Raw genomic sequence first — 139,315 nt, forward strand, 5'->3', positions numbered from 1 at the left:
AGACTATGAAAACAAGGAGGCAAGCCTCTGTAGGGTAACCTGAACTCATGGATACAAAGAACTCCTTCAGCTAAAGATTTCTATTGGTCTGGAGCAGAACTCATATTGCCCCATTTGACAGCACAAAGCTTGTAATAAATACCTTAATGTATTGACAAATCCATTTGCTAAATAGCCAAGTCTCACAAGAATATTTAGAAATGCTTCATAATATATTATATAAGTAAGGTGCTTCCAAATCAAAAGTATAAAAGCAAAACCCCCAATTTAAAGTTAGTAAGGTAACTGAAGTAACACATTTTAGGCTTACTCTGTAAAATAGAAAATAGATTTTCTTTTCTTTCCTATCTCTGTATTTTTCTTTAGAGAGGGGTTTTGCTGTGTCACCCAGGTTAGCCTTGAATTCCTGGGCTCAAAGAGATCCTCTGACCTCAGCCTCCCAAATAACTGGGACTTTAGTTGTATGCGTTTGCACCTGGCTTATCTATTTATTTTATTTTTATTTTTTGTATCGGGGATTGAACTCAGGGGCACTTGACCACTGAGCCATATTCCCAGCCTTATTTTAAAATTTTATTTCGAGACAGAGTCTCACTGAGTTGCTTAGCACTTCGCTTTTGCTGAGGCTGGCTTTGAACTTGCCATCTTCCTGCCTCAGCCTTCTGAGCCACTGGGATTACAAGTGTGCACCACTGCGCCCAGCCAATTTTGAAATGAGTGATTCTTTTAAAATTTGCCATCTTTATACTGGAAAGAATTTCCAATGCAGGATCTAACACTTACATATTATTTGGTGAGGTGAAGTGTTGTTTTTATAGGAGCAATTCTCAGTCTCGATTCATACCACTGGATGTATTCATGCCCGCCACGTCATGTTATGAGTTCTGGTGCAACATCTAATTTCAACCGAGTCCAGGTAATTTTTGCCAACAACTACTGTGATGGATTAATCGATCTGTATAGTCTCATCTTCTTTACAAGTGATATATTCTGGTCATTTAAATTAGCTTTAGATTACAGGTACTAATGTGTCTAAGGAATTGTTCTATGTCAACAGTATAACAAATGGATGTACTTTTATAAGTTCTCATTCCTTTGCTAGGGGTGAAAGATTCAATTAAAGAAAGCAAAGAGCTGGAGGTGTTTGTTCAGTGGTAGAGAGCTGGTGTAGCATGCACGAGGTCCTGGGTTAAATCCCCAGCACAGCAAAAACCCCAAACAAATGAATAAAACCCCAAGAAGTAGGTAGATAGAGCTAAAAACTTGAGTCAAAAAAAAAAAAAAAATTCCAGTCAGTTCTTATGTCAAGGGAAATAGAAGAGAGAATTTCTTACTGGTCCTTAGTAGCTATTCCTCAGAATATGGTAAAACTGACAATCAAGGAAAGGAGTTATAGACCCCCCCAGTCTACGCCCACTATTGCTGGGTTTGTTAATCCTGTCAAGTATTTTTGTTTACTTTTTCTTGCAAATGGTGAATTAGGGTTAAGTGTGGAGGCTGCCTTTGGCCAAGGGCCAGTTCTGTGAAGTTACTTGGCCCAAATAAAGATGAAAATGGAAACTGTGGCCTCATAAATTGCTACTGCTCTTAGGCGGGTCTGCTTATGCCTGAAAAGCCAAGGAGGGTTCAGTCACTGTCTTTTCAGAAAACAACAAAAGCTATGTGGATTTCTTAACATTTTCAAATTGTTTCAAGATCCTTAGATGAGATACTTGATCAGATCAAAGCCTGATCTAAATCAAAGCCAGGCTCTAAATCAAGAGTCCAGCTCTTCCTCTCGTCTGGAGGAAATGGAGTCTGGTGTGGAGATATGGAACAAGAATGTGTATTGTCTTCAAATCTACCTGGAGCAACACAGTAGGATACTAGAGCTTGCAGGCTGAATTGCATGTTCAAGGGTAAAGTCCTCTTTCCCAATTCATTTGTGAAGGCTATGAATGAGGGTGGTGGTAAGAAAAAAAATGGTGGATATTAAGCATGCTAGATGAATTGGACTCCTTGAGAAACAGAAAACTGTGACAAAACTAACCCAGAGGAGGAGATGAAAGGGGGTACGGTTTGAATGATATGCATACTTGTCCGATGGAAACATCTTCATTTTTTAAGTAGCTATTTATACATATAACAGTATTTTAAGTAAAAGATACAAAAGCAGTAGAAGACCCTCCCATCCCCAACCACCATAAAAAAAAGTTCCTGAAATGGTTGATCATCCAGCCCTCAGCTTGTGTGCCAAAGGAAGGCCAAATGTTTGATCCTAATTAAGTTAGTGTTAAGTTCTGCTCTAGTACTTAACTCCAATTTTTAGTGGAATCAGGCATAACTGATGACATATAAATGTGTAGAAATAATAATAGAAACTAACATTTATTAAATATTTCTATTTATTAAATGTTTCACGTATGTGCTACATGTTTACATAGATTATTTCATTTAATTTTACAATTTTTTTTAGGTGGGGGGGATACCGGGGATTGAACTTGGGCACACTCAACCACTGAACCATATTCCCAGCCCTATTTTGTATTTTATTTAGAGACAGGGTCTCACTGAGTTGCTTGATGCATCACTATTGCTGAGGTTGGCTTTGAACTCAGGATCTTCCAGTCTCAGCCTTCAGAGTCACTGGCATTACAGGCATGCGCCACAGCGCCCAGCTTAATTTTACAACTTTATAAGGTAGAAAGTTTTATTTTGGCCCTGAATAAAACCATCATTAACACTAGAGAAACCATCCACACATGGTAGATCAATAACACCACCAGGACACATTAATGAGCTCACACTAAGGCATGCCAAAGTATTGGCCTTTTCCTGGAACACTTCACTAGGTACCAAGACACCTTCCCAGACCTCTTCCTACCCCTCTGACTGTTCTTTTATTTCCTTTGCTGGATCTTCCTCATTTTCTTAATGTTGGAGTTTTCCCAGGCTCAGTTCTGGTTCCTTTGCTCTGGCTACATTATCCAGTTGATGTCAACCAGTCCCATGACTTTACATACCAACTACCTACTCACAACCTTCAAATTTATGTTTACCCCATACATACATTTTTACTCTCTACACTTGTCTTCATTTAAATGTTTAACATATCTCAAGATTACCATATCTAAATTAGAGTTCAAATACTCCTCTCTCCTGTTTGTTCTTTCAAAGTCTTTCCACCCCCAGGAAATCAACTCCATTCTCCCTAGAGCTCAAAACAAAACCCTTAGGATCAAGGAAGGTTCAATCCTCAGCACCACAAACAAACAAAACCAACCAACCCCCAAACCCATAGGATCATGTTCACCTCCATTCTTTCTCTTTTGCTTATATTGAATCTTACCAGCAATTCCTGATGCTTTTTCCAATAAATGGATCAGAATCTAACTACTTCTTTCAGTCTTTCTGACTCATGTCCATACCATCCTTATTTTTCATCCCAGTCAGGCTAGTCTTGCTTGCTCTCTTGCCTCCTTTTGTATATTTCCCACAGAGCAGTCATCTTTAAAACAAAAAAACTTTTGGACATTTTAAAACATGTACATAAATACAGATAAATGATAATCATCTCCATACACCCACCACTTAGCCCCCCAAATTAGCACCTTGTCAATCTTCTTTAATCTATGCACCTGCCCTTTCTTTTTTTTTAAACTTTTTTTTTTTTTTGGCAGAGTATTTTTAAACAAATTTCCAAGTCAAGTCATCCTTTTAATGATCTGATCAAGCTGCTCACAAATTTCCAATTGCTTCTCATCTTAGTAAGCCACAGCTTTTCATCATGGCTTACAAAGTCTCCGTGGGCCTGACTACTCCCTCTGCCCCCACACCCACTGCTAACTCTGCTTCCTTTGCCCTCCATCTGCCTCAGTTGTATGCTAGAAGGACTTTAGTGGGCACCAGAACCATCAGGAAGGCCTTGTCTAAGCACAGCTTGCTGGACGCCACCTCCAGGGATCCTGATTCAGTAGGTTTTAAGTGGGACTTGAGAATTCCCATTTCTAAGGAGTTCCCAGGTGTTCAGCTTCCAGCATGCACATTTGAACAACCAGCCACTTGGGTTTCCTTCCCATTTAACAGGGCAGGCAGGACCTCGGCATTGCTCTTCCCTCAGCCTGGGGCATTCTTTGTATAACTGAAGGATTATGTTATTTCATCTGTGTTTAACTGATACCTTTTGAGAGGCCTTCCCTGACCACTCCTTCTAAAACAGCACCTCCTCTGCTCACCGGATTTATTTTTCTTCATAGTAGGCATCGTTTGTCCATGATTTCTCTTACCACGTCTAGATGGACAGCTCCACAAACACAGAGACTTGGGTTTTTTTGCTCTCTGCCACGTTCCCAGTACCCGAACCTTGCCTAGAAGGTGCTCACTTCACTTATCCAAGGCACAGATAGTATACTGAGGAGGAGGAGGACCTAGCTTCTTGCTTGGGACACCCTGGACAGGCTTATACATTTCTTCTGGCCTCGGTTTCACCGTTTGGAAAGGCTGGGGATGGTTATGCCTACTCTTTCCATCTTCCTGGGCAGATGCTCAAATTAAAAGAATAAATGTGAACATGCCCATGAACACAGAGCAGCAAGTGAATACCAAGCGTCATTACACGGTGCTTTCTGTCGCCTTTTTCTTGCACAGAGACACCCCTCCCCCCATTTTTCAGCTCCCCCGTCCGGGTGACCCACAGGCGCGCTGCGGGCGGCAGCCGCCCGCGCCCCGGCCCCGCGTCTGGGCCCGCCCGCCCCGCTCCGGCTCGCGCCCGCCCGCCCGCCCGCCTCCAGAAGCAGCACAGCAGAAGCCGCCTGGGCGGCAGCAGCAGCGACAGCAGCACAACAGGAGGAAGGGGAGGCGCCGAGGGAGGGGTCCCCGGCCGCCGCGGGAGGCCGCATCGCCGTCCCGTCACGGCGTCGGCGCCAGCCGGGGCCGAACCCGGAAGTGGCCGAGCCCGCGCGCCCGCCCGTCCCGCCGCCGCCGCCGCCGCCGCCGCTGCCGCCCCGCAGTCGGGCGAGCGCGGGAGCCGCGCAGGCACACGGAGCGCGCCCGGCCGAGCGGGCCATGGCCGCGGGGGCCGCCGCCGCAGGTGGTGGCGCGCGGTGAGGAGAGCACGGCGCCTCCTCCGGGGCGGATGGAACGCGGCTCGGCGGGCGGGCAGTGCCGGCGTCCGCGGCTGGAATGGTGCTGGCGGCGGCGGTCGGTGCCTGCGTTCTGAAGCCCGAGAGGAGCCACAATGGAGACGCCGCCGCTGCCTCCCGTGTGAGTGAGCGGGCGGGCGGGTGGCGGGCGGGCTGCGCCGCTGCGGATAAGCGCGCCCGCGCTGCGGCGCGTGTCGCCGGCCACGGAGCTGCTCGGGGACGGCCGCCCGGTGCCGGCCGGCGGAGGACGCCGGAGGCGGCGGGAGGTGGGAGATGCGGGGCGTGACGAGGCGCGGTGCCCGCAGTCCGGAGCCGAAGGCGACGGAACTCAGCCTGGCCAGGCAGTGACTTCTAACGCTGCCCGGGGTTTCCAGGGCAGTCTTCCCAGTCCCAGGCGAATAGAAGATTCGGGATGGGGCTGTGCACGGGGTGGGGGGGACTCTGCCCGTTCTGTGATTCCTCCCTGAAATGCATGGGCTGCCGGTGCCCGGCTGGCCCACCCCTTTCTAATAGGTACAGACAGGCTGCTCGGACTCCGGTGAAAAAAGGAAACTGGAAAGTACCAGACGCCCGGTGTCTAAACGAATTGGTCTTAGGTTGCATGTTTCCCCTAATTTCTAACAAAATTAATATCTGAAGAGCTTTTACATCACTCTAAATGAGCTGCGGCCGTTCAGGGCATGTGACCTCCTACCTGGCACTGCAGAACATTTTATCCAGAAATCAAGAGCATCTTCTGTTTCCTTGTTACCTGGGGCACATTAGTAGTCTATCGACCTGCCAGGCACAGGTGTCTTTTTCCTGGTGTTCAAGTACATTGAAAATCACCTGCAACAAAATTTACTTTGTAGGAATCATAAAAGCTGAAAAATTATGGGTGGAAGATATTGTATTATTCAGTACGAGATTTTTTTTTAAATTTTAAAATATGTTGGTAAAAGCAGACTGTAAATCCCCATGAGTTTTGAAAATTTTGGTTTTGATCTGCTTTCCTTAGTTAAGCCTTTATGAAGGAACAAGAGCCCTTTGAATTTGACTTTTCAAAGCGCAGACAAACCTCATTCTAAAGAACGATGTACCTTTTCATGAGAGGTGATTCATGAATCCTTACCGTTTTTCAGTTAGATTTGGCTAGCTTCACTCCATGGCAGTTGTACCACATCAGCCTCTTGTGGCTAGTTGGCAGAATTCCAGCCAAAATATGGCTAAATTGTTCGGGCTGAAAATGTTTTTGATGTTGAGCCCTTTAGGGAGAACGAATGAGATTCTGGAGCTACAATTTCTCAAAGTGCATTACAGAATTTTTAGCTGGAGTGGAACAGGTCATGGGGATCTGAGGGACAGATGTTAAAACTCTTGAATTGACCCTCCTGGGCTGATAGAAAAAGCAGGGGCTCAGCTGCTTCTTGATTGCTGTGGCTTTGAGGCTCTGTGGTCTGATCCTATTCTCCAGCAGGTTGAGGGTAGCCTCCTGAACCCCTAGGAAACACGATGGTGGATTGTTAGATTCAGCAGCAAGAACATAGCAGAAGCATATGAGGTTTCTGCTCAGGTTCAGAAGCACTTATATAGACAACACATCATGTATAATATATAGTATGTAGGATTGTTATGTGTAGTAAACCTGCCCCCTTTTTATATCAGTCCACGTAGTCCCTTTTACTTTTGGAACAGAGTGAACTAAAGCAAGAACAAGGGGATCTTAGAATGCAGATGAAAAGAAAGGTGTGGAAAATCAGGCTGTGGAGGGAGGGAGTAGAGACATAGAAAAATGACTTACATTGAAGTATAAAAATGAGATAGATGTGTGCATGCTAATATTGATAAACTGAATTAGGGCAGATCTGCTAGTTGTGATTTTGATATTCAGCACAATTCTTTGGTATTGAGACTCCATAAATAGTGCTGGAAGTCAGGCATGGTGGTGGATGTCATGTAATTCCAGGGACTTGGGAGACTGAGGCAGGAAGATTGCAAGTTCAAGGCCAGTCTTAGCAACTTAGTGAGACCCTGTCTCAGAAAAAGATAGGGATGTAGCTCTTTGGTAAATTACCTCTAGGTTCTATTCCCACTACTGGAAAAAAAAATGCTGAAACAATGTGAGACTGAGATATAAGGGAATACCTGGAATGTCAGCCAGCAGGATGAAAGAATTGTTGAAACTCCTTTCAATCATGGGAGGCTAAAGTTACTGAGACTTTTTTATTTTTTTCCATCCATTTAATTAAAAATACAAATAAGTTTTATTTTCATTTGGTCTATCAGTAATTAACCCTAATTCCAGACCCTGTATAGTGTTACTTATCGGTCAGAACTAGTGTGTGTGTGGTTGTGTTGGCCCCACACACACACCTCCCGTTGCCTCTGCTCCCATTAACTTCTTTCTATCCTGGATCAAGCGTACCAGATTTCAGAAATGTAGGTAGGGGCTTTGAGAAGAGACTTCACTGCTAGCACTGGGATAGGACAGAGACTAGTGGAAGTTATTGGGAACACTTGGCTTTTCATAGGTTAGATTTTTATCTTGAGCATTAAGGCAAAGAAAGATGTTCTCCCTGGACTTAAAGTGCCATGGATGATGTGGTTGGAAGCAGAGACTCAAAAATCTCTTTGTGTAAGTGTTTATTAATTCATTCACTCTGCAACTATTTGAATGCCTGTCTCTGCCTGGCATTGTATATGGTGCTTTTTTAACAGCCAAGTTTATGTTGTTCTCCAATCTACCTTGCCCCCCTTTGGCCTGTAGCATACTGTATTCGAGTAGCGGGCATCTTTGCCCAAATTTTTTTCCCCTTCGAGATGATCTCCTTGACCTTTTGATCTTTTGTGCTCATTCCTTGCCTCCTGTCCTTTTATGATTCTCATATTGTCAGTGGATTTTGTATTTCTGCTTAATATTTTCTGCAACCTTGATTATATGTGGCATTTAAATTCTGCTGCATTTTGAGGTCTGGGTATATTAAGACATGTGACATTTGCTTCTGCTCAAACCCAAAAGGTATGCAGCTATACCCTAAATATAGATTATTAGTAAAGGAATTTCAGGTAATAAACTGCTACATGCTGAAGGAAATGTAAAATGATCAGCCCTGTCCACAGGACTGTTTTATACCTTCTAACTTCATAGTTATTTGTATAAAGGATTGTCATAGTTGTTAACTTGCAGGAAGACTGTGAGGCATAGGACTGAGTGCATCCCTTTTATCTCCCCTCACTGAACAGTTTTCTTTTTTTTTTGCCTTTGTTTTCTTACTGGCTTCTTTATCTCAAGTGAGGTTATGTCTAATTTTTTTAGAGTACTGGAGAGCGAACCCAGGAGTATTCTACTGCTGAGTAAAAAGAGCTGAGTAACCCTAGCCCTTTCAGATTTTTTTTTTTTTTTTTTTTGAGACAGGGTCTCACCAAGTTGCGGAGGCTGTCCTCTGGCCTCAGCCTCCCAAGTTATCACCATGTCTGCCCCAAGTCAGCGTACATGCTACAGGCTTTCCTTTTTTTGCTTTTTCTTAACAAAACCAAGCAAACATGCCTCAGATAGAATGATATTTTTTTAATGGATGATTCTACATCACTGGAGACTCTTGTCATCAAAGGTGTTCAAACAAGCAAGCAACTTGTTGGCCATGCTCTAAGGGATTTGGGCAGCAGAAGATTGGTTGGATTAGAGCAGAGGTTCTCAGATTTTGGGTTTCTTTGAGCTGCTTTTTTTTTTATATATAACTACTGCTTCTTGTTTTGCCAAGTAAAATAATTATTGACAAATAATTAAATAAAAACAATCATTACCAATTATTGCCACTTTTTTTAATGAAAGAAAGGGCATTTTACTGTCTTCCTCAAATATAAGAAAGGGTGTAATATCTGAATAAAGGATAGTCCTTAAGTTGAATACATTTAGTTTTATGAGAACTTGTTGCTTTGTCTTCATTTTGTCACAGATAAGTAAAAAATTAACGGAGGAGCTGGGGTTGTGGCTCAGCAGTGCAAGGCACCAATACCTTTATTTTATTTATATATAAATAGGGATAGGGATAAAATACATAAATAAAATAAAGGTATTGTGTCCAACTACAACTAAGAAAAAAATTTAAAAAAGAAATTAATTGAAACCTGGTATTTGTAATCCATTGAATCAGATGACTTTAATGTTCTAAGAGTCAGTGATGCTCAATTGGGAACCGTGTTATGAGTTACCCCAATATGCATTTGTTTGTCTTTTATAAAGTGTATTGGAGTGTATTCTTCTTTTGTAACAATTAGTCCTAAGAGTATGCTGGGCATCTCTCATAGGTGAATCTCCCCAGTAATAGGCAAAGGTATTTAAGAGAGTTAGGAGTACTAGTAGCCCACAGGATAATAGTGAAAGAAGACTTATAAATATCAACATGTGTTAAAGGAAGTGTTCTCTATAGGCCATGCATTTGGAGATGTATTTGGAAACTTAAAAAGTGGATTCTGAAAATAGGTAGATTCAGAAGGTAGATTCTGAAAATAGGTATGTAATGGTCTTAACATTTTCTAATGCTTAGAAATCTACCCCCTCCTCCCAAAGCCCCAAACCTCTTGTTTTTGATTCTATTTTGTAATGCCTAGTAGGCATTCAGTAAATGTTAGTAAGTGTACTTTTGTGAAGGTGCCTGTAAATTTACTCCTGTGTGATTATTTGGGTTTGCACTGGAGTGTTTATAAAATCATTGAATTTAATATCAGGCAGAAGATTCTTTGACAGTGATACAGAAAAGGAAAATTGGCCTTCAGATGCTTTTCTAATGTATTCCACAGAATCCTATATGCATTTACTGCTGTTTATGATGAAGCAGTGCAGGATTTTTTTTTCATATTCATTGAGTATGAGGACAGGTTGGGGATATCTCAGAAAGCAAAAGTCCATTTTCCTCATGGTCAATTTTATTTTGAAAGAAAATAATTTATAAATTGGGAAGAAAAGACAAAAATATTCAATAAAACATGAACAAAGGGAATAAAGATGATCATGGTCGAAATTAATAGTAAACGAATATATTGATACTGGTAGAGAGTAATGAGGGGCAGAATGATAGTTCAGATAAGGTCAGGACATCTTTGATGAGGTGACATTTGAGCAGAGTTCAGAAGAGAAGAACAGTATTCCAGGTAGAGGGAACAGAAAGCACAAAGGTGCTCTTGCATTCTTTCCCCACTGAGATAATTGTTTTAATGAGTGGGTCAGTATACTTTCTGTGTGTTATACACTGAACTTTCTTACAGTTTGGACTATTGGCATTTGCTAAATGATTCCTTTTCTAGTTCCTTTCACTGATTCTGTCTTGAAAAACAAGCCCTTGCCTTTACTTTTACTTGTTTTTCTCCTTTGGTTTTTAGTTTGCTAAATATGATTTACATACTTTGTCTCATTTAATCTTAACAATCTTATAGTGTAGTTCTCTGTTTTTTTCTTTTTAAAAAATTTGTTCTAAATAGTTATACATGACAATAGAATACATTTTGACACATCATACAGAAATGAAGTATAACTTCTCATTAGTCTCTTATCATTATATATTTTTCATCTGAGGAAAAAAGAGATTAAGTTACTTTCCCAAGCTTGTAAGTATTGGAAAAACCGGGATTCTAATCTCTTTCTGTTGATAACTTTCTTTCTTCTCATGTGGCTTATCTTCTGTTACTGTTCATGGGCAGCAGTTATTCCTTACAGAAGTAGATATTGGCCAGTTCTTCTTTTCAGTCAGTCACCTATTAATCTCTGTTATGGCTCAATCTGTATCTTAAGTCTAAGTCTCCACTCAAATCTATAATTTGTATTATTTGGAATTTTGAGCTACAGCTTTTTTTTTTTTTTTTCCCCAACTGGGAATTGAACCCAGGGGAGCTCTTTCACTGAGCTACATCCCCAAGCCCTTTTTATTTTTATTTTGAGATAGGGTCTCTCTAAGTTGTCAAGCCTGACCTTGCATTTCAAATCTTCCTGCCCCAGCCTCCCAAGTTGCTGGGATTACAGGCATGTGCCACTGCACCTGGCTGAAATTTTGAGCTTCTAATGGAGTATCTACTCTTAGCTCAGACCTAAAACTCAGCATCTCTAAAACTGAATTCATGACATTTGTTCTCAAACTTCCCTTTGTAACCTTTCCAGTCATCAGTGGGGCAACCATTCTTCTGGTTGTCAGTACACAAAACATTGGAATAGCCTTTGATTTCCCTCTATTCGGCTTCCAAATTTTAACGGTTCAACTCAGTTCCCACAGGAACTGTAGAGTCTTGGTTTCAAGTGTCTGTTCTGACTGTTGTCATTCTCACAAGTGGATTTCATCCCTTGATACCTGAATTTTGTTAGTCGTCTCCTTGTGAACTCTATTGTCTCCTCTCCTTTCTGTCTAATACTGTTTTAACTTCCAACATTTTAGATTCATGCAAAATGACTTATCAAAAATAGAGTCATATCCCTTCGTCATTTCTACCTTGTCTTATATATCTGGGATCATTAAGTACTTTAACCTCCTAGACCAAACTAATGTGGAATGTAATATGAAAGACATATCCCTTCATCATTTCTACCTTGTCTTATATATCTGAGGTCATTAAGTACTTTAACCTCCTAGACCAAACTCTGCCTTATCTTAATCCAGAATTCTCTATACTCTTCCTATTATTGCCATCCTCCTATTCCCAGTAAAAATGTCTTGGAGTTCCTTCAAGGCCCATTTGGAGGCCCACTCTTATTTACTCCAGCTCTTTCCAGCTCATAGTTGCATTCCTATAACATTTCTAATCAGTAGCCCGCAATCTCTCAACTGTGTACCTATGCGGGCCATTCCTTGGTGTTTTCGGATATGCCTACCTACACAGATGGAAACTTAAGAAGGTCCTGATTCAACTTTCCTTAAATCTCTCACCCTGTTTAGTACAAGTTATGTAGTGGATGTCTATGCAGCACTTAACATTTGATTTATTAACAGCACCGGTCATTTTGAGTATTACTAAAAACTTTGATTGAATGTTGCAATTTAAGTTGAGGAAGGCCAGTAACAATCAATAAAAACATATCTTCATATTTAGTTTATCTTCTAACCTTAACATTTTTCCTCTGAACTTCATGTTTATATCATATGGTGTTTAATGCTTATAGAGCTTCCTGAGATAAGTAGGGAAGGTGTTGTTATCTTTGACTTTCATTTTACATTCCACATTAGACATATTTGTTGGCTAAGTTTTTAGAAGTAAACAGTCTTAAGCTCAGAGAGGTTAAGTGACTATGCAGGGTCATTTGTTTAGTATTTGGCATAGACAGGGCTACACATTGGGTCTTTCACCTGTTTCCAGTCCTCTTCTTCGTTCAATTGCTAGAAACTTTAGCCCATCAACTGAATTGCCAGGCAGGTCATATTGCTGCCCCTTCTTGCCAACAAACTGAGGGTAATACTAAGAAAAGTGGGAAAAGAGAGGTTGAAAATATGAGTGATAGAAGACACGGACATATTTGAAATGGATCATCATCCCCCCTTTCTCAATTTAGAATTTCACAAATATCCTCCTCTGCCAGTGCTTTGTTAATTGTTTATAAAATATTCTTTAAAACATTGACCTTGCATAAGATATGCTTTTACCCCGTCCCCTTCCTGGTTAATAGTCACTGTCAGGGACAAAAAGTGCCTGATTGTGCTGTTTGTCATGTAGGTGGGAGGGAAAGAGGGAGAGAGCTGAGTTGAACTGAAGCAGAGCTTTTTACAGCGCTATTGTTCTACTATCAGAGAGCAATTATACTCCAACTTCCATCAACCTCTCCACCTCAGACATCCAGCCTCCTCCTCCTGCCAGTGCTTCCCCACATGCTGAACATGAAGCCATACTGCTAACTCCAGGAGGGACAGGAGGGGAGGTGCGCTTTCCCTCTGTCCTCCAGCAGGCTCAGGGATGGGTTTTTTTTTTAACTGCTGATCCATTTTAATAAAATGAGGCATTTCTAGCTTTTTTAGACTTTTTTTCCATTTGTGGGAATCATAAATATATCTTTTAGCAACATATGTATTACAACTAATGTCTTCAGTGGTATTGTTATAATATTATCTGTGAGGTATTCTGTGACTTGATGGAGAATAGGAAGTTTTTCTTATAAGATGCTTCATATTCAGTTCAGAAGGTTAAAATTCAAGTTTTTTTCTCCTTTGCTGTGCTGGGAACTGAACTCAGGGTCTCATGAATGCTAATAAGTACGTGCTCTATCTCAGAGCTATAACCCCAGCATAATCCAAGTTCTGTGTCTGTAAGGCAGACAACAGCAATTTTTTAAAGCCATATTTATTTTGTAATATGTTCTCAAGTTTGTGGATTATAGTTTGTCTACTGGCTTTTTGCCTAATAAAAAAAGGTTTAAGTTTCATATGCTTGAAAAAATTTTGCAGAGTGTCTCTTTTGCCTCTATGTGATTGCAAAAACTGAAGCCACAACCCAGCACAAACCAAAACATGGGCTTTCCAATGAAGAAAGCCCTCTACTTTCACAGCCTTTAAGTAATGTGTGGTTATTTGATTGAGGAGAAGGATGTAAGAGCATTTTGTTGGGAAACCATAGAATGACATAGCAAATACTAGTTATGATATTAGATGTGGTTGAATCTGTACTTCTCATATCCTATACTTGTGTGTGGGAGCAATGTTAATAAGATACCAGTTTCTTAATGCAAGTTGAGCTGGGAAGACAACAGAGAAAATAGGAGAAATATTACAAAGTAATTGGGAAACTTCAAAGCAGTACAGCATGGATGGTGACTTTGAAAACAACAGCTGCTGACGTGAACTTGGCAGAAATTTGTGAGTAATGGTGGGTGACTCATTGCAAGCAGGGGAGTCTTGCAGCTTTTGAGGTGAACAGGCAGAGGGGAGAACAGAGATGGCGGCTACCCGGGGGGCCAAGTATTTATGTACTGAATGTGAAAATGTCTTTGGTCCCCTGTTAAATTTTACAGCTGTGTCATTCTCATGAATTGTAGCATTGTTTCCACCAGAAAACCCTAAAAAACATAAATAGCTCATATTTTCAAAAGTGCTACATCTCAATCTGGGATGATTGTCCTGGGGTGGGAGGGAAGTGGGTGGTAGAGCATATTACATCACCTATTTTTTGGGGATTGTTTTTAAAAATAATACATAGCTGCCTTTTGCTCCTACCCCTGGAGATGCCATCGTTCTGATATACCCAGTCCTAAAAAGGACTTATCTGACCCTTTTTGTGAGGGCTGTGTGTAGTTTGAAGAAATTGCTTGGGCTAGTCACATCTGTCTGTTCTCTATTGAAAATCATGGTTCCAAAGCAAATAAAAGATATCTAAAGAAATTATCTCTTTGAAGGTGTCCTCAAAATTGTTGTAGTAGGTTTAAACTATTGCCTGGTTATGAAATCTTGACTCTGAGGAAAACAAGCCTGCTAGAGTATTTTCTTCCTCTCTGAGAATTTAGTTATTGCCAGTAGTGTGTTTTTAGGCATTGACCAAGTCATCTCATCTGAGAAGCCAGCCTTGCCCACAGCTGAGATTTGTGGAAGTCAGCCATTTAAGAAGGGTTTTAGGATTATCTGTTAAGAGCATAGCAATACACCGAAATCCAAATCCTTAGAAACCTCAACTTTTTAAGAATGTTTTGATAACAACAGGCCGTCGGGAGGCTGGGGTTGTAGCTTACTGGTTGAGCGCTTGCCTCTCATGCATGAGGCACTGGGTTTGGTCCTCAGCACCACATAAAATAAATAAATAAAACAAAGATATTAAAAACAAAAAAAACAACAGGCCATTGGGTAATTGCAAGACTAGCTCTGGAGTGCAGAGTTGGGGAAAGACCAAGTTGGGTGAAAGAACCATGAAAAAGCATCTCTTTTTGATATTTTTAAAGAGGGTGAGTCTCAGAATGAGAAGCCTTTCTGGAAGGGATAAAGCTTATTCCCTTTTTTATCAGAAGAGAAGAAAGGAAAAGGTGTAACTCCGGGCTTGCGTGGTATAACTTAAAGGGTAAACCTTTACCTCCCACTTAGCTCGTGTTCCTGGTATCTGTACGTTTTTCACATGTATAGTTTTAGACTTGATGTGTCATTTTCTGTTACTCAGCTCTGCTTCTGAATGAGAGATCATCTAACACAAAGCCACATAAGAAATGGAAAATTATGGAAAGGGCATCAGTGTTGAAAATAGACCTTTGCAGTAGGGGTGCTGTGTTTGTAAGTGGCTGTTAGTAGTATAGAGAACACTTAAAAAAGAAAATTCAGTGTAATTTCGTACTTATTCTTTTAAGCATTTGAGAAAAGTCTTTGCAGAGTTTCTGGAGCACATCAAAAGAGTGGGAGCTGAGAATAGCTTTTCAGACAACACTAATATGGGTATTGATTGTTGTGTGCAGCTACTTTAAAAGTTAATTCTGTAATGCCAGGAGTTTAAATTCCTAATTTGTTAAGCAAATATAAACACACTTGACTCTTAATAACAACTTTTTTTTTTTTGAGGGCAGAATTTTTTATTATTTTTGCTTCCACTCTTGAGCATTGGAAACTCCTCTATGACAGTTTTTGCTAATTTTCAGTATATTTTCCCTTTATTGCAAGCTCTTAATTATTAAACTAACAGCAGATATAATTATCTTGTTATAAATGGAGGTATTCAGTGCTTTATGGTCAGAAAGTTTATATGGGTTTCTTATATCTACACAAATTTCCCTTTTACCTGGTTTCCTACTGTTTTTTTTTAACAGTGAAAATGAGTATCTGCTTTACATCCTATAAAGTATTTCCCCAGTCTCTTCTCCAAATGTGAATGTTCCTTTATTTTTGGCTTCTAGATTTACCCTTCCTAAGGCCTTAACCCATCCTCCTCCTCCTTCCCCAACTCTCAGAGGCTGTAGTTGGTAGAGTACACCTCATTCCCCCATTCCAGCTGTGAATGAGTGTTGTTTCTGAGGCGGTGGCCTGTGCTAATTAATTTTTAGATTGCTTTAAAGACTCTCGAGTGGTGAGGAAGTAGAATTGATGTCTGCTTCTAGTAGGCAAGCCCTCACAAAATCAAGTACCTCAACTAGTGCTAATTTGTATGGGGGAGTGAGCAAGGATAATTTATATGGTTAATTTCAGAGATCATCTTAATATTGAATGCCTCATTTTCTTGGCTTCATACATCATCCATGTAATCAGTGATTCCAAAATTTCCATCTCCAGCTAAATTTTTCTCTCCAACTCTAGACTCCAATCTTTATCTGTTGACTTGATATCTTCACTTGTGTGTCAGATGTCTTAATACCAACATGTATAAAAACTGAGCTGTTGTATCTTCCTACTCCAAATCTGTAGCCTTCCCCATCTCAATTAATGGAAATTCAATTCTTCCACTTGCTCAGGCCAAAAAAATTGGGGTCATTCTTTGACATACATATTTATTCTGTCAACGAATGTTTTTTTTGGCTATATCTTGAAAATATTCAGAACCTAGCCACTTCTCATCACCTTTTGCTACTACCCTGCTCTGAGCCACTGTTATTGCTTATGCATTACTGCAACACCCTCCTAAATTCTTTCCCCCTTTTCATCCTTGACCCATATAGAGTATCTTCAACCAGTGGTAAAGTGATCTTTTGAAAACATAAGTTGGATTGTGTCATTCCTTTGCAGTGCCTCCCTGTTCCACTCAAGGTAAAAGCTGAAGAAGTTAAAATGTCTCTCAAGGCCCTACACAGCTGCATCTGCTTCTCTGCAGCCCCACCCCTTTGCTCCAGCCACCTGGGCCTCAGAGTTCCTAGAGTATGCCAGACACATACTTTTATTTCTTCTGTCTGGACTTTCTTTCACCTCCTAGTTTCTTGTTCAATGTCAGTTCTCATTTTGGCATTGTCTGATCACTGTATTTCATACTGAGAGTTACACCCTTCACTACACCCTCCATACTTATGCTTCTCATTCTATTTTCCTTGCCCTACTTTTCCCAATAGCACTAATTTTCCAACATGCCTTCTACTTTACTGATTGGTCTTGCTTGTTGTCTTCTCCATCCCACAGCTAGTCTTCAGGGACAGTGAGGACAAGGGTCTTTGTTTTATTCATTGACGCATCCCAAGTGCCTTAAAAGCAGTGCTTGGTAGATGGTTGGCACTAAACAAATTTGAATGAATTAAGAACCACAATAGGGTTAGGAAAGCAAACAAAGCACAGCAATAAATGAGAATAGTGCAGCTATTCCTTATATTTGAATGTTATTTTTTGTGAGATTTATATATAAGTATGATCTTTTTTCAGGCTTGATTTGGTATCCTGATTTTCATTGAATAGCTTTATTGAGTAATAATTTATATACCATAAAATCCACCCATTATAATGGTACAATCCAATGAATTTTAGTAAATTTATAGAGTTGTATAACTATCACTTCAAAAATTTTCCATGTGTCTATTAGTTTGAGTTAATTCTCCACATCACCCCATATTCTTACTTTGTCAAGTTTTGGCCCCAGCTCTTGAAAGAATAATTCATAAAACAATACTAACATAGCTTGTCACCCTTAAACGTTGTAAATTTAAATATGAAATTAAATAACCTTTGTTTAATGTCAGAATGACTCAGATTGGGAGCACTCTTATCCAGGTCTACCATTTACCACATGACCCAAACTTTTTTTGCCTTAATCTCTTCATGTGTTAAATGAGGATAATAATAGTAATTAGCTTACAGAGTTGTGAGGATTATAATTGAAAGTAAGCACAATGGATACCATATGGTAAGTACTTGATAAATGTTATTTAACATCTTTGACAGAACTTTTGACACCAGGGAGGTAATTAGCCAGTTTTTTTTTTTTTATGTCAAAAGCATAGTTACCATCAAAAAGTGTTCTTAATTGTGTCTTAATCTTACAATGGGATATCCTGTGAGTGAGACTTGTAAATGAGTGAGGAGGGAAGCATTCATTTTATATCTTGATAAGCTAGAACCAAATTATCTTTAATAAGATCTTTTTCTGTTTTTTTGTTCTTTTCTTTTGTGTACAGATGCACAAAGCAAGGTCATCAGAAGCCTCTAGATTCAAAAGATGATAATACTGAAAAACACTGCCCTGTGACAGTGAATCCTTGGCACATGAAGAAAGCTTTTAAAGTCATGAACGAATTAAGAAGGTATCATTGCATTAATGTACTTTACTGTCAGTCTTTTCCCTTTATTTTTGAGTTGTTTGTAGTGAATACACACCCTCTTCCCTCATTGTTTCTTTGTTTGATACAGGGAACATCAAAAGTTTTTTTGCAAATTTTTTAAAGGAAGAAAGAGAGCATATAATTTATCAGAATTATAGATGGTTTAGGACACTCTGTCTAACGTGATAGCCACTAGCCACTGTGGCTAGTCTGAATTAAGATATTACATAAGTAGAAAATACACAAGACTTAGCAGAAAAAAGAGTGTAAAATATTTTATTAACAATTCTTTAAAATGATGATTACATTTGAAAATGATAATTTTAGATATTTTGGGTTAAATAGAATAAAATGTAATTCTTTTTTGGTAGTCATGGTGGTAGTAGCAGTGGTTTTTAGAAGTGGTGACTTGTCTATTGCTGAGGTAGTTCTCAGGTGTGTTTCATTGCCACTACAATGAAAAGAGTGACATTGAAAGCTGATTGACAAAGTGGAGGGAGGGTAAGGAGGGTGTATGGGGGCAGGAAAGATGGTGGAATGAGATGGACATCATTACCTCAGTTACATGTATGACTGCACATATGGTGTGACACTACATCTTATATAACCAGAGAAATGAAAAGTTGTGCTGCAATTGAGTACAATGAATCAAAATGCATTCTGCTGTAATACATACCTAATTAGAATATATAAATAAAATTTTAAAAAAGCTGATTGAATAGTTAAAAGGATAATGTATTTATTAACCGTCTTGGTTTTTCTTAGCCTTTTATGAAGGATTTATTGTTTCCCAACTTTGCTTTTGTAGAAGTACTTTGTATCTACCTGAAATATTGAAAGCTTGACCAAGAAGGGAGTGGCTTAAATTGCTAGGTTTTCCTAAAAGCCCACTTTTTAGACCCATCATTTGATTGTGTCTTCTTTAAGTAAATTAATGATTCCGAACATTTATCTTCCAGGTACTAGAGATATAATGATGGGCAAAACCAGAAAGGATTGCTGTCCACATGGGCTTATGGTTGACTGTAGGAATTAGACATTAAGCAAAGAGTCAAAAAATTTTTTTATTGTAAATTGTCACAGCAGTAAGGAGGGCTGTTTTGTGCTGTGAAGGTGGATGATTCTGGTCAGGAAAGGATTCCTTGAGAAGACAGGATTCACTGAACTATGAGATGGTAACACCTAGTGTCCTGAGGTGAATGACCTGAGTTTGGGACAAGCTTTCTGGCCTTAGACCAATTATTTCACTTTTTTGAGCCTTGATTATAAAATGTGGGGAGTAGAATGGATGGTGTCTGAGGTTCATGTTGCTCTTAAAATTCTTTGGCTTAGGAGATCTTTTCTTGCTTACCTGCTAGTCTTGTGGTGTGCTTGCTTTGTCCTAGTATCATTTAGCTCTAGCTTTCATTCACCTATTTGCCCTATTTTGGGTATGGATTATATGGCTGTGAAATAGTACCTTCTTGTTCTTTGTATTGCACCATTTCAGGCCAGTTAATGCTGATTTTCAAAACAAAGAATAATCTTTGAGTAGTCAGAGCTTTACTGCCAGGTCTATTGGGGTTGTTTTAATGAAGTTACTGATCAACAGTGTTTTTTTAAAAAAATGAACTGTCTTTAGGGTTCATCAGAACTTTTTTTTTCCCAATGTCATTCTCTTCTTAACTTTTATAGCTAATTTGAATAGTTCTTAAAAAGAAAGAGAGAAAGAAAATCTCTGAAGAGGCCTATTCCTTGTACAGCTGAAAGTCACTAATATTTCCTGTCCTTGTTTCAACTTCCTGTTGCCAGGAAAGGGTAGCTGAGAGTGGTTTCCTGACTTCTGGGAAGGGAGACTTCTTGTTTTCACCATTCTGCTCTTAGGCCCTCACCTCCCAGTGGAAGAATAACAGCTATGCACAAGAGAATGCTTTTGGGAACCTTAGGCTTCTGGAAGCACAGTTTGAGGAAGAAAAGTCAATTTCAGTTACAGTTGGTGTAATGTTTAATTGTGGGAATAGGGGTGGGGAGCACAGGAGTTTTGTAATATTTAAGTTAGAACTAAAATTGTTTTAAAGAAAAAAAGACAACATTTTCTTTATTTCTCAAACTAATATTAATTTTTAAAGATACGAGGCCTAGCTCTATAATTCCGCCTGTGAACTTGAAAAATTCAAAATTATTCAGTTTAAAAGCCCTGTAGTCCTTTCTGAACAATATATCATCAAATGTCTGAGTTCTTGGTTCTTTGAAATTAACTCACACGCCCAAAAGGCTATATGGGATCCAAAAACTGTATCAGACTTTCTGCATCCCTTTGGGTATCTGGTGAGTTGTGGAGACAACAAAGACGGTAGGATAGCGGAAGACTGTGCAAAATGTGGGGGCCAAAAAGGATTTTCACAGGAGAATCCAACAGAAATAGAGTTCAGCTGGGACCTGCTGTAGGATTCATACAGGAGCAAGAAGGCCTTTCCAGGCCTGATAAACTGCATGAGCTAGGGAAGGGATAAACCTAACCTGTGGGAGGAGTCAAGCATTAGTGCTGAGGAGTCTACAGAAAAGATTAGGAAGCAAGAAGACAGACTGGAGGCAGGCTTCAATAATGTGGTAAATTTGGATTTAATCCTCTGGGCAGTGGGTAAAGGTTTTTGAAACAGAGTAACATGGTAAGATTGGAGATTTCAAAGGAGCAGTCCATCAGAGCTATGAAAGTATGTTCAGCAACACTTCTCTGGTGGGAAATTTAGTTCCTAACTTCACATTTCCCAATCATGGAAGGAGACAAGTTTTTCAAAATAGCTATGTTGTCCAAATCAAATCAGTGGTTCCTTGCAGACTGCTTATTTGTGTACCATGGTGTATTTGGGTCTTTGGAGGTCTATGAGATGGTAACACCTAGTGTTACCAAGGAAGCAGTCCATAGAACCAGATATATATTATTGAGAAAATTAGATTGCCAGCTTTTTGAGATGACCAAAAGAGCAACTGTCAAAAGTAGTATTTTGCCTATAAAATAAATTTAAAAATTCAAAATTTTTTCTATAATGTGAAATAAGGTTCTATTTGAGTAGAGGGAAGGAAACCAATCTATTAGTTTTACTTACAAGAAACATAATTTTGATTCTGAAGGTATATTTGGGAGCTGAAAGTATTCAGTAAGCATACATCATTATTTCTTATATGCAAATGTTTACCTGTATGTTTTGCACAATCCCCCCTAAACATTTAGTTTTTTAATTATAATAGCAGTGCTTACATTTTTAGGAGGTGATTAAACAGAAAAACCTGAAGTTCTCTTAAATAAGTGGTTGGGCAACCCTGTTGGATCCCTCTTGCCAAGGGGGAGCTCTGTCTCTTTTTGTCTCACTTGAATAAATCCTACTGTCTTACACTAAAAAGAAAAAAAAAAACGTGGTTATTGTATTTCTCCTGAGGATTTATACATCATGGGCCTACATTACTACTATTTTATCTATGAAAAATTTAAATTGTGGTTCTTCTTTGGTTGTTCATACTTTGCTACTTAAATGGCAAAGAAATTGAACTTGAGTCTGCCTTTCTGCATAGCTTTATAACATTTTTTAAAATTTTATTTTTGTTTATTATCACTATTTTTGATTCTGGGATTAAACCCTGGGGTGCTCAACCACTGAGCTGCATCTCCAGTACTTTTATTTTTTTGTTTTGAGATAGTGGCTAAATTGCCAAGGCTGGCTTTGAATCAGAGATCCTCCTATTTCAGCCTCCCTAGTCACTGGATTACGTGTGGGGCACCTTGTCTAGCTATAACATGGTTTTTAAAAAGGATTTTAGGAAATTACATAGGATGTCAATTTTTAAATTCAAGTACATATTTCTTTCTATAGTAGAACACGATCAGGTTCTTTTGTTTGCATGTTGTGCTAGAGGAATATAAGACATTCCTTGAAGGATAGGGCAGTTGGGAAGATCCTTCAAATCAAGCAGACTTATGTATTTAAGAAAGCTTAAGAGACACTTTGAAGCCTTGAGTTTCAACTTAACTGGTAATAGTCTACAGTGTTTCCTAAGAACTCATGATTGATTTCTTTTTAAGTGGTGTTTATTGAGCATGGAGAGGATCATTAAACATTTCGTACAATGTGAAGAATGGACAGTAGTAAATGAATTTACTAAACCAACCTCCTTTCCTTCCTCTCTCTGTTGCTGAATATTTACTACATACCAAAGACTGCTGCCTCAGTTGCCTTCACTATCCAGTCTTAATCAGAAATTCAGAAGCTCTTACTACAGCTATTTCCTTGGAGATTACTGTAGTTAAGAGTATCTTCTTGTGATTTAGTTCACCAAATTCTTTTTTTTTTTTTTTTTTGGGCAACGAGGATTGAATACAGGGGTACTTTACCACTGAGCCACATTCCCAGCCCTTTTTTAAATTTTTAAATTTTTTTTGGTAGTTTCAGATGGACAGAATGCCTTTATTTTATTTGTTTATTTTTATGTGGTGCTGAGGATTGAACCCAGTGCCTCATGCATGCTAGGCAAGCTCTCTGCCGCTGAGCTACAGCCCCAGCCCTCCCAGTCCTCTTTATGTTTTATTTTGAGACAAGGCCTTGGTAAGTTGCTGAGGCTTGTTTTGAACTTGCAATTCTCCTGCCTCAGTCTTCAGAGTCCCTGGGATTATAGGTATGAACCGCTGTGCCTGGCTTAATTCACCAAGTTTGAAAAACAAACTTATAATGAGGAAGTTTCCTTTGTTTAGATTCTACCTTTTCTACCCTGTAGCCACGCTTTTCACCAACATGCTTGGAAGCTCATCCCTTTGTGACCAGTTCCCTTCTGAAAGCCTTTAGTTTTCTCATCTCTCAACTCTGTCCTCTCCCTATTGTCTTTCTCTTGTCCCTAATATCTTCTTTAATTTTATTTCTAAATAATCATCTTCTCCCTTTCTCAGTTGTAACCCAGTTGTTGCAAGTCCCTAAATGTTGACATGTCCCTTCCCTTCAGATAATTCACTGACACGCTTTCCCCATTGTGTTCTTGTGCTCCACTTTATCGTTTTTCATGCTCATTTTGCTATTTTCATTTTATCTGAAAAGAATGATAGATCCTCTGTTCTGGGACCCTTTACTCATTTAAAGCAGTTTCTAAATCATTGAGTGTAATTGGTTTTCCTGTGACTTTCCAAGTTGATTATCACTTCTTCCTGCTTTGTGTTTGAAAAATCTCATGAGGTGTACATCTCTTGAGGGGGAGAGGGTGGTACTATTTTTCAGGACTCAGTGTGGCAGGAATCTGATTAAACCTAACACCTAGGTTTACCCTAATCCAAGAATTCTCATATGCAACTTACCATTATGGTTTTAAGAGGAAAAAAAAAAAAAACAAAGAAGAAGAAAAGGAAGATAATACGTAGTATGGGGCTTGGCTGCTCTTTAGCCAGATGTATCTGCTTGTCTGTGTAAATGATATTGTCAACTGTAGGAAATTTGGTTAAATATGAGTGATTAAATCAGCAGTCGAAACCTTATCACTCATCATCCTATCCCACCTCCCTAGGTACCCATAGCCAGCACTGGATCATGGGGCCATGTCCCAAACAGTGGCTCCACATCCGCTCACCTTCTGCTTTTTAACCAGTTTTTAATTTCTTTGGCTTCTAACCTCTTCCCTCCTTTCTTTTTAATTTTTATGTCTGTTTCTTTATCCTAGCACCTGATGCTATACCCCTGGTGCTGACTTTGGGCACGTTCCTCGGCTCTGGTGTGTGTGTATTTCATGGATACTGGCTGACAACTCATCTTACTAGGTGCCAATGGTGCTTCAGGTGCCATTCTGATTCTTCGCCACATGATAAGAAGTGCCTCCAGGTTTTCACTGGCACCTGAGGAAGAAAGCGGGACAGATGCCTTGTAATTTCCTCACCACCCCCACTTCTAGTTGAAAGTAGATTCTTGCTTCATATGACAACTAATTATTTTTGATATCTCAGAGTCTGCTGACACATTTTACTTGAAGAAGATATGCACTGTGCATTTTAAAAGCAGTGATAAATTTTTCTAGTCTTAGGAATTCATTCCTTTTATGTCAGAAAACCAAAGGAAGTCTTGATATATTCTGACAAGTTTCATTCATTTTCGAAGTCTCCTCCCACCAGAAGAATCAGTGTTCATGCTATTGTTTCAGTTAGGAGATGAAGTGTTTTTCTTTTTATCTGAGTCATTTGAGTTTTACATAAGGTCTGTTTAATTCCCATTCTTTTAAAAAATTTGAACTTGGAAGCTACCTCCATTCTGAAGTTTTCCCATCAGCTTGGGTGTCTCCTGTGTGTTCCCAGACACCCCACACTTACCCCATTGTGTCATCATGAGTTCATTTTATAATTACTTGTTCCTTGTATGTTTCCCCACTTAGTTGTGAACTCTTTGCTATCACAGACATTTTCTTGTTTGTTACGGTAAGCTTACTCAGTGCGTGGCACCTAGGAAGCACTGTCTGGATAGGAACAAATGAAGAAATGCAAATTTTGCTAAATAACAATTTAGTTTACTTCTTTATTTTGAAAGTATTTTTATTTCTACAGTCAATTTCTGATTAGATTCCAAATAATAGGAACAGAAGCTTGGAAATAAATCTTGGTAGATTCAGGGTATGGGCTGCTAAAACAAATCTTTTATTTTATTGCCAGATTTTAACATTTGTAGTCCTCTATTCCTCACCTAAAAGTCATTCAACTTCTTATAAGAATGCACATTTGAAAAAGGTAAGGGCCAGACTTGTGGACACATTGGTTTGTACTCATTGTACTACACTCAGTGGCACACACTGATAAGATTGGTCAGATGTCTGTCATCTTTGAGTACTGTTTTAAAATACATTATTGCCCGAAAGAAACAATTAGGAGTGTGAAGAGAGAACCCACAGAATGGGAGCAAATCTTTGCTAGCTGCTCCTCTCACAGAGGATTAATATCTAGAATATATAAAGAACACAGAAAACTTTACATCAAAAACTCAAACAACCCAATTAATAAATGAGCAAATGAATTAAACAGATACCTCCGTTTAAAGAAGAAATATGAAATATATGAAAAATGTTCAACATCATTAGCAATTGGGAAATTTATATCAAAACTATACTGAGATTTCATCTCATATAGTCAGAATGTCAGTCATCAAGAATACAAATAAAAATGCTGGAGAGGATGTGGAAAAAAAGGAACACTTTTATACTGTTGGTGGGATTGTAAATTAGTATAACCATTATGGAAATTAGTATGGAAGGTCCTCAAAAGACTAGGTGTGGAACCATCATATGACCTAACTATACTATTCAGTACTTATCTTGAAGAATCAAAGTCATTATACTACAATGATACATGCATACTCATGTGTATAACAACATAATTCACAATGGCCAAACTATGGAACCAGCCTAGGCATTCATCGGAAGAATGGATGGATGTATAACCAATGTGATCCTGCAATTTGTACATGTGGAAAAATGAGAATTCATACCCTATTTGAATCAAATGTATGATATGTCAAGATCATTGTATTGTCTTGAGCAACTAATAAAAAAAAGAAAATGTGGAATATATACACAATGAAGTTTTACTGAGCCAAAGAAAAATGAAATTATGTTATTTGAGCAAAATAAGTTAAACTCTGGTCAGGGGTTATATATTTTCTCGTATATGTGGAAGCTAGACAGGAGAAAAGAAAAAAAAGTTGGAGCTTATGAAAATCAAAGTGAGATCCATAGCAGAAAGGTGCCGAGGAGTGGGAGGTGGGGAGGGAAGGGGGAAGTGCTGGAGTGGGAGGTGGGGAGGGAAGGGGGAAGCGCTGGGGAGTATCATTGGCCAAATTATATTGTCATAATATATGCACATATGAATATGTAACAACAAATCCGATCATTATGTACAACTGTAATGCACCAATAAGAGTGGGGGAAAAAGTATGAAACAAAAAAAGAAATCTTTTTAGGGGGGATAAAATATGTTATTGCTGGAGATAAAAGGATGAAACACTAAACACTAAAACTAAGTATGTCCTTGACTTGTAATGTGGCCCTTAGACTCCTTGGGACCTAACCCAGGGTGTGACTGGATATAATTTTGGTGATGATTTACTTTATTAGTTAGCTAATATCATATAATAAGCCAGTAAGGTCAGGCTAATTATGTTACAGTCAGCAGGTGTTTTCTAGAAAGATTAGATCAATGAGTAATGGTAATTGAAGCTGAGTAATTAATTGTGTGATTTTTGAGATATTCAACTGTAATTCTACTTAAGTTTCATCCTGAAAGGAGAGCAGTAGAAGGGATTATCAACAAAAGGAATGTGCACATAAAAATGCACTTGATTCATTTTTGAATTGTGTCTAGACCCCTGATCACCAGAAAACCCTGGCTGGTCCCATTCTAGAGAGACTGTGTAACTCTGCCCAGCTTCCTTCCCTGCTGCCTTCTCTCTCCTCACTCTTCTTGGTCTGCAGTTCCCCTGCTGTGCTTTGCAGATTCTGGCCTTAACCGCACTTAACTGTTCTCTTGTGTTTGGAATCTCTTGCTCCTTGATCCAGCTAACACTTTGTTTTTAGAACTCAACTTAAATAGTAGCTACTGGAAGCTTTTCTGACCCCTAGTCTGATTTAGTTGCTCCCCTTTTCTCATAGCATCTTTATTGTATTCTACTTTAGTAATGTCATTTAGTAATGTCAGTCCTTTTTGCTGATTGCCTAAAGGGCAGGGATGGTTTGGAGGTGCTTTGTTGAATGAATATATAAATATTTGATTTTTCTAAATATTCCGTAGAGGTAGCACTAAAAGTCCATTAGAAATGACCCTTTTATCAGCTACATATAGAATTTAAAAAATAGTTTCTAATATATAGCATGTCAAAAACCAAATTGTGATATTTTAAATTTATAATTTCTATTCCCTGTTTTACTCAAGCTTTAATAAATCTTAAAACCCAACTTCAGCTGGTTTTATGTAGTATGAAGAGACTCTGGAATGGGTACTCTGGATTTGAATGCTAATATTGATACTTCCAGGGACATTTTAGGCAGGTTATTCACCTTTTGTTTTGTTTTGTGGTGTTGTGGATTGAGCCCAGGACCTTAATAGTGTTAGGCAAGTGCTTTACCATTCTTAGCCTTAGGTTATTCTTCTTTAACCTTGGTTTCCCCAGCTACATATTTTGGGGGTCAAAATAAAAATAATGCCTACCATATAACACTGTGGTGGAAACAACTGAAAACATATAAGTAGTTGAAGATTTTGCATAGTCCACTCCTAAAAATGCTGCTGACGGTCTCATTCTCATTGTTTGTGAACCCATGGAATTTATAGAATGTAGAGTGGTTTTTGTTCTCTGAGCTGATGGGTAGACTTTGTTAGTTCTCAGTTTGATCTAGAGGAATTTCAAGTTAATGACATTGTACCTCCTTTTTTGACTTTGATATGAGACCTGCTTGATGTCTCATGCAGCATCATGAGCCATTAAATCAGCACCACCCATGAGCCATACTTCAATCTAAATGGCAAAGCCGCTTAGAGATGATGAGGCCCTGGAAGGCAGTCATCACTGCTGCTGTGGAACTTGTTTGTCTCCCAGTTTTTGCTGGGCTAGAGGGAGAATAGATGTTAGTTTGCTTTCAAGAAAGTTTCACTGTGAGCCCCATGGGTAGGGCGCGCGGCCAGCACCTTGCCAGGGTAATTTTTCTTGGTCAGGAGTAAGCCACCTGAGAAAATAAAGTCTGAAATAAAATTAGTGAGGAAATAAGACAAAGTCAGAATTATAGTTTTAAGAAGCATGGAGCACCTAATAGGTCCAGCCCACACAGGAACTGGAGCTGAAAAACTAAAAAATAGCTCTGGTTCTTTATTTAAGGGGGTACATCAAAGGCAGGGATAAGGTTTCAGGGTGGAATCTTGCTTCATGATGTCTTTTTCAGTCAACAGGTTGATTGGCATTTTGGCAGGCTCCACCCATCTCTGAAAGGCTGTGTGGCTACAGTAGGTCACCCCATCTCCTGTGCTGTGTAGGACCTGGCAGAGCTAAATAGGACTCACATGTGTCTGGACAATCTTACCAGCAGGATTGCTGCTGGAAGTTCCCAAATACCAGATTTTCCTATTCAATGGGCTTCCATGCCAATTTAGTCCACACATAGTCCATAGGTGACTTTTGACATATGGGAACAAGTTTGTGAGCAGTATGGTCAGGTGGAAAATTGAAGGACATGTGTAACCTCATGTGAAAATGTTGCTTGTAAGGTACTAGGGAGTTACCGAAGGAAACTTCTGGAAATAGGCAGGATTATTAAAGAGGGGGGACCCAGTGTGAGATGTGTATTCTCTCTATAAATAGAGCAGTTCAGTGCTTGGATATTTGGGGTATGGAAAAGATGTTTACATTCACCACTCCTGTTTCATTCATGACATGACTATCAGCAAGGCAGGATTTAGGCTTTGAGACCTTCTTGTTCTAGAATAAATGTCAGCGGTATTTTTTCCAAAAAATATTCTGTGACATTCTTAGTTTCTTGGCGAAGTCTTATCTAGCACCACAATATAGCATGTATAAAGTGCTCCCACAAGTTTTTAAGGGAATTAAAGTAGATGTTTTAAAATTGTAGGTATAATTTGGTGGTTGAATAATGGTTTGTTTTGAGGTAACAAAATACTTTTTAATTTTGTATGTGGTGTGGTAGTGTATTTTGGTTTGAGGATGAGACATTTTGCATTGGTAAGTTAAGCTTAAAATGCCCAAGTGCCTTTTAAGCAGCATATGTAACAGAATGTAATTTTACCTTTGTTTGATGACCCAGGGTCGTTTCCAATATCTTTTTTTATTTTTTGGAGGCGGTGGGGGATGTTGATTCAATTTAGTTTTTGACCTTTTTTTATTAAAATTTTTTTTTGCTCATTTGTTTACATAGTATTTGAATAAATCTTGAATGTGTTTTGGAGAACATTTTAATTATGGATAATTTCAAATAAAATAATCAGACAATAGTACAATGAACTCAGAAATTCCATCATGTAGACCAGTGACCATCAACAACAATTAGCCTTAATGTCAGGCTGCCATCTCCTGCTTCAGCTGGTAGTCTGCTGTTTAAACTACCTCTCCTTTTATACAGTTCATTGGTGGTTTGCTGCCAGAATTTCTTTTAGTTTAGAAATTGGTAATCAACTCTGGAAGATTTCTGGGTTAAACAAAAGCAACATTCTGAGTAAGGGCCCAAGGTTTTTTGGGCCTTTATCACAACTATTTTTTTGTATTCCTCAGGTTTAGGGATTCTGTTCTAAAGAATGGTTAAGTTAGTCTCAACTTCGAAAAGTGAGTTTTATTCTAACAGTTTTTCATAGGATGTTTAATACATTTATTATTAGAGGCATTTAAATTTTTTTCTCTCTGCTTTGTGAACAGTCAAAATTTGCTGTGTGATGTCACAATTGTGGCAGAAGACATGGAAATCTCTGCTCACAGAGTGGTGCTGGCCGCTTGTAGTCCTTATTTTCACGCCATGTTTACAGGTATGACATATTTAATTTTGGATTTTTTAAATGTATACAGTCTTGAGCTTTTCTTCCTGTTTTGTTATTAGCATTTTACTTTATGAAAAAAAATTGAATTTGATTGGAAAAAAATGCACTTGCTTCATTCTAAATTCCTGCCCATTTTTGTTTTTTATTGTTGTGATCAGTAAACATGTATATACATATACTCACAGGTCTATTCCCAGCTTAATATTTGTGCATATTTGTTCACTTTGCTTTCCTAGTACTTATGACAGCTTTTTGCACTTGGGCAAAAAGCAATTTTTACTGTTTTATATTTTTTAAATGATTTTCACATTTGCTTCATTTATTAAAATGTTTAATGTCTTGTTTGGAAATACAAGAAAACAGGGTGATTTATCTATAAGGTTACATTTTACTTTGGCATCTGTAAAAATATACAGCATTAATACTTTGGGAAAATAAGTGACTTATGCCTGTCATACTTAAAGCTATAACTTCTTTTTCTTTCTTTCCTTTTTTTTTTTTCCTTCTTCTTGGTACTGAGGATTTAACTCAGGGGTGCTTTGCAATGAATTAGCTATATCCCCAGTCTTTTATTTTTCATTTTGAGACTGGGTCTCACTAAGTTGCCACAGATCCTGCTAAATTGCTGACCATGGTCTCAAATTTGTGATCCTCCTATGTCACTGTCCTGAGTTACTGGGATTACAGGCATGTGCTAACATGCCTGGCTCATAAATTCATTTTTTAAAAAAGAAATTTAATTATATAGTTCTTCCTTATTGATGTGGAATATCATCTAAGACCCCTAGTGGATGCCATAAGTTGTGGACAGTTCCAATCCCTATTTGTTCTTTGTTTTTTTTTTCCTGTACTTACATATATACCAGAAAGTTTAATTTATAAATTAGGCACAGTGAGAAAATAACAACAGTAATATTATTAACAGAACAATTATATTAATGTAGAACAATTACATCAACAGACTATAATGAAATTTTCAGCTTCTCTGCCTTCAAGCTTTGGGTCCATTATTAGGTACAATAAGGGTTACTTGAAATAAGCACTGAGATACCATGACAATTAATTTGGTAATCCAGACAATTACTAGTGACTAATTGATGGGTAGCATATATGCATGGATGTGATGGATAAAAAGATGGTTCATGTCCCAGGTGGGACAGAGCAGGTAGCCCTGGATTTCAGCATGCTATTCAGAATGGTGCACAATTTAAAACTCATGAATCCCATTTCTGAAATTCTTCATTTAGTATTTCTAGGCTATGGTTGACTGAGGTTAACTGAAACCATAAAAAGTAAAACCTTTGATTGGGAAGATAACTGTACTGATGTATAAAGCAATGAAGTTATTTCTTCCATCAGTGAATTTATAATTATTTTTGTATTGGTACACCAAACAGAAAATACAAATTTAAATAAAATGATGACAAAAGGCAAAAACAGAAAGCTATTTATACTTTCAAGACTATTACATATTTCTTGTGCCTAACATATTACAGAATACTTCAAGGAATACAACATCAATATGAATGTGTTTCCTGCCCCAGTAATAGATGGGGAAATGAGATGTGCACATCTAAAATAGGTAATAGTGTGTATAGACTATGTTCCCACACCAGTGGCACAGGTGGTACGGACTGTGATGGGCAGCATTGAGAGAAGGGTTCTGATGTTTCACGTACACAGAAGGTCAGTGCAGTACACTGTTTGACAGCTTTTTGTCTCTGTGACCAAAGCACCTAACAAGAACAATTTTAAAGGAGGAAAAGTTTATTTTTGGCTCACGGTTTCAGAGCTCTCAGTTCTTGGTTGGAGGACTTCATTGCTCTGGATCTGAGGTGAGGCAGAACGTTCTGGAGGAAGGGAATGATGGAGGAAGGCTGCTTAGCTCATGGCAACTAGGAGGTAGAGAGGTGGGTGAAAGGGGCCAGGGACAGGTATAGTTCCTCAGGCCACCCTTCCAGTTTCCTGCTTCCTTGAGCCCTGTACTACCTGCCTACTGTTACCAGGCAGTTATCTATTCAAATTATTAATCCAGCAAATGGATTAACACCAGTGAGGTAATATTCCTCATAATTCAGTCTTTTCACCTCAGAACATTATGGCAGGGTCTTGCACATGAGGTTTTTGGGGAGACATTCCAGATCCAAACTGTACGAAGGGCCATGTGGAAAGAATGGACTTAGGGAAAACTTTCCGTGTGTCTTGGAAATAGAGAGGAGGCTGGAGTCCCCCTCACTTTTCAGTCTTATGCAGTTTTGCTGTTCCTGAACAGAATTAAATAATCAGAAATGGATGAAAGACAGCAGAGGGCTGTGAGCCAAGTGGAGGAAGTAATTTGAGAGGGCTCCTTCAGCTGAGGCTGATCTCACTACTAATGAACTGAGCAAGGCAGAGTATTATGTCCCGTGGTTCACTTCAGTCTCTTGGTTTATATCTTATTTATTACTCCTGGACACTTTTCTAGAGTTTGTAAGAAGAGGCTCCAATCTAGAACATGTTGGCCTAATTTAGGAATTTCCTAGTAAAGTGCCATCTTTATGAGGCTTTCCTTGTGATTAAACTGCTATTGCTTCTGGCTTGTTGTAAGTGAATTGAATGTCTCAATTATGTTTTTTTCCCCAACTTTATTGAGGTGTAGTTTATATATTTATAAAAATTGGGCTGGGGATATAGCTCAGTTGGTAGAGTGCTTTCCTCACTCTACAACACAAGGACCTAGGTTCGATCCCCAGCACCAAAAGAAAGAAACAACAAAAAAACTACTATAAAAATTAACCCATTTTGAGTGTACAATTCAATAATCATTTTTATAACACTTTCCCCACATAGCATTTTTCTTCTTCTTTTTTTAAAATTAGTGCATCATAGTTATACATAGTAATGGCTTCATTTTGACAAAATCATACATGCAAGTAACTTTATTTCAAGCCCATTCCCCCCTTTGCTTTTCTTCCTCCCTCCCCTATTCTTCCTCCTCTACTCTATTAAACTTCCTCCTTCTACATACACATAAAAATGAAATTCCCTTTGTTATCTTTATATGAGCAGATAACACGACTTTGTTAAATTCATTCCATTGATCCTCCCCTTTTCCTCCCTCCCTCCCTCCCTCTCCTTCTCCTACATCTGTGTTCCACTAATCTTCCCTTTATCTTTGATATCCCATCTCTCCCCCACTGCCTCTTTCCCTCATTTTGCTCTAGCTTCTGCATATGATAGAAACATTGGACCTTTTATTTTGCTTATTTCACATAGCATGATTTTCTCCATTTTCATCCATTTACTGGCAAATGTCATTATTTTATTCTTCTTTATGGCTGATTAAAACTTCATTGTGTATGTATGCCACATTTCCCTGATCCATTCATCTATTGATGGGCATCCGGGTTGATTCATCATTTGTCTCTTGTAAATTCTGCTGCTGTATCTCTAAGGTATTGCTGATATTAGATCTTTTGGGTAAACATCAAAGAGTGGAATAGTTTGGTTGTGGGGTGATTCATTACTAGTTTTTTGAGGAATCTCCACACTGCTTTCCAGAGTGGTTGTACTAATTTGCAGTCACACTAACAATGTAAAAATGTACCATTTCCTCCACATCCTCCTTAGCATTTATTATTGTTTGTGTTCTTGACAATTGCTATTCTGACTGAAATGAGATACAATTTTGGTGTAGTTTTGATTTGCATTTCCCTGATTGCTAGAGATGCTAAACAGTTTTTCATGTATTTCTTGGCCATTAGTGTTTCTTCTTTTGAGAAATTTCTGTTTAGTTATTTTACCCATTTATTAATTGGGCTATTGCTTTTTTGGCATTGAATTTTTTGAGTTCTTTATATATTCTGGATAATAATTCCCCTGTCAGAGGAGTAGCTGGCAAAGATTCTCTCCCTTTCTGGAGGCTGTCTCTTTACCATCTTGTTTGCTTTGTTGGGCAAAAGCTTTTTAATTTGATGGCATCACACTTATTGATTCTTGGTTTTATTTTTTGAGCATTAGGGGTCTTGTTGTAGAAGTTTGTGCCTGCATCTATACAATGGGGCATTGACCCTCTGTTTTCTTCTAGCAGTTGGAAGGTTTCTGGTCTAATATCTAAGTCTTTGATCCATTTTGATTTGACTTTTTTGCAGAGTGAAAGATAAAGGTCTGATTTCATTTTTCTAAGTAAGGACATCCAGTTTCCCCAGCATCATTTATTAAAAAGCCTATATTTTTTCTGGCATATATTTTTGGCACCTTTGTCAAGTATCAGATGGCAGTATAAATTGGGTTTGTCTCTCTGTCTTCTATTTTATTATGTTGAACTTCACGTCTGTTTTGATGCCAGGATCATGCTGTTTTTGCTACAGTAGCTCTGTAGTATAATTTGAGACCAGGTATTGTGATGCCTCCTGCATTCCTTTTCTTGCTCAGTATTCACATAGCATTTTTGAGGTTCATCCATATGTTTAAAAGGAAAGTTTATTCCTTTCTAATTGCTAAATAGTATTTCACTTTATGAATATATCACATTTTGACTGTTCATTTATCAGTTCATGGACATTATGTTATTTCAGTCTTTGGCTATTAGGAATAATGCTGTTGTGACCATTCATATGCAATTCCTTATGTGGACATAGATTTTCATATTTCTTGGGAGTACATATATAGAAGTAGAGTTTCTGAGTTACATGGTCAATTTATATTTAGCGTTTTAAAAAACTGATAAGCTGCTGGGTGTGGTGGTACATACCTGTAATCTCAGAGACTGGGGAGGCTGAGGCAGGAAGATCTCAAGTTCAAAACCAGCCTCAGCAACTTAGCAAGTTGTTAAGTAACTTAGTGAGACCCCATCTCAAAATAAAAAATAAAAAAAAGATCTGAGGATGTGTCTCAGTAGTAAAGTGCCCCAGGTTCAATCCCTGGTATCAAAACAAAACAAAACAAAACCTGCTAAGCTGTTTTCCAAAGTAGCTCTCCCATTTTATATTGTTATCAATAATGCATAGTTTCCCATTTCTTTACCTTCTTGCCAACATGTGTTATTGTCTGTCTTTTTAAATATATTTTTTTATGTTTTATAGCCATTCTTGTGGGTGTGAAGTGGCATCTTATTGTAGTTTTAATTTGCATTTTCCTAATGACTAATGATGTTGAGCTCTTAAGCCATAGGTGCTCTTAACTTTTTTGACAGTTTTTATACATTTTTCTTCTGTTTTTGAATCCACTGTATAGTAAATAGTTTATAGAGATTAGTTAAAAATGATACAGATTTTTGCCAGAATGTGAACCCATTCTTTTTTTTTTTTGTGGTACAGGGGATTGAACCCAGGGGCACTTGACCACTGAGCCACATCCCCAGCCCAATTTTGTATTTTACTTAGAGACAGGTTCTCATGAGTTGCTTAGAATCATGCTTTTTTTTTTTTTTTTTTTTTTGCTGAGTCTGGCTTTGAACTTGCAATCCTCCTGTCTCAGCCACCTGAGCTGGGATTACAGGTGTGCTACATTGCACCTGGCCCCAGCCCCTTTTCATTTTTTATTTTGAGACTGGGTCTCACAGAGTTGCTCAGGGCCTTGTTAAGTTGCTGAGGCTGGCCTTGAATTTTCAATCCTCCTGTCTCAGTCTCCCAAATTGCTGGGATTGCAGGTGTACACTGCTGTGTCCAGCCCATTATTTCTTTATCTGTTGTTCATGGTTTCAACCTTGTTAAACTTTATTGTAAAAAATATAGTAAGTTCAAGAAGCAGACCTTTGGATGTTTCCATCCTGTTAAACACCGTGTCTATTTATATTCTTTTATTCATGGCAAGGTTGTTTTCCGGTGACAAGCCTATTTGGAAATGAGGAGTGTGCAGTTGTTCTTTCTTGGCCCTTATTTTTAATTTACCATAAACCATAGGTGAAATTTTCATTCAAATTAAATACCTAAAATAGAATTCTGTTACTCATTGTAGTTCCAAGTATTTGAGTAGAGAAGGGAGGTGAAAAATAATTCCATGATGTAGTCACAGTTTTACTTTGTGAAGTGTGAGCCTATTTAGAGCAAGGCCGGGTTTAACCTTTACTTGAGAAAGAACGCATGAAATTGGGTTCTTGTGTTTTTAGATTACCCGTTTGACATAAAGGTGGTATTTAAAAGGCTGTTTATTTAGTGCCACAGGGCTAAAATTTCGGAAATCTGGTGGGAAATAGCAAAAGTTTTATTTCTATCATTTTTATTTGTGTTTTTTGATTACTATTGTCACAATGAACATGATTCAGTAAGATAAATTAGAATCGGAAAAGACATGATTATTTGAATGATTAAGAAATGCAGTTTTTAAAAGTTGTATGTGTAGTCATGTTTGTCTAACATTTCTGCTTTTGTTCATCAAGAAGTATTTATTGAGCCTCTTCCATGTGCTAGACATTTTCCTAGGCTTTGGGGATCATAGAGATTAACAAAGCAGACAAATCCCTGTTCTCACTGTTCTACCCAGGGAGAGGAGGAAAGGTTAGAAAGTCAGTAAACTTGTATAGAAAAGATAACTTCTGATAGCGATGATGGCTGTGAAAAAAATTAAATAGGACATTGTACATAAAGAGCATAGTTGAGAATGCTTCAGGCTGCAATAGAAAATACCACTCAAAAGGGTTTAGTAAGAAAGTTGCTGGGCACCAGGCCTGACTTGATCTGCCGCTTGATAATTTCCTTAGGAACCTGTTTCCTTCTCTCTACCCTGCTTTCCTCAACAGAGATACTATCCTAAGGTTGATTCTCCTTCTGAATGTAGTAATGTGCTTACAAAAGTGAAATACCAACATTTTGAAGCAGAAGGAGTATTTTTTCCCCCTCTCTTTTGAAGAGCTAGGAAACCTTTCCAGAAACTCTCCAAACTAAACAGAATTGACTGGGGAATGTGGTTACCATGTTGGCCTTAGATCATTTGTAGAGTTTGTGTAGCATGACCACCATAGAGAGTTCTGGGGCTTTGGGGCCACCTTGGCAACTGAAATTACCTGTGTGCCAGTAGCTTCTTTGTAACCCAAGACCACAAAGAACAAAAGGGCAATAATGGTTAAATGACAAGTGGAAAACAATGGAAGAAAATTTATTTATTAAATATAGTTATCAATTTGTCTCTAATTTCTTAGGGATTCAGAATAGTCAAAGCTTCTATATTGTGTTTTTTCCCCCAGTACTTTTTACTGGTAAACAAAAATAAAAATTGGAATCGGAATTAATTAATTAATTTATTTATTTTTAGTGAATTAGATCTTAGGGTTTGTCCTCCTAAACCTATTCATTCACTTTCCATTTATCCTATCAGAATTGATAAATGAAGTTACCAGTTCAGGGTTTCAGTGTCCTGAAGATATATATCATATATATTGTATATATTACACATTAATACAATATGTTATCTTTTTATTATATATGTTTTTATTTATTTACTTGTATATATTTTGTGCATATCTCTTATTATATATATTTATATATTATATATAGCATCTGTCTTTAAGCTTTTACAATTCAGAGTACTTCATTTTTTATGTATAGATGACACAGTATTTGCTTGTGGAAGTGCTTAGTTCAGTTTGAAATGTAGAGTGGATTTTCAATAAATATTTGTTCACTTAAATCCTTTATAGCTGGAGTACCCATGTTCAAGATTAATACTAACATGTGTTACTAATTATGTTAAGTAACTCTGCTGCTTTCTTCTTTTGTTTTGGTGGTACTGGTGACCAAATCTTGGGTTTTACACATGCTGGGTAAATGCTCTACCAGTGAGCTGTATTCCTAGAAAGATGCTACATTTTAAATTGGCACTTATTTTACTTTGCATTCAACTATTTACTCATTCATTCAACTAATATTTATTTGGTTACTGTATGTCAAGCACTGTCATAGCAAGCTCAAAAACCCAGGTGTGGAAAAGTAGGTAAAGAGTTGATTTTGAGAGAGTGGATTTGCATGAGAAACCCAACTGTATCTAGGATAAAGCCCTAACCTATCCATGGGGTACCCCCAGATAAAGCTACCTGAAGAGGTTCTACCTAAATCTTAAAGAGTGTGTAGGGATTAACCTGGGGGAGGGGACATGGCAGGAGAGCCACAGGAAAAAGCTCAACAAAGGTGAGAAATTGCTTGGTATGTGTAGAAAACTACAAGCAGTTCTTTATTCGTGTATTAAGTCTAAATGGGGAGAGACAGGGTTAGATAATGAATCAGGCTGGATATGGAAGGGGTTGGTGTGCTTGAATTGTGAAAAGTTGAAGGATTTTGAGTTGTGGTCAGATTTGTGGAGTTAGCCTAAGAAGCAGGAAAAGAAATGGGAGTGGTACTGTTGCAAGAGGTGATAGGACCCCAATGGCACAGTGGTAGAAGGGATGGAGAGAAGGTGGGGGAACTGGTTTCATATCCATCTGAGGCTAATTCTGCAGGCTTTGGTGATTGATGGGACTGGGAGGTAAGGAAGAGAGGAGAGTCAAAGATGAATCTTACTCAGGTTTCTAGCATAAGTATCCCTGTGGATATCTCAGTATATCTTCAGAGTTATCTAATTATGGGTTTGGAGATATATGACCAAAACAGATAAACAAAAGACTAATGTGTTGAGAGACTGTGAGAAGTTACAAATGGTACAGGAAAAACTGTGCACTATCATTAGCTTTTTAAAAATGCATTATCAAATATAAATCTCACAAAAACATACTATTTAAAGATTTCCTCTATAAACAGCAAAGGGCAGTAACTAAGATACTATGTAACAATGACAATGAGAATTAGTTATAAGTAGCTTTTACAATTCTTTTTAGTATGTGCTTTGATTCATAATTGTTAGAATTTTTAATTTATTAATGCAGTTGGTGGCAAGCTTTTTGCTTTTATTTCTATTTTTTAAATTAATATGAAATAATAAAGATTAAGAAGTTTTAAAAGCACTATATAATTGAGATTGAATTTGTTAGAAGCAGATAAATTTTCAGAGGAAATAATTTAAAAAATGACACATAAGGAAATATGCAAACTAACAAAGTACATAGTATAGCTATACCTTAAAGTTGATAATATTAAATTGCACATGGTGGTGCATGCTTGTAATTCCAGTGACTTGGAAAGCTGAGGCAGGAGGATGGCCAGTTTGAGGGCAGCCTCAACAACTTAGTGAGAACTTGTCTCAAAAAAATAAAAGTGGTTGAGGATGTGGCTCAGTTGTAGAGCATCTCTGGGTTCAATCTCCAATACCCCCAAATCCATAATATTAAAAATTGTTTGGCAGGGGGCTGTGTTTTCAGTCATGTATGTAAATTAAAGTCAGCTTTTGTTTTGTCTAAGCTAAGTCATGCCTCAGAACTAGGTACATGGCTTTATGCTCAGATGCTGCAGGCCCTGCAGGACGTTGCACCTCATAGGAGCCCTGTAGATGAGGTAGTTAGACACAGCCTACTGTATACAGTCAAGTGGGACTCACCATAGTGTCCTAACTTCAGATTATGCAAACCCCATCTGTCCACAAAATATAGAATACAGGAAGGTGCCATATAAACAGATGAATTATTTTTCCATATTCCTCCATTCTCTTCTTTCTTTAAAGAGAAAGAAAAAGAATTTGCAGTTTCTTTTTTTCCCTGTTGTATAGGCCATGTGTTCCTTCTCATTAACAGCCCCCTTCCCTGTAGTACAGATGAATGTTTTCCCCCTGGGAAGTAGCAGGGTAGTTTTCAAGATATTTTGGCTTTAAGAGGAATAGCTTCTTTCTGAGATCTTGTCAGATAATCTCTGGGGAAGCATGCCGTTAAATGTACATCACGATTATTATTTCTTTCCTCCCAGGGTTTGTGTTTGCAAAGAATTTTGTGTAATCATGAAGTCCCATAGATTTTTCTGATAATCGTTTATGATCACTGACAGCACACCACATCTGAAAAAGAAATGAATTTTCAAGAAATCTTGAGGTCACTATAATTTTTTAGTGGGAGAAAAATAGATTGAGGTCAAGGAAATCAATGGTGGCATCATTTTTTATGCCTTTAACTTTATTCATTCATTCATTTATTCATTTATTTATACATACGTACATACCAGTGATGGAATACAGGGGTGCTTAACTACTGAGCCACATCCCCAGCCCTTTTTATTCTTTATTTGAGACAGGGTCTCACTAAGTTGCTTAGGACCTCGTTAAATTGCTGAGACTGGCTTTGAACTTGTGATCCTCCTGCTGAGTGGCTGGGATTAGAGGCATGCACCACCACACCCAGCTTCTTTAACTTTAAAACCTAGTAAATTCTAGAAGCAGATCTTTTTGCTGAGAGTGTTTCATGGCACTCAGAATTATACTTGGATTGCCTTTTTAGTTTATGATTTGAAAATTTGAGATTTTCTTTCCTCCACATCCAATTGCTTGTGTCTTCTTATATCTTAGGTCTACACTTTAGACCCTCAAACCTACTCCTATTTTCCTCAAACCCCCTTTGCTTAGAGCTCATCCATTCTCTGTTATGCCTCTTGTTCTAATTCCTTATTTCTTTACAGTGGGTATTAGGAGGAAGTCTTGTGCCACTTTTTGTCTGGCAGTGTGGCAAAAGGGTACCTGAGTATGGTATTAAGTACTGGTATGGAAATGACCTCAGGGTGAGGTTACTGCAAACAACAAACAGGAATTGAATGTGGGCTGGAAGATCTCTGTAACAAGCTTTTGCCATTGACTAATCTCAGCATCTTATGTAATTTGTTTTTTCCTTGTTTCCTGCATAAGGCTTCTGATCTCCCACTGAGGGTTGAGTCTCTGTTTCTGGTATAGGTCTCATAGGCTCCTGTCAGGCATCTGTTTGCTGCATGAATGAACTAACCAAGTGGGTCCTTTTCAGCAAGTGCTTATTGCCATTAGCCAAAGGAAATGACATTCTTCTTCTAGTAATGTCTAGAAATTCATAAAATGCACTGTTTAAAAGCATGGATAGCATCAGATACTGGTAATACAGCAACAGGTGTTGTAGTTCATGCAACTGGATACATGACATGTTCATTGTTGTGACTCGATTTTTCAGGTACAAGTGGGTAGCAGAAGTACATTTTGTGATTTGCCTCAGGTAAGCTTTTGGGAGAGTTAGGGGAGTGTTTCAGGGTAGCAAAATTGGCTGGTCATGTTGCTTTCCTAATACAGAGTGTGGCAAGAAGGTGGATCCGTCTGTCTTGGCACTGATATTTCCATAGCAGTGTCTGGCTTTACCATCACTTTACTTCTTCGTGTTTTAGGTGAGATGAGTGAGAGCCGAGCAAAGAGAGTTCGGATAAAAGAGGTGGACGGCTGGACCCTGAGGATGCTAATTGATTATGTTTACACTGCAGAAATTCAGGTTACAGAAGAAAATGTACAGGTAAGAGTGAACACTTTACATCTTTTAGTTCTTTATACATGCAGTTTTTTAAATCAAAAAAGCATACCCACACAGTATATATTTTGTACCAAAGTAGCAGGATTTGTTGTTTAGATTGTAATTCTGAGGGACATTTGGAATGATTGCATCTTTTTAATAATGTTTGTGATTTCAGTATCTTTTGTATTCTTAAATATTTGAGTTACAAATCCTTTAGTATTTGGAGTATTGCTTGTTCTTTCATGAAAATTCGGTCATATTCATTTATCACTACTGATTGATACTACCCAGAATTTTTCTTTATTCCTTTGAAGGGTAAAGTCTAGAAAGGATGTTTTTGACCGCCAGTGGTCTTTTTTCTCTGTTTTGCCATTCTCTTTAAGTAATTCTGCAACTTAGCTAAAAACTGACACTGTATCTTTCTTTCTTAAAAAATATTATATATATTCCCCCCTCCAAATAATACAAATGGATGTGGAATAAAAAGTGAAATTTCCTCCTTGGATTTTTTGACCTATCCTAACCTACACATGTTGATCTACTCTTCTTCCCCAGAGTGTAACTTCTGTTATCTGTAGGGATGAATCCTTTCAGACCATTTCCTATGCATTCATTCAAAGGTGTATGTGTGTGCGCACACACAGAGTTTTCTTTACGTGATAATTATGTTTCTTTTGTACTTGGTCTATGGCTTGCTTTTTTCACTGAACAAAGTATTTTGGTCTTTAATATTATAATACCTGTAGGTTTGGATCATTCTTTTGGGTGGTAGCCCATATGGTGGTAGCATGTGTGATTTTTCACCTTTATAAAAATGCTGTAGTGAATGGATGTTTTGATATTTGTATTCAAAAATTTCATAGGCTAAATTCCTTAAATTAGATACCAAATTGCCTTCAAAATATTTGTGTTTATTTATATTCTTTTTAGTTGGAACACTGTGTTTTGAAGACAATAGAAAGAACTTAGAAGTAAATTCTTAAATAATTTGTAAATTCTGCTTGCACAAATAGGACTTCAGGGTTTAATCTTTTATCCCTTCTAGCTAATTGAAATATGCCAGAAAATATTTGTAGTTTGTATTTGAACTTGCTAAGACATGCTGTGGTTTATTAAATGTGAAATATGGGCAGGGATAATGTCTCCAGCTCGTCTCAATAGCTGTTGCTTGGAAATCCTGTTTATGAGGTAAAGCATTTGAAGAACCTCCATGAATATTGGGGTGGTATATAAAGGTATATTAATCATATGCTAGATGAATGTTGGTTAGCATGAAAGAACATGTTGGGATGTGTCCTGAAATCATAGTATTGACATGACAGCTCATTCTGGACTTTTTCATGTAGTCAAACTATTTGCTGGATTCTGGGGCATTGTTTTCAACAAGAATTTTTCTTGGTTTCTTTTTTGCTTCTTCTTTATTGATTTTAGTGCATGCATGGCTCTAATTGTGTCCCATATCTACCTTCATCAAATGAATTACTGAGTTCTTTGATTCACATAATGGGCCACATGGGGGAAAATTGCTAAAGATGATTTAGGCCTAAGAGACCAAACTGTGAGTTCAGCCCTGAATGCTATTTGTAGTAGTTCTCACAATGGGCACAATGGCCTATTAGGAATTAGAAAACTCTCATGTTTCTTTTAATAACTATCACATTTCTATTCTGAAATATTAGTCACAGCCTTTCAGAAAACCTCTTGCCATGCTAATTTGCCTTTTGTTTACATTGCTTAGCTCTTATAGAAATATATTCTAAGAGTTGCATTTGGCAGACTTGTTAAAAATTCTTAACATTTGTATAGTTTATTTTTTTAGAGGGGGAGGATTGTCTCTTAGCATAGGGATATCCGTATGTAAAGCCCTATTTTAATAGTCCTTTGAAAAGCACTTGTTTCGGAAAAGGCAGTTTAGAAATAAAACTCCTTAAAATAAGCTGCCCGTTCCATAACAAGTATTTTCCAATGAACTAAAAAATGAAATTTTACATCTTAAGATATACCAAACTGCTCTTGCCTCTGTTTTATCTGTCTATACTTTGTTAAGTAATTGTAAAGTGCCATACACTTCTTAAGTAAAGGAGCAGCATGGTAGAGTGAGTTATCTGGTGTTATTAAAATGGTAAGCTGAAGTTTTAAATGACTCTGCCTTACAGTGGAACTGCTCTGAGTGTGTATTTCTTTAGAGTGCTAAAAGTGGGGTCAGAATTTTCTGTAATTCAAATATTTATTGTTGTTGGTATATTTTCTCATTAGATCTAGAATAAAATCTTTTGCTAGGTGACGTCCTTTTTTTTTTAAGTTTCTATTTTAATAATAAAGTGCAGAACATAAGGAAGCAGGTGTCTTTGAGATTTCCATGTTTTTCTGGAGAACTCACAGCACAATAGGATGCTGAGTTCCACCTGCCTTAGAGTTAGCACAGCACCATAACCTTTCTTTCTGTGATTCCTGGTTTTGTTCCCTTCTATGGCATCATATGATCTCCTTATTATACAAGTTTGAAACAACATCATAGCTGTTTGAAGTGAAGGCTGTTGACTTTGAGTCAGAATGAGGGAATGAGTAATTTCAAAAATTAACTCCAATGAAGGAACAAGTGTTACTGTGTTATGTAAGCAATAAGGCTATTTCAGGTTTCTCTGATTTTGTGTGTGTGTTTCACTGATTTTTTTTTTTTTGCTAGGTTTTTAAAGTTTGGGTTTTGATTTTATTTATGGCAAAGTTGGATGATAATTTGAGCTAAACAAATTTATAGTAATTTAGTTTTTCTAAAGAGAGAAGAAAAACATTTTTATCATGACTATGCTTTTTTTTTTTAAAATATATATCTTATTAGTTGTAGTTGGACATTTATTTATTTATTTATTTTTATGTGGTACTGAGGATTGAACCCAGTGCCTTGCACGTGCTAGACTAGTGCTTTACAGCTAAGCTACAACCCCGGCCCCCGTGACTATGCTTTTAATTCAACTTCCTTGTTGCTGCTGAGTAAATTCAAATTTAACAAACTCTAGAGTTTTCAGGCAAACTTTATAAACTTTATATATCCAGGGAATAGAGAAAATAAAGCTAAAGTCTACCATAAAGTAGGCTTTCGAACTTTTGGAAGTCATGGATGCCTTCTGATGTCATGGATGCCTTTTGAAAATCTGATGAAAAACTGTTGACCCTTTCCTAAGGAAATGGCATGTAAGCCTGTGTACACCAAGCTTTGCATATTTTCAGAGAATTCGTGTACCTTTGTTGCTCCTTCCTCATTGTTAGAATACCTGACTTTGGCCTGGAGTGATGGTGTATACCTGTAATCCCAGTTTTTTGGGAGACTGAGGCAGGAGGATCACAAGTTCAAGCCAACTTGGTCAACTTAGTGAGACCCTGTCTAAAAAAAAGGCTGGGGATGCAGTTCAGTGGTTTGTACCCCTGGGTACCACAAACAAAAATAAAAACAGACAGTACCATGGTCCATCAATCCCAGTACCATGAATGAATGAACAAACACAAACCAGAAGCAAAAACTTGCCTTTAGATATAAAAAAATATAAATGTGTGTATGTGTATATATGAATATATATTAAACAGAATTTTCAAATGTATATATCTTCAACTATTTACTTGGCATTATGTGTGTGCATGTGTATCTCATTTGATGTTTTTTATGCCATGTAAGTTAGGTATTAACCCAATTTTAAATAGAAGAAATAGGCCTAGAAAGGTTAAGTATTTTTTCAACATCATAGCAGCTATGAAGTTGTTAACTAATTGATATTGCTTACAAATTTAAGAGATTTTGTGAATTGGAAGTATAAATACCTTTGTAATGGAAAAAATTTGTTCATTATTCAAAAGTTATTTGAACATTTTTGGAGTATCTTTAGATCTTGAATTTTTTAAAGCATTTACTTCATTGCTAAATTTGTAGTTTTGTTACATACATTTTGACATCTCAGCTTTTGCATCGTTGTTTTGGCTTGCTAAAAATAGGCAAGAGCTTTTCACTTGATGTAAGTGAGAAAAACAAAGATAAGGATTTTAATAAACAGTGCCAATATAAGAGGTGCTCTGATTTTCAAGTTAATATTATAAATGTTTGTCAAAAAGTACTGTCAATATTAATACTTTTTCATTTCAGAAGAATTTAAGAAATATCAGATAATTTTGAATGAATGGCTTTGAACAGTTCATGAAACTTCTGTGTTGCACAAGTGAGAATTATTTGAGACAGAAGTATCTCATCTTTTTAGAAATGGAACAGAATTCAGATGAGTGTTTCAAGAGACATTTAAAATAATTATTGGTAACACATGCACTGAATTTTTAACAATTTCAGTACAGAAGAAAATTCAGCATAGGGTATCTCATTTTATTGGTGTAAAACAGGTTGTTTTTGAAGTGCTAGAAGTGATGTTGTATAGTGTTTTATCCATGTAGTGTTTCTAAAAGGGGTATATTGCATAGAGGGTCTTACCTGATACCAGGCCCACTGGCATAATAAAAAAAAATTAATTAATCTGACTTAATCAATAAAAGACTATTAAGTGGAAAATCATTGAAAAAGAATATGTGCATATCCTAGATATTTTTTTAACCTAAGACATATAAATGTACAACTGTATATCAATCTTTTATTCTAAAACTAAGCACGATCAAGTGATTAGAGACATACATGTTCTTTCCTGCACAAACCAAACCATAATCTTGCATGAACTATAATTTTCCAGTTTTTGAAAAAATATAGCAAAAACTGAGACACTTGAAAAGAAACCTCAATGCATTGTCATCTTTGAATTCTATACTTTCTTTTTCATTCCTCCTACACCTACTTTGATACACAAATTATTTTTGTGCAGTTACTCTAAAGCAATCAGCTTAGTTTTCATAGAAACAACTCTTTTTCCATTCACATTACATATATTCATTTAAATTATGTAATTTTAATAACAAGTACAGTTGTCATAAATAGATGTGGTAGCAAATCCAGCGTGTATGTGTGTGTGTGTGTGTGTGTGTGTGTGTTGGTAAAATACAGCTCATCTGGCAGAGCAAATATGTGCAAGTATATTATAGGGTACGCTTTTCTGAGGTCATGGGAAGAGTTGGTTAATTAGGGACATGGATTAAGGGGAGGTTGGCAAAGGGTGCTTTTGCTGTGTGTATTTCTGTATTACATAGGTAAACACTGAAATGAAATTCCCATTAGATTTTTAAAAACCAAACATTTAAGATAACCTATCAGTTAAACAAATGTTGGTAAAGTATCTGCTAAGTATCAAGTCTTGGTGCTACAAAAAATGAATAGGGAACAGAGCATTATAAATATATACTTGACTGAGTTTGGATCTTAGCTGTGGCATTTCAGTGACTTGTAACCTTGCCCAAATTGGTTAACCTCCTTGACCATTTTTTCTTGTCTATAAAAGGATAATACTGTTATTCCTTACATAAGAACTTGTGGAACATAAATAATTATGAGATAACTGGTTTATGTAAGAGTGAGACATAGACCTCACCAAAAACCTGGTTGAGATTAGAATTTGAACCAGAAATGAGTGGGATTAAGAATAGGAACACTGACCTAAGGGAACAAGCACTTAATAATAACCATTTTTAAAACTGAGGGTAATATACAGTCCAAATTAAAATGTTCAAGAGTGAGTGACAAATTTAGTTCTGGGGGCATGGCAGTGGGAGTGTCATGGTGTTAGTGGCGGTGGTACCTGTTAGATGGCTTACTGTGTCTTTGATCCAGAAGAGCTGTCCTGGGTGCATACTGATTCAAGCCTATAGCTCCTATTTTCTAGCTTATCTGCAAAGAGACTTGGTAGGGACTAGATGATTATCATGATAGAGTCAACTAAAGTTAGGAGAGTCTTCCTATAGGCAATTGGACAGCAAGCCTAGAATCTGGGACTTGTCATTTGGGGCTTTGGGGCTCATGAATGTGCTTAGGGGAGCATACCATGTTTAGGACAGTAAGATTAATGCCAGACCATAAACACTGATTAGGTGCCAAGTAAACTTGACAGTCTTGGTTAGGATTGTTTTAGGACCAAATTGGACTAAACTTCTTCAAGTTTTGTAAGATTTGTAAGGTTTGTAAGATCTGTACCTAGACTAAGCTAGATCAGGTAAGAATTGATAACCATTTTACTGCCTTTTTTTTTACATGACTTGCCTTTTTCCTTCCCTGCTTCTAAGCTGTTGAGTTTGCATGTTTTCTTCCACTGCCAGTATTGATTCTGATGAATTCCAGTTTTTAATCAATAGTTTATTAAACATTTATGGGTTATCTGTTATATGCTAGACAGTGTTTTAGCCACTGACAAATGCAGAGTCAAGCAGGGTTGACAAGAAGATTACTGTCTTGAAAGCCAGTGGAAGAGAAGAGTCAGGGCAAGACAAATAATAAGCCCACAGATTAAATTTACATGGTTATTCTCTGGGGAGAAGTCATTTGAGCAGAGCTGAATGAAAGGAAGTAGGGAGTGAGGCAAAAATCAAGGCAGAGAACATTCCACCCAGAAGTACAAAAGACCTGAGAATGAGTTTGGCATATTTAAGAGTCAGAAGGAAAAGAAGCATTATTATTTAAGGAGAGTAGATTATGGAGAGAGTAGAAAAATATGAAACTGAAAATCAGATCAGAAAAAGTAGGATTTGTAAACTATGGTAATGAGGTTGGATTTGTTCTGTTTGTCGGGCTTTATAAGGGGTTTATGCTTTAGACAGATTGCTTCTGTGTTCAACTGCTGTGTGGAGGAAGGACTTTAGGAGGTAATAATAAAAGTTGGGAGTTCATTTAAATATCTGTTGGAGTTGTCTAAGTTAGAGAATGTGTGGGTTGGGTATAGGTTTTGGGTTCGAGACGATGAACAGTGGACAGATTTGGGAGATATTTGGAGGTAGAGCCAATGAAATTTACTCATGGATTCCCCCTCCTCCCCTCAGTACTAGGGATTGAACCCAGGGGTGTTCTACTACTGAGCTATATACGCAGCCCTTTTAATTTTTTATTTTGAGACAAGAGCTTTCTAAGTTTCCCAGGATAGTCTAGAACTCTTGGTCCTTATTTACTCAAAAATATTCGAGTGGGGATGGTGAATTATAGGGTTTTACTCATCTTCAATGACCTTGAAAAAAAACCTATTTAGATGTGGTGGTGAAAATGAAAGCTGGATTGGAGTGTGCTGAGGAGAAGTAGACTTAAGAGAGCACAGAGAACCCCTTCAAAACACTGCGATGACGGTGGATAGCAGTGTGCTGGTTGAAAGGGTCAGTGGGTTTGGGGGAAGGATTTTTTTTTTATATGGCAATATGTTAAAGCACATTTATATATTAGCTAGAATGACCCATTAGAAAAGCAAATGACGATGAGAGAAAAGGTGTAATTGGGAAGTCCTTACAAAAGTGAGGAAGGTTGAGATCTAAAATAAACAGAGGGTTTTGTCTTGGGTAGGAGCTAGAAGATGTGCCACATGGTTAACCAGAGGAGAGACAGACTGCTTACAGATGCAAGCAGGTTAGTGGCTTGACTAGTGGAAAGGTTAGGTACCTCCCAGTTTGATCTCTTCATAAAGACTGTGACAAGTCATCAGCCAAAAGGAAGATGAAGAAAAGGGAGACTAAAGATATTTAATCATAGTCTTGGAAGGGATGCAGGTCGATTCTTCTAAGAGTGAAGTGTAGGAGAATTATCAAGCCATATTGGGAGCTCACCTGAGATTTGTTAGTCATAAAGATCAGCAAGAGTGGTTATGTGATGTTCTTTTTTTTTTTTAAGAGAGAGTGAGAGAGAAGAAAGAGAGAGAGAGAATTTTTATTATTTTTTAGTTCTCGGCGGACACAACATCTTTGTTGGTATGTGGTGCTGAGGATCGAACCCGGGCCGCACGCATGCCAGGCAAGTGCGCTACCGCTGAGCCACATCCCCAGCCCCATGTGATGTTCTTAAGCCATATTTAGCCACTTATATATAGTGTTACAGAGATGATGAATGTATTAGTTAGCTGTTGTCATAAAAAAGCTGTGAAACAAATTGTGCCAAGCTCCATGGCTTAATAAAAAAAAAAAATCTATTGATTCTTAGGAATTTACACATTGGTTGAAGATTGGCTAAGACTAAGTAAGCTTGGATGGGTGATTAGCTATAATCCACATTTTCTTCCTCTTACTCTTTCTGGTATAACAAAGTCTAGAACAAAACTGCATGAGTGATATTTGAGGAAGAGGAAGAGATGGTTGGAATTAAAAAACTGAGATGGTCTCTCTGGTTGGATGTTTGTTATCAAAAATTGTTAAATTGTGGTAGAGAAGAGAATAGTGATTTAGGTTTGAAAAAGTGATCAGTAAATGAATAGGACCTGACTGAGATATTGCAAGATAATCCCAGTAACGAGGGTGAGAGGACTTCAGAGAAGGTGGGTTTGGGGAAAAAAGAAGCATCAATGGGGAGCAATGTTTCTGGCACTGAAGAAGCATTTTTTTTTTTCTTTAGGTGTGGTTGGTGATCAGTGGTCCAAGAAATAAATTTAATAGGTTATTAAAAACACTTAAAAAGATTAAGAATAAGAAGTTCTACTCAGATTCCAGAGTCTAGGTACATAAGTGATAGAATTTGTAATCAGAGGATCATTTTGGTGAGCACAGAATCACAGGGAGGGCATTTTAGTTCAAAGGGATAAGAGAGGGCCCTTCTGAACTATTGTCCCATCATGGAACCTTGTTTTAATTGATGTGTACCATGAAATCCAGTATCTCACCATCTTGCATAATAATTGCTCTTCAGATAATTCACTTCTGAATTTTTTGCAGTATAGTAGTTGACTTGAGGATGTGATAAACTCTGCCAGCCATAATTGCTCAACAGTAATGATTCCCAGCTAGAGAGCAGAGTCCTTAGTATTTTGGATTTTTATGCATCTCCTTTTGGAGATTGAATAATGCAGACCATTTTAAACCTTATATTAAAAATAATTTCTTCTGATAGAAACTGTAACCATACACTTGATTGTGTTTTAAGTTTAGTTACAGCCATATTCCAGATCTGCTCCACATTGCCCTTCAGTCATCTTGATTGGATGACCATTCTTCACTCCCAGCCACTTATTTAGAAGTTGCCCAAATACTAAAGGAGTTAACGAAGTTCAGTACAAGACTCATCTTCAAGGAGAACAAAAACATCTACTGAGCAGTTTTGTAAGTATTTTCAGTGGCCTCCTAGGATAAAATTATTTAAATTAATGTATAAAGCTGCATATTTAGGTTAAATTGAACAACTCAGAAAATAATAATAAGCCCTTGGAATGGTTCTGTGCTGGAAAGCTTCATGGGCCAGTGGACTCTAGCTAATTATCATATTAGAATTCAGAGCTCAACTCTTAAACTTAACATTGACTACAAGAATGGCCTTGAGTAAGACATTAACCTTTCTGTCTATTTCCCAGCAATTAAATGAGGCTAATAATGCTTTGCTGCGTCATAGAAAAGCTATAAAATGTACCAGTTAAAACTTGCAAAAATTTTAAAATTCCCAGTGAATATTAAGTAGAAATAAGAAATGTGCAGCAATAAAAGACTTGAGGCTATGAAGGAGAAGAAAAAGTCATTAAGATTGTTTGAGACCACTGGGTAGAAAATGGCTCATCTGACCTTTCCCTTACTCTTTTATGTTCTGAATCAGGACATATAAAAATTTTCTTAATTTTTCATAAGGTTCTCTTTACTCACTGAGTCTTGTGTGTATGTGAGTTAGTGTGGAGACAACACTCTGGGGTGATTGTAGTACCATGTGCTATCTTTGAGTTATTACAACCCGTTCCATTGGTTTGATGGATAGTGCCTGAGAAGGAAAGTGATTTTTCCCCAGCAGTCTATGGAGGGCTTATTGCTTTTCCATTTATGTTCTGTTTCCCTCCTGAGATAGAGTAAGTCCTTTGTGAGCAAAAGGGTTTGGCAGATGGTGCACTTGCAAAGCAAAGGTTAAAACAAAAATATACATAAAAATTGTTTGAGTCAAACCTTCAGGATTAGTGTGATTTATGGTATATCAATGGAAAATCCTGTCACCGGAGTGCATTATCTACCACTGTAATACCCAGAAATCTTTTAACCTGGTATTTATCACTTCATCAGGATACTAATAAGTTTCTTATTATCCAGAGGCATAAAATTTTAAATTATTTATGATTAAGTTGGGATGTTGTGTCATGTTTTAAGTCTGAATTTGGTAATCATGATTTTGATCAAAATATTTGACCATCTAGAAATCTGTTTTCCAAATATTCCAATTCAGTTATGTTTTACTCCATAAGTTAAGAGTATAAAACAAATGAAAAACTTATAATTTAGTATGAAAAGGCACTGGAGTCAGTTAGTTTGAGAAAACCTTAGAAACCTTATTATTAGGACATTTCATAAAACTAGATGAGTATTTAAAGTTCTTGTTTGGGACAAAGGTAGGTACTTCAGAAGCATTAGTAAGTAAGTTACTTTTTATGGCTTTATATCTGTGTTCTGTTTCCCTTCTGAGATAGAGTAAGTCCTATGTGAGCAAAAGAGTTTGGTATATAATCTTTGAAGATGTCCACAGAGTTGAATCATTTTGAGATTTATGTTTCAAGTAACTTTGTGTGGTATGTAAAAAGCATTTATCTTGATGAATCAAAAATGACTTCATCCTGATTATGACTTAGAATGTTATAATAGCATTGTAGTAATTTGAGCAGTAATGAGAAAATACAAGTAAATGTTCTTATTAGGTGGACTTTTTATCTTTTCTTTCTTTCTTTTTTTTTTTTTTTTTAGTTGTTGACAGACCTTTATTTGCTTATATGTGGTGCTGAGAATCAAACCCCAGTGCCTCACACAATCTAGGCAAGCACTCTACCACTGAGCCACAACCCCAGCCCCAGGACTTTTTTTCCTTGATCTTTGATACTTGCTTTATGTTGTTTAGGTGTGGAGCTAGCACATTTGGATCAGGTTGGTTGCCACTGTTCAGGCAGGGTATGTCTCCAATTCAGTCTAGGTGATAAAGAGTCTAGAGTTAAATTACCTATGGTTCTGGCATGTTTGGCTTGAGGTTAGCCAAAAGCTTAAACTCTAGGAATTTTGACATACAATTTTTGAAAATATGATTACCTTTTGAACTTGGATATCCTAATCTCATTGTTAGGTTAGTAAATTTACTGTGCTTTTGATAATCTGGTTTAATTGTACTCGTGCCTTTCCTTAGAATATACAATTTTCTATTACTTTCTTTCTTGTGAAAATAGCATGTAGCTATATCACTAACATGTATTCACAAAGTTAGCGAACCTTGTTTTAAGTTAAGTTTATGAATACTAGTGTAGAAATTGGGTCAAGAAGTTCATTTCATTTTATTTTTGTTTACTTATTTTTGGTTATTATTTTCCATTGTAAAACTCTGTTTATGAGTGCCAACCTTTGATGGTTCATATCTTAGTGATGTGTGTGTGTGTGTGTGTGTGTGTGTGTGTGTGTGTGTGTGTATTGCTCGGTTTTGATCCAAGGGCCTCCTGCCTGCTAGGCAAGGGCTATACCATTGAGCTGCAACCACAACAGTTAGCATGGATTTTAAGTACTTTAGGTATAATTCACATACCATAGATCAAAACTGACATTTTTTTTAGATAAAGGCATATAATCAGAATGATGCAAATCAGTTTAGAAAGATTATGGAAAAGGTGCAATCATAGAGGAAAAGGCAAGAAGGAGAGAGAAAAAGAGGAAAGAACAGGAAGAAAAAAGAGGAAGGAGTAGTATGTGATGTAGTAGTACGGTGCCCTGGGGAGATGTTTGGATTACTTCCCCTGGCCTAGGGCATGACTGCCACAAAAAGAAAGAAATGAAGACAAATTATTTTGACAATTGTATTTGGCATGTAATTTGTCAGTTACCATCCACAGTTGTTATAAAGATACCCATGCATCACCTTTGAAAAGCAAGAGATATCTTCTTGTATTAAGAGTCTCATGTCTTAACCTCTGTTTTTTGAGTTAACTGATAATTTTGGTCTCTTAAACTTGCTTTCTTATATTTTATTTTTATTTTTATTTATTTATTTTTGGTGCAGGATTTGAACTCACTGAGCCACATCCCCAACCTTTTTTTTTTTTTTTTAAATTTTAAGAAAGGATCTCACTAAATTGCTTAAGTCCTCAATAAGTTGCTGAAGCTGGCTTTGACCTTGCAATCCTCCTGCCTCAGCCTCTCAAGCTGCTGGGGTTATAGGCATGCACTACCATGCCTGGCTATATTTTAATTTTTAAAAAGAGTTTTGAGGCCTACTGAAGGTACTTTTTGGTCCTTATTTTTTTCTTTTTTCTTTTGATGCCTCAACTTACCACCATAATTTTAAATCATTTAAATTCTGGTTTTGGAAGGTAGGTGTGAACTCATGTTAGTCTGTTCTGAGAGGAAGGAAGGAATTCTGAAGGATCCATTGCAGATACAGAAGGAGATTTTGATTATTAGGAGCAAAATAACATTTGTTGAGAGACTTGAAGTCATTTTTAGAAATTTGTAGTGATTTTAAAGAGAAGGGGCCAAATGAGAGGAGATTGAAGTATTCGATTCTTATAAATGATAATAGAAATAGTACACATTATTCACTTGGGAAGAAGGGACTGCCTGCTTTGTGTTTCAGTCACTTTGCCAAGCACTGATCTCATTTAGTTTTTATAACATCCTGGAGAAAGAAGTGTTTCTACAGATGAGAAGATTGTAGCTCAGAGGGGCTGAGTGATTTTCTAGGATCACACAGCTAGGGTGAAACTATCCAGATCCAAGCCCAGACTTTGTGATTAAAACCTATGGTGTGGTTTTTCATTCTGCATTCTTTTCATATTAACTATTCTGCCCCAAGATTTTATAGGAACTCAGTGACAGATTGGGATTAATGTCTACAGCTCCTACCTCTCCCAGCTTCATTCCCTCTGTGCCTGTGGAATACAGACATTGGGATACAAAGACCACTTTGAAGGGCAGGAGTGTTGGAATGAGGGAAACTGTATATACCTCAATAAATGGAAGCACTCACTTGTTAGAATTTGAGCTCTTAGATGGCTGGTATATTTGTATGTTTTGTTCACTGCCATATCTGTGGAACCTAGACTAGAAATTGGTACATGTTAAGTGCCTGGTAAATAAATATTGAGTGAATCAGTGCTCATTAGGATAGACAGGGCCTGTGATGAGTGAAAGCTGAACCACATAAAGGTCCTGCCTGGAATGAGACAAAAGGAGAGTCTGAGAGTAAGTTCTCCATATGTCCTGAACAAGGAACAAGGGACAGGAGTTTGGGGTCTAGGAGAACTGGTCAGTGTACAGCAAGGAAGAGCGGGGAACTGACGCCTAATAGGACAAGGTCCCTAGTTAGAGGTAAGGAAGGGCTGGTGGGCGGGAACTGGGGCCGGGGAGCAAAGTATTCTAGCGCCCAAAGTCACATGAGCACTGCATAAAGTCAGCTGTGTTGAGCTGCTTAAGTAGACCTGGATATTGTCTCTGACTAGAGGCAGTTGAATTCAGATCTAGTGCTACCAGCTATAGAACTGAAGAACGTAAGGGCAGGAACCATGATCAATGAGACCAGTAGGACACTTTCTTTACTTATGTCCACTGTGTGTTAGAAGAAATTGTGTTTGTTTTTCGTGTGACTTGATTTCCATTAAGTTTTCCTAATATGGTCATATGTAAAAGTTGTATCTCATTTAATTCTATAATATGGTTGTATGTTATAGCAAACATTTTATAAATGTTATTTTTGCAATTAGTCTTATAGTTTTCATTATTACTGATCATAACATTTTATCATGTGTATTTGCTGCAGTTTACTCACTTGTTGCCATGTTGTTGGATCATTAATTGTTTCTGTTTAAAGTTCATTGATTGATAAGCATGTTCTGTTTTTGGAATTATTTTCTCTGGGTGAATTTATAGAAGTGTATTTTCAAGATCAATACTTTAAGCTTTTATGGTTTTTGGATACCTCTTAATGAATGGCTTATTTGTTTTCTAGGAGAGTTGACTAGTTTATAGTGATAGCAAACATGTGCTAGGGGCCAAGGCCTACCGTACCTTGACTTGAAAAGGTATATTATATCTTGACTTGAAAAGATGTATTATTACTGATAAAAAATTTTTAAAAATTGTATTAAAAGTCATCTCTCCTACATTATTCATTTTACAGCTGCTCCTTCCATCATTATTAACTCAAGGTTTCTCTTAAAACTTCAATTTCCTTGACATTGGCTCAAATGGATAATGAAGACAGCACACCTTCCTTGAAGAGTTGTGGAAAAACTTAAAAGTTGCTCAGCCATTTACAAGAGCATCCATTATGTGACCCTATAGCATACTACCTCTATCTCAGGACTTTTTCCCCTTGGACTTGACAGAGCACTCAACAATTTCCATTAAACTGAGATTTAACTCCCTCCCTCACAAGATGATGTTCAATCCCACATCATTCACAACACAGTGGCTTTCTGTTTTGATCAAATATTCCTATCATAAAAGATAAAATTATGGGCTGGGGTTGTAGCACAGTGGCATAGTATTCTAGTCATCTTCCTTAATCAGTGGTGGCTTTTTTACCCCATTTCTTTGTTCATTACCAAAAGCATTTTTGAAAAATATTTATTTTTTTAGTTGTAGTTGACACAATACCTTTATTTTATTTATTTATTTTCACGTGGTGTGAGGATCCAACCCAGGGCCTCACACATGCTAGGCAAGTGCTCTACTGCTGAACCACAACCCCAGCCCACAAAAAGCATTTTCTGAGTATAAATATGTAGCCTTTCATTTGTCTTCATGTGTTGGAAATCAACATATCTAAATGAAAAATTTTTTCCCCTATTTTACCCAATCAGTCATAAACTGCTCTCATTGTTTTTATTTATATTAATTTTCTTACTTTTACATAGTTACTTTGGCACATTTTGTAAAATTATGATTTTATCTTTTAAAAAAGTTGTTTTTTTTTTTTTTTTTTAGTTGTTGATGGACCTTTATTTTATTTATTTTTATGGGTGCTGAGGATCAAACCCAAGTACCTCACACCTGTTAGGCAAACACTCCACCACTGAGCTACAACCCCAGCCCATGATTTTATCTTTTATGTTTGGGAATATTTGATCAAAACAGAAAGCCACTATGTTGTGAATGATCTGGGGTTGAACATCATTTTGTGAGGGAGGGAGTTAAATCTCAGTATTCCATTGTGAGTGCCCTGTCAAGTCCAAGGGGGGAAAGTCCTGAATTAGAGGTAGTGTGTTATAGGGTTACATAATGGATGCTCTGGTAAATGGTTGAGCAACTTATATTTAAGTTTTTCCACAATTCTGCAAGGTAGATGTGCTGTCTTCATTATCCATTTGAGCCAATGTCAAGGAAGTTGAAGTTTTAAGAGAAACCTTGGGTTAAAAATGATGGAAGTAGCAGCTGTAAAGTAGATGATTTAGGAGAGATGACTTTCAGACTGCCTGCAGGTTATATTACCTCCAAATTTCTTCTTTCTGTAATCTCTTTGCCTTTGTACCTCACTGATTATACTGTTGGAAATTCTCTCGGTTGCAGGTAAATTCTGCTTCAGAGTCAGTCTCTCTTAAAACTTTAAATACCTCTGGAAGGAATTTGTTTTGGAAGGCCGTGCATTATTAACTATAATGTGAGCCAATAAGAGGTTTTTTTTTTTTTTTTTTTTTTTTTTAATCCTGCTGGCAGCAGCTATCCCAAGAGATGGAGCTCAGTTAAGTGTGTTGGGAGGAGAAATACTTAGCATTCACAAGAGAAAGACAGATCAGATCTGGGTGGAGAGTCATAGTTGGGTGCAGAGAGCAGAGGGGCTGGTTCCTGGTAGCTGAGGCGCAGTCTTGAGAGGCAGAAGTGTGGATAAGGAGATGGTAAGATGTCAGGGACTGATACTTCCTATTTCAAAACTAGGCCAGATCTGTATTCCAGAAAGAGGAAGGAACCTCTTCCTCTTTTTTTTGTGCACTGCCCCGCACCCAGGTCAGAGCAGTCAGGTAATACTATTAAACTTTTGATTTTGTGGCTTATAACCATTTATTATACTATTTGTGAGCTATGAGTGGCATAAATTGGGTACTGAGTACAGATTTTAGGAGGTACATACTAGTCAAAGTTACTGGTATCTTCCCTCTGCTAATGATCTTTGGATAATTGTTTCCTTGTTTGTTTTTAGGTCATTTCTGGCACATTAAGTAAACAGGTGCTTTGATATAGATGTAAAATGACTGGCAAATTAATAAAAATCACTTTTTAGCAGTGTACTTACAGAAAGTTAAACAGAGCCTGAGCTGTGAGTTTCATGTTTGCATGTGTTCTTAAGACATCTGCAAGCCTTATATATGGAGCAGTCAGCCACTTGGTAGTCTTTTCTTAATAAACAGATGGCTCATGGCTCAGGATTTAAGTCTTACTACATAAATTATTTCCCGCTATGGAGTCAATGCCCAAGTTGAAAATAAACTACAGATCCTAATAGCCAAGCAGAAGGAATGTACTTGTCTAAGCGAAATATCTTATGTGTAATTTGGCTTGTCAAGCAATGTGAAAGAGGATGAAAGCATCTTACTTTAAAATGTGCAGCTGGTTTGTGTACGAGTGTCACATGGATGCTCATTGTATGGCTTGGGCGTCGTCCTTGTCTAGTGTTCTAGTCATCTTCCTTAATCATGGTGGCTTTTTTACTCCCTTTCTTTGTTCAGTGCTGAAAGCATTTTCTGAGTATGAAATATGTAGCCTTTAATTTGTCTTCATGTGTTGTAAATCAATGTATCTAAATGAAAAAAATTTCTCCCTATTTTACCCAATGATAGCACTTTGTTAGTTTTATTTAATTAGCTACGATGTTCTTCTACTTCATATTTCTTTAGACATTTAAAGGTAACTGCTCTCATAAGAATGCACATAATATATGGAGAGCCTATTCAATGTCCTACAAAACATTGTAGGACAACTTAATGATGAAAGGCCTGTGAGACTCCTGGTACTCGGAGGATGGATGGGCCAGTGTGAGGCAACCTCTGGTGACTGGGGAGCTGCATCTCTTAAACAGCTCTCCTTACCCACTGTTACCTTGGCTAGCATTCTACAGATGTAGAAAGTCAGTCCTTGCTTCTTCCTGACTTTCTTTTGAATGATATGATCATTTAAATGGTACACATTCATTATAGAACACTAAAAAATTTTGCAAATAAATAAAAATAAGTAAATAGAAAACCTCCATTCTATCACTAACCAGAGATCATACTTACAAACAATGGCAGTATATCCCTTGGTATTATCCTTGTGTTTATGTATGTGTGTTTTACCAAAAAATAAATAAAAAAGAATCAAACTGAATATTCTTTTTAAAAACTAGCTTTTTATGCTGATTAGTGCCATGCATTGCTTAACGTTGGGGGTGTAATCTTGAGAAATTTGTCATTAGATGATTTCATCAGTATGAAAACATAGAATGTACTTATATAAACCTGAATGAAATAGCTACTACATACCTGGCTATATGGTACAGGTAGCATCTTATAAGCAGCTTATTGTTGACTGAAATGTTATGTGATGTTTAGCTGTATGTTAGGAACATTTTCCAAGTTATTAAATGTTTGCCTACAAAAATTTTTTTTTCATAGTTTCTTCACGAAGCCTTTATTTTTATGTGGTGCTGAGGATTGAACCCGGGTCCTGCCCGTGCTAGGCGAGCTCTCTACCGCTGAGCCACAATCCTAGCCCCCTTCCAAATCTTTTAAAATTTTTTTTCGTGGTGTTAGGGATTACCTGCTGAGCTACATCCATAACTCTATTTTGAGACTGGGTCTTGCAAAGTTGCTGAGGCTGACCTTGAGCTTGGAGTCCTTTGCTTCAGCTTCCTGAGTAGCTGGGATTCTATATGTGCACCACTGTGCCTGGCCCCCATTTTTTTTAGTATCATGATATTTTTCCAAATGTTTTTTAATAGCTGCAAAGTATTCAGTTTTATTGACATTATAGAATTTGCTTGACATTTTATTTACAATTTATTTGACATTATAGAATTTATTTACAATTGTTTATTTACAATTATTATTTATTTACAATTTATTTGACATTATAGAATCTGCCAATATTGGACATTTAAATTCTTTTTAATTTTTGATATTGTAAATAGCATTATAGTTAACATTCTTATAGTTAAAAATCCACATTCACAGTTTAATTTATTGCTCAGTACAATAATTGGGGGTTCCTTTGAAAGCAAGTCTTATGTACTTAGTTTATTTGGGCACTTCCAGGGAGCCAGGAATGAGTGAGTTGGGGTTTGAACTGGAAAGGAGGGAATCCAGTTCAGAGGTATGGTATTGATCTAGCCACAGCTAAGTGTGATGTGTTTACTCTCCCTTCTGAGGAGCTGTATGGAATGTGTCTCTGAACTATCTGCTTAGGGATTAAAGGGAAAAGTCTTTATTTTCCTTTGGACCATTCTTTTTTTTTTGTTTGTTTTGTTTTGTTCTAATTAGCTATACATGATAGCAGAATGCATTTCAATTCATTGTACACAAAGGGAGCACAACCTTTCATTTTTATGGTTGTATCACATGTGAAGTCATACATGTACCTAGGGCGGATCATTCTTTACTGGTGGAGGTTGGTCCTTCATCATTATTTTCCTTACTTCTGGATGTGCAGGTCTGAGTGCCTAGTGCCAGAGTTCCAGGTAGGAAGCTGGACAGAGGTATGGCAGAGACTGGGGTAAAGAATTGCATTACATCTTCCCAAAGATGATCAAAGTCTGCTCAAAGTCTGCTCAAACCTGCTGATGGCAGTGGCAGCTGGAGCATGAGGTAGGGCTGAGAGGATTTGATATAGGACACAAGAAGTGTCCCATACAGATGCATTCCTAGAAATAGAGTGTTGGTAATTCTGACACAGAATTCATCCAGAATTGTACCCCTTTCATTTTTTTTTTTAAAATCTGGTACTGGGGACTGAACCCAGAAACTCATGCATGAGGTGCTCTATCACTGAGCTACATCCCTAGCCCTAAAATTTATATACCCCTGAAGTAACAAATGAGTTATATTCAAGTTGATTTATTTATGAAGAATATTTTCCAAATCATTAAGTATTTGTCCACCAAATCTATGTATTGCTATAGACCTGGGGATACAGCAGGGGATAAAATGTGATCCTGCTGTTATGTATTCCTTTGCAGGGAGATGAACACTAAACATGGGAACAAAAACACAAGATCAGTTCGTTCCAGTTGTGTTAGTCCTGTGAAGCAAATGAAATGAAGCAAAGCTATTAGTAGGGACTTGAAAGGGACTGAGCTCGTGCTAAGAACACCAGAGTCTGAGTGGAGACTCTCAGAGAGTCACCTACTTTACATTTCCCCTGGCTTTGGGAGTGTGGCTCTCCCTGTATAAATGTGCTATTGTATTTAATCACTCTGAGATTCTTAGACTCTATGATTAACATTCAAATATATAGAAAATTATAATTATTCTTTCTTATATGTTTTAGAATATACTTCATTGTCTTAGATCGTTAATCTCAAGAGTTAATATTAAAGAAGTATAAATAAATGGAAAATTTCCATTGTGCATTTATTTTAACTATAATCTACTTCATGTAAGAATTATCACTGTTCAGCTGCTTCTTTGTCCTAGACAACTCAGAAAAATAAGTTTTTAAGATGAAAATTTATTTGTTGGATCTTGAAGTGACAATGCCCAAGATATTTTTGTGACCCAGAGCAAATTAAGAAATCACCTCTTTGCTTTGCTAAGTATTTCCACTTTTTTATTAATAGTATAATTTAGCCACTTCAGTAGAAAATAAGTCCTAGGGTTAGAGTACCCCAGGTAAAAGCATGTTCTTATTTGTCACTTTTATGTGAATCATAGGAATGAGCATGTTATCAGATATGAAAGATTAGAATATTAAATCTCATTTTCTAAATCAACATTTTCCAAATTTCAATCATTTATGTGCATCCTCTAGAATTTTGCTATATTCTGTACCATGAATACTGTTAAATATTTAATGTTTTTCTCTACATTGACTTCATTTTTATTTAAATAAATTTATTTAGGAAAGAATATTTATATTATTAAAAAAGTGAAAGGTAACTTTTAAAATATATTCCTTTTATATTCATAGCCACGAACACAAGGTCTGTGTGCCTTCTGAAATAGTTGTACCTGTCTTGGTTAATACTGCTCACGTAGGAGGCTTGACCTGTCCCATTCCAAGTACGTGACCTTAGGCAAGTCAACCAACTTTTCCAAACCTCCAGATGAGTGTTTAGCTCCATACTTGATACAGTAATTACTCAGTAAATGGAAGCAACTAAGAATGCATTATTGAAGTGGTTGCTGTCTTTATTACTATGATGAAAAGAATGTTAGATATTTAGAAATTTACACAAGTACCTTCCTTCTGCACCTAAATATGGAGTGGAAGGTATTATTACTGACTAAGGAGTTGGCCAATCTAATTGTATCCATAGGTTTCAATGGCCAGCTGTTTGACTTGGACAAAGCATTTAACTCCTCATGAGTTTGGTTTCCAAAACAGTTTATTGGGAAACTTGATTTAATTCTAAAGTATCCAGTTCACAGGTTGCCAACTGTCTGAGTAGTTTGATCATGGAACATGTTTCATCTAAAGTCTGAGTATCCTTTATTATTTTTTGTTTTAACTGGCTGTTCGACTAATCCACAAAATAAGCAAGGTCAATGGTGAGGCCCTGACTACTTTCCTGTTTTCATTTATGAGTGACTGTTGGTCACCAAATGTCATGTTTAGCAAGTTGGACCAATTAGTGATTGTTTTTGAAACTGTATGTAATTATGAAAGCTAAATAGTCTAGCGCTAGTAAAATTACATCATAAAACTGACTCATTTTGAAAGGATTTATTGACAAAAGAAAAATAGGAATAAGCACTTTTTATACATTTGGCCCGGTTTATAAGTTTAATGTATATTTGCTAAGCATAGAACCATTTGTCTCATCACTGCCATCAATAAAAATTATATGTTTCTAGCTGCACTGATGAAATAACTTTTATATTGGACTTATATTGTTCCTTCCAGATCTGAGATTCTATGATTTTTATGAGTTTTGATCTCCTCTAAGGTAGATCTGGACTTTGTAGTGATGAAGTTGAAAACAGTGAAGGGAAATAAAAATTTAAAAACCTGTTCTAGCTGCTTTTTTTTAAGATGGCATATATGTAAATGTGAATATATATCATGTGTTGGCATAATATGTACTAATTATTGTTTTTTAATACTTAAAAATATATTGTATTGTAAACCTAGCAATTCAGGACCTAAGATAGAAGGATCGAAAGTTGGAAACTAGCATCAGCAACTTAGCAAGGCTCTGAGCAACTTAGTGAGACCTTGTCTATAAATAAAAAGGGAGGATGTGACTCAGTGGATCTGAGTCAGTGGGTAAGCCCTTTGGTTAAATCTCTGGTATAAAAAAAAAAGAATATATCTTATCAACTATCCCATTTGTATAATTTCTTCGTTTGAGTAACTACCAAGTATTCCATTGAATAGATGGTTATAGTTGTTTAACCAGTCTCTTTATGATTCAGGCTTTTCCCTAGCTTCTCTATTAATGCTACAGTAATGCTGTAATAAAAATATCTGTACATACAAAATTTTGCATGTTAGTGTATCTGTAGGTTAAATTTTTGAATCAAAGATTGTGTTAATTTGTAATTTGATTGAAGCAGACAAATTGTTCTTCATGAAAGTTGACCCAAGATACACTCCCACCAGCATTGTGTAAGCAGGCCTGTTTCTGCTCAACCACTTTATCCTCCTTGTTTTTCTGTGTTACCAAACAGCTTTCAATACTACTGAACTACACTCTTTTGTCCCTGGGAAAGTGCTGATTAGATGAGTGATCTTTACCATTTATGTAAATTTCACGCACTGAGTATTACGCCGAAGACCACTTTCCAAACTATATGTGTTTGCTGAATTAAATGACTGTGCTGTTAAGCATCTTGGAATGTGCTTTATGTTGCTTTAGAGCACAATTATACCATCATAGAAAAACCTCTAATTTGAAAATTATCAACAAATTAAAAGTCTTCCATGGAGATTCATTCTCATAACATAATGAAGCACACTCCATATTGTGCAAAAGGTTTGACTATAACCACGTTATTTATACTTTATTTTTCTTCAAAGAAAAAGGCAGTTTCTAGTTACCATTTTCCTTTTTTCAGAGAAAACTATTAGTAGTTGATAGAGTTGGGTTAAAATACAAACCATCACCCTCTTGGTCTTTAGTTCTATTCATTAATATTTGGTTGTGTTCAGCAGACACACCCAGGGCTTCTAGATCCCATAGTGAAAGTGTCCGTGTTTCATTTAAGAAAATACAGGTAGTTTGTGATATAGAAAGACATATGAGTACTATCATTCTTTACAAATTTATATCTTATTACATAGATTTAGGAAAATCGTAAACGGTATTCATCAGCTACTGTTTCCTCTAATTATTTTCTTTGGACTACAGTGTGGTATATATATTAAAGTAACTCCTGAAGGAACTTAGAAGGTTTTTTTTATGCTAGTATCTTTTCTAACATTGACCATTGTTAAATAGTTGATTTTTGGGGGAGTGGGCTTTTTGAAAGAATGGTAGGTATTCGGTAACTTACTTTCTTTTTATTTTATTTTATTTTATTATTGTTTTTTGAACCAGGGATTGAATCCAGGGGTGCTTAGTCACTGTGCTACCTCCTGAGCCCTTTTTTTATTTTTGAGACAGGATCTTGCAAAATTGCTTAGGGCTTTACTTAACTGCTGAGCCACTGTGCCTGGCATTCAATAACTTTTTAAATGAAGTTTTTCTCAATTTGATTTTCAAAGCTGGTCCTTAAAATAGTGCTCTCCTCATTCACTTATAAGAAAAAAATCGCTCCATTATTGATCTATTTGAAAAGGAGTATAATCTTAGTTGTAGTATTTATAGTGAGGATAGTTCTTAAATTCTACAAAACAACTGATAATTGATATAAAATTGCTTGGAGTTATTGGAATACAAATATGAATTTAAAAGTTATTAGGCAATTACTACTTATGCTTTTTATTTCAGTAATGTATTACATTCTAGAGAAATTGCTTGTAACTAGAGATTCATGTTGAATTTTAAATTATTGTACCCTTGTAATTATGATCAAAGTATGCTATATACATGTATGGATGTGCCTCAGTGAAACACATTTTCTGTATAATTAAAATGCACTCTTAAAAAATGGCTAAATAAAGTTGTTCTACCTCCTAAGAAAAGCAGTTTGTTGTATTATTCAGACAGTGGAAGAGCAGGCCTTCTGAAAAATGTGGCTTTGTCTGGGTACACTCCTTACTCACAAAATTCTGAAGCTCAGGACCCTTGCATTAAGCAAACAAAACCATTTTATTGAATGATAGCACCCCCTAGCTTACTAATAATGGGTGTTTTTAAAAATTCAGGAACATTTTGTTTATGCTTATCAAACAAACCATAAACATAATATGATCTGATATCTTATATTCTTGAGCTGCCGAGAACTTTGAAGGATTCCTTAGAAATTATAGAGAATGAAGAGTAGTCATTACCACTTTTGCAAATAATTGTTACATTTGTTTTCTATGGAATACTTGGGTGTGGATGACTGGACCTCTTGTGCCCTTTGGAGAAGCAGGTAAAATAGCAGTGGCCTAAGCACTTTCCCTTGTGTGTTACAGGTACTTCTCCCAGCAGCTGGTCTGTTACAGTTACAGGATGTGAAGAAGACTTGCTGTGAATTCTTGGAATCTCAGCTTCACCCTGTCAACTGCTTAGGAATTCGGGCTTTCGCTGATATGCATGCATGCACAGAACTCCTGAACAAGGCCAACACTTATGCAGGCAAGTGGAGTAGACTTCAGCTGAATTGGAGACCAGGAGGAATGTGGAACTCTTGTTCTCATATGCTTTTGCAGTGGTCTCTGTAAAGTCATGTAATGTTTATGGATATGAGTTTTATAAAAAATACTTATTAAAATCTTATAATGGTAGCATGGCATAATTGAAACATGAAATTCTCAACTTAAGAGTGACTATTTAAAAAAAAAAAAAGAGTGACTGTAAATTGGTGTTGGGACTGAATAGTAGAATAGCTAGTTTTGAGGAAGTGTTGATCCCTATGTATTTTTCTTTCAAATTGTCAAAGGAATAGGCATATGAGAAAATGTATTCATGTGAAATTAAGTTATTTGTCTTTGTGATTTTTTTTATGTCTTTTTCTTGCATCCTTAAAAATAGTTTTGTGGATTAAAAAAATCTAAAAATCTAGATGTGTTTGGGTAGAGTAGAAAAGTAGGTCCCAAGTGTAGGCAGCCCTCTCCTGATATAGCAGTTGCCAAGACTTCCTGGCCTTGGTCCCTGGCAGAGGGATGCCTGTCAGCTGCCGTGCAGGCTCCTTCAACCCGTAACCCCAATCTTATAGTTGGGGAGGAGAGGTTATTGTTAGATCTTTGGATATATCTAATATTCACAAAAGTAACCTATACTTTATTTTTCTTTGAGTTTATGAAAACTTAGTGGCGCACACCTGTAATCCCAGCAGTTTTGAGAATTACAAGTTCAAAGCCACTGGAATGGACTTAGAGAGGCCTTAAGCAACTTAGTGACATCCTGTCTCTAAATAAAATATTAAAAGGTGGGGGATGCTGGGGATGTGGCTCAGTGGTTAAGCACCCCTGGGTTCAGTCCTTGGTAGCAAAAAAACAAAATGAAAACAAACAAACCATCTTTCCAGGAGACAACTGGTAGAAGTTATAATGCTCCATTTGCTTACAAGACTTTTGTCCTGCATCTTTAAGATTCAGTAGGAACCAATCCTATAGAAACTTCTAGTGTTCATTGCCTTTTAATAAGCTCTAGCATACTACCTCTCCCAGCCTTCAGATACAAGAACCTCTTTTCTAAGCTCTACTTCCTTCATTGTGCTTACACTAAAGAGAAAAGGAGCTTTCTGTTTTATAGGTGTGGGTAGATAGATTGTGTGTGTGTTTGTTTTTACACGCATAGAGCAATGGAGAGACATATTCCTAGAATCTGTTGTATTAACCAAGTAATGATTCCGAGTGGTTAGTTAAAAAAAAAAAAATCCTACTGTGTTTCAGTAAAGCACAATAGGTTCTATGAATTTTAGCTTTATGGATTTCTTAAAGATGGCCTTATTACTCTTTATAAAATTGTTTCAGTGGGAAAATGTAATTTGAGTTCCATGAAGCTCATTTATGGATAAGCTTTTATAACAACTTTTCTATAAGTTGAGAAATGCCTACATTACAATGCAAGGTGTAAACCTTTTGCATGAGGTAAGGCATTTTAAGAAAAAAACAGATAATTTAATTCATTGGTACATTCCAGTGCAACCACTTACATTCTTCAGTTAAGTAGAAAATATTTCTTCTAAATCCAGTCTCCATTAACTGCTAGACATAATACACCTGTTGTAATTGACTTAAATTAGGAAATTCCAGGAAACATATATTTTGGATAATTTTTCTCTACATGCAGCAATTGCTATTTATATCTTTTTCAGAATGCTAGTTGCATTCTGTAGTTCTTTTTTTTTCTTGTTTTCAATTCTTTTTTTTTTTTATTGTTGGTTGTTCAAAACATTACATAGTCCTCTGTAGTTCTTGAGAAATGTAAATTGACTCTTAATAGGGGCCAAGTCCCTCAGGAGAAACCAAATAAAACTGGATTCATGCAAAAGATACCTAAATATAATTCTTAGGATGTACTAATACTCTTAGTTTTGCTTATATTAGAACCAACTCATTTGCTGTATTATCAGGAGATAATTAGATTTGATTATTTCCTTTATTGTATTTTACTACAGAATAAGAAGAAATTTCCCTTAGAGTTAGAACATCTCTGTATCTTAGTTTGTAGAGTCCTTGTACAGATTTTTTTTTGAAAAATTCTTGTCACTTTTAAGAAAATTACACAGAAACGTTGATTCCTCATTTTTAGTGTACTATATTTTAATTCAGAATCTACTCTTAAAGGATGCACTGTTTTTATACCATGATTCTGAATTTTTTATTTAGAATAAAAAGTTCTTAGGGTTGTAAGTGCCATTTTAAAACATCTTTTATTATGAAAAGTTGCAAATGTATAAAAATAGAATAGTACTCATCATCCAACTTCAAGAGTTGTTAACTTATTGGGTAATCTTGTTTTAGCTATAACCCTTTTAACTTTCTCCTCTTCGATTGTTATTTTTTGCTATGTAAACTTTTTAATGAAATCTAAGATATATACAGAAAAGTACCCAAATCACTAGTCTCTATATAGCTGGACACATTTTATGCATCCTTCTAATTTTGAAGCAATTGTCAGTTTCATCTATATTCTTTCACCATTATACTTTTATTATTATTTTACAAATATAATTACAAAATATAACTTTGTATAATGAAGCCATTTCCATATCTTTGGTGTATTGATACCTGTGACAACAAACTTTCTAAAATAAATAATCTAGAATAATGCTAAAAAGCAGTTATTCTTGATAGTTAAGGTTTTTATTTTTATATCTTAAGTACTAAGAGATGGGGAGGTAAGGAACCCACGTGGGAAGTTGTCCATAGCTCTCTTTTACCTTCAAAGAATTGATTTTTAGTTTAGTTTATCTTCAAGCATTTTATGTGTCCAGAATATCTATCCAAACTCCTAAATTACTTCCTAGTCAAATCATATACCATCTGAAAAGATTAGAGAATGAAGGGGGCAGTAGCAATAGAAAAAGTCAACATCTTTTTCTTTATCATAAGGTGTGGGCTGAGCAGAGCCTGTGATGAGCTTATCTGAGCAGGAAAGTAAAAAAGGAAAGGAAGAAAATAGCAATAGAATTGTCGATACTTATACATACATAAATACATAGAAAGAAGGGAGGAGAAAGAGGATCTGAGGGAGAGAAAGGATAGGTAAGGAAAGAAAGCCTTCGTACCCTTGGGGTGCTTTCCCATCCAAGATGACCAGGCTTAGAACCCTCTAGAAACTACAGAGTATGCATACTCCTTAAAACCCACCAGAGAGTCTGGACTCAGATATGCCTTATTTCTTTCACATGGAGATTGGAAATAAGCTTCCTAGTGTTCACAATATGGGACCTCTGTAGAGAAAGTAAAAAGCTGAGAAAGCAAGTGGGGAGGGAGCAGAGACCCAGAAGGAGGGGGTGTGGAGTCCACAGGGCTCCTTCTCTGCACCTGTGCTGGCGTGGTTTCAGCAGTGGGGTGCTGCCAGTCACAGCCTGTCTCATTAGTCCATGTGCTTCTCCAAGGCAAGTGGTGATCTGCTTCAAACCAGTGACAACAGAAGTGATCAGACCAGCCAGGTTAGTGACCGCTTTGAGGCATGGTTGTGCTGAACTGAAGTCAGCCTTTGTTATTTTTTAAAAATGAAAAATTCTAGTTAACTCCAAGCGTACTGACTTCTTAGGATACTGCTTGTTTATGGACTCTTTTTTTACTTCTCATAGAGAAGTTTTTTAGGTGGTATTTATATTTTAATGATTTCTCAAATCATGAAAACCTTTGCTTTTAGCATTTTGGGTAGCCCAGAACTATAATGGAGATAAAAATTGAACTTATCAGTTTAGGCATATTTTATTTTTTTTATTATTAGTTGTTCAAAACATTACAAAGCTCTTGACATATCATATTTCATACATTTGATTCAAGTGGATTATGAACTCCCATTTTTACCCCATATACAGATTGCAGAATCACATCGGTTACACATCTACATTTTTACATACTGCCATACTAGTGTCTGTTGTATTCTGCTGCCCTTCCTATCCTCTACTATCCCCCTTCCGCTCCCCTCCCATCTTCTCTCTCTACCCCATCTACTGTAATTCATTTCTCTCTCTTGTTTTTTTCCCTTTCCCCTAAATTCCTCTTATATGTAATTTTGTATAACAATAAGGGTCTCCTTCCATTCCCATGCAATTTCCCTTCTCTCTCCCTTTCTCTCCCACCTCTCGTACCTATTTACTGGTGATCTTCTTCTCATGCTCTTCCTCCCTGCTCTGTTCTTAGTTGCCCTCCTTATATCAAAGAAGACATTTGGCATTTGTTTTTTAGGGATTGGCTAGATTCACTTAGCATAATCTGCTCTAATGCCATCCATTTCCCTGCAAATGCCATGATTTTGTCATTTTTTAGTGTTGAGTAATACTCCATTGTGTATAAATGCCACATTTTTTTTTATCCATTCATCTATTGAAGGGCATCTAGGTTGGTTCCTCTGTCTAGCTATTGTGAATTGTGCTGCAATGAACATTGATGTATCCCTATAATATGCTCTTTTAAGGTTTTTGGGGAATAGTCCGAGAAAGGGAATAGCCGGGTCAAATGGTGGTTCCATTCCCAGCTTTCCAAGGTATCTCCATACTGCTTTCCAAATTGGCCGCATCAATTTGCAGTCCCACCAGCAATGGATAAGTGTACCGTTTTCCCCACATCCTTGCCAGCACTTGTTATTGTTTGACTTCATAATGGCTGCCATTCTTACTGGAGTGAGATAGTATCTTAGGGTGGTTTTAATTTGCATTTCTCTGACTGCTAGAGATGGTGAGCATTTTTTCATGTACTTGTTGATTGATTGTATGTCCTCCTCTGAGAAGTGTCTGTTCAGGTCCTTGGCCCATTTGTTGATTGGCTTGTTTATTTTCTTATTGTTTAATTTTTTAGTTCTTTGTATATTCTGGATATTAGGGCTCTATCTGAAGTGTGAGGAGTAAAAATTTGTTCCCAGGATGTAGGCTCCCTATTTACCTCTCTTATTGTTTCTCTTGCTGAGAAAAAACTTTTTAGTTTGAGTAAGTCCCATTTGTTGATTCTTATTTTTAACTCTTATGCTATGGGTGTCCTATTAAGGAATTTGGAGCCCGATCCCACAATATGTAGATCGTAGCCAACTTTTTCTTCTATCAGACACAGAGTCTCTGTTTCGATATCAAGCTCCTTGATCCATTTTGAGTTAATTTTTGTGCATGGTGAGAGAAAGGGATTCAGATTCATTTTGTTGCATATGGATTTCCAGTTTTCCCAGCACCATTTGTTGAAGATGCTATCCTTTCTCCATTGCATGCTTTTAGCACCTTTGTCAAATATAAGATAGTTGTAATTTTGTGGATTGGTCTCTGTGTCCTCTATTCTGTACCATTGGTCCACTCGTCTGTTTTGGTACCAGTATCATGCTGTTTTTGTTACTATTGCTCTGTAGTATAGTTTGAAGTCTAGTATCGCTATACCGCCTGTTTCACTCTTCCTGCTTAGAATTGCTTTTGCTATTCTGGGTCTTTTATTTTTCCAGATGAATTTCATGATTGCTTTATTTATTTCTACAAGAAATGAGTTTAGGCATATTTTAATAGTTCTAACAGAAGACTCTTATAAGGAAATTATTTATTTGTTTGTTTATTTATTTATTTATTTTGGTGGTGCTGGGGATTGAGCCCAGGGCCTTGTGCATGTGAGGCAAACACTCTTAACAGATTTTAATTATATTAGATTTTAATTATAAATTACTAGATGAATTTTATTTAGCCTTTCTTGTTGATAACCAAGGGTTGGAAGTAGTTGGATTTCAAGAATGTCAAAATAAGTTAAGGGAAAAATAGTAGTTTCTTAGTCATCTTATACATCCTCACTCCCTGTACTGAAAATCAGAGAAGCTCCTAGTTTCAGTTTTAACTACCTTCAGGAAAATTCACATTATCATTTTTGGGCTAGTGCTCTAGCTGAAATTCTGAGTTGATGAGCACTATATTTCTCATCAACAGGACTGCCTGGGGAGAAGCACTCTTTTCCAGGCACTTTCCATTGTTTCCTGCTCCTGTCTTGCTGTTCTCTGTTCTCTGTTAATACTTCCCTGCCCCTGTAATAGTACCTTATCCTTATCCAGCACCGACACTTCTCTTCTCATGAATCTAGATCAGTCAAATTATCCAACTTTTTTAGATGCCTGTTTATTTTCACATGCATTCCCTTTCCCTTTCTCTTAATTGAAACTTTGGTCCCCTTACCTCAACTTCGTATTGGAGGGGAATGCCTTTAAGGCCCTAGCCTCAACTCACTGGGAACACAAGTAGAAAGGTACTACTTCCAGACTGTTGTTCTCTTGCTGTCATGTCTTGGTTCTGCACAGATTGGTGTGGTCCACAGCATTTTCTCTCTTGGCTTCTAGGCATACTTTTAAAAAAATAATAATTTTAGTTGTAAATGTAGTACCTTCATTTTATTTATTTTTATGTGGTGCTGAGGATCGAACCCTGTGCCTTACATGTGCTAGGCAAGTGCTCTACCACTGAGCCATAACCCCAGCCCATATACTTTAACATCTAGATTATCTTTTCATTTTATACTTTGTTTCTCCTGCTACCAGTTACTTCAAAATCTTTACTGTTGGCTCACTTGAGACCTCTCTTCATATTTCCTCGTGGCCCTCATCTTTCTTCCATGAATCTACTTGTTATCTCAGACCATAATTCCAAAGGATATTGGACTGTCATATTTGGAACTCCATGGTTTCAGCCTTTGTGACTATATTTAGACCTTCTCATTCTCTTATATTTCTTCATAAATCTATACTCCCTGAGTCCATTTCTTCCAGACAGTTCTTGACTGTTCGGCTTAGATCCAGTGGTCATTCTGTTCAAAGCTTCTTTCTTTTTGTGCCTAGCATTGCCCAAACTGCTATGGGTGATAGATAATAGGCACAATAACAGCCTTTAGTCTTTGTTTGTAATAGTTTATATTCCAGTTATAGTAAACCCACACCCAAATCCACTCTGTTTGGATTATGACTTATTCTCTATAAAAGCAGTTCTTACAACATTTTCTTGTATAGATTTTTTTTTTTTTAATTCTAATTATTTGTCTACCCCTCTACAGTTTAGGCTAGCAATCACCACTTGGGGTAAACATCTGTCAGAATAAGCCCATGATTTGAATGCTGCCCAGTTGAAAAAACTTGTGCTGAATGAGTGATTTTAATAATATTATTAGCCTTGACTATGTGATATGCATATTAAAGAATACATGCTGATTGTTTTGAGTCTATTACAATGTTAATTTACTAATACAGAAGATTCTTTCTTTGGAGAACTGTGAAAGCACTGGATGTATGATGCTTCTTAAATAAATTCATGCTGACTTAAATGACTTGTCTTTAAAAAAGTAATCATTTTTATATTGTACTCATTGTGGACCTTATTTATGCCCTAGTAAACTAAGTGCAATCTTTGCTCTGCTTTTTTGTTAGAGTTCTACTGAAATTAGCTGTTTTTTGGTTTCACCAAAACTGTCTGAGTTAATGAAACTGATGGAGATCCATATGTGAATTATTTTCCCTGAGATATTAATAATGTTGAGAGTCAAAGAACACAGAGTGTCAGCACTTGACAGAACCTTAGTAGTTGTCAAACATTACACTTTCATTTATTAATTAGGAAAATGAAGATCTGGTATATTTTTATAAAAACACTTTGTCAAGAATGAGAACTTTATGGATTGAGATACTATAATATAGTCATGCACTTTCCATCACTTTTCAGATGGGATTCTGCCTGAGAGTTCAATGTAGAGGAATTACAGAGACCTCTCTTAGCATTTAGTTGTGAAGAAAAAGGTCCTTGGTCTTTAGAAATCAAATATAAATGGTACTTTACACATTATTACAGGATACAAAATGGAATAGGAATATTTTTTACTTATATTGCAGACTTCACTGTACTTAATTTGGGCTGAGAGCCCTGAACCTGATGAGCTCTATTGGCCTGGTGTGACACATCCTAGGGATTGTCCGTTGTTTATTGATAAGCTTAATTTATTTGCTGAAGAGAAGCAAACAGGAAAATTAAACTGCTTTAGAGAGTGAGAGACTCCTGCATACATGTTCACCGTGGAAAAAAGCATATGTATGTTGTACGTGTACAACACATGTGTTTAATGTCTGTGCATATCGATGCATAGTCTTTATGCCGTCTTGCATATTTTTTCAGGGAAAAGAAACTGATTTTTTAATACAAGTAGAATGAGGTTGACTTTTATTGAGTGGCCAGCAGCAAACTACTGAAGACAAATGAATGTCACAGTGAAGCTGCATGTTATAAGCAGGATGATTTGAAAATATTGAGTGAAAGAATTAGAAGCAATAGTCAAGGTGGGTAACTAGATGAGAAGTAGGGTAAAGAAAATAGAGAGGAGTTGAATGAAACAAGATTATAAATATAGCAAGTAACCATAGCTGAGAGGAGACAGACTGTACTCTTGAGATGACATGCTCTTTGGCTTCACATTTTAGGTAAATGCTTTGCTATGTATGTTTTTATTAGTTCCTTTTATATCTTTTTAATGTACAGTGTATTGTCTCTCTTCCTCTTATATAACAAATAGCTATCATGCTGTATTTACTGGTCTATGTTTTGTTTTTACTTAGTTGGCAATATTTTCTAAAGCTTTTTCTGTATCATGAGCTTCCTTGTTTTTTTAAAAATATTTTTTAGTTGTAGATGGACATAGTACCTTTGTTTTATTTATTTATTTTTATGTGGTGCTGAAGATCGAACCCAGTGCCTCACACTTGCAAGGCAAGCTCTCTACTACTGAGTCACAACAGAATAAAATATATTGTATTTTAACTGATTCCTACTGATTAGCTCTCTTATATAATTATAAAAACAGTGCTCCTATCATACACAAGGCTCTGGGTTTGATTTCCAGCACTGCAAAAACAGAAAAACAGTGTAGGAGAGAATAACATAATGACATAAGTGTCATTTTATAAGTGGCCAAGTATATTTGCAGGATGAGATTTCAAAAATGTTTTCTGTAGACTTGTGCTAATTTATTCTCCTACCAGCAGTATGAAGTAGCACAATGTTTCATAGTAGGGTATTTTGTTTTTCAGTTTTTTAAAATCTTTTGCCTTATGGTTTTATGGCTTGAGGCTAAGCAAGAAATGTTCAGTCGTATCATTTTTATTCTTAGTAGTAGTAATATAAAAGCATTTAATGTCATGATAGATGATGGATAAAGAGCATTAAATAACAGATGGGCAGCAATACCTTCTTGCCTTCTTCCCACAGAGTTCCTGTGACCCAGTTTCTATCCTAACATGTTTTCAGTTGCTTTTTGATACTTAAAATTTAAATATGTATTTCTTTAAATTTTTTTTTTTTGAAACCATACTCAATGCCTCACTAACTGGCTTTGGTAGGCAGCTTTGATTTTTTGTTACTTAGTTGGTCATATGTATTTGGGAAGTGACGTGCATTGTGTATCTCACATAAATGGGCTAAATTTGTGGTCTTATTCAAAGTTTTTTTTTTTTCTGAGATAACCAAGAGATTCGCTTTAGAGATGTATTTTGGATCTTACATGTTTCCATAACAGTTTTGCGTAATATCTTTTGCCCCCAAAATTTTGACATCAGCTGCTTTTTTCCAGCAAATACAACCCCACCCCCGCAAATGACAAGATTGTTTTTTATTTTAGTTGAAGAGGATTAGATATTCTAGATATTCTAATTAGTTTTATTCTAAACCAGACTCAAAAATCGGGATAGTTTGATGGCAAAAATGGAAGTCACTTTTAGCATAAAGTTTGAGAATCACCATTGGAGGTGGTAAAGTACATCCAGGTCTCAAAGAGAGATTGTTAGTATATTATTTAGATATGCTTTAATTAGTGTGTGATTCAGATATATATTCTCTTGATCATTCATTAGAAAGAGTTAGAAATAGTCCATTTTTATTCCCAGTTTTCAGTAGTGCTTATCGGAAGCTTAAGTCTTTTTTTTATTCATGAAATCTCAATTTTGTTATGCTACAAGGGTTATAAAAAAGAAAGGAAAAATGATAGATACTTTTAAAAATACTGTAGTTAGTTTGGATGTGATTTTTAATGTTTTCAGTTTGATGCTAAGTGAATTGATAAGTTTTAGGATTGATAGGATCATGCAGAGCAATCATGGGTTACTGAGAAGCAAGAAGCAAGGGAAACTGCAATCTAGGCATCAGAAATGTGTTTGGCAATGTCTGAGCACACAGCCGTTATGAAGACAGAGGGTTGGGCCAATGATAGCAATCATAGAATATTCTTGAGATATGCTGTTTTGTGTATAGACTCATGTTATATAAAATGTGTGAATTGTTGTAGGTAAGTGTGTAGAATCTTATTTTAGTAGGAAAGATTAATAAATACTCCAATTAGATTATTTGAAGGACAAACTTGAATAGCCAGAGTTTAAAATATCAAATGCCTTAGAATGATTCAGCTAGTCATCTGGGGCTTCCTGATTGCCTTGGGTCCTGGGTCATGGGTCCTGGGGAAGTATGTTAAAGGTAATAATCCTGTTAATTTGCCTACCAGTTAATGCAGCAGACATTTGAAGAAATATGTAGTTAATCTAAATAGAGGAAAAGAAGACCCTAAAGTAAACCGATTTGTATTATTGACTTTCTTTGTAATTTGACTTTTGTCCATGTTCATGTTTAATCACAAATTTATCACAATGTTGTTCTTTATTCGTGCATTATTTGTAAACATTATTTGTAAATAATATACTATATTTTTACAGAAGGTTTAGATTTATGGAAAATTTGAGGGGAAAATGCTGTTTTCATATATTCCCTAAGTCCGCCACTCCACCAGTTTTCCCCGTTATTAACATCTTGCATACTGTAGTACTTTTGTTAACAGTTGATGAGTCAATATCAATGTCTTGTTATTAACTATAGTTTATAGTAGGGTATTCTTTGTGTGGTATATTCTGTAAGATTTGATAAATGTTTAATGATATATATCCTTTATAGAATAGTTTTTACTGCCCTACAAATCCCCTATTCATCTCTCTTCTTTCCTTTGATATATGCTGGCAACCACTGATCTTTCTATCATCTCTATAGTTTTGCCTTTTTCATAATGTCTTACGATTGCAATTCAGGATACACACACACACACACACACACACACACACACACACACACACACCAGGGTCGGCTCTAGCATGTCTTCAAAACAAAGGAAAATGTTGAATTGCGGGGGGTGGGGAGAATGTTATATACATTTTTTTTTTTTTTTGAAAGAGAGTTCCTTGGTGCTGTAGTGTCCTGATTGGCATGTGACCATAATTGCTAGGTAAGACTTGTAATATTGGAGTTAGGCCCTCAGGGTTGTGGCTTGGGCTTGCAAGACAGTTTTGAAACAGGCATACATTTGCTTCTCTTGGCTCCATTTCAGTTGGATGTGACACAACTGACCCTATTTTGTATACTTAACCTTTATAGATGCTATAAACATCATGTATAGATTTTTGTTTGACCATAGATTTTCAACTCATTCCAGTAAATGACAAGGGGTGAAGTTGCTGGATTGTATAGTAAGGGTATGTTCAGTTTGGGAAGAAACTGCCAAATTGTCTTTTTACCAGCAATGAATGAGAGTTTCTGTTGCTCCACATCTTTACCAGTAGTTGCTATTTGTTGTCTGTTTTGAATTTTAGTTGTTTTAGTAAATGTATAAATCTTATTAATGTTTTAACATGTAACTCTATGAGAATATAAAATGCTGAACATCTTTTAATACGCTTATTTACCATCTTTACATCTTCTTTGATGAAGTGTCTGTTCAGATCTGTTTGGTGCTCATTTTAAAATTAGGTTACTCATTTTCTTTGAGTTTTAAGTGTTCTTAATATATTTTGGATAACAGTCCTTTATTAGATATGTGTTTTGCAGATATTTTCCCCCAGACTGTGGCTTATCTTTTTATATCTTTATAAAGATATAAGAAGTTTATAATTTTAATGAAGTTCAACTTATCGAATATTTTTTTCATGAATCATGCTTTCAGTATTGTATCTAAAAAGTCATCACCAGACAGACCCAAGATCTGTTAGGTTTTCTCTTCTGTTAACTTCTAGGAGTTTTAAAGTTTGTGTTTTATGTTTAATTCTATGGATCATTTTGAGTTAATATTTGTGAAAAATATAAGGTCTTTACCTGGATTCGTTTTTTTTGCACGTAGATGATCGGCTGTTCAGATATTGTTAAAAAGACTACCCTTTCTGTGTTGAATTATTTTTGTTTGTCAAAGATCAGTTTGTGTAGTGCTACTTCTGGGCTTTCCATTCTGTTCTATTGATATGTTGTTTTCATGATTTTTCATTTTTGCCTCAATTTCATATTTATTTCAGTGTGATACCTTGTTTAACCAAGATTGAGTTTTAAAAAAAGTTGTATCTCTTGGATTTTTGTAGAGCCAATCATTTCGTAATCACTCCAGAGCTGCCTATTATATTTAAAGTCATCTTGTGATGAACATTTTATTAAGGTGAATAGTTATTCATGAAGTTTCTGAAAGTAGATTTTTCCAAATGTTCTAAAGGGGAAGCCAACTAGTCAGTTCTTATGGTATTTTATGATGTTTATATTCATTTTTTATTTGAAGCAAATCTTTAAAAAAATCTTTTTAAGTAGTATTAGGATGTGGTTAATTGTGAGGACCTAGAAGATAATCTGAATTTTTAAAGCAAGTTTTTACTTTAGAACTTAGGGATCTAACAATACTAATAAGCACTATTTTTAGTTGGATATGGATACAATACCTTTATTTATTTACTTTTATCTGGTGCTGAGGATCAAACCCAGTGCCTCACATGTGCTAGGCAAGCATTCTACCACTGTGCCACTACCCCAGCCCCCAGCCCTAAATTATTGAAACCTTATTTTCTATCAGATACAAAAAGGTTTTACAAATGCAAATACTAATTGGTTCATCACCATGAAAAGGATTACATGCTTAACTCCAAAGTGCACCGTATAGAACAGAACTGATACAGCTAAATGACTGTCCATTAAGGCAGCCTTCCACACGTGCTGTTGCTTTGATGTATCATGAACTGAGGTTGGTTAGTTCTTGCCTGGAGGAAGTGCAGTTGGTTTTCTTACTTGTAGGTTAGACGAAGTTAAGAAACTGTCATAATTGGATATTGGTATAAATGCATTAATTTTTATTTTAATTCCCAAACAGAGCAACATTTTGCAGATGTCGTACTTAGTGAAGAATTTCTCAACCTGGGCATTGAACAAGTGTGCAGCTTAATCTCAAGTGACAAACTTACCATTTCCTCAGAAGAGAAGGTAGGTATGTTTTTTTTTTTTTCCCCAGTGTATGTAGACAGAGAATGTTTTTTTCCTTTCTTTCAATTTGTTTCATAAATTTATGATCTTATGTTTATAGTGACAGCCTGTCATATTTTGTCTAGAAGTTAAGAAACTCATCTAGTTGACTTGTTGATTGACTCTGTATATTCACTTCTTGGAAGGTTTCCCAAATTGTTAGACATTAGAGTTTTATACTTGACCCCCAGCAAGAGCTTACACACATTAAACTATCTGAAACAAATACCCTTTGTGAAAAGGGTTTTTTCCTGCAGTTAGATTCCTATCAGAATTGTGATCTAAGTCATTTTTTAAAATGAGTTTGAGTTTGCCAGAAAACAGAGTAGGAAGAGCATTTCAGGGACAGGGAATAGATTATGCAAATATAAAGAAACATAAAAGAATAAGTGCATTCAGTTTGTTTAAGTATGATTGGATTTGGGACAGTGGTAAGAAAAGAAATGGGAAGATGACATCATAAAATAACTTCTTGGTGTGTTAAAAAATTAACTTTACTATAGTGATGAAGAGTCTTTCTGGGTTTTAAGCAGAAAAAGATAACCATGATAATATGTGCATAAGAGAAATATCATGAGGTCTGTTCTGTTTTCCTCCTGCTTCCTAATAAGACAGCGTAGGATGTAGTGGCACAAGCAATAACCAAATTTTATGGTCAGAATTCCTGTAGGGCATAATAGAGCAGCTTATTTCTGAGGCTTCAGTTAAGGTGGCCCAAATGGTTTAAGATATCTGGCATAGTTACCTTTGAGCCAGAGATCTGTGGCTTGAGTTCTTCAACACATGGCATCTTGTGGTTCTGGAATATTCAAGGTGGTTCCTTCACTGCCTTTGTTTACTAGGCTGAGGGTTGGCTGTTTTCTGTTTTTCTGTATGTCCTCATCTCTTCTCTCCCTTCTTCTCTATCTTGATTGGGTTTCTCATAGCATGGTGGTTTCGAATAATCAGACTTCTCACATGATATCTGGCTTGCCCAAACGAGCATTCCTACTTACAAAGCCACAAGGCTTCTGATGACCTTCAGAAATCACAAATTCTGTTTCTGCCACTCTCTGTTGTTTTCATAGCGCCATCTTAGATTCAGTGTTGAAGGTTAGTACCTGAAGGTTTGGGTCCTGGGAGTTGTGATAGAGGATGCTGAAGTCATGCTGGTGAGCAGTAGGGTCTGATGTAGGATGGTGGAACAGGAGAGAAGACAGAACTGAGAAATAATAGAATTGACAGACTGCAGACTATCTTGCTCACTTATTTATCTCTAACACCTGGCACACAGAAGTACTTAATAAGTACTTGTTGACAGAAGGAATTAAAGAGGGAAGTTAATTATAATGTGCAGCATTTTTAGTTTCTCTTACTGTATTTTTAAAAACCATTTATTGCCTCCACTAATTCATTTGCATGTTATTTTACATTTTTCACAACATTTTAAAGATTATAAAGTAATATATTTATCAGTCTGGGAGGAAATTATGTGGAAAAACACTGTCTTCATATTAGTTTATTAGCTTTCTCATAGAAATATGTTGTGAGTAGTAATGCCCTTCTTATTTAAGTTGTAAAAAACTTCAAACTATTATTTTATTTTAATATCCTACTATAGTGAGAGTGTAGAATTAACCTATTGTGCAGATCCTCATTTTATAAGCGTGTGGTCCAACATTTATTTGTTAACTAAAGAAAAATTCAAAAATGAGTTTTGTGTATGTCTACATGGTTTTCATTCCAAATATTACTGTACTTTAATATTTGGGTGCTTTATTACAGTGGAATTTGAGATTTAAATCTGTGTAAGTAGAATAAAATTCAATTTGGAAAGGTTATCAACAGTGAAATAGATCATGTATCGTATTATCACAGCTACCATTCAAATTCAGTAAGCTTAGATGATATACTTGGTAAAATGCTTGGTAAATATCAGCCAGATGTGATAGTGCACATCTATAATCCCGGTGGCTTAGGAAGTTGAGGCAGGAAGATCAGGAGTTCAAAGCAAACCTTAGCAAATGGGAGGCACTAAGAAACTCAGTGAGACCCTGTCTCTAAATAAAACACAAAATAGGGCTGGCGATGTTGCTCAGTGGCCGAGTGCCCCTGAGTTCAATCCCCAATACATGCCTCCTCCCAAAAAAATGTTTCTTAAATACCAAATGAAAAATATTTACCAAGTATATAATGATACTTATTAAAGTACTTACTAATCCCACATTTAAAAAAAAGAAAGAAATAAGTGAATGGCTTGGTAAGTATGTTGCAAATCAGAATTTTGAAAAAATTCAAACTGTTGATTAAACTTGGGTTTCTTAGCAAGGGTTGTATATAACATGTAGTATATTTTGTCCAGATGCTTAGGTATATAGTTCATTACTTATTTTTTTTCTTTCTCCATATTTTCTTCAAGGTATTTGAAGCAGTAATAGCATGGGTGAACCACGACAAGGATGTGAGGCAAGAGTTTATGGCTCGACTGATGGAACATGTACGGTTACCTTTGCTTCCTCGGGAGTATTTGGTTCAGGTAAAAACATATGCAAAACATATGAATATGCATAACTCCCTGTCACTGATCTGACAGTGTGGAGATCCCCACCACACGCTCATAAGATCTGCAGGATACAGATCCATGGAGTTCAGGAAGGAGGACAATTCAGACACCACGCAGTCTTTGGGAGCTGCTCCCTTTACGTCATTCCCCATTCTTAGAAATTTGTTTCAGCCCCTTTTTCTTATTTGGATAAGCAGGTACTACAGCTTTAAAAGGTAGTATTTGTGGTCATTTAAGTACAAATGATAAATGGGCCATGACTCTGTGTTACTGTTCTACATCTTCTTTGCTTTGTTCTTTTGATTCCCCAGCAGGAATGGAATTTTAAGATTTGACCCAAATACTATTAAATTCTACTTGATAGAATAATTTCACAGTGAGATGTGTTTAGTTTTTTTTTTCTTTCTTAAGCTGAATAAAAAAAGGTTATTTGAAATAAAATAGGAATAATGATTCCTTAATCCCTGACCAATTTTAAATTTACTTTTTTATTGGCAGTCTTCTATGAATATTTCAGGATTATTTTATAATTGAAACCATCTAAAGAACATTTCTTTATTGAAGGTTAGATCTGAACTTTTTAGAATTTCTAGAAACCTCATTATTGAAATTGTTCTGTGTAATCATTGGTCCTCTGGTATTAAAGAAATGAATTTAAAAAAAAAAACCTGTCTTGCATTTGAGGTCAGGCATAGTAAGGACAAGATTTATTTGTGATGCAGACATATTATTTTAACGTATTTTGAGTTTTTTCCAGATATTTTATTTACTCTCTTAGAATTGAAAAAAAGTATTATTAATTTATTAGTTTTGTCTACCTTATTTGAAGGGCTCATTATCTAAACTTTGTTTCTTAGGTTTTTGTTTTGCTTATTTTTTTTTAACTGTGTGACTTAATGTTTAAAGAAACAGATGAGTATAATATTATCTAGAGTTCATCATATTGTCTAGTTGACCTTGGAAGTTTTTCATTTTCATTGCAGTTCTTATCTATTACTTTCATGTGTTTTTCTCTGGAAGCAGATACATGAGCAGAAGTAAAGAGTGATTATAGAGAAGATGATTACTGCTATTTCCTCTTCTTTAATTCTGTTTCTTTAGTAGTTTTATTGTGAAATGGTTGTTTGCTTATGGGGTTTATCTCCTTTCTTCTTATAGAGGGTTGAAGAGGAGGCATTGGTCAAGAATAGCAGTGCTTGCAAAGATTACCTAATTGAAGCTATGAAGTATCATTTGCTGCCAACAGAGCAGCGGATATTAATGAAGAGTGTCCGGACACGGCTGAGAACACCCATGAATCTTCCCAAAGTAGGATCTACTGTTCGTACTTGTTTTTACTTCATCTACAGCCCCTATGGTGAACCGTTAATGTTTTCAATCATCCAAAATTCCATGCTTATTTTAGTTCCTTGCAAAATACAGTGTGCTGAAGAATGCATTATTGACTATATGATTTAATCTCCTTATTAATTTTATATGTTATGGGTGGGGTTTGTTTGCTTTATTTAGTCTTCATAAACTGCATGATATTACTATTATGGAATGGAAGGCAATTGGGTCTTGTCCCTTTGAATTTTACTAGCTCTTTTTATAGTAGTAAGCACTAGCTGTGGTCAAAATAAGAAAATCATACTAGGCAGAAAGATTTCTCTGTAAGAAATTATAGGATATATAACTGAAAACCTGGTAGTTTCATGGAATTACATATTAGAACTAAGGATAATAAAATAGTTTGTTGAGTTTTTCTTCCTACTCTTTATTGTATACTGTTTGACAGTTTCCCATACTACATATGTAGCTATTTCAACTTATATTTCCCATATCTTCCCATCTCACTGGTGTCCATATTTTCCTGTGCACAAGTTTATATTCTACCTTCATTTTCTTAGTTGTGGCCAGTCACGATTTACTGCTTTGATTTTCCTTACAGAATGACCCCTCATTTCTTTCTCTTGTTTGTAATTCTTTATCATCTATTTGCCTCTTCACAGTATTGAAAGACCAACACTTTTAAGCAGCATTTTGTGTATTGGCTTAATCAGAATGATCCATAGTATAATGTTTTATTTATGTTTGGGGGTTTACCTCTTGGGGCAATGCTGGATTAAGAAACAAGAATTAACTTGTTTTCCCACATCATCTTTAGTTATACTTCTGTCCTTTCCATTGAATTAGATCTCTAAAATTCTTCAACTTTAATGCTTTTATATATTATTTTTCCAAGTTTAATTTCTGTAGTCAACATTTTTAATTGGTTCATATCTTAATTGGTGTTTTTTGTTTTGCTCAATGTTAACATCAGTTCCCAATTTAGATCTCATTGCAGATTTTGCCATTGTACCATTGTAGTTAATTTTCTAGATTATTAGTAAATATATTAATTTAAAATGGGCCTCAGCACTTTCCCTGATAATACCTCATTAGAAATACCCACCCACTGACATAATCCATTTATAGAAAATTTCCGTCCATATGATAACGTTTATTATCTTAGCCAAAAATGAGAAATTTGGCATATAACATTTGGTGAGAATCAAATGGATTCAGATTTGTTTTTTTTTTTAAATCCTTTTGCATGTTTCTCATTATTTTATTGTTACCTAAAAGTTTGAATGCTTTTCTCAAAATATTCTAAATTTTTACTGAGAATTATTACTACTTTTAAAAAGGTCTTTACAAGGCATTCACTCCTACCATGTTTTGAAAATTGGTATTTGCCTTTTTAAAATTTTCTGATCTCTCCTCAGTTCTCCAAGATTTTTCAAAAATAATTGTAAGTGGCTCAGTAAGTACACTAACTAGTTCCCTAACACTTCAGTATGCATGCCATCTGGGTCTGCTGATTTTATGAGTGTTTGTATTTTACAAATACCCCTTTACTTGCTTTTATAATAGCTGTTGTTATAATTCTCTGTCACTTCATTTTTGTCCATATTAGTTGGTGTTTTTATTCTTATAAAAAAAACAGTTTATAAAAGGTATTCAGAGTATTGGCCATACATTTAAAATTACTTTTTTTTTTTTTAAATGCTAGTCTAACTTCTTTCAGGTTTAATACTTTTTAAGTATTTCTTATAAAAATAAAAAAACTGTCTTCTTAAATTGTATATTCCCTCTTCGGGCATCTTTAACTTTGTTATCTTTAACTATACTGCCGAGAATTTTTGAGTGAAAGTGAATTTATAGTTTCTGAAATACATGTCACTTTTGTAAACCTCCTAAAGAATTCTTGGTAAAATCCTATCAAGTGTTTTATTTTCTCTTTAATGACGTTGTACCTTCTATTCAGTTTCAGTTTTTTGGATTTTACTGGTATGACTTTGCCTTTCCAACTGTGTTATACTTTTCAACTTGGCAATTCTGTTGCTTATATTTTGTGGTGGGTAGACAGATGCATGGAGGTTCTTCTTGTATTCTTCTTTGTCAGTTTGCTGGCAAGGTGGGCAACAGGCATGGTAGATAATAGAGCAACACTGTTGTTTCCACTTTATATGTCTCACCTACGTGATCCCTTCTCACTGTTTATTTATCCACACATATTTTTGAAAAGGTACTTGTGTTGGGAGCTTTTCAGCAGCACTGTTGGTCCTTCTACAGTGGCTGTATTCAGGACTAATTCTAAGCGAGTAAGAATGAAGCAACCGTTAATTTCTTATGCATCTATATTTCATAGTCATGATACATTTTATCATCATACAGATGAGTCAAAGGGAACAAGATGTGGTGGTAGTGCTGAGGAAATTATTGTAAGGTTTGGATAATTTTTCAACCACAACAATGACTTAATCCTTTTTATATTAGGTTCTCATTTTATGAACTCATACCTATTGCATGTGTGAGTCTTTTTTATATGTTAAACATTAGTTTTGCATTCTCAATAAACAGTATTAGATTGTGTAAGGCATCCTTGGATTTGAACCTCATAACGAGAAAACAGTGTTTTGTAGTGTCCTTCGTTAGTTCTTTTTTTTTTTCTTTAGAATCTATACATTTTACAAATACTGTCTTATTTTTAGATGTATATTTTTACCCAGTGTGTCTATTGAAATTTCCAATAAAAAAATTATAAAACTTGGTTTTTCAGGAAACATTTAAAATAAATATTTAATAGGTAGAGAAAACAAAAAGAACAAAATTTAATTGACCCACCTTTCAGGATGATTATTTGAATCTGCTTAACTCCATAGCTCTTACCCTTCTCAAACATTACATTTAACTTTTTCCTATGTAATATTTTTTTCTGTTTTAATGTTCTTTTATAGCATAATTAGTGTGCTGCTTCTCAAATGGGGTCAGGTGTTTTTTACAAATAAGTGGGGTGTCAGCATTTTGAACAATTATTTTATAGTTAGCAGCATAGGTTTCTAGCACAGTGCCTTGATCTCTGTAGCTGCTCTCTTGTCTTCCCATTGTACATTCTCTCTTCTCTGATTCCTAGTCTCCCAATCCCCACCTTATTTGCCTCTCTTGGTAGTAAAGGACACATGTTACTACTATTCTCTGTAATAACACATTTCTCCTTTCATCCTCATTTTGATATGCAAAACTGAACTATTGTTTGGAAATCATGAGATTCAGAATTTGAGAATCTTGAAGTCTATAAATCAGTGTCGTTTTATAAATATTTCTTCTGAGTTTTTTAATTGATCTTTATCAGATACATATCTAAGACTTTTCGTATAAATCATCAGGCAGTTTTGAATACAGATCTTTAAATGCAAGGTTGATCTTGATGTCATTATAATTCTGTTAATAACTTTGCCCTCCTTTTTTTCTTTTGGAGGTGGAAGGGGAGGGCATTATGGGTTTTCTTCACTAATTCTTCCTTTTGCTTATTTGAATTCAACACTGGAAGAATGATAGACTTAAAATAAATTGTGTGGTTGGTCTATGTTCAATCTTATTTTAAGACCTTTAAAAATTCTTTCTGCCCTCTAGCTATTAACTAACTGACATAGGCTTCTTTTTAGAAACTTGGGATTTGCTCTGATTTAGGAAGCACTGTTTTCTATGTATCTATCTTTGTATAGTTCTAAGCATAGGTAAGCCATTGCTCAAAGTTGCAAATATCCCTGGTTTGCATGTATGAGTTATTCCATCTTTCTGTTTTGATTTTTTTTGTTTTGTCTTTAAAATCTGTTTTTCCTATAATCATCTCATCTTTTTTCCCCCAAAGTGCTGGCCATTCTTTACAGTTTTTCATATAAGACATCGTTAACAGTGACATTTTTCTGATTTGTCAGCTGTATTTTCATTGGTGCCATAAAGTGCCTGGGTGTACTCAGTAAAAGACACACATTGGTTTCTAAATTCCATACATCTCTCAAGGACCTGATTCCTCTCCCTGATTGAAGCTTTCAAAAATCATGGCAGCTTTTCATTTTCTGATTAGTAGAAACAATTACTGTCTGTACTAATCATATACTTTTTTTGATCACGTATAATTGTATTTTGTTCTTTAATTACTTCATGCATGGGTCCTTTTTCTTTAGTGAGATGTCTAAGCTCTTGATTGGCAGAGAGCATGTCCTACATTTCTTATGTATAATACCTAGCACAGTTTTGGGCAGATACACATGGTAGGGACGTAGTAAGGAGCTGTTGAATTGAATAGAGGACATTTATAGACCTCGTTATTCTCAGTAGGAGAGTATTGTGTATTTGTTTGTTATGATTTCTAGCATCTCCAGTATTTGTCCTATTGGTCATTTTGTTTTTGTTTTTTTGGTAGGGCACCAAGGCACCAAGGGAGGTCTATTTCCTTGAAATCCAGGAATCTATGCTCTTTTGTCAACAGCAGTTCAGTCACTCTTCCTTTCTGATAATTTTTTCCATCTTTCTTTTAATACCTTACTGTCCTTTTCACCTCACCTACCTAGTAACATATATTTATTTCTCTCTGTCCTCCTTGATTGTGGAAATCTAATCCTTGGTTATTGTAAAACCAGGATCTGGTTTCTAGCAAGCCCTGTGATTTTCCGCAGCCTTGCCAGTGCTGACTGCCTGCTGTTTTTTGGCTTAAATACTGCTTTTGCTTGAAGGATCAGAAACTTATTTTAGTTTCTGAAATCCTTATTTTTGACTAAATGTGCTAGATAATGGAATTGTAGTTCTAACATGTTCCCTGTTGTTGATGTTTACTACATGTTGTTAGGGGATTGTTTTCCTCAGCTCACTCTGCCATCTAACACCTCACACCAATCTTTGTAGGAAATATTAAATCTCAGAATGTGTAAGTATTTGTTCAAGTGCTTATATTTCTGCCCTTCCAGTTGATGGTGGTAGTTGGGGGCCAAGCACCAAAGGCTATTCGAAGTGTGGAATGCTATGACTTTAAGGAAGAACGATGGCACCAAGTGGCAGAATTGCCTTCTAGGAGATGCCGAGCAGGTAGGCGTGATGCATTATGCATAGTTTTCTATTAGTGGGTCTTTGAGAGCTTCTCTCTGAGGTCTTATTTTATTAATTAGAAGACAGACTATTACAAAGGTTTGATTCAAGCAGCTCTATGGTTAAATAGTGATTCAAGTATTATACAGTTTACCTGAAACATTGATAGGGCTAGCTGCTCTGTCTTCATTTTTAGATGTCTTTCTGGTTCTCTAGAATGAGCTAGAGGAACTGGCATTTTTAAAAATATACATATTTTTAGTTTTTAAAAATTTATTTAAAAATAAAATAAATTAAAAAATTTATTTAAAAATTTTTTTAATTCATAGGAGCTGGCCATTTGCTGGATATTTTTCTTATTACCTTTACAGAAATGTAGAGAAGGGAATTTTGAGCTTGGGACCCTTAGTTCTAGGAGATGTCTGACTCAGTTATAAGTCACAGTTGCTTTCATACAGGCATCTGTTTCATGAACATTTATTGAAATACATCTTATTTAGCCAAAAATGTGATAAGAAGAGGCATTTGTAAATGTTGGGAATCTTTCCCAGGACTTAATCTTGGATCCATAATTCCTATCTCCCTTAGCAAAATCAGTGTTTTAAATGAAATGGAACATTTCTATGATGGTTGCACTTCAACAGTATGTATTGGAGATTGTTATATATTAGCATATCTAGAGTTACTTCATTCTTTTAAGATTTATCTTAGACTGTGGTGTAACTCAGTGGCATGGTGCTTACTTAGCATGTGTGAGGCTCTGGGTTTGATCCCCAGTACCACAAAAGAAAAGAAAGAATAAAGTTGGCTAGTGCTTTATTTTGGTCTAGATGTGGTATAATTTTACTAGGTTGTGTTTTTGTTTTTCTGTGCTGGGAATCTAACCCATGGCCTCACACATGCTGGGTAAGTGCTTTGCTACTGAGCTATACATATCCTAGCTCTTTCATTTTTAATCAAATATTAAAACCTTTTTAATCTATGTTACTATAAGCAGAGCTACAATGAGTTCCTTATACATACATCATGGTGCACTTGTGATTATATATTCTTACAAATGAATAGTATTTTTTAGGACTTATTCAGTGAGCCTCCACTTGTGAGTAGCATTTTCTAACAATCACAGTAGACTTACTAGAAAGTATTTTTCATATTAGTGGTGATAGTTGGGTCACATATTCATCATCAAATGCTGCATTCTTTTTGCAGGAATGGTCTACATGGCTGGGCTTGTTTTTGCTGTTGGTGGCTTTAATGGCTCATTAAGAGTTCGCACTGTAGATTCCTATGACCCTGTGAAGGACCAATGGACCAGTGTTGCCAATATGCGAGACCGGAGAAGCACTTTGGGAGCGGCTGTGTTAAATGGATTGTTATATGCAGTGGGGGGCTTTGATGGGAGTACAGGTAATTTTCTTTTCATCTTTTCTACATTGCTATTACAGTTAACATAATAACCACATTTATGGAACAAATTATAGCAAAATTAGAATACATTTGAGTGTTTTAATGGGCATTGTATTTAAAGATGCTTTAAAATTACATCAAGAATTTCTTTAAATGATGTGTGTAAGAGTGCTGAGTATATAAATTTTCTTTATTATGCATCAGTATCAGTTATCTTACCATGTTTGAAAAGCTTGTAAATGACAGTAGCTTGAGTAGGAGCTCCTTGAAAAGAAGCTGTTCCTATTTATCATATAATTAACATGATTTTATTCCACCATTTTCCCCTTTTAATTTTAGCCCAATGTAAAATGCCTGAAGTATTTTTCCCTAATAATATCTATATAGAGAACAACTACATTTTTGAGAGGAGGAAATGAAGAGTATTGTACTTTATTATAGGTTTATCATCTGTGGAAGCGTATAACATAAAGTCTAATGAGTGGTTTCATGTAGCTCCAATGAACACGAGGAGGAGCAGTGTTGGTGTGGGCGTTGTTGGAGGTAGGTGCTGGCAGTTTTTTCAGGTGAACACTTTCAGGTACATATTGTTTCTTGATTCTGGAGAGTTCTAGTAATATAATCACCCATCTTCTAAATGGGCAAGCAAATTATCACTTAAAAAGAAAAATAATAATTGCTGTAAAATTGTACTTATTTTCTTAAATTAGCTTGTCTATATAAACTAACCTATATAAGGTCCTTTCTGTATTCCTCTCCTCCTCTCTTTCTGTTTGTGAGTGCATGTGTGTATAATCTATAAAAGACTTATCAACTAATCTTAATACTTTTGTTTGAGAAAAAAATCAGGTGACATACACAAAATTTTATAGCTAGAGAAGAATGGCTGTTTAACATTTTAGGGATGGATTGCCAAAGTTACTTATTTATATCCTACCTTATTCCCCAGTAGAATTTAGGAATCCTACAAATACTAAGCTTTGTGTGACCTTTTTTTTCCCCCTTTTTAAAATACTAGTTTACACAAATTTGTAGATTCTCATTCCCTCCTTACTACAGATATAATTCTCTGCACTTAAAAAGACTTTTACTAAAATGTAATTTACATACCATACAGTTCATTCATTTAATACATACAATTCTTTGTACATCTGTCACAACACTTCATTTTAGAACATTTTTATTACCCCAAAAGGCAGCCCTACTTCCCTTAGCTGTTATCCTGATCCTCTTTGGCCCTCAACAGTCACTAATCTATTTTCTGTCACAATGTAGATTTGTCTCTTGTGCACATTATATAAATGAAATCGTTCAGTATGTGGTGCATCATGACTTGCTTTTCTTACTTACCATGATGTTTTCAACATCATTTGTATTATAGCATTCAGTACTTCATATGTTTTCTTTTTTGTTTTCTGTGTCTTAGCACAGCAGTTCTGAGGATTAAACTCAGGACCTTACACATGCTAGGGAAATATTCTACCTCTGAGCTATATCTCAGCCCACACACATTTTTTTTTTTAATTTGCCAAGTATTTCATGGCATTCTTGTATTAACTCTTGATTTAACTTTTTTCAATTTATTTAAGATAACTTTAATATTTAATTCTGTTTTCTAGGATGATGCCCACTTTTAACTAGTGCTGTCTGGAGATAAATGAGTATACTTTCTGTTCTGTTAAGTTATTGATGAAAATATAAATTAGCATCATCATATATATTCTGCAGATCTTCATAATTTGATCATTTATTACCATTAGGGAAAGGATTAATAAATTTTATAAAAATCAGTAACACTCTAGGGCTGGGGCTGTAGCTCAACAGCAGAGCACTTGCCTACCGTGTGTGAGGCACTGGATTCGATTCTGAGCACCACATAAAAATAAACAAATAAAATAAAGGCATTCTGTCTACAACTACAAAAATATTTAAAAAAAAATCAGTAACACTCTAGAGGGAAGCTCTGCTACCATGGAGGAAACTATGTAAATATTGTATGACTTTAAAAAGTAGCATTTTTGTAAATTTGGATTTCTTTGTGATTCCATGCTTAGGTTTGCTCTATGCTGTAGGGGGTTATGATGGAGCTTCACGTCAGTGTCTTAGCACAGTAGAATGCTATAATGCTACAACAAATGAGTGGACCTATATAGCAGAAATGAGCACCAGACGGAGTGGAGCAGGTAAATATGAACCCTATATAGCAATTGGAGCACAAAATGAAAACAATTAAACAGATATAGTGATGCATTGATATCTCTTTATGTTATCTGGAAATATATGCTGATTTTAATGGTACAGAATGTCTTTTGAATTATGCAAGTAGTGGTAGGTAGCACTTTTATGAACTTTTATAAAGTAAAATTTAATTTCTAAGTGCTTTTTTAAACAGTTCCTTTGCTGGGTACAGTGATTCACACCTCTAATCCCAGCTTCTCGGTTGGCTGCACAGGATAATTGCAAGTTCAAGGCCAACCTGGGCAACTTAGCAAGACCCTGTCTCAAAATAAAAATAAAAAGGAATGAGGATGTAATTCAGTGATAGAGCACTTCTGTGTTCCATCCCTAGTACTATCAAAAAAAGGTGGCTTTGTTTTATTTATATAATGTTCATCATTCCTTTTATTATTTTGTTTTTAGTGTTTATTTGGGGACTTCCTAAATAATAAGCCCTTACATACTCATTTCTTAGAAATTGAGTGTTTTAATATTACACTGGATTACTTTTATTATGGAAGTTGTTTTCAAGAGGATTCTATTAAAGGACTTTTCCCCTGTATCTCACCTGTATGTTATTTTTACTCTGTTTGACATGTCTCTTTTTTCATAGTAATAGTTCTTATTTAGATCCTAGTTTATTCCGTTCTGTTCATTTTCATTTCTTAAATTGTATGCTTTTATGTTGACTTCTATTATGAATTATAATTTCAAAAATTTTAGTTATAATTACAAACTGTTATATATTTCTTGTCACTTTTTCTCTACTATAGTTGGTTGGTTGTATTTTGTAGGTGTTGGTGTGTTAAACAACTTATTATATGCTGTAGGAGGTCATGATGGCCCTTTAGTACGAAAAAGTGTTGAAGTATATGATCCTGCCACAAATGCCTGGAGACAGGTAGCAGATATGAACATGTGCAGAAGAAATGCAGGTATTACTAGCTTTAAGATTATAAAAATTTTAAAAGTCTACTAGTATTGCTGTGTATTTTAATTTTTTTTTTCTGATCTGGGTTTTCTGATGGACTTTGAATTCTTTAAAGGCAGAAACTTTCATAATAATAATATAGTAATCCTATAAAGTGAACACTTATTATCTGGAATATAATATGCTGTTGTCACACTTCAGTTAATTTATAATTTCTACTAGCAAATAACTTTTGGTGGTGAATGTGGATACTTATTGATTAAGGGTATATATCTTCATTTGATATATGAATTAATTTATACTTACCACAAGGCATGTATCACATCCTGGAGATCCCAGTTCTCAGGTAATTTGTCTAGTTACTTAAATATTTATTCAAGGTTAAAAAGCTAGTCGATTATCTGAATCTGGAGGAGAAATTTGAAGAGATAATCCTAATTTGGTATAGTTCAGGATCTCCAGAAAATGGAAAAAACGGAACCAACAACAATAGTTAGCTTTTTTTTTTTTTAAGAGAGAGAGAGAGAGAGAGAATTTTAATATTTATTTATTTATTTATTTTTAGTTTTTGGCAGACACAGCATCTTTATTTGTATGTGGTGCTGAGGATTGAACCCAGGCCGCATGCATGTCAGGCGAGCACGCTACCGCTTGAGCCACATCCCCAGCCCAATAGTTAGCCATTTTTGATTGTGACAGACCACCTGAGGAAAACATCTTAATGGAGGACAGATTTATTTTGATTCACAGTTTTAGAGGTTTCAGTCCACAATCCTGGCTGCATTGTTTCTGGGCCTGTCGTGAGGCAGTACATCATGGTGGAAGGTGTGACAAAGGAAAGCTGCTCACCTCATGGCAGCCAGGAAGCAGAGAGAAAAGAGGGGGCTGGGCACAAGACATCCCCTTCCAGCATATGCCCCCAGTGACCTGCTTTCTGCAGCTAGGTCCCACCTAGAGCAGTGTCCTCCACCTCCCAGTAATGTCCTCAGCTACGCACCCATCAATAATAACCCATTAGATTAGAGTCAGAGTGCTCATGATTGAATCACTTCCAGAGAGCCCCACCTCTGAACGTTGCTACACTAGAGACCACACCTTTAACACGCAAGTCTGTAGGATACATTACAGGTCCAAATCATAACAACAACAACAAAAAAAAAAAAACAAAAAAAAAAACAGAAAACAATTTCAAGAATAGAAAAGTGTTCAAGATTAGAAAATAACTATAGTCAACTTTCACTTAAGGACAGAGACAAATTTTGAGAAATGCTCATTAGATGATTTTCTCATTGTGCAAACATTATAGAGTGTGATTAGACAAATAGAATATTATAGGTCAGTCACTTCACATGTCCTCTTGATGCCATCAAGAGCCACAGTAAACAGATGTTTGAGGCTACTGCTGACCTAACATGACATACTGATAGTAAACTGTTTTTATATAAGTAGATGGAATACACTCTAAATTAGCTATTAAAAGTATAGTAAATATATAAGCCAGTAACTTTGTTGTTTATTATCAAATATTATGTATTGTACATAATTTGATATATATATATATTTTATATATAATTGGCAGTGCAGTAGGTTTTTTTTGGTGATACACCAGTATTGCTATAGACACATGAACAATGAATTGAACTACAATGGTAGGATGGCTGCAACAGGTTACAGCATCACTAGGTGATAGGAATGTTTTTTTAGCTCCATTATAATTTTATGAGACCCCTGCCATATATGTGGTCCATGATTGACCAAAATAGTTAATGTGGCACGTGACTATAAATGAAGATCCAAGGAGAGAATATACAAATAGAAAAATAGATTTAGGATAGCTAGATGATTATTTGGGAAATGCCAATCTTCTTCAAAATGCACTTATCTTTATGCTTTTTCCCATAGTCTAAAATAAATTCCCTATGATTCTAAAACTCATCTTACACCAAAATGCACCTCCCCCACCAAATACTCTTGTTAATTTCTCCTTACTTTAAATATAATTACTAAGGGAGACTAAGTACATAAGACTTTAAGGACTGTCAGAGTAGGGCAGAATTTATTTAACTCCATTTGAACTTGTACTTTATTCAGTCAGTTATGTTTGATGAGGCACTAAAAGCCCCTCAGAAGAGATAATCTAGAACCATGGTAAGATGCAAGTTCTGGGCCCTTAGTAGAATAAGTGCTTGACTGTAGTACATACGGAATTAGAAAAACCACAGTGCACATGCCTTTCTGGCTCAGGAAACTAATTTATAATTTGAACTTTCATAATTTTCTTAAAGATTGGAATAATATTTTCTGTATACATGTTTATTGTTTTTACGTCAAAAATTAGCCAGAAGAATAAAAAGATAATCTCTACATAGAGAGCTATCATTAATCTGCTCTTTAAATTTTTTTAATTAAAAATTTTTAATGTAAGAAGGTGGAAGTGCAGGACTTAAGAAAAGACTTGTTCTAAGTGTGTTAAAAAGTTTCATACTTTGATTTGGAGAACAGTTAATTGACCATTATTTGGTAATGATCAGGAATAGAAGGAAATGTAGAAACTTAGTCTTTACTTTCTGTCTCAATCAACTAAATCTATTCTCTTCAAATGATGGAATTTGAATAATTTACTTCTGTCATTTGAAAAATACAATATGATTTTACTATAAGCACATATTTTTTAATTTTTAATTTAAGCTCATAAGAGAATGTTTTTTAAAAAGTATCCCTCATCCCTTGTTTGATCTGAAACAAATTTCTGGTAAAACCTATCTAGCCCTTCCTTTCTAGTATTCTAAGATAAGGATTTCATTCAGCCGCCTAAATTGGGACAAAAGGACTGAGCTGGCAAGGAGAGCAGGGCATGAGTTCAGTTTTTTTTTTTTAATACCTTTATTTTGTTTACTTTTTTTATGTGGTGCTGGAAATTGAACCCAGTGCCTCACACGTGCTAAGCGAGCACTCTACCACTGAGCCAAAACCCCAACCATGAGTTCAGTTTTAAGTAAGAGAAGTGAGAGCATTGTATAAATTCGAATTAGCAAGCAACATACAAGTCAGATTTCCCATGTTTTTATATGTATGGTGAATTATGACATTAAGAATGGAGGAAAAATTTAATTAGATTATAAATAACTTGTCAATACTTAGCACGTCTGTAATAGGTTCTCAGTATATGTTTGAACTGAGAACAAAGTGACGAAGTATACCAAATAAACTGGAACCGTTGCAGACTGCAGGAAAGCACATGATTTGGCTTTCATCTGCCTAAAAGAATTCTGGTATTATGAATTAGTGGATTAATAGAATTGACATCTTTTGGATATATAGCTTATATATTTAAATGTGTGTAGAGACTGATTTCCTTTTCTGTGGTGGAGTTTTCTTTCATCTATGAGCTCCTTGTAAATGTAACTGGAGAAGCTCTTTAAGAAAGCAGAAGCCAGGTGTTGTGGTGCACACCTGTAATCCTAGTGGCTTGGGAAGCTGAGACTGGAGGATCGAAAGTTCAGAGCCAGTCTCAGCAATGGTGAGGCACTAAGCAACTGAGTGAGACCCTCTCTCTAAATAAATTTACAAAATAGGGCTGCGGATGTGGCTCAGTGGTTGAGTGCCCCTGAGTTCAGTCTCTAGTAGCCCCCTAAGCCCCCCAGAAAAAAGAAAACAGAGCCCCTTACTCATCTGTCACAGCCAAGACATTCTAGAGGCCATTTTATCTTTTCATAGTCATGTGTCATCTGTCAGTAAGCTGCAATACAGACTTGCATACAAATACAACAACTTTGGGGAACTTGTATGGCAGCAGTATTTGGCTCTTGGCTTTCAAGTATTTGAACTACTTCAGAATGATATGAGTTTAGCCAGGTATATGGTACATGTCTTTAATCCCAGCTACTTGGGAGATTGAGGCTCGGGAATTGCAGGTTCAAGGCCACCGAGGTAACTTAGCAAGACCCTGTCTCAAAATGAAATATAAAAAGTGCTGGGGATATAGCTAAGTGGTAGAGTGCTTGCCTCAGATGTGAGGCCTGGGATTAATCCTCAGTGCCTAACAGGGTACAGGGAATAAAAGGTAGGAATTTGCTTCCTGTGACAATAGTAACACAATTGAGTAAAACAGAGACAGTCCACTCCATTCAAGTACACTTTTAAATGCTGTGTAGTAATGTGGGCTTGTTATTTTATGTTAAAAACTCTATAAGCATATATTAATTAGGTTAGCAAAACCATCTTTAAACCTACAGAGACTAGTATGGAGCACCATTCTTGTGGATTCTTTGACATCCTATAGTATCAGTTCATAATATTTCCAAACATTTTTTAGGATAGACAAAAGTAAATTGAAATAAAGGTACTTTCTTTTCATTCAGCAGTTTTCTTACTTAAAATGTATATTGAGAAACAATCGCATATGTATTCAAAAAATCATGCAGAGCGATCCCTATTCATTGCAACACTGTTGATGAGCAAAAAACAAAAAATAGGAAATATCTATCAATAAAGGAGGAGTAAATAAATTATGGTATTGCATATGTAGGATACTATACAGCCATTGAAATTGAGTGGATCAATGTTTTTTAACCTGGGGAAATATCCAAGGTATATTGTTTGTTGGGGTGGGTATTAAGTGGCATGTATAGTGTCAGCTACTTTGGGGTTAAAAAAGGAAGTGTTTTGGTGTATTTGTGTGTATGTATATGTATACGTATACATATATATATATATGGGACAGGGAGAAGTCAGCCAGAGTTGAGGTCAAAATTTAAATGATGATTATTCTAGAAGTTTTTGAATTTTTGCAGAAATGAGTTATTCTAGTAATCAGATAATACTGTTCTCTGCGTTTAAAGGAAGTAAGATAGTTTATCATTCAGTATAAAAATAAAATTAAAATTTTTATCCTTTATTAATATATATTTATTCCTTAGGAGTTTCTAAGAAGCTAATTTTGTGAGGATTACTATTTTGACCTAAATTTATTTATTTATTTTTTTAAATAAAATGAGGAGCAAAATAGTTTCTAATGTATGAAGTAAGGTTGTGAGGATTAAATGAATAATGCATATATAAATTAACTGCTGCATAAATGACATACAGTAGTTGCTTAGCAGTGGAATTATACTCTCAAAAACAAAAGGAATTCTTTACATGTTCATCTTTTCTTCCTGCCTCCTTTCAAGAAGTTTCTCTTTATCACCTCACCAAACATGTATAGGGTAGTACTTGATTATCCAAAGACTTTAATAATTGTTTTCTCTCTGCATATTTTTTTAAAGGGGTTTGTGCAGTTAATGGTCTGTTATATGTTGTTGGAGGGGATGATGGTTCCTGTAACTTGGCATCGGTAGAATATTATAACCCAACAACAGATAAATGGACAGTTGTGTCATCTTGTATGAGCACAGGGAGAAGTTATGCAGGTAATAATTGTCTCGTTTTCTTAGTCTTGTATTATAAAAAGTTGACATCATTATGATTAACAGGTTTTTATAAGAAGAAAGTTTTTTCTCAATGTATATTTTTATCTTATTCTTAAAATAATTTATATTGTATGTGTAATTCTGAAATAAAGCACCCGTATTCGTTTGTCATTCTATAGTCATTTAGTTAAAATACCAAGTCTTTGCAGTACAGAACATACAGTAAATTTTAATATGTCCAAAATCTGTATACTACAGTGAGGAATACACTATGTGGCCAGGCTTTATTTCCTCAGATAGCCAATAAATATGGTTGCACAGGCGCACACCTGTAATCCCCACTGCTTGGCAGGCTGAGGCAGGAGGATCTCAAGTTCAAGTTCAGCCTGGGCAACTTAAGACTCTGTCTCAAAATAAACAGAAAAAAAAGGGTTGGGGATGGAGCTCAGTGGTAAGAGTGTGTCTGGGTATAATTTCTGGTAACCCTTCCCACCCAAAGGTCTGATCCCTTCCCATGGCCAGGCTACAAGAGATAGAATAGTTAAGCTATAGAGTAATTTTTTTTTCTTAAACTATATCATTAGTTGCATTATAAAATAAAATTTTCCATTCTCTTAGAGAAATGAATATATATATATATATGAAGTCTTTAAAACTGTATGTTGTATGTTAATTATTCTGATGACAGTGTTTAAATATTTGTATGTTTCTAGAATGTTTCTTTAACAAAATCGATCCAATAGTGGAGAAAAAAAGAAGTCTATACTAATTAACCATCACTGTTGTTTATGCATCGTCCAAAACAACACTTCATAGAAGAACTATTACAGTAGGATCCCAGAATAACATGACTCAATAATAGGTGAATTTTTTCAACAGTTTAATTGAGATATAACGACATACAATAATGTATATTTAAATATACAATCTGGTTACTTTCAACATATGTATACACCCATGAAACCATCACCATAATCAAGATAATAAATGTATCATCTCCTATTTTCTTTCTGCCTTTTTGTGTAGTAGGTGAATTTTGGTATTTTCTAAATAAAGTTATTTTCTCCAAATTGTGTCTGTAAATTCTAGTTATGGATTAAGAAGTCAGATGTAGTCCCAGTTTGTAACTAGAATTCACTGTGATTAGATTGAAATGATAGTAACACTAAACTGTAAGAAGGAGATTTTGAAGCATTATATTTGTTCAGTCCCTGTGGCTTTGGTAATGTAGAGTAACAGAATGCTGCCTGTGATGTCTGATTTACTTCTTCATTTTTTGCTCAGGGGTCACAGTTATTGATAAACCATTATGAGCCTGAAGGACATTTTCGGCATATTTACACATGAGAAACAGGCTTCAACAAGTATTTCTGAAGTGACTGAGAATCTAGCACTTCTCCACTTGTAGCTGCACTTTAAGTCTCAGCAGAAGATAAGATCGTCTGCCTTTATAGGCCTCGGATACTGAAGATTATTTTTGGTAGAAGCACTGTGTAGGCTTTTTCTGCAATGAGCAGCAGCTGACTGAATTTTAATAAGAAACCTGGACTGCAGTACTTACTCTGTAGTCTTTAGCTAACAGTTGCTTTCATAAAGACTAGTTCTCATCACCCTGGAATGACTATGGATTATTTTGTGAAGGAGGATGAAGTTAATGTGTGTTCTTGTAAAATTAAGTTTTATCTTTATTCCTTCTCCTGAAAATCTGTATACCCAGGAACTGAAAATCTTTGAACAGGTATTAAAATCTGCGTAAGTATACAAAGTGATTGAGGGATAAAACTATTTGCTTTTATAAATATCTTTGATTACATGAATATAATAAATTGTGTGCATATAAATGTGTGTCTATATGCTTTCCTTTAAATGTTTGAAAAGATGTTTGAAACTTGATTATACTATTTATAATTGGCACAGTACTTTGAATTATGCCAGTACTACATTGTAAAACAGAGTTGTATTTTTTGATATTTAACAATGCTTAACACTTTAAAATGCCACTTCTGAGGAATGAACATGGTGTAACACACTTGAATATGTGTGATGCCAAACTTTTTAAAATAAAGTATAAATTATGCTTATTTATTATTTTCTTTAGTTTAATCTTGGTCATGTTTTGGTGTGTATTTTTAATTTTTTCTTAAAGTAACACTTTGGCATGAATATAACTGCAGGTTTTTGATGAATATAATGAATGTATGGAATTCAACTGAATTTGCATGGTCTTAAGACTTTTTCTGTGTGTATAAATTTAGCTGCTATTAACAGAAGGAGAGAGCTTTCTGTAAGTAGCCATGTGCTTTGATCAGATAGTTTTTCTGAGATCTTCAATTAATCTCACTTTAAAGATGACCAAAACATGTCTTTCTTGAATTATCTTTGAATAAAAGTTTGTATATTATTTGTTTTACAATGTCCTTGATTTTTATCTATTAGTTTGATACTAACAAAGTTGTTTGTTGAAGATTTCTGTCCTTTTGTAAAAACTTGCAATTTCCAACTTTACAAACCTGTATTTTTAAATTTCTTGCCAAATTAGCCGGTAAGGTAATGCATTAAATCATTAAGTGATAGCACTGACATTGATTCATCAAGAACAGGTAACCATAACCATCAAGGAAAGTTTCTGAAGGATCAGTAAAATGTAAGGTTCATAAATTTCTCTGTCCCTCACAGTAAGCAGGACACCAGATAAAGATAAAGCAGGTAGCACTGGATAAAAAGAAGATCAAAGGCAAAATACCCTCTCTAAAGAAAACATTATGTAAGAATACCTAAGAAACTAAGAAATATATAAAAAAGAATCATGGAAATGTGAGTGGGATCTTGGGGTAGACAGCTGTGGTGCCAGACAGAGTAAAAAGGAAAGGGAAGGAAAGGAAGTGAGAGAGGACTGGACATTTCTCATGAGAATCACTTGAAAAGTTAATATGAAGAAAGCATCATAAATAAATAAATAAGTAGAATGAACATTAGAACAGAGGAAGGGAATAGGGGGAGGGAGAAGGGGAGAGAAAGAAGATGCACCAGGGACTAAAATGCAGCAAATGTAAGACTATGTCAAAATGAACCCAACTATTATATATGACCAAAATGCACTATTAAAAGCATCAAAAAGGGCCTAGGGTTGTGGCTCAGTGGTAGAGTACTCACCTAGCATGTGCGAGACACTGGGTTTGAGCTTCAGCACCACATAAAAATAAATAAAATAAAGGTATATGTCCAACAACAACTAAAATTATATTTTTTTAAAAAACTTGAAAATAAATTTTAAAATGCAAATTTTATATTATAATGCACTAATAAAAGCTTAAAAAAACCTTGGTAATCATGAGGAAAGATAGGATTTTTACCTAGTTAATATAGATTCTTCAAATCTAAACAGAAAACATTAAAATACTTGGTTGAACCTTCTATTATAAATGAAAATATAAGGAATTTAGCCAGAAAATACCTGTGTTCACTTTGAAAACATCAATTTCTGCATTAGTATGGCTCCTGGCTGGCCTATTGTCAGTAAACACGCTACGCTATAGGTCTAATAAATTTGGAGTTCTGTTAGATATTTCTGACAGCAGAACCAAGAAAAGAGTGAGGATGTTATCCTTTCTAATCATTTCTTATAAAAAAATGTAGGGAAAAACCCCTCAGTTTCTCCTACTGTACTCCCACAATGCAGAACACTTCTATGATCAGGTGAATGTGGAGTTTTCCCATACCATCTGATTCTCCGGTGGACACCCTAAAATTCACTTCAACCTCTGCCTGGAGACCTACTTGGAGCTACTGTCAGATCCCACAGGTTGAGACTGCAATCCTAGAAGATTGCCCCCACTTCAGAAGCTTATTGCAGGTCTGAGCCACTAGTACTTAACGACCAGTTGGCCACAAACTGGGTTTCCCAAGACATCCTCCTTGGTTAGATTAATTTGCTAAAATAGCTCATAGAACTCAGGGAAACACATTTATTGGTTCAAAGGTATTATAAAAGATACAGATTAAGAGAAAGGGAAGGTAGGGGTAAGGGAAGCACAGAGCTTTCATGCCCTCCTTGGGCCCACTGCCCCCTCAGCACTCTGTGTTCACAACCAGGAAGCTTTTCAAACCTTGTTCAAGAGTTTTAACAGCTTGCTCTCTAACCCTGACCCCCTTCCCAGAAGTTGGTGGGTGGGGCTCAAAGTTTCAATCCTCTAATTCTCTAATCAACTGTCTTTCTGGTGACTGGTATCATCCTGAGGATATCTAGGGATCCCAACCTAAGTTATCTCATTAGCATAAACAGGTGTGATCATTATGCTATTTATTAATTATTCATAACTATTAATAATATCATTCATTATAAATAAATAGCAAGACATTATTACTCAGGAAATACCAAGAGTTCTAGGGGCAATGTTAGTATGAACTGTTGGTGACAGGAACAGGAACAAAGACCAAGCATATTTCATATCATATCACAGTTCTAAACACAGATGTTCCGTGAAACTATGAATGTGAATTAAAGATTTATTTAAAAATTTTAAAATTTTTTCTTAAAATATAATCTATTAGGGTAACGAAGTCTTAACTACTTATGTCTAACACCTCTGACTTGATTTTATCTTTGAAACATATTAGTTTACGGAAGTTTGTCAGTAGCTGGATTTATAATATTGATTTCAAAGGCCTTACACATACCTCCCCTCCCCAGACCAATCTGTCTTTCCAGTTTGAAACATCTTGTGTTTTTGTTTGTTTGTTTTGTTGTGTTGTATTTATTCCTCGAACACAGAAGTGCTCCCAGCTGTTCTATTGTGTGGAAAAAAAGAGGTCAGAAGTTAAGTCAGAAGGTATCTTGGAAACCTCATCAAGAAATCAGTCCCAGGTTTGAGCAGAGTTCAGGGCTGATTAGTGTACCTGTGCTGTGAAGTAGCTCTGCCACCTACTTGGCTTTGTTGGCTGTTGTGATAGTTAGGGTTAAGAAGATTGGTATAAATGCTGCTAGAAGACTCAGCTCTCTTCCTGTTTCTTGAAGACTTTCTAGTACTTACTTCCTCACTGTCCCTTACAGCACAAGGACCCTAGTATTTGTAATCTCAGCCACTGATGAGTTAGGCGCACAGTGTAGCATAACACAGCAATGTGCTAAGGCTGCTTTATTTCAGTTTGGTCTTAAGCAAATTGCTTTCTACTGATTGCCAGTGCCTCCTTTTGGAGAGGAAGCTGTGTGGGAGAGTGGAACCATAAAGATTTTGGGATTCTAGTTCAGGGCTTCATCACTCTAAGGAAAAATGCTGTGTGGTTCATTGTAAAGCTCATGGACATTGAAATCAGATAGATCTGGGTTTCCATTCCCCTGTGTCAGCTGCTGACTTTGAACACATTCTTAACCTCTGACCCTTATTTTTGTCATTGCTAAAATGACAACAGTAGTATTATGTCACAAAGTTATTGTGGGATTTGATAAAAATATGCATATTTATTGTGCTTGAAGCAGGGCCCCTCAATAAGTTGCATCTGATGTTACTGTTCTCTGAGCTCTCTAAATAAGAACTAATAACCAACATTTACTGAGCACTTTTTTTGTTTTTTGTTTTTTTGGTTCTGGATAGGAACTGAACCCTACCTTGTGCGTGCTAGGCCAAGTATTCTACCATTGAGTTGTACTCCTGACCCCTTGTATGTGATACTGAGCACTTTCTGTATCAGATACTGCACTTGCTAATAAATGACAAGCCTAGTAAGTCTGACCCCATTGTGTATTTTGTTACTGTTGTTTTGACAGGGCAGCAGGTTTGGGCAGAGAGAAAAATTGGGTGGCAGTGCAGTTACACAAACTTGGCCAATAAGTGGGGAGCTCTGAAGCTGGAATGGCCAAGTAAAGCAGTCTTAAATTAGGGTGAAGGTTTGGATGTTTATGCTTCTGCATAAATCAGCATTGTACTCAGGTAGCCCACTTTGTGCCCTGGGGTGAGTGTGGGGGTGGCTTTGGCAATACACTCTGGAGGAGTGCCGTTTAAGTGCAGAAGGAAAGTTCTATGTGGGGCACTGGAAAATGCACTATAGGACATGACTCACCTTCTATGGGCATCCTAAAGACAGGGTTCTGTCTTTGACCACCCAAGTGACAGATCCCATTTCTTTTCCTTTGGTATGACCCCTGCCACGGTAATTTACAAAGAATGTGTGCACCAAACACATGGAATAGTTAAATGAGTGGGTATAGGTCCGCACTGGACCTATGAGAGACACCTCTCAAGAGGAAACTTCCTGAAGGAGATGGTACCTAAGTTGATAGGGAAGGGAAAGGATGGCTGATTATTCCAGGAGGAAGGGCTGGTCTGTTCAAAAGCAAGGAGAGGAGTAATAGCAAGAAACTTAAGAAACCATAGAAAGGGCCTTTACACGATATACATGTATTAAAACATTGCATGCTGTATGTATTTACAATTTTATATGTCAATTATACCTTATATGAAAACAAAGGGGTTTTCAATGGCTCAAGTGGTGCCCTTATGCAATTTTTATCTGTGTATTTTTTGGTAGATTATTTTATTTTATTGTTTAATAATTTTTAAAACTTATGACAGCGAAATACATTACAATTCTTATTCCACATATAGAGCACAATTTTTCATATCTTTGGTTGTGTACAAAGTATATTCACACCAATTCATGTCTTTATTCATGGACTTTGGATAATGTCCATCACATTCCACCATCATTTCTAACCCCATACCCCCTCCCTTTCCCTCCCACTCCACCCTATCTAGATTTTGTCTATTCCTTCCACATCACCCTCCCTACCCCACCATGAATCAGCCTCTTTAAATCAGAGAAAACATTCAGCATTTGTGTTTTGGGGGATTGGCTAACTTAACATTATTCTCTTTTAACTCCATCTATTTACCTGAAAATGCCATGATTTTATTCTCTTTTAGAGCACTAATCTCTAAGGTATATAAAGAACTCAAAAAGCTAAGCACCAAAAAAACCAAATAACCCAATCAATAAATGGGCCAAGGACCTGAACAGACACTTCTCAGAAGATGATGTACAATCAATCAACAAATATATGAAAAAATGTTCGTCGTCACTAGCAATTAGAGAAATGCAAATCAAAACTACTTTAAGATTTCAACTCACTCATCAGAATGGGAGTTATTATGAAGACAACAATAAGTGTGGGCGAGAATGTGGGGTAAAACGTACATTCACACACTGCTGGTGGGACTGCAAATTAGTGTAGCCAATATGGAAAGCAGTATGGGGATTTCTTGGAAAGTTGAGAATGGAACCACCATTTGACCCAGCTATCCCTCTCCTTGGTCTATACCCAAAAGACTTAAAACCACTATACTACAGGGACACAGTCATATCACAGCACAATTCACAATAGCTAAACTGTGGAAGCAACCTAGATGCCCTTCAATAGATGAATGTATTAAAAAAATGTGGCATATATACACAAGGGAATATTGTGTATTTTTTAATATCTTTATTTTGTTTATTTATTTTTATGTGGTGCTGAGGATCGAACCCAGTGCCTCACAGGTGGGAAAGGGCGCTCTGCCACTGAGCTACAGCCCCATCCCCTATCTGTGTATTTTTAAATGCACCTTTTTCTTAAGTAAAAGCTTTGGTTCTATAAATATGTATTATAACATCTACACACAGTATGAAGAAATGGTATGAGATATGCCTACAGTTGAAGACAAAGTATGTTAAGCCCCAGCCCACGTCCTCGGGCCATCATTGTCCTGGAAAGGAATTGCAATGCCCACACATGGGCATGCTCAGCTCACTTTCTGGGTTAGGTCGAACCAACCCAGGTTAATTGCCATCTCCTTTGATGTAGAATTACCTTCTAAACCTTTCTGAGCCTGTTTTCTATCTGTAACATGGGGATAATGGCGACTACCTATCTGGGTTGTTGCAGGATTTATGTGGCATTTGAAATTCTCTACCTGGTTCAGGGATTTATTAAGGGATACCTGGGGCTGGGAAACAAGGTGGAAAAATAAAATCCAGTCACTAGCTGTGACTTACATTACCTAACCTCTGATCCTTATTTTGTGATCACTAAAATGACACAGTAGTGTTATGCCACTAAGTTATCGTGGCATTTTAAGAAAGGATGCATGTTAATGTACTCAGAACAGAAAGCCCCCAATAAGGTAACAGCTGTTGTTGCTGGTGACCGAGGAAGGCTACACCGTCTGTAAAGAAAAACATCCAAAAAACTCATTTGTACTATTATCTTACTGGGTTTGATGATATAACCTTCAAGGGACTGTGGCCTGGTACTCTGTTCCGGGCAGCGCTAGCGCAGGATAGGGACCTGGCTGGACCGCCGTTGCCAAGGCAACGCCAGGCGGCGAGCGGGGCGGAGTTCGTCCCCGCCCCCTCACGCTGTCAGGCGCTTCTGCGCTTCCCCGCCTCCAGGCGCGCTGCGGACCTGGCCACTGGCTGGACGGCCGGATCTCACTATCCTCACTCCATCCGCGGAGCCAATGGCTGGAACCGCCAGGGATTCGTTGGCTCAAGTCACACGCTGCCGGCAATGGCACTGACCAATCATCGTGCGGAGAAGGCGGGGCTAGAGCCCTTACAGGCCAATAACGACAGGAGGAACCTGGCTCACCCTCTAGGCTCCACCCCCGAGCCAGGAGAGTTAGGTTCAGAGGCCGCAGCACCTGGCCGAGTGCGGGCGACGGTGGCCCGCGGTCTCTTCGCGAACGTCCAGGTACGGGGGCCGGGAGAGCGGCTCGTGCGCGAGGAACGGGGAGCGGGCCGGCTCAGACCCGGTGATCCGCGAGATGGCGAGGAGCGGGGTCAGGTTGTGGATTCGCGCGCTGGGCGGGACGCTGCCTCGGTACCGGTCACCGGGGCCCGCAGTATGTGGGGTTAGGAGCGGAGTCTATGGAATCGGTGTGACGGATTCTCAGGTGCCAGGGGAAGCGGGTCGATGCCGCTTGATTGGAAAGGAACAGGTGAAAACGGATTCCCGAGGGCTGGAACTGGGCGGAGCATGTTCCTTGACCGGGCACTTTAGAAGGTAGTAGAAGCACCGAGTTGTAAGAGTCTTGAAACTTAGATGCACCACACGAGAAATAGGATGTGTGGTGTATGCCGTGCGGCTAGTGGGACTGGGAAGGGCAGGAGGACCTTACCGAATGCTGTTTCCTTGGGTATGGAAGGAAGAAGCTCAAAAACCTGCAGTGCTCAGAAATTATATGAAGTGTGGGATCGTGGGAATGGGAGAGATGAAGAGCCGAGAGGTCTGACTGGGCCTCTTGTGCTTCTCAAAAGTCTTTATCTGTGGGGAAGCTGCCTCTTGAACCTTGAGTGTTTTAACCCTAGTGTTTAATGCCAGTATCTATCTAAAGAGGCCGAGACCGAGCATCTCCAAAACATGAGGGCGTTGGTACAACCTGGGTTTCATTAAGGTAAAGTGTCGCAGGACAGACATTGGCAGACAGCTAAACTTGTAGGTTTCTCAGAGAATCAACAATAACTAAGTCTCTTCTTTTTTCCTGAGAATCTCATCAGCCTGCTCCAGAGCAGCTTTCCGTCAAGCAGGTGGCCCAAGGGTGAGAAAACAGAAAAATCATTCTTGTAAAAGCTTGTTTCCTTTCTCCTCTTTAATTCCTGTTTTTTGCCTTTGTCCAGTTGACAGCAAAGTATCTGTTTCCCTCCCTTGTTTATGGCGGGCAAACTCCTGAATGTTACTTGAACCAAGTGTCTCAACATTGGTGAGAGCTGGAGGACATTAGTCCGTGCAGCTCAGATGGGAGAGATTTAGAAGCTTCTTTGAGATGATTTAGTAGGTAAAGGTGTGATTCACCCAGTTAGGCATTTAAGGAAGTAGAACATTTGGGAAGGGTGGGGAAGCAGTTGCTGAACTTTTGTATGTTGAGTGTGATGGTGCCTCTGAACTGTCTTAGGTGGAGATGGCTGATGGTCTTTTGGGTAATCAGAACCTAGAGTTTTGGGGAGAGGGTTAGAGATATCTAGGCAGCTATCAGGGTATCTTTTTTTAAACAGGAAATGGTTTGCCCATGGTAAGCTTGAATCGTTGGCATCACTTGGAAACTTTTCCAGCTTCACTTCTTCCTCAGAAGCTATGCCACACACATGGGAAATTGGAAAACACTCATCTCCTGAGGGGTCTTTTGATCTGCTGTTCCCTCCACTCAAAACATCTCCTTGATTCCCCACTCCACCTTACTGTTTTAGTCTGGTCACTTCCATCTCATGTTCCATGTCTCAGTTGAGATAGCACCTTTCTCTAGAAACTTACTTGCTCTTCTGTATCTTCAGAGCACTCTGTACATTCTCCCTTGTATTGGAATCACATAAGATAAGATCATGATTTGGTTACTTCTTTGCATTCCTGACTAGATTTTGTGTTTTGGGAAGTTGGGTAAGGGCAGCTACAGCACGGTGACTGCACATAGTAAGCACAGACTGAATATTTATCAGGGTGAATACCTGTGAATCCCAAGAACTGAGGGAGAATTAAAGAATAGAAATATCAAACCTTCCAGTTTGGTTAAGTAATAAACAGCAAAGAATGCTTATTGGATAGGCAGCTAGGAGAGCCTAATGATTTTCATTAGAATAAATTCATTGTAGTGATGAGGATAGAAACTACCTGGACAAGGTGGCACACACCTGTAATCCCAGCTACTCAGGAGGCTAAGGCAAGAGGATCCCCTAGTTTGGAGCCAGACTGGGCAACTTAGTGAGACCCTGTCTCTAAATAAAATTAAGAAATTTTTAATGTAGCTCAATGGTAGGAGACTTGCCTGACATGCATGAGGCCCTGGGATTGATCACTAGTGCTGTAAAAAGAAAAAAGAGAGAAAGATTGCAGTTTGCTAGGAAGTAAATGGGAAATGAGAAAATGAAGACAGCTCATGTAGAATACTTGGTTCAGGAGTCTATAGTAAACGATAGGAAGGATGTCCATTTTATTTATTGTTATTTCTTATTTAAAATAACAGTATAGCATAATGAATCAGGGTTTCCTCCACTTAACATTTGTATAAGTTCTTTTAAGATTTCTAAACCTCAGTTTTTCATTTACAAAGTGAAGATGACAAAAGTACCTACTTCATGAAGGTGTAGTAAGGATTAAAGTTAAAATGTATAAAGCGTGTAGCACTCATAGAACACAGATCCTGGAACATAGAAAGTGCTCATTAATTATTAGCTTCTTGTAGCTGCTATATGCCTGGCCCTATGCAAAGTACTTTACATGTATTACTTCTTGGACTTGCTGAAAGAGCTATTATTTATTTTTGTAGATGATAAAACTTGGGCTCAAGAGAGGTTACCTAACTTGCTCAAGGTCACACTGCATTTTGGAGTTTGGCAGTGACCTCAAGAAAAATGAAGATGGGAATGATTGTCTTATTATGCAACTTCAGAGGACAGTGGAGACATTCTTGATGTGGGAGGATTGCTGAGTGCCAGGGTCCAGTGCCAGTGTGGGGAACAGTTCAAGGTTGAAGCCCAGCTCAAGAGGCCATCCATGAGTCCAAAAAGAGAAATGCAGCAGTGGCCTGGGAGAGGTGATAGAGGTTAAGAAAGCTTTTCTTCAGAAAGGAAGACTTGGGGGAATAGGCTCAGGGAAGAGGAAGTTCAAGCGATGAGAATAGGATGGAAAGTGAATTCAGAGACCTGGAAGAAGTTAGCTATGCTTTCTCTTATCTCCCATGTGAAATGGAATGAGAGGTCAGAATTCAAAACATTTAAAGAACTATTAAGAACTTTTTCATGGTTTTAAAATAATTATTATTATTATTGGACTAGAGATCAAACACAGGAGTGCTTTACCACTTAGCTACAATCCCAGCTTGTTTGTCAAATTTTTTGTTTTGAGGCAGGTTCTCACTGAGTTGCGAGAGTCTTGCTATTGCTAAGGCTGGCCTGAAACTTGGGATCCACCTGCCTCAGCCTCCTAAGTCCTTGGGATTTCAGGTGTGTGTCACTGCACTGACGAAATATTTATTTTTTTAGTGGACTGTCATAAATTAGGTACATCAGTGAACATTTTCAGAAGGTGACATTCTTAATAAGGTTTGTCATATGTGTGTGGTTCTGGGGATTAAACCTAGGGACCTTGGTACTGCTCCAGCCACCTCCTGGCTTTATCCTCCAGAGTAGCTTGGATTAGTTTGGGATTACAGGTGTGTGTCACCATATCTTGCTGATTCTTTTTCATTGTTAACCTATGAAACTAATATTTGTCATATATAATACAACATGACAGTTTTAAAGATGTAAATTGTACAGAAGGTACAAAATGGAAAGTGAGATTTTCCTCTTCTCTTCCATAACACTCCACCCCCTAGAGAGAGACATTCTCTCTTTATATAATCTCTCTTTGTAGATTACCACTCCAAATTGTTCCCTTTGTGTCTTTGTGTACATTTTTCAAATTTGTGTGTATTTCTGTGCACAAGCATGAGAGTGCTTGGAGAAAATACCCAAGTATACTTTGTAACCTTTTAGCATATATTGGAAATAGTTTTCTGAGTTTGTCATTTGATCTCTGACTTTGGTTATGAGTATCTTTTTATTCTCCAGTCAGAATAATTTAATTTTTAGGTAGCTATATTTGCCAAGTGTGTGCTCATGCTATCTTATTTTGAGACGGAGTCCGGCTAAGTTGCCCAGCCTGGCCTCAAACCTGTGACCCTACCTCCTCAGCCTCCCAAGTAGTTGGGATTACTGGCACAGGAGTGCCACCATGCACAACTCAGTTGATTTTTTTTTTTTTTAATCACGTGTTTAGAACCTGAGAAATTGGTATTTGTTTAATAATTATCCTTTGTATAACTATCAGAAAGTACGTTTTGAAAACTGTTTCTTAGAATTTCGTTATTCAGCTTATTTGTTCACTTGTTACAGAATTGTAAGGCTACCTGCTGAGATTTGAAAAATGGCAACAAATGAAAGTGTCGGCATCTTTAGTTCAGCATCACTGGCTGTGGAGTATGTAGATTCACTTTTACCTGAGAATCCTCTACAAGAACCATTTAAAAATGCTTGGAACTACATGTTGAATAATTATACAAAGTTCCAGATTGCAACATGGGGATCCCTTATAGTTCACGAAGCCCTGTATTTCTTGTTCTGCTTACCTGGATTTTTATTTCAATTTATACCTTACATGAGAAAGTACAAAATTCAAAAGGTAAGTATGATGGACTAAAGTATTATAATTAGTATTGGTGAATATTATTAATGTGAATATAGTTTTGTTTTGAAAACTCTGAATCAGTACTATCCAGTAGAAATATAGTGAAGCCACATATGTAATTAGAATTTTTAATCCAATAAATCTAAATTATCATCTCACCAAGCAATCAAAATAAAAATATGTTTAATGAATATGTTGCTGTTTCATGAGTTTTGAAATTCAGCATGTACGTTGCACTTATTTTAACCCATCTCAAAGTGTTTAGTAGTCACATTGTTAGTTGATACTCTCTATTGGCTATCACTGCCTTAGATCATTATTGATAATATATCAGGAATTGTTTATTAAATTGGGCTTTAAGTAGATGGGATATTTGTCTAATTTGGGCTTCTAACATTTCATGTTTAAACTGACTGGACAGCTAGGAGTAGCTCAGTGGTAGACTGTGTACTTAGTTTGTGTAAAACACACACACAACTAACTAGGAAAGAAAGGTATAGGCATTTGTCAGTATTATCTCTCAGTTCACCCCAAACTCTGATGTCCCAACCAATCTAAGTATATATTTATATGCAAAAACCTTGATCAGGGCTATTGGAAGTTTTGTTTCACTCCCTAAATATTTAAACCATCTCAGGTAAGGGGGTGATCCCAGATTATAGTGTTTGCTTCGGGGTTCTCAATGTCTCTAGAAAGCACACTGTGTAGATGGCTAGGTGGTGAGACATACACAGTGCCTCTTCTCAATTCTAGGCAAAATGAATAGAATAAGCTGTACTAATGCATAGGCTGTAAAGAATTTGCACAAGTGTAGAGAGAGAAAGGATTTATCGGTACTTGGTAAAGCAATGATAGTTTTTTTGTTATTGTTGTTGTTTTGTGGGGAGGTGCCAGGGATTGAACTCAGGGGCACTCAACTACTAAGCCACATCCCCAGCCCTATTTTGTATTTTATTTAGAGACAGGGTCTCACTGAGTTGCTTAGCACCTCACTTTTGTTGAGGCTGGCTTTAAACTCATCCTCCTGCCTCAGCCTCCCAAGTTGCTAGGATTCAAGGCGTGTGCTACCGTGCCTGGTGCAATGATAGTTTTCGATGCCACTGTTCGTTGCCCTAAAAAGTCACACCTAACTAAAATCTGAGGGCACATAGTCTTGGTATGAAATAGACACACGAGGGTGTTGATTCTCTGAGTGCGTGCATTTTGTGTCATCAGTCTGTTGACTTCATCACATCTCCTAGTGAGCCACTTTTTCTCTCTCAGGACAATGCAAGGGAGTCAGGGAAAAGATGAAGGGAATTAAAAGGGATATGGCCCAAATGAGAATGTCCTACCAGCCTCATTGAAGGTCACATAAGTTCCAAGGTACTTTTAATAAAGGTGCCTTCTATGAAAGATGGAATTTATTTGTCTGATGAATCTGGGGGTGATTCTGGCTGCTGGCAGGTCATCCATGGATTTATTTCTAGGGCTGATTCACTGTATGGCTGGCCAGGTAGAAGCATCCTATTCTTTCCTTGTTGGCCTCTGCAGTTGACTCATTGATCAGAGGAGGTAATCTTAACAGAGAAAATAAAACTTTTTCAGTCCTGGGTATGTGAATGGCATTAAAATGATATGTGGCAGAAGAAAGAGCAAGTAGTGATCCAGTTAGGTACAACTAGTTCTTTATAAACAGATTAAAAGACTAGGTAGTCTGGCTACAAGCATTGCTTAGCACATCCTCCTTTAATGTTTACTTAGTACTAAGAGAGTAATGTCAAATCAGCACAAGTTTTCCAATATAAAACCACATGTTAGGGGTTTTTTCACAGTAGAGGGTTGTTTACAACAACAACAAAATGTATCCCAAAAAGTCAGTGTAGGTTTATACAGGCTTCTTTTTTTTTTTTTTTTTTGGTACGGGGTATTGAACCCAGAGGTGCTGTACTGTTGATTTACATCACTATCCCTTGTTATTTATTTTTTGAGAAAAGGTCTTACTAAATTGCTGAGGCTGACTGACCTTAAACTTGTGATTCTCCTGCCTTAGCTTCTGGCTAGCTGGGAATCACCACACCTGGCAGTTTTTGCATTTTGAAAGCAAATATTCTGATTAGCATTGAAGTTACAAGATTTCCCAGTGCTGTATAAATTCTAAGACAAAAAGCATTTTTCTTTTTAAAATTGCCCCCCGCAACAGAATCTGCTAATTGGTAGTGAAGTAGTACTAAATACTTTCTGCTTTCCAAAGGAATAGACAACTTGACAGTTAACACATGTGTTTGCTAGATAGAAAGAAATATTATGGGAATGAAAAAGTGAAGTAGGCCTTGTAGGATCTCTTTCTTTTAGAAAGTCGTACATTGTAATAATTCTCCAAATATTTTTCTCAAAGATATATGTGCTAAAAACTTCTGAAATCTCTGGCCCTAAAGAAGGTATTCCTCCTAATTAGGGTACAGTTAAGAGATATCTTCTTGGCAAAAATAGAAAAAAACAATATTTTAAAGTAAAACATAGTAAACTTTGATATTGCAGTAGGCTTGATTTTCTTTTTATTTTAATGATCTTTCTAATTAATATAAATTAAACAGTATAGCATTATGGTTTTTACTATCACTGATTAAACTTTTTAGTTTTTATAGCTACCTGCGCATCAGCTTCTATCTAGGAAATTAGAAGCACCTTCGCCACCCCAATCCGAATCTTCAGTTTATTTTGTCCTCAATCACAGACTGAAGTTTTAGAGCAATGGGGCCAAATAATGCTCAGAGCAGAAATACAATTGTAAATTATTTTGTATAATCTCCTCATCTTATTGTTGAGGAAGTGAGCATCCCAGGTTAGTTAATTGGTTAGTGGCAATCTGGTATTAGAGCCCAGGTCTCTGGATTAAATCTTAGATAAAGATTTTTCTTTTGTTGGGAAGATATCTTAAAAATTTCAAAAACAACTGGATCAAGAACCTAGATTTCTGTTGCTAATAACTGTGTAGTCCTGGTCAAGATGGTTGACCTCTTTTGGGATTCTGACCCATATTTTGGATATTGTGAGGACATTGTGGTTAAATTTTTATTGGCAGATTTCTTAATTTTTCTCTTTTTTTTTTTTTTTTTTGGTGGTGCTGGGGATTGAACCCTTGTGATGTGAAGCAAGCCTCCTACTGAGCTATATCCCCAGCCCAGATTTTTTTAAGTATGAATGTTTAAAGCAATACTACTGATAACTAATATTTGTTATCACCATCTTTATATAAAACCAAAAGTACTTTTTCTCAAGCAGCCCTTTAAATTAATAGATTTAGTGTTTTGATAATGATTTGCTAAGCAAGTTGGATCCTTATGAGTTTTTCTGAACATCTCATTACATTGATCTCTCTTTTCATCTTTACTTAAAGCTGTGAACTTCATCTTAAGGGAACATCTGAAGTTCTTCCAACTCAATAGTTGAATATAATTCTGCCATTGTATGTGAACAGAATGTGTTTATATCTTGGGATGAATACTGCCAGATGCTGGGCGCATCAGTTTGCCTGAGTAATAAAGCTTCTGATGTTGTGTGTACAGTTACATCAGTTGGGGTCACACAGCTGTAATCCTAGCATAACTTATTTCTTTGAAACTTCTGGCAAAAATAACTGCATAATATCTTGGCAGCAGACTGGAGAATTAATTCATTCTGCAGTACTCCTTTGGTTTGTTTCAGATCAGTATAACTATTAACAATTATTTTTTACCTGTCTAAAGTAGAGACAATAATTGTCAAGAATTTAGAAGAAAGGATGTTGTGATTCCAGAGTCTTAGCTACTATAACATAAAATTCACATAACTAAGATAGAATTAAGGTCTGTTGAAAATAATAAAGAGACTAATATTAAATATTGTGATTTTTCTCTTTAGGATAAACCAGAAACATTGGAAAACCAGTGGAAATGCTTTAAAGTACTTCTTTTTAATCACTTTTGTATCCAACTGCCTTTGATTTGTGGAACCTATTATTTTACAGAATATTTCAATATTCCTTATGATTGGGAAAGAATGCCAAGATGGTATGTCCATTAAAAATTTGATATTTGTACTCAATTCTGGCTTATTATCCAATTAAATTTGCTTAATATTTAATCTTTGTTTCTTCTAAATATTGGAAGTAAATAAGTATTAGGAAAGTAAACGATTGAGCATCTTTTTATTGGGTTTATGGATTAGTGGTAGAGCACTTGCCTAAGCATGTGTGAGGCACTGGGTTCAATCCTCAGCCCCACATAAAAATAGATAAATAAAGGTAGAAAAAAAAAGAAATAAACTCTTGCAGAAACTTAAAGGATTCCTAGGTTTTCTGTATTTTAATGTAATATTTTATTGAAAGGTAAGTTTCAGGCATTACAAGTTTCTGTGGCAGCCTTTATATAATTGTGTACAGATACACATGCTTATCCTAAGAAATGGCACTACATGTAAGTATAAAAATCAATGGAAGATGGGAGAATATGTATTCAACGAACAGTATGGCGATTATTTATATTATATAAGGTATCATTAGTAATCTAGAGATGAATTAAATGATGGAGGATATACACCATTTTATGTAAGTGGGTTGAGCATCTGTGGATTGTGGTACCTGTGGGGTGTACTGGACCCAATTTTCCTGCAGATGGTGAGGGATGACTGTTTTTTCTACATTCATGGGTATTCATCATATAAAAGAAGTCCTAAGTATTGTGCATGTGTATTATAAATTATTTTTTGCCATTTCATTTCAATTATGTTCTTTGGTTGGAAAGGTGATTTCACTATTATTAATCTGAATTTAATTTTTTTTTTTTTTTTTTAAATTTTGAAATAGGCTCTTCTTATGTTGTTCAGGCTGGCCTTGAATTCTGAATCCTCCTGCCTCACCACCCTCACAAATCCCACCTGTGGGATTACAGGTGCACCCCAACTAGGGGTGCTTTCCTACATTCCCCACCCTTTTTAATTTCTTATTTTGAAATAGCTTCTAAATTTCATAGGGTCTTATTAAGTTGCTGTGCTGGCCTTGCACTTGGAATCCTCCTGTCTCAGCCTTGAGTAACTGGGATTATAGGCATGTGCCTCTGAGCCTGACTAGTGGTCTTGAACTTTACTTCAGGTTATATCATATAGCTGTACCTAGCAGTTTTGAGAATTTGTTGATTAATATGTATACAATTATGTCAAATTGGTAGCTGGGTATTTGGTTTTTAATAATATCTCAAGTAGTGATTCCAAGAAGCCTGGGTTGTTTGAGTTGTTTCATATTCATAATATTACAATATTTTCATCCCAAAGGTGTATGCTTTTGGCAAGATGCTTTGGCTGTGCAGTCATTGAGGATACTTGGCACTATTTCCTGCATAGACTTTTACACCATAAAAGAATATATAAATATATTCATAAAATTCATCATGAGTTTCAGGTATGTTAGAATCATATTTAATGCTTTTTTCTATTAAAGGCAAAATGTCTACTTTTATTGCCTGAACATTTCAAAAACTTGTTGTTGATGTTTTAGTTCCTTTTCTTTCATCATCATTATTAAGAACATAGCACACATACACAAGCAATTTTAAAAATTTTCTTCAGTTTCTTAATTTCATGGTAAATTGAGACCTTAAGGAAAAACATTATAGGAAAAAGTTCAGATTTTTATCTCATTCCCAGAATGCTATATTGACACAGATACCTAGCAATTTGATAATAGCTGTAGTAATGGTAGGATCATTTAAATGAGATCCCCAAGTAATAAATCTTTAATGTTTAAACTTCTAAAACAATTATTGACTTAGAGGGTACATGGTGCTAAATCAGGCATCCCTTTTTTGGCAGAACAAATACAAATTCATAAATAAAAACTTAAGAGTCCTGGTAGGGTGGTACATACTTGTAATCCCAGCCACTTGGAGACTGAGATAGGAGGATCATAAGTTTGAGACCAGTCTCAGCAACTCAGCAAAACCCTGTTCGTGGTAGAGTGCCACAGGGTTTAATCCCTACTACGAAAAAAAAAAAAAGTTCAAAATCAGTTGTTTAATGCTATTATCTTAAACCATTAAAGACAGTTTTAAAGATTTTTATATCCCTAGACCTTTTGATTGGTAGGAACAAAAAGATACTTATTGTTGAGAACTACCATTGTTTATATTTGTTGATAGATGTCATTATTACATATAGAAACAATGTAATTTTATAAAACTATTAATAAATAGAATAAATGTCTTGGTAAGGTAGTGAAATCAATTACACATACATATGCATGCAGAAGGATTTATTTTAAGGAATTGGCTTGTGGGATTGTTGGTCCCTGGCAAGTCTGAAATCTTGGCAGGGCAAGGTTATAGGCTGGAAATTCGGGTAAGAATTGATGTTGCAATTTTGGGTTCAAATTCCACAGAGCAAGAAGCTGGAAACTCAAACAGGGTTTCTGTATTACACTCCTGAGAATTCCTTCTTGCCCAGGAAGCCAACCTTAGCTCCTAAAGCTTTCTGCTGATTGGATGAAGCCTGCTTTCTATAATGAAAGAGTAATATCCTTTACTCAAAGTCTGTTGATTTCAATATTAACCACATCTAAATAAAACCTTCACATAGCAAAATCATAACAGCAAAAACTAAGTGATATTAGACCACACAGTGAGCATTGTAGCCTAGCCAAGTTGACACGTGAAGTTGTCCATCACAATGTATTAATGAATTTGTGCATTATTTGTTTAGGCTCCATTTGGAATGGAAGCTGAATATGCACATCCTTTGGAAACCTTAATTCTTGGAACTGGATTTTTCATTGGAATCATGCTTTTGTGTGATCATGTGATTCTTCTTTGGGCATGGGTGACCATTCGCTTGATAGAAACCATTGATGTCCATAGGTGAGTTGTGGTTTCCTTGGGCAGAAGATGTTAAATATATTTATTTTCACAATGATAAGATCATCTTTATTTCTAAGTAGACTAATAGAAGTTGATCTTTTAAGAACATAATCATGGGATAAAAGTTCAAGTAATTGAGATGTTTTTATATCCCAGTGTTATCGTTTTTATAGTATAATGGTGGTGTATTATTTAAGCAAAGTAAATAAGACCATCAACTTCTATATCCTTCTATATTAAACCTAAATCTAACTCTGATTTGAATAAATATATTGAAACCTTTACCTTTCACTGAATAAACTGTTTCTAGCCTCTGCTCCTCAGCACTGATGAAAGCACAAGATGAGAGTCCTGCTTGTAGTATAGACATGTTTGGATGCTTCCTTTCTGAGGAAGACGTGATAAATTTTTCATATCGAATGTCATTTTAAATGCTTAATATCCTAATTTTTCATTATTTTAAAATCATGTTCATTGCATTTTGACTTGGGACTTTGAACTAAAACAGGGAATGCAGAATATCAGATCCTGAGAATTGTTTTTGAATGACTCAAGTGGCAAAATTAATGCTTCCAGACCTAGGCAGAGAATATCTTCCAGTAGAAAAATGATTACCAATATCCCAGTCATTCTTTTTTTTATTCTTTTACTCCTGTCTCCTTCTTGCTCTTCAGCCTCCTAAAGGGAAGGAGAGTTTGGGGTGAGTCAGACTAGTATGACTATAGATATCCCATTTTGGATATGTGGTGAGAAATAAAGGAGGATGCCAAAAGACCATCATATAAAGGGGGTTCTTTTTGAAATCATTTATGTTCATCCAATCATTTATGTTCTATAGAACAGCACACTAGTATTTTAATTAATTGTGGCACATTTAATTTCAACTGACTCAGAAATCCAAAGAAGGTGCTTTGATACTTGATGCTAATTTCATGTAACTTTTTTCCTAAAAAATGCATAGTGATATGGGCTTTTTAACTCCTCTTTCATCCTCTGATGTATAATATAGAATTTTCATAGATTTTTTTTTAAGTTTTTCTTTCTTTTTTTTTTTTTTTTTTTTTAATGATGCTGAGGATAGACTCCAAGGACCTCATGCATGCTAGAAAGTGCTTTGCCACTGAACTATGTCCCTGTCTCTTAAGCTTTTTGCTTTTTTTGTTTTTAAATTTCTTCAAGTGGTTTCTAAAACATGCACCTTTTTCCATTCAATCTTTGCAAACATGTCACAAATTAAATGATGTAGGCAAAGTGGAATCTTCCTTGAATTAGTTAATGAGCACGACTTGATGAAAATGTCAGTTTTTCGAGGTGTGTTTCTTTTTCCTTAACAATCTTTGTCATTTTGTTTCAGTGGTTATGATATTCCTCTGAACCCTTTAAACCTCATCCCTTTCTACGCTGGTTCTCGGCATCACGATTTCCACCACATGAACTTTGTTGGAAATTATGCTTCAACATTTACGTGGTGGGATAGGATTTTTGGAACAGACTCTCAGTTTCATGCCTATTATGAAAAGAAGAAGATGGGGAAAAAGACTGAATAAATATCTCTTGTACACATCCCTGAAGATTCACTTTTTCCTGAATTGAAACTGGTAGCTAACATTGCTTCTGGGGAGCAGAAATAAGCATGTGTCTTGGCTGCTAAATGATACAACATCATTAACAACCTTTAATTATCTTCCTAGTGGGAACTTTTTCTACTTTACATACAAGTTCTGTATATGTAGGAATAAATAAATATATATTTGAGTATAACTTTCATGAGGAAGTTTTAAAGGCCGTGTTGTTAACCTTACAAAAAAGTTTTCAGTGATGGAAGAAATATACTCCCCTACCTTCACCTTCCCTGGTAATACCAGAGGCCTGAAGTTGACATTGGTCTTTGGGTCTTTAGTCTTTTAGATATTTGTCATTTTAGAAAATTTTTAATAATGGTCCTGGCCTTATATTTAACTTGAAACATTTATTATAGATTTTTGCCTAAAATTGAAATATCATGAATTAAACCACATCAGCTGATAACAGTGAGTGATGGATCCTGCCAAATCAGAAATGGCCAACATCAACACCTTCTACTCTCATTTGGAACTGACGAGTCTGGGGTGAATCCTTCTCTGAAGAGTCATTATTTATTGCAATGCGGCATAAGCATCTATAAATAGTGTTTCTGACTTCAGATATAAGTGAAATATTTTGGTCTAACGTTTTTTCAAAACTTGAAATTTAAAAAAAATATTAAGGAGCTTTATTTCTGTTATTTAACCTTTCATTTTTGTTTATCAAGTTTTCATTAAGGATGTGTCTTTGAAATTTTGTGAACTGACTTGCTGTATTTGCACTTTGAGCTATTGAAATAAATGTGATTCTTGTCTGATTATCTGGTTTCCAGTTTTGAACATTAACTGTCAACTTTTATTATAAGGAAAAGTACAGAAGTCATTAAATTATTGTTTCATAATAAAAGGATTTAGTTCTATTTTCTGAAGTGCCTCACTGTTTCCTGACAGTTTCAAAGTGTGTTTATCAGGATTAGCTCTCTATTGGGAAATTCCATTGAACTAGTAAAGTAGCAGATAATGAAGTCTGTTATGCTTAGAAAATGCATGTTTTTCATGCAGGTGGATGAATGAAGCTAAACTTTCTAGGATTGATAAAAATCTCAAGATTCTAGATTCTCATGTATCAAATGGAGAGTTGGAAATTCTTAGTAAATGGTGGTGGTTATAGTTACTGTTTTTTAAACTATGGTCATTTTCTAGGCCATGTTATATAATTTGTACATGCCCCTCTACCTATGTGTGCAGGCATGTACAAGTTTGTGAGCTTTTAATTCTCAAATATCAAGTTTGGATCTGTGTTTAAATTGGTGCTGTTATAATTTTTAAATCTGCCTTTCACCCCCAATGTAAATGCAACACATACATCTGAATTAGCAGTAAACGGTGATTCCCTTTCAGCATTTGGGGAGAGAGTGACCTCTACTGCTAGAAATGGTGCTTAACATTCTTTAACTACTTGGTGCTTTCCAGTTCACCTTTTTGTTATTGCTGGGGATTGAAAAAAAGCCTTCTACAGGCCAAGCATGCACAGGACCACTGAGCTACACCCCCAGCCCATTCTTCATACTAATTAAAGCTTCTCAAGCCTTGTTGTATATCCTGAACTGTTGTATGGGCTTCTAATGCATGTTCTCATTTACTCTCTTGGGTGCAATTTTCTCTAAAAGGTAAGAGAATTGGCTGAGAGGGCAAGGTCATAGGTCATCTTTTCTGACTTTAGAAGCTGCATTTGTGGCTATGGTCACTCCAGAGATGGGTAAAAATATCAGGATACTTTTTAAGGAGTGGTATTCAAAAAAGGAAGACAGTTCCTTGCAGTAGCCAGCCAGGAAGCATCAAGACTCAGATCCAAGCATGTTACTGCAAAATAGACTTCAAGTAACAGTTGGAAATTTTACAGTAAACATAATTAAAAACAAGTAGTAGGCTATGTTTATATACATGTAGAAGACTAAAATACTAGCTAATTATTTAGACCTTTGGACAAGATGAGGCCCGTGATATTTAATAACAGGCTGTTAGCTCAACTCCCAAATGACTGGGAGCTGGCCTGGAACTTGGGATCCTCCTCCCTCATTGGGATATGGGCTAACAATCTCATTAATATCACAGACCCGAGAAACCTAGGGCATTTAAATTCCATATTCACATTCTCTCTCTCCACAGCTGGGTAAGATAGTACCTATGTTCTTCACAAAGAGTGAACCCCTCATCTCTGAAGATTTAGTTTCTAATACATTCTTCCAAAAGAGAATTTTCAGCTAATATTCAGAAGAAGGATGTGCCCTTGGTCTAATGAATGCTCTCTGGCAGGTGACTGACAAAGGCTGTCTTTCTTAGGTAGAATCCCCAGGAGGCCTTCCTGTGTCTTTAAGGTATACACTTGGAGCACTGCTGAGTTCTGAAAAGAGTGAGAGGCTGCAAATGGATACAGGAAATAGTGCCTTCTAACTTAAGAAGATAAGCAATTTGTCTCATGGGCCACATGTGGGTTCACTGCATTCACAGAGGAAAGGGACCACAATAGAATAAGAGCATATGATAACCATGCCAGTGCTTGAAGCAGACTCATACCTACACGTAGGGATAATGTCAGGGGACAAAGCTGCATATACTGACAGCAGGCCTCACTCCTCTGCAGCTGGTAATAGGTCCATTTCCCAAAACCTTTCCCCTCTAGCCCCAACATGTTTCCTCATCTATGGAATGAGAATAGCACTTCCTAGGGAGTTTGGGGAATAAGAAGGACCCTTCCTGTGAGTGTGGGATGTAATAAATGATAGCTGTTACTTTAAATTCCCTTTAAGGAGGAGCAACAGGCTCACTCCACCACTGCTGTCTTTTTATTTTTTATTTTTCTAACCGAGGTCTTATTCTTCAGATGACTGAAATTCCACTCCCTCAGAGTTCAGTGACACCCCTATTGCTCCTGGGCATGCACCACCGTGTGTTGTTATCTTTAGCCAAAGCCGTCTCTTGCACACTTTGTACTTTCACCCTCTGTACCTTTGCTCAGGCTTATCCCTCAGCCACTGAGGGTTATTAGCATGGTCAAAGGTAGCGAGTGGCAAAGCTGGGATTTCTCACTCCGTGTTCTCTCCCTTCTGTCCTCTGTACATCTGGCGTAGTGCCTTGTGCATGCACGGTAGGCGTTCAATAATGTCTGTGATTAAAACTAAGAGAACATAATAGCCAACTTAATGCCATGGTGGCAGTTAAGCTGCCAGCTTAATAATCAATTCAGAAAGTTTTAAGTAATAACAGAATATAGTAGAGGGAAGAAAGGGCACGGAGAGAAAAGCCTGCTTTCCTTCCTTCCTTCCTTCCTTCCTTCCTTCCTTCCTTCCTTCCTTCCTTCCTTCCTTCCTTCCTCCCTCCCTCCCTCCCTCTTTCTCTCTGCCCCCTCCTTCCCTTCCTCCTCACCCCTCTCTTTCTCTACCACCGAGTTATATCCCTAGCCCTCTTGGCCTTGAATTTGAGATCCTCCTGCCTCAGCCTCCCAAGCCACTGGGATTAAAAGCATGAGTCACCATTCCCACAATAAGGGGATTCCTGAAGTACATGCCAAGCTAGAACCAGGCATGAAGGCTGCCTGCCTCAGTTAAAGTCTGACTCATCTTAGAGCTTTGGCATCTTAAAGTTTGATTTCATTGGCTCAGGTTCTTATGAAATATCCAGTTTGATATATTCTTTAAGGGAACAGATTATATATTAGAAAGCACTTGTGTCCATTTAGCATAAAAAAGACTGTCTACCCTATAAAGAAAATTTATAACTGTCGAGTCTTTTGGCAAGTTTGAATCAGAGTTCTGTATTCCATGATTCTCTGAGCTTTCTTTTGCTATAAAGTAATTCATCTGATAATAATGAAGTACCATGAGGGCATAAAGGAAGAAAATCTATACTATCAGATGGTACACTGATAGTATAATGGAGTGGGATCTGGACTACTTGATTGTTACTCTATCACAGGAAAATAATCTTCAAGTTGGAAAAGGAAAGCAAAGTGGTTCTGCCAGGAGGGAACTTAATTCTAACTTAATTCTAATATGGAGGAGGAAATATTTCACGAAGTGTCCAATACCTTTAGGTGAGCTTTGGAGTCTCTGAGTTCAGAAAAAAAATATTTTCATCAGGAAAAGAATTTGCAAATTGATTGTGAAGCCATTTTAGGTGACCAGACAGCAAGTGAGTCTTTTCAAGTATTGTAAGTCTTTTTCTGTGTGTTGGTTTCAGTTTCTTCAGAGAACCATCTTCCAATCTCTGCATGGAATAGAAAATGCTCAGAAGCCATTCTGGGCATCAAATGTGGGAAAGAGGCTGAGGATCCCATAGTCACTGTGTTCCCTGTCACAAAATCTCTGTGTTCTCAGACACAGGCTCACCACATCCAAAGGTTCCTCAGTGTCCAGAGAGTCCCAAACTTCTTGAGTTTTTCCAAAGAATGCACCTACTCTCTCTAAAAGGGTGGCTCTATAGAGTTGCAGAAGGAACCTTGAGCCTAAAGGTTTGTAAGAGTATCGAGCAAAGACTGAAATGCTGCTATTTAATATTTCACAATACCATGGTACTAGATTTTTATTTGATGTATCTCATGCAAACAGAATAATATTCCACAGCTTGATGGATGATCATATCTCTTTCATCACTACCCTGATCAAGGGCTTGACTACCTCTTTTATCAATTTTCTACTTGTGGCCAGAAATATAGTTGAGATTCTTAGTTGGCTGGACAATGAATCCAAATTATCTTGATCAGTGAGAGTATCTGGTGTTGTAACTTGAAGCTTTTCTTATAGTCCTGTCCTTTTAGACATGTTGCTGACTTGGATGAGGCCACTAAGGCACACTTGTCAAATTGATGACTGAGATGGAGGGAAAGAAAGCTTGTACTTCATTCTGCCTGACAGAATCTAGACCCCCCAATAAATACTTGCCTTGATTTGAAGTTCAGCTGCACAGATGGAGGACGGAAGTAATAGATCAGGATCAACAGCAATATAAACCTGAAAGCCTTATGGATTTTTGCAGACTGCAAGTGCTAGCTCCATGCTCACCCCAACTTTTTAAGACAATTTTAAACTGAATTGCTAGAGGGAAGTCTCAATTACAGAGAAGGCAACATTTTCTTTTGACTCTGCTTTGATTGGCCATACGTGGATGAGCATCTTAGGTTTCATGCATCCTATTTCAACTAACATTCAAAAGAAGAGTAATCAGAGATTGTTGATGATTTAGCAATAATGCTACAAAAGATTTGAAGGAAAACTTAGAGGGATAGTCTAGAACAGCTGTCTCAAGTACAGTGATCATTAACCAAGGTGGTCACTGACATATTGCAGGAAGTTCTATCACACAGAACTGGCTAGAAGAAAATAGGCCTAATTAGAAATATTAAAAGTGCCTTTGTTATGGTTTGGATGTGAGGTGTCTCCCCCAAAGTTCATGTGTGAGACAATGTAAGAACATTCAGAGGTAAAATGATTGAGTTATGAGAGCCTTCACCCAATCAGTGAATTAATACCTGATAGGGATTAAATGAGGAGTAAGTAACTGCAGGTGGTAGGGTCCGGTTGAAGGAAGTGGGTCCCTAGGAGCGTGCCTTTGGGGTATATATTTTGTATCTGGTGAGTGGAGTCCCTCTCTCTGCTTCCTGATCATTATGTGGACCACCTTCCTCCATTATGCTCTCTGGCACAATGTTCTGCCTCACCCTCAAGCCCAGAGGCATGGAGCCAGCTGTCTCTGGACTGAGTCCTCTGAAATCGTGAGCCCCCAAATAAACTTCTCCTCTTCTATATTGTTCTCGTCAGGTCTTTTGGTCAAGCAGCAAAAAGCTGACTAAAATAACCTTCAAATACCTGAAATGGTGTTGTGTAAAAGAAGGGAGGGTGGGTATTTTTTCCTTCTATCTTTCTTTTCTCCTTTTTCTCCCCTCCCCCTTTCAGCGCTGGAAATGGAACCCAGGGTCTCACTCATTGCTGGGAAGCATCTACCACTGAGCTACATATACCCCAAGCCTCACGGTGGACATTCTTTATTGTCATAGAAAGAAGAACTTCACCAGAAAATAAAGTTAGAGAAGGTGTGTGCCAACTATTGGAAGAATTTTCTTACAATTAGAGCTGGTTATCTGCTCCTTCATTGATGGTTTAGGCAGCATCTGTAGGATCTTAATCAGTACATAAAGGAAGGAGCCCCTGTAATAAGGATGAGTTTGAACTAGGTTATGTCAAATGATACTTTCAGCTCTGTGGTCTAATGTACATATTTTAGTTAATTTGTTAATAGCACGACAAGGTTTTGTTTAATGGGTGCTATTTGCACTGCTCTATCACAATCCACACTCAGCTGCTTTTGGTTTCTGCAAAAATTCATGTTCTCAGCATTTCTCAGCATTTCCGATTTATCTTCATGAAGCCTAGAACTGTGCATGCACTTCTGCCCCCTTTATCTGAATAATTCCCACGGGTGCTTTCTCGGCTCAGTTATCACCTCGGTGATCATTTTCCAATGTCTTCTCTCCAAGTCTGGTCTGGGTACCTCTCTGCACTACACTGTTTACTTCCCAGTCACTGTGTGTAGCACACTGGACTATAGAGGCCAGGGGATCTGTGTGTATCCCCCACCTACACTAAACTTTACAGGAACTGTCACGGTGACCATCTTGTTCATGGAGCACCCTCAGTCTTTACACAGTAACTGCCTTTGCTCTGAGTGCTAGATAAAAACATGACTCTAGACTGAAAGCACAATAGGCCAATAAAAATGTCTAAGAGGAAATGATTTCGGTGTATCTATTGAGTGAATGAAGGTTTTATAAATCATAACTGACTCAAATCAGAATATCTATAGGTACAGGGACTTTGCAAAAAAAAAGTGAAAACACTTGATAGTAATCTTTTAGATGAGAGAGAGAGAGAGAGAGAGAGAGAGAGAGAGAGAGAGAGAGAGAGAGAGACTGAAATTCAGCAGAGACATAGGGAGAGAGAGAAAGCATAGCAGCTGTTTGAAATTCAGTTAACACTCATTCTACGAGACCACACTTACTCTAACATCAAAACCTGATGATAAGGCACAAGAGAGGAAAACTGCAGACCAATGTTCCTCAGAAGTGTGGATGAGAAAATCCACAGCAAAATATTACTGAACCAAATTGATAACATAAAAAAGAATATATGCTATTACCAAATGGATTTTATCCACAAACTGTAAGGTTGGTTTAATATCCAAAAGTTAAGTAATGTAATAACCATATTAATAGAATAAAAGACAAAACTACATGATCGTCTCAATAGATGGAGAAAAAGGCATTTGATGAAATCAAAATCTATCATGATGAAAATAATCAAGAAGATAGGAATAGCAGGGAAACGGATGAAGAGTTCTAAAAACACATAGGTAACATTTAACTGTAGAAAAATTGAATGTTTTTATTCATCAGATCAAGAAAAAAAAAGCAAGGATTTTCATTCTTCTCACTTTTACTTATCACATTAATGGAGGTTCTAGTGCAATTGAATGAGAAGAGGAAATAAAAGGTATCTAGACTGAAAGGAAGAGGTAAAATGATCTCTATTTACAGATCACACAATTGTTTATATTTTAAAAACCCTAAGGAATTCACTAAAAAATCTGTTAGAATGAATAAATAAATTGGTTCAGCAAGCTTGCAGAATACAAAATCAATATACAAATGATAAATTGTATTTTTAGACAATAACAATTAACATTTCAACAAATATAGTTAAGAAAGCACTGCATTTCCAAGAGCATTTAAAAGCATGAGGTATTTTTGATACCTATGTAACAAATATAGTAAGGAAATTATATACTGGAAACTACAAAACATTGCTATTGAAATTAGATGGAAAGAAATACAGATATTACGTATTTTTAGATCAGAAGACTTAATATTGTTCAGATAATAATACTTCCCAAATTTATTGACAGATTCAGTGCAATCCCTATGAAAATCCCAGCTACCCTATTATAGAAACTGACAAGTTGATCTGAAAATTTATATGGAAGTTTGGGAGACAGAACAGTCAACATGATCTAGACAAGAAGAACAAAGTTGACTCACTTATCCCAGTTTTAAAACTACAAAATTACAGTGTATCAAGATAGTGTATTACAGACCTAAGGAGATACACATAGATAAAGGGAATAGGATTGAAATTCAGCTCGAAACCCTCATGTTGATGGTCAACTAATTTTGATAAGGGTATGGAGAGAATTCAAGCTATAAAGAATAGTCTTCAACAAAGGGTGTAAGAGCACCTAGGTGTCTACCCATAAAGGATGACAGTAGACCCCTATCTCTTTCCATACACAAAATTAACTCAAAATAGATCACAGCACTAACTGTAAAACCCAAATGCTAAAACTGTTAGGAGAAAATTTAAGAATTAGTCTTGGGTTAAGCAATGATTCTTAGTAGTTAGAACTCCAAAAGTACAGGCAACAAAATTTAAAAATGGATGAATTAGTCTATGTCAAGACTAAAAAATATTTGCACTGCAAACAATACCATCCAGAAAATGAAAAAAATCCACAGAATGGGCACATTTTAGATTTGATAAAGGTCTTGAATCCAATTATACAAAGAACTTAAACTCCATATTAATAATAAAAAGAACAAGAGATAATATGGACAAAAGTGGACAAACGATTTGATAATATGGACAAAACTGGACAAATGATTTGAACAGTCATTTCCTCAAAGAAGATTAAAAAAAATCAATAAACATAAAAAGATGTTCCACATTATTCATGAGAAAAATGGAAGCCCAACCATAACAAAGTGTTGCTTCATAGTCCCAGGATGGCTCTCATAAAGACAGACAGTGACAAGTGTTGGAAAGGATGTGGAGAGGAATCTCCCTAATTTTCTGGTGAGAATATCAGATTGTGCAACTGTTTTGAAAAGAATTTGTTGGTTCCTCAAAATATCACACAGAAAGTTACCATGTGACCCAGCAAGTCCATTCCTAGGTATGTACCCCGGAGAAATAAAAGTGGACGTAAACACAACAATTCATACCTGAATGTCCATAGCAACATCATTCATACTAGATCAAAAGAGGAAACAACTCCAAAGCGTACTCAGTGATGAATGGACAAAACACGGACAATCCATACAAAGGAACACTTTCAGCCATAAAAATGAATGCAGCCAGCCCTGACTCAGGCTATAGCATGAATGACCCTTGAGAATGTGATGCTGAGTAAACAAACAAACAAACAAAAACCCGGTCACGAAAGTCCACACACTGTATGATTCCATTTATATGAAAGATCCAAAAGAGGCACATTTATAGAGATAGAAAGTGAATTGGTGGTTGCTTAGGGTGAGGGTGGGGGGTTAGCAGGAGAAACAGGGATTGCCTGCTGGTGGCTACGGAGTTTCTATTAGGGAAGATGAAAATGCTCCTAAATTTGGTCATGAGGGTGACACAACTTCATGAATATGTTTGAAAGACAATGGATTGTGAGTGGTAGAGTATGGGAATTATACCTCAATAAAGCTATTTTGTTGTTGTTTAAGCCAGTTAATAGTGTATTAGCTTGCCAGAGTTCCATAGCAAAGCACCACAAACTAGGTAGTTTAAACAAGAGAAATGTGTTCCCTCACTGTTCTGGAGATTTCTAGCCTGAGATGAGAGTGTTCTTGCTTCTTTCCTTGTTGCTAATAGTTTGCTGGCAATTATTGGCTTCCTTGGCCTGCAGAGGTATGACTCTAGTGTCTGTGAACATGAATGTTCACGTGACATTCCGTGTGGGAGTGTGTGTCTTTCTGTGTGTCTAAATTTCCCCTTTTGCAAGAACACGAGTCAAATGGTATTGGGTGATGGCCCATCCTTATGACCTTATCTCACTTTGAACATTTGCAAAGATCCTCTTTACATATAAGGTCATGATTGTAGGTAGTGGGAGTTAAGGCTTCAACATTCTTTGGGGACACAAAATTCAACCTGCAACAAACATTAGCGATTTTATTTTCTTAATTCTGAGTAGATGATTAGGAGTTGATGCTAGAACAGTCCTTACTTAAAAAAAATAGCTTATCATGTTCCGTTTTAAAGACTGTAATACAGAGGGAAGCTATTTTTCTACCTCTTGTTTGCTTGAATACTCACTCGGATGGAAATGACATTCTCTGGGATTGGTGAAAACATTTCACCGTGTTTCTATGTCCTCGATGATTGTAAAAGTCATTTGGTTTAGTTACCTTCACAGGGTTTGAATCTCCTTGCTGTGGCAAAAAAAAAAAAGGGGGGGGGGTGAGGGAGGACCTGCAACTTGGAAAGCAACCTCACCATCCGGCAGTATGTGCTTGCCCACTGGTAACAGGATTTTGCCTAAAGCTGTGGGTCTCAAGGAGAGGGCTCAAGAATTGCATAGACCTCACTTTGGAGCCAGACTCTGCCATTTATTGCCTAAATTGCCTATCATCGCCTTAGACAAGTTGTTGGACTGAGTTTCTGTTTCCTTGTACGTCAAATGGAAATAATCACGCGTAGCTTGCAGAATCTGAAGAAGTAAACACAGTTAATTATACAAAAAAAAAAAAATCAGCAAGGTATCCAACTCGTAATAGAAACACTGAAAGCAACAACAGGCAAATTAAAGAGAGCAACTGAGGTTTGATTTTATAAATTACTTCAATAGCATTTTTCAAATGAGCTGCCAACCAATTAGATCCAAGATATGGGAAAATTGAAGAACCACTGCTGATTCTTTTCATTGTATACTATCACTTTGCCATGGACACACCTACAAATATTTATAGCTTTTGTAAATTGTTTCATGGAACATGTGATGGGTAGACATATTCAATACATTAAAATAATCTGATGTAACTAACAAGTATATGTTTCAACTTAAGAGATCTATTAAGTCCATAAGATATAACTTTGTAGTTTTATCAACAACAAATACTTGTTGAGTTTGTTTCCAACTTTATTAGAAATTTCCAATAAAAATGATGTTCCTCATTTTATTAGTCTTCTCACTGTAGTCCAAATGAATCCTGTCTTATTTTGTAACATTCCTTCTCACTCACTCTTTCTAATGTACCAACTCTTTTTACACCGCCAAAATCAAAGTGATTTTCCTGTTGTGCGGAGTATAGAAAAGAGTAAAATAACTTTGAAACTAGATAGTCCAGGTGACTATTTCCCCCTTCGATTTGGTTTACCCAGATGAATAACCTTTTCATGTTAAAAATATTTTATTTATTTTTATCATTTTAAATAATTTCCTCTAGCCATCCCTTGATTACTGCACTAAGTTCATACATCAGAAAGCATTCCTTAGACAAGACTAAGAAGATTGACTGAGAATTGTTCTCCAAAGCATTAAGCCGGTGCGGTGAGGCAGGCAACAGGACAGCAGCAGTATTCTGAGACCCCACTATTAAGATGTATTCTCTTTTAATATGGCAGCATGCCTGCTTTGCAGCATTAATTGTTTACAGCCTGAAGAGTTGCAGACTGGAAACTTGGCAGCAATGAACATCTATTCCTGGCCAATGAACGTCAGTAGAGACTCTCTTCCAGAAATAAAGAGCATTTTAGAAAGAAGTCACAAAGCATTTCTTGGCCTTTACTGAGATAGCGAGTCAGTCTTCCTCCCTCTCTTCTTCTCCTTTCCCTCCCTCCTTCCTTCCCCCTTTCCTTCCTATTTACTTAATCTATTTGAATTCAGTTTATTTCAATTGCAACAAAGCAAGTCCTGACTAGTTCACCCAGTTAGGACTTGACTTCAAAGTCAGTAGCACTGAGGGTTCTCCTTGGTGACAACATGCATTTCCACATGAACTGGCAGAAGTGGGTGGTACGCTGGGCTCTTCCTCAAGTTCAGAACGATACCTTTCTCAGGCCTGCATAGATGCACAGCCATCAGTTGCTTCTGTAAGTATGAAGAGGTTGCAGCTTATGAATGTAGATTTTTTTGAGCCAATTATTTTTTAATTGTGGAAGCTCCAATTAAATGGCAGAGTATCAGAGGACCGTGGCTTGATCACTACAAGAATTTAGATATTCATTTAGTCCTCTACTAAGCACAAGGGTACACTAGGGGGCATGAGAGGCATGATTCCTGTCCTCACAACTGAGGATATAAGGGAGCTTATAGTTAATTGTTTATTTAAAATCACTGAAAGGGGAGAGAGGAACAGAAGTTTTAGAATTCTGTAGCTGCAGGACATTTCTTAGTTGGTACAGGCTGTCAGAGAAGGTTCCCACAGAAAGTGATGTATAATGTGAGACCCGAATGACAACTATAAGTTACCTAGAAATGGAGGTAGGCGGATAATGAAAGAAGGTCAGGATGATTAGAGGGACTGGGGAGATGGTCAGACAACCTGTTGGATAAATGATGTTTCTAGGTCATGATATTCTTTGGAGTTCCATTCTGAAGTGTTTCTTTTAAAATATTTTTTTTAGTTGTAAATGGACATAATATCTCTGTTTATTTGTATGTGGTAGTGAGGATTGAACCCAGTGCCTTGCACATGTGAGGCAGGCGCTCTACCACTGAGCTACAGCCCCAGCCCTCAAATTCTGAAGTCTTTAAGGTAGCCTTAGGTCATGCACAGAGGCAAACTCTAGTGAAGTGATAACCGTGGGGTTTGGTGGCTTGTCTTCCACCAGAGCACGTGTGACTAAGCCTCACCAGCTGCACTGTTTCATCTCCTTCAAATCTGACCAGTCCAAAGTTCTGATTGAGCCTTTCTGTTGTCCCGGCACCTTGTTGGCTGCCCAGCCACGCATGGTTTCGCCATATGTGTCTAGAGCAGGAAGAATACAATGACTAATTGAATCATGGAGGTATTGGGAAGCAGCCTGCATAAGATGAGGCGATAACAAACTAGTTCCTAGGAAAAGGTAAAACTAGATTAGAGAAGGGACAGTCATCAGGTTGTTAGGGTTTCTGGAAGTATTCAATAAAATATAAACATAGTTGTTTTAGTCAGCGACCAAAACGCCCAGCAAGAACAATTTAGAGGAGGAGAGTTTATTTGGGCTCACAGATACAGTCCATAGTTGGCCAGCTCCATAGGTCTGGGCCTCAGGTGAGGCAGACCATCACCTGGTGTGTGGAAGGGCTTGGGGCAGGAAAGTAGCTCAGGACATGGCCACCAGGAAGCAGAGAGAGCTTCCAAAGATAGCCTCTAGTGACCTACTTCTCCCAGCCATACCCTACCTGCCTATGGTTACCAGCCAGTTCATCCACATCAATGGATTAATCCACTGATTAGGTTAAAGATCTTATAATCTGATCATTTCACCTCTGAAAAGTATTGTATTGTCTGACACATGAGCTTTTAAGGGACACATCATCTCTCAACCATAACAATAGTCAAGGAGTCAAAACATTAATTTGCTGAGGCAAGGTGCTAGAAAAAAACAAACAAAAAACTGAAGTTTGAAAGAATCCTCAATAAAACAATTTTAAACATTTATTTTTTACTTTGATTTCATACGTAGTGATTGCACAAATTCATGAGATACAGTGTGACATTTCAATACCCATATACAATGTGTAATCAGGGTTAATTGACATATTTGTCACCTCACACACTGAAATCTGTGTTTTGGGAACACACAAAATCCTCTACTAGCTTATTTGAAATATTTAGTTAATTGTTGTCAACCGTAGCTATCCAACTGTGCTACATAACCTTGTAAGTTCTTTCTCCGGTCTTTGTATGTGTTACCCATTCTCCATCCCTGCCCTTCCCAGGCTCTGGTAGCCACTATTTTATTCTCTGCTCATATGAGATCGACTTTCTAGCTTCCACATATAAGTGAGAATATGTGGTCTTAGTCTTTCTGTGCCAGACTTATTTCACTTCAGCTCATGTCCTCCAGTTCTACCCATGTTGCTGCAAATGATGGAATTCTATAATTTTACATGGACAAATAATATTCCATTGGGTGTGTATACACATTTCTTTTATGCATTCAACTTTTGAATTTTGTTGATTTTTCAGTCTTTTTGGTAATGCCCATTCTAACTGCAGGGAGATGATTCCTCAGTGTGGCTTTAGTTTGCATTTTCCTGATGACTAGTGGTTGAGCCTGTTGGGCATTTGTGTATGTCTATTTAGGTCATTTGTCCATTTTTAATTGTAGTATTTGATTTGTGCTGTTGTTTGGGATGCTTATATATTCTGGATATCAATTTTTTTTGTCAGGTAAATATTTTGCAAACCTTTTCTTTCAATCTGTAAGTTGTCCCCTCATTCTGCTGTTTCCTTTGCAGAGTAGAAAGTTTTAGTTGGATGTAGTCTCACTTCTCTAATTTTTCTTTTGTTTGTGCTTTTGATGTCATATCCAAGAAATCATTGCCCATTCCAATGCCGTGAAGCTTTTCCTCTACGTTTTCTTCTAGGAATTTTACAGTTCTAAGTCTTATACTTAAATCTGAAGCCCATTTTCACTGATTTTTTTTTAATATGGTATAAAACAAGGGTCTGATTTCATTCTTTTGCATGTAGATCTTGAGTTTCCCCAACATTGTTTGAAGAGACTATATTTTTAAAAAGTATATATTTTTTAGTTGTAGAGGAGCACAACATTTTTTTATCTGTTTATTTGTGTGTGGTGCTGAGGATCAAATGCTAGGCAAATGCTCTGTCACTGAGCCCCAACTCCCGCCTGAAGAGACTATCTCTTCCCCACTGTGTACTCTTGACCTCTGTGATGAAGATCAGTTGGCTTTATACGTGTGGATTTGTTTCTGGGCTCTTTGTTCTGTCCTGTTGGTCTGTATGTCTGTTTTTATGCTACTTCTATATACTCTAGTTACTATAGCTTTGCAATGTGTGATGCCTCCAGCTTTGGTCTCCCTGCTCAACTCTGCTTTGGCTATTTGAGGCCTTTTGTGATTCCTTATGAATTTTAGGGATTTGTTTCTATTGTTATTTTGGGGTACTAGGGATTGAGCTTAGGGCCTTATGCAGGCTAGGCAAGCACTCTACCAACTGATTTAAATCCCTAGTCGTTCTAACATTTTTTATGTTGAATGTTTGAGGTTGTCTATGTATAAGATCATGAGACCTGCAAACAGAGGCCTTTAACTTCTTTTCCTATCTGGATGCCTTTTGTTTCTTTCTCTTGCCCAGTTGTTCTGGCTAGGACTTCTAGTGCTACGTTAAATACAAGTGATGGAGTAAGGATCCCAGGCTTACTTCAGATCTTAGAGGAAAGACTTTCAATTGTTTACTGTTGAATGTGAAGTTAGCTATGACTTTTCATATAGGTCTTTATTGTGTTGATGTAAATTCTTTCTATACCTAGTTTGTAATAATTTTTTTTAATTATGGAAAGGTGTTTAATTTTGTCAAAACCTTTTTCTGTGTCCATTGAGCTGATCATGTGATTTTAATCTTTAGTCTGTTAATGTGGCATATCCCATCCATAGATTTACGTGTGTTGAAGCACTCTTGCATCCCAAGTTTAAGTCCCACTTGATTGTGATGACTGAGACTTTTAATGTGCTATCAAATATGTTTTGCTAGTATTTTATTGAGAATTTTTCCATACATATTTATTGAGATAATGAATGTAGTTTCCCCCCACCCCCCCTTTTTTTGTATTGCTTTTGTTTGGCTTTGGTATCAGAACAATGCCAGTCTCATAAAATGATGTTGGAAGTATCTCTTGCTAATTTGGGGGAAGAGTTTCAGAAAAATTGATGTTAATTCTTTAAGTGTTTGGTAGAATTCACTGGCAAAACCATCTGCTCATGGATTTTTCTTTGTTGGGAGGTGTTTAGTTGTTGATTCAATTGCCTTGTTTCTATTGATCTGTTCAAGCTTTCTGTTTCTTCTTGATTCAGCTTTGTTAGGATGCATGTTTCTAGGAATGCATCCATTTCTTTGTGATTATCCAACTTGTTGGACATAGTTGTTTGTAATTATTTCATGATTTTTAAAAATCTTTGTGCAACTGCAATGATTTCTCCCCCTCCACTTTAACAATTTGAGTTGGCTATCCTTTTTTTTTTTTTTTTAGTTATTCTATTAAAAGTTATTCTATTAAAAGGGGGAATAGTAGAGGATAGGGAAGGTAGCAGAATACAACAGTTACTAATAGAGCATTATGTAAAAAAGTGGATGTGTAACCGATGTGATTCTGCAATCTGTATTTGGGGTAAAATTGGGAGTTCATAACCAACTTGAATCTAATGTATGAAATATGATATGTCAAGAGCTTTGTAATGTTTTGAACAACCAATAAAAAAAAAGTTTTTGTTGATTTTATTTATCCTTTAAAGAACTCCTCATTTTGTTGATTTTTTTTCTTGTTTTTCTGGTCTGTATTTCATTTATTTCTGCTCTAATAATTCCCTTCCTTCTGCCAGCTTTGAGTTTGGTTGGTCTTTAATTTCTTAGGTGTAATGTCAGATAGTTTATTTGAAATCTTTCCTCCTTTTCAATGTAGTTGCTTATCACTAAAACTCCCTTCGTAGTACTACTTCTTTTGCATCCCATAAGTTTTGGTATGATGTATTTTCATCTTTCTTCAGATATTTTCAAATTTCCTTTTTTTTAATTGTTTTTCCTTTGACCCAATGGTTATTTTTAAGACTGTTGTGTAACTTTCACATATTTGTGAAATTTTTTGTTTCCCTTCTGTTATTAGTTTTTAGTTTCACTGCATTGGGGGAAAGATACATGGTATGATTTCAATCATCTTAAAATTTGTTGAGACTTCTTTTGTGATTTCAGATCTGCTCTATGCCTGGAAATGTCCTGTGTGCACTTGAGAAGAACGTGTATTCTGCTGCCGTGGGGTGGAACGTTCTACATGTATCTGTTAGGTCTTTTAGTCTGTAGCATTGTTTGAGCCTGCTGTTTCCATATTAATTTTATGTCTGGGAGTTCGATACTTTATTGGAAGTAAAGTATTAAAATCTCTTACTGTTATTGTATTGAGATCTATTCTTCAAATCTGGCAATGTTTTCTTTCTTTATTTTGGTTCTGTGATGTTGGGTGCATATATATTTATATTTGTCATGTCCTCCTGATGAACTGTTCCTTTTATTATTAAATAATGCTCTCTTTGTCCCTTGTGACAGTTTTTTACATCAAGTCTATTTTGTCTGATGTGATTATAGTCATCCTTGCTTTCTTTTGGTTAGCATTCACATAGAATATCTTTTCCTATCCCTTCACTTTCATCCTATGTGTACCTTTGATTTTAAAGTATGTCTATAGGCTGGGTATGGTAGTACCTACCTGTGATCTCAGCTACTCAGGGGGATCATGAGTTTGGGGCCAGGTTGGGTAACAGAGTGAAATCCGATCTCAAACAACAAACCAATATATTTCTTATAGACAGCACATCGTTGGGTTTCTTACCATTCAATCACTCCATGTCTTTTTATTGGAGGGTCTATAGCATTTACATTATGTTTAAATGATTGATGGTAAGGATTTACTATAGATATTTTGCTAATGTTTTTTATCTGCTTTATGTAGTTCTCTTGTCCCTTCCCCCCCCCCCACTCTTGCTGTCTTCCTTTCTAATTTGCTCATTTTAACAGTGACATGCTTTAATTCATTTTTTTCTTTTCTGTGCCTATTATGGGTATTTGTGAATGGTTCCCCAAGGTTCATGTAAAGTCTCATATAGTAGACCATTTTAAGTTGGTGGAAACTTAACTTCAATTGCATATGAAAGCCACCTGGCTTTGTTATTTGCTTTCATATTTTTTCATGATGTAGTTCATCCTGTTTTCATGACAACTTGAAGGAATCATGTCAGCATTTTTTTGGAGAAAGTTCTATTGGTGATGAATTCCTTCAACATTTCTTTGTTTAGAAAGTGTTTTTTTTTTTCTCCTTCAGTTAAATAACATAGTCTTGGTAGTAGTTTTCTTTTTTCACTTTTTTTTTTGGCAGTACAGGGATTGAATCTTGCAAATGCCAGACATGTGCTCTGCCACTGAGCTACATCCCTAGTCCTCAGCTCTTTCAATATGTCACATGCTTCTTTTTGTCCTGCAAGGTTTCTGCTGAGAAATCCATTATGAATCTTCTGAAAATTCTCTTGTATGCGACGAGTCACTTTTCTTTTATTGCTTTAAAAAATTCTCTTTATCCTTGGTTTTTCATAATGTGATTATGATATATCTCAGAATTTGTCCTATTTGGGACCCTTTTGAATTCAGGAATTTGGACTTTATTTCTTGTTTGGACGTGTGTTTCCTTCCTCAGATTTGGCAATTTTTCAGCCATAATTTCTTCAATTAAGTGTGCCCCCCTTTTGTTATCTCTTCTCCTTCTCCATATTGCTTATATTGGTTGGCATGATGCTGTATCATGATTTCCTTATTCTTTTTTTCATTATTTTACCCTTTGGTTGGATAATTTCAAATAACTTGTCTTTGAGTTCACTAATTCTTTCATTTTATTGATCAAATCTATTGTTGAATCCCTCTGATATTCTTTCTTTCTTTTTGTGGTGCTGGGGATAGGGCTTCACACATGCTAAGTAAGTGCTTTAAACCACCGAGCCACATCCCCAGCCCCGTCTGGTATTCTTGGCTCTAATTTTAAAGTTATTGTATTCAACAACTTTAAAATTTTGTTTCTCTTTGTAATACTTTGTTTTGTTTAGTTGTCTTATCTCTATTCTCTTGTAACTTACTGAGCGCTTTTTTAAGGTAATAATTTCAAATTCTTTGGCAGATAGCTCATGGAGCTTCATTACTTTAGGGCCAGTTATGGAGATTTCTTTTATTATTTTTTTTTTGAGCATGGTTTTTGTTTTTCTGATTGTTCACATTCCTTGCATCTTTGCATCGATGTCTGCGCATTTGAAGAAACAGCCCCCTCTCCTTCTACAGTGTACCACTTCTTTGATCACTCCACATGAAGCAAGACAGAAGCTGGCCCCTTAGGTGGTGTACTGAAAGGCTCACTTCTCCCCACTTCCACCCCAGGGGGTAGTTGTAATCTTCTGGATGCTGAGTTGTGCTAGTCTGGGGTAGGGACTGCTATAGGTAAAGTGAAATAATTGTTCTTACCTGTTTCAGTGTGACTGACCTTGATTTTGAGCTTGTCTGGGGTACTGCAACTTTCTAACTCAATTCCAGACTTCTCACAAAGGAATTTGGTTACTTTTCCCATCGTTAAATCTGTGTTTCTGTGGGAGAATGAGGAATGGGATATTCTACTCTGCTCTCTTGCTGACACACTCTACCCTTTGCTTGAGGATATCTGAATCGGGGGGCAGCTCTATAAATTAGTTATCCACTGCTGCATAAGAAATTACCCCAATTTCATAGCTTAAAACAGCATACATTTATTGTCTAGCAGTTTCTATGGGTTAGGGAATTGGGAGCTGCAGAGCTGAGTGGTTCTGGCTCCAGGTCTTTATGGAGGTTGTAGCAAACCTTAGAGATGGTAGATGTCAGAGATGGAATCCTTTCAAGGATCAGCTGGGCTGAGGATCTGCTTCCAAGTCTGCTCACATGATTGGTGGTTGACAAGGCTCAGCTCTTTACTGACTGTTGACTGAGGATGTCAATTGTACTCAGGCTGTTTTCCAGAGGTCTCAGTTCCTTGATATGTGGACCTCTCCATAACAGGCAGCCAACTTCCCTGGGATTAGTGATGGGGGCAGGGAGATATTGAAGGCACTCAAGAGCAATTGAGATGGAAGCTGCAGTTTTTTTTTTAATAATATAATTTTAGAAAAAACATCTTATGATTTCTGCTGTATTATGTGCATTATAGTGAGTCACTAAGTCCTGTCTATGTACATATAGAAAGGAAGCAATTTCAACTCTAAGGGAGGAGTATAAAGAATTTGTACCCATTGCTATACTATGTTATTTTATGCTACTGCATATCTTCCTAATGCAGTGTTCAGGAATGTCACGTTGGTAAATTTGAAACTGGCCATGATGGGAATATTTATACTATGTGAATCAGCAAACACTGTAAGTCAAGTGTTTTTTTTTTCCTTACCAGAGAGCTGACAGTTTAACATTCACCACTACACGACTGGATGGATGTAGAATTATATGTTCACAGAATTTTTGTGGAGTAGATGAATTTTAGGGCTTTGAAAGAACAGAAGACAAGGTTATGAATAGAAGAAGAGCTGGTTTCTGGATTTGATGACAGAGGTGAAGCTGAAAGTGGAGGCTTGGGGAGCCTAACTAGACCCACCCAGAGGTCCAGATGTGACATGAAAAAAAGGAGCTCCGTCTCTTTCTTTTTCTTGTATGTGCACGTCTACACACAATTTGAGATGGGATTTGCACGTTGGACTTAACTATGGGAACACAAACACATTAAAGATTTGGCACGAAAGATTTTTTTTTTTAAATCAAGA

General features: G+C 36.6%; 2 protein-coding genes across 10 annotated transcripts; both read left to right on the forward strand.

Moving 5' to 3' along the window:
* The first annotated feature begins 5,077 nt into the window (after positions 1-5,077).
* On the forward strand, positions 5,078-99,729 carry Klhl2 (kelch like family member 2). Of its 4 annotated transcripts, none has more exons than XR_013430252.1 (16): positions 5,078-5,241; positions 18,127-18,252; positions 29,673-29,779; positions 41,020-41,141; positions 64,926-65,088; positions 78,282-78,391; positions 80,829-80,945; positions 82,131-82,292; positions 87,245-87,362; positions 88,572-88,769; positions 89,211-89,312; positions 90,824-90,952; positions 91,781-91,921; positions 97,185-97,328; positions 98,042-98,190; positions 98,613-99,729. XR_013430252.1 is itself a non-coding variant. In XM_078030957.1 (15 exons), the coding sequence occupies exons 1-15, from the start codon at positions 5,216-5,218 to the stop codon at positions 98,639-98,641; spliced, it is 1,794 nt and encodes a 597-aa protein (XP_077887083.1). In that variant the 5' UTR covers positions 5,078-5,215; the 3' UTR covers positions 98,642-99,729. The 4 variants fall into 4 exon arrangements, 2 of the variants coding, with proteins under 2 accessions (XP_077887083.1, XP_077887084.1); XR_013430253.1 differs by having other exon boundaries at positions 82,131-82,280; XM_078030957.1 differs by lacking the exon at positions 98,042-98,190.
* Positions 99,730-105,770: 6,041 nt separating this feature from the next.
* Positions 105,771-119,769, forward strand: Msmo1 (methylsterol monooxygenase 1). 6 transcript variants are annotated; one of them, XM_005329265.5, is made up of 7 exons: positions 105,943-106,053; positions 109,202-109,295; positions 110,229-110,514; positions 114,403-114,551; positions 115,810-115,936; positions 117,232-117,386; positions 118,741-119,769. In XM_005329265.5, exons 3-7 carry the CDS (start codon positions 110,260-110,262, stop codon positions 118,931-118,933), a joined length of 879 nt encoding a protein of 292 aa, XP_005329322.1. In that variant the 5' UTR covers positions 105,943-106,053; positions 109,202-109,295; positions 110,229-110,259; the 3' UTR covers positions 118,934-119,769. The 6 variants fall into 6 exon arrangements, with proteins under 6 accessions (XP_077887086.1, XP_013215775.1, XP_005329322.1 ...); XM_078030959.1 differs by lacking the exon at positions 105,943-106,053 and adding an exon at positions 106,876-106,900; XM_013360321.4 differs by lacking the exon at positions 109,202-109,295 and having other exon boundaries at positions 105,935-106,053.
* Positions 119,770-139,315: the final 19,546 nt, after the last annotated feature.

This window comes from Ictidomys tridecemlineatus, chromosome 14 (genome assembly GCF_052094955.1).
Source record: "Ictidomys tridecemlineatus isolate mIctTri1 chromosome 14, mIctTri1.hap1, whole genome shotgun sequence".
Classification (NCBI taxonomy): domain Eukaryota; kingdom Metazoa; phylum Chordata; class Mammalia; order Rodentia; family Sciuridae; genus Ictidomys; species Ictidomys tridecemlineatus.

What these genes read in the sequence shown, in the direction of transcription:
- Klhl2 (XM_078030957.1), top strand. Translation starts at nt 5,216, where the DNA reads ATGGAGACGCCGCCGCTGCCTCCCGT. An exon ending in TTCCCAAAGTAGGATCTACT is followed by an intron (nt 82,293 to 87,244) that starts GTTCGTACTTGT and finishes CTGCCCTTCCAG; the next exon opens with TTGATGGTGGTAGTTGGGGG. An exon ending in TGGTGTGGGCGTTGTTGGAG is followed by an intron (nt 89,313 to 90,823) that starts GTAGGTGCTGGC and finishes TTCCATGCTTAG; the next exon opens with GTTTGCTCTATGCTGTAGGG.
- Msmo1 (XM_013360321.4), top strand. Translation starts at nt 110,260, where the DNA reads ATGGCAACAAATGAAAGTGTCGGCATCTTTAGTTCAGCATCACTGGCT. An exon ending in GAAAGTACAAAATTCAAAAG is followed by an intron (nt 110,515 to 114,402) that starts GTAAGTATGATG and finishes TTTTCTCTTTAG; the next exon opens with GATAAACCAGAAACATTGGA. An exon ending in GAAACCATTGATGTCCATAG is followed by an intron (nt 117,387 to 118,740) that starts GTGAGTTGTGGT and finishes ATTTTGTTTCAG; the next exon opens with TGGTTATGATATTCCTCTGA.